This window comes from Nuphar pumila, chromosome 1, assembly GCF_984573655.1.
Source record: "Nuphar pumila chromosome 1, dmNupPumi1.hap1.1, whole genome shotgun sequence".
Taxonomy (NCBI): domain Eukaryota; kingdom Viridiplantae; phylum Streptophyta; class Magnoliopsida; order Nymphaeales; family Nymphaeaceae; genus Nuphar; species Nuphar pumila.
In genome coordinates, this window is record NC_143249.1 from 172,456,187 (window position 1) to 172,589,894 (window position 133,708).

The 133,708-nt window shown below is 37.9% G+C and overlaps 2 protein-coding genes across 2 annotated transcripts; both read left to right on the plus strand.

Moving 5' to 3' along the window:
- Positions 1-4,237: 4,237 nt before the first annotated feature.
- Positions 4,238-85,611, plus strand: LOC149851289 (protein phosphatase 2C 70-like). Its single transcript, XM_089999826.1, has 13 exons — positions 4,238-4,498; positions 23,654-23,846; positions 23,955-24,146; positions 24,281-24,456; positions 24,572-24,730; positions 36,450-36,593; positions 36,666-36,727; positions 44,947-45,082; positions 50,131-50,225; positions 83,294-83,409; positions 83,499-83,628; positions 85,276-85,330; positions 85,412-85,611. The coding sequence occupies exons 1-13, from the start codon at positions 4,379-4,381 to the stop codon at positions 85,565-85,567; spliced, it is 1,734 nt and encodes a 577-aa protein (XP_089855952.1). The 5' UTR covers positions 4,238-4,378; the 3' UTR covers positions 85,568-85,611.
- Positions 85,612-97,252: 11,641 nt separating this feature from the next.
- LOC149851290 (putative microtubule-binding protein TANGLED) lies at positions 97,253-98,880 on the plus strand. Its single transcript, XM_090014504.1, has 3 exons — positions 97,253-97,392; positions 97,496-97,554; positions 97,644-98,880. Exons 1-3 carry the CDS (start codon positions 97,262-97,264, stop codon positions 98,687-98,689), a joined length of 1,236 nt encoding a protein of 411 aa, XP_089870630.1. The 5' UTR covers positions 97,253-97,261; the 3' UTR covers positions 98,690-98,880.
- Positions 98,881-133,708: the final 34,828 nt, after the last annotated feature.

The window sequence follows — 133,708 nt, forward strand, 5'->3', positions numbered from 1 at the left end:
TCATATTATGATGAACAACTCTTAATAGGTTGTTTTTTAATACAAAATTGGGATTTAGCCAAGGTAGGTTGCCTAAGATAAATATTTTAATGTTTGAAAAAAAGTTTGACTTTGGAATATTTCATTTTCGGTTTGGAATATGAGTGCGCGAGGATAAGGGCAGTTTCATCCAAATGATGTGCAAAAAAAGGTGGTTGACGACAATCTTGATAATGACAATTTTTAATAATGACATATTTTTTATGCGAACAACACTTGTTTGGGTAATAACGACACTTGTTTGGGTGATGATGACAATGACGATAATTCTTGAGTAATAACGACAATTCAAGAGAATAACAATAATTCTTGGGACAATAATGATAATTTTCAAAAAACACTGACGACACTTGTTATAAGTCTGTCATGTTAATTTGTTTTGGCTTTAACTTCCCATCCAGATGTCTGCTTGAGGTAATTTTTGATGAGTTTGAAAGCTAACATCATTAACTTTAATTCATCATTTTAGTGAAAAACCAAAATTGATAATTTTGATAGTAAAAAATGTACTTAAAATGGTTTCTACCTGAAAAGAAGTTTTTTAACTAAATAAGTCACATTATTTTGCTTATAACTTTGGACTTTGATGTCGTATCAACCTTATTTTTGGCTTGATGGAAAACTAAAATTCTCTAGTTTAATTTATCTTTTGGATAAAAATCTTGATGATTCCATTTTTAGGCCAAAAATAAAGTTAAAGTTAAAGTAGCATAACCTTGAAATAAGATAAAACACTAGATTTTGGTATGAAAAATATCTTGGTCCAAAATTGGGTGTCTACACATATAGATAGTTGCAAACAAATGACTTGACTTTAAGCCAACTTTTAGTTACAAGAGGTACACATGATGTTTGCACGAATGTCCAAATTGTCGCAAATGTATGGAGCGAACCTGCCGAGCTCAAACTTTTAAATTCTAGAAGGTTCGCACCAGGGTTGTGAATGTCTGAAGATCTGTGCATTTCAGATGTAAATATCCTGTGTTGGGATTCAAGTTAGCTAGGTTCACAATTTTTTTATGCAGATTTCATCAGGTACGCAAAATGTTTATGCAAATCTCCTTGTTATTGAGATGTGAGCTTGGGACGACGTACATATTTATCACATAAATTTTGTTTGCATTTAGAATTTAGATTCAAAATTTAGAACATTTAAGGCCATTAATTTCCAAGATGACTTTTAAGAAACAATTTCTATTCTCAAACTTTCTAAAGATGCATCTTTGAAAACCCGTTTGCTGTTCTTGGTAGATGATAGGACGGTTTAATAGTATTGAGAGAGAGAGAGAGAGAGAGAGAGATTCATTAAAGATCAATTTAATGAGATTTTATTCACCCAAAGATAACGTTGTTACTGCATTTTAATTAAATTTAAAGCAGTATTTCTAAATAAATAAATAAATTTAAAGCAGTTAACTATCTCAGTTTTTTTGGATTGTGACTAAAATGTAAATATCGAGATAAATTTGATGAAAATCACACAAAAATTTGAAATTATCGCGATATTTTGAAGTTTAAAACAGTGAGATAATATATAGCATTTTATGGCAATATTTTCAAAATATCTCCGATATTTGTCACAATGGTTACAACTAACAGCCAAATCACATGCCATAATCAAATCTGAATTTGAAATACAAATACTTGATTTGAATTTGACTTGGGATACTAACTATATCAAAGGAGACCGGGTTGAATCCATATCCGAAATATGCATAGTAATACTGGTTCTGGTAAAAAAAATACTTGAATCAGATTTTAGTTCGAATTTGAACTATATCCAACATAAAATACTGATCCAAAATCAATTCCAGAACTGTTTGTAAAAATTCCAAAAAAATAAAAGTCTAAATCCGATCCAAGTGTTCATTCGGGTCTTATCTTGTGGATTTATATTCATAAATAGAAAGGATTTGAATAAAAAATCTGACTATATCCAATCATTTGCACAACGATTTAGGTTGGGAGCGCTGGAGCTGGCTGGAAAAATGTTTTCTGAGTCTTTGACAAGCTCCATTCTTAATACAGTTTGTTTGCGGCAGGTTATGGTATTTGTAATAAAATTTAGTATCATTTGCGAATATATTTTTGTACTAGAAGAATATACACACATTTTTTTTTTATCAAAACTCATGATTCAATTATTGTGGGATCAGGCAATGATAATTTTGTTGTTTGCAAAATCTGATCGACACTATTTGGACCAAACCTGCCTCTCTTGTGGGTCCTTAATTCATTGGAGAAATGCCTGTGAGCATATTTTTTTTAAAGGCAAGCTGGGGTTAGGCTAGGGGTTGCAAAATCTGACACGACCCGCCAACCCGACCTGCCAACCCACTTCTTAGCCGGGTTCGGGTTTGGCTCAAACGGGTTCGTATCGTAAACGGGTCGACCCGCCTAACCCGTTTATTAAACGGATCGGGTTCGTGTTAGGGGTATGCCAACCCGGCAACCCAGCTGACCCGTTTAATAAATGGGTTAGGCGGGTGGGTCAACCCGTTTACCCGAACCCGCCCCGCCAACCCGCCTGCCAACCCGTTTACCCGACCCCAACCCGCCCGCCAACCCGTTTACCCATTTACTTGAACCCGACCCGCCAACCCATTTACCCGAACCTGGCCCGCCAACCCACCCACTAACCCGCCAACCCGTTTACCCAACCCGACCTGTTTATTAAACGGGTTAATTGTGTCGTGTCGGGTTACCCGTTTAATAAATGGGTCGGGTTCGTGTTTGCCACAGCCGAGGTATGCTGACCCGCCAACCTGTCGACCCGACCTGATTGCCACCCCTAGGTTAGACAGACCCCTACCAGTTATACAACTATACCATTGAGTTTTGAACCTGCAACGTCCCAACACGAGGTGACATTCACTAGCTGCTCCTACCAGACAAGGGAAGCCCTGTGATTCATAGATTTTCTCATGATCCCATGATTGAAAATCACAATCACAACACTTTCTCAAGATTAAGGAAACACTGGAAAGAACAAGTTGTGATAGTGGTTGCCACTTGTGATTGTTCCTGCCTTTGAATCTTGTGAAAGTTGGTCACAATATTGACCTTTGTAACCAGCAATCACAACTTTGAATTTTCCCAGTAGTGACTAAATCTAGCTCCTCCCTTAGCCTCATGGGTAGGCTATGCAAACACGAGAAAAATTTGCCCGGGAAAATGAAACACTTTCTTGGTCACCCTTCTCACGTAATTCAGATTCCTGTATTGCAATCTGCAAACATTATCTGCTTACCAGTGACACGACGACACGCCTATGACATGTATGAATATTAATTTAATATTTTTAGATATCATTTCACTGTTTCAATTATATTAAGAAAAAATACATTTTAATATATTAAAACACCAAACAATAGTTTTTTATTGATTAAAATGTTAAAATATCTGGTACAAAGGTATCTCTCTGACATAGCTTGGCAGGTTTTTGTTTGTACGATGAATATATGATAAGTATATATATATATATATATTCAATTTATAACCTCAAGTAGGAATGTTAGTGGACCGGGGCGGGGGACAAGGTCTCCACCCCGGTCTCATCCGGACCACCATTCCCGCTTTCATCCCTGCACGGGTTTGGATTTTAACCTCGACCCTTGTTTCATGTCCTCCATCCTCGATCCAAACGGGGGCGAGGCAGGGCTGGGTCCTGTTTTCCTTTGGTCCATTGCCATCCCTTACAAGGATTGAGGACGGAACGAGGCAGCGCAAGGTGGGGATCGGGACAGCGATGGGGAAAGCGTAAGTCCATCCCCGCCTTCATCCCCGCACGGGTTTTGATTTTAACCTTAATCCCCGCCTCCATCCCCGTTTCATGTACGGGGCGAGGCAGGGCCGTTACCCCCCGGTCCACTGCCATCACTAACCCGAAGAAATCGTACTCGATACGAAGACCAAGACCAGGTTGTGCTGCCTCCGTTGCGGCGCAAAGCTCCGATATTAAGACTTTCACATCCGGAGCTATTATGGGCTTAGATAAAATGAAGATACCCATAAGAATGGAACCTTGACCACCCATCTAGCTGCCAAGGCTCCAGCCCGCTACTCCAACCACCCTTGGGGCTAATATATGGTAACTAATTACTCTCATAATTTTTAGAGGACCTCTTTGGTTCTTTATTGGGCCACAACCAAACCGAACTAGAGAAGCAAAACGGAGCTAACAACCCGATGCGACTCTTTCAAAGCTGCGTCGACGAAGACTCGTCGTCACTCCTCTCCCTGCGATCCTTCACCGTCCGACTTCCACAACGACACGGTCGTCCTGTTCCTCCGTTCGAGCCCTAACTGTAACCTACGACCGAAGGGGCTACTCGGGTTCATGGCTCTGCCTCTGGCGGAGAGCCTGATTGTGTTGATCCTTCTCGCGTTGTCCCTCCTCTTCATCGTCTTCCTCTTCTTCTGCAAGCCGTGGCGTTTCTTCTCCTGTTTCTCCGCCAAGGTACGACGTTCCTTACCGCATTCTCTCGTTAACTTCTCAGAATGGTTTCGTTTTCGTTGAGGAAGAAGGGTGTTGTTATTTTGTTCTTGTTTCGATTGAATTTTGCTGGATGGATGGACGGATGGGTGTGCCCGCTTAGGATTTCCATCTCTTTCTCGACGATATGAATTCCGTAGTGCGAAGAGCATATAGTGAATATCGTTTATGATTTTTGGGATCTTCGTCGACTGTTCCTGCGAAACTTTGAGACCGATCTGAGCGTTCTTCTCCCTAATTTGCAATTTTTTTTAATGAATAAGTTGCGTTTTGTTTGGAAGAAAAAGAAATGTAGCATTTTTAAAAGAAGAAAAATGGAAATGCCTTGGAAGCAAGTTTGGGATTCCAGAGATCCAGAAACATCCTTATTGATTCCAGAAAAAGCGAGGATTGCTTTATAGACTAGTATGCGAATTTTAACTACACAAAATTTGAAGACCATTGGTCTTTTTGGTTGAAGGTGTTTTTACTGCTAGATTGGTCAAATTGAGGAACATGTCAAACATTCTATGGCTGCTTGAGGTTGAAAGTTGAAACAATCTAAATTGATTATTGAGTGCTTCCACTTATTTCAGTTGGATGCTTATATTATCTTATGGTTCACATTAGGGAAGAAGGGCAACGAAGATATCTGCATGTGTTCAATATTGATGTCAATGGAGGGGAAGAAATATCTCAAAATGTCACTGATGCTTTTGCTAATTTTGGAAACTTGATTATGGCATTATCATGAGGATATTTAGTAAGGTTGTTGTAGGTGTATTCACTACCACCATCGCTTTATAGGGTAAGGATTTCTCAAGAAAATTGCATTTCAACACAGGATTTGAACTTTTGAAAAGTAGGCAAGACTTGATATTTGGATCTCAGAAAGAAGGTCCAAGTATAATGCATATAATCATCCACAAAGATTGGATATAAATTTTGTCATAGACATAAGTGGAGCTGATCCCTGAATATTAGGACATACTAACTCAAAAGGGTGAAGTTCTTTTATTAGATAAACTGAAAGTAAGGTCATGACTCTTGCAAGTTTCACAAAAGGAATGAGAAAAAAGACACTTTGGATGCTTTACTTCATAAAAATAAGTCCTTTATTATAAAGAATATCTGTCAATGCTACAATGATCCAATCTTCTATGCCATAACAACTTTATTCAGATCACCTAAGCTGAACAAATGAAGAGAAATTGCAGTAGGATATGGATGTGGCCCGCACACCAGGAAGAGCTTCATCAACAATGTTAAGGTTTTCACATTTCCTTCCTTCATGAACATCTTCTTCATGTGATCTTTCACAGAAACAAAGGAAGTAGAAAAGGAGATGTGAGAACTAGTTTGATCAACCAATTACAAAACTGAAATAAGATAACGCATGCACTAGGAACAGAAGAAAGAAATTGCAGAGGCTTTGAAGAAAATGAAATCAAGTAGGGCACTTGGCCCAGATGGTATACCTATCGAGGCTTGAAAATGCTTGGGTGAGAAAGGTTTAGAATGATTGACAAATCTTTTTAACAAGATTTGGCGGACAAATAAGATGCCTAATGAGTGGAGGAAGAGTACTTTGGTGCCTCTATATAAGAATAAGGGTGATATACAAGATTGCACAAACTATCGTGGTATAAAACTCATGAGTCATACTATGAAACTTTGGGAGAGGGTGATTGAGTATAGGTTGAGGAAGGTTGTCATGATATCGGAGAATCAATTTGGTTTTATGCCTGGAAGATCAACTATGGAAGCTATACATCTTCTTAGACAACTTATTGAGAGATATAGAGAGAGAAACAAAGATTTGCATATGGTTTTTATTGATTTGGAGAAGGCATACGATAGAGTACCTAGGGATGTTCTCTGGTGGAAAATGATGAAGAAAGGTGTTTCTCTCAAGTACATTAGTATAATTAAAGATATGTACGAAGGAGTAATAACCAATGTCCGCACTTGTGGAGGGGTGACAACCAATTTTCCTATAACGGTTGGGTTACATTAAGGATCTGCATTAAGCCCTTTTCTATTTGCTATAGTGATGGATGAGCTTACGAGATCAATTCAAGAAAATGTGCCATGGTGTATGTTGTTTACTGATGATATTGTTTCGATTGATGAGTCTAGAGCTGGGGTTAATGCTAAGTTAGAATTATGGAAACAGACATTGGAAGCAAGAGGTTTTAAGTTGAGTAAGAGTAAGACAGAATATATGGAATGTCAGTTTAGTAAGCAACGGAGTAGTGATGGGAGTGTAGTGAAGCTTGGTGAGCAAGAAATACCACTGAATGATTGTTTCAAATATTTGGGATCTATCATTCAAAAGTATGGAGAAATTGGTGAAGATATAAATCATAAGATAAATGTTGGGTGGATGAAATAGAAAAGTGCAACTAGAGTGTTGTGCGATCGTAGAATGCCATTGCGGTTGAAGGAAAAGTTTTATAAGACGACAATTAGGCCCGCTTTACTATATGATACGGAATGTTGGGCTGCCAAGAGACATCATATTCAAAAAATGAGTGTAGCTGAGATGCGTATGCTTAGATGGATGTGTGGAAATACAATAAAAGATAAGATTCGAAATGGGGAGATACGTAAGAAGGTAGGCGTTGCATCCATTGAAAATAAGATGAGAGAGAATCGTTTACGGTGGTTTGGACATATTTGGCGAAGGCCTAATGATGCTCCAGTTAGAAGGATGGAGAAATGGAAAAATATATTAGTTAAAAGAGGTCGGGGTAGGCCTAAGAAGACTTGGATGGAGATGATAGGAAAGGATATGAATGCTTTGAACCTCACCGAGGACATGACATTTGATATAAATGATTGGAGGAGAAGGATTGATGTGGAAGACCCAGAATGATTTTCTTTTTTGGTTCATATCGCCGACCCCAATTGTTTTGGGATGAAGGCGTAGTTGTTGTTCTTGTTTGTTGTTGTTGTATGCACTAGGAACAGAAGAAATATTAGAAAGATGATGCTAAAAGAGGCAGAAGTTGCAACACTCCTTATCTGAATAATGTGATAATGTTTTCCCTCATCAGTGACCACCTTTTCCAAACCATGATAAGGCACAAAATTAAGAAGTTTTCTGGGATCCTCAGTGACATGAAGTGTTGGTCCAAAACCTAAAAATGACTCATTTTGCTGAAAAGAAGAGGATTAAGAAGAACATTGTGCATGCTGTCAAGAATGTGAACTTATAGCTGCGAAGGATTGCCTGCAGGATTGTGTTGTACTCCAAGCTGGTTAAAAGAAATGATTAATGTTGAGATCCCATAAGAGAGCTTGCATAAGATGCCATGTATGGAAAGGTAGGAATGCTGGTTGGCAGTCTTTGAACACAAAGATATGGTGCTGGTCCCATTGTGGACAATGCTTTGAACATGTGGTAGGTGTCATAGAAGGTGGTTGGTAACTAGAGACATATCTCTAACAATAGTTCGAATAAGTATATCCTTCATTGTATATCTGACATGTAATTCCAGTAGCTCTAGGTGTACCAAAAAATATAAGATCAAAGAGTGCAAGAAGATGACCTTTCTCATAACCTTGTTGAGCCTGCCTGAAGTTATTGTCTGCCTCCACCTCTTCGACCAGCTGTCATATTATCATGAAAAGATGGAGTGAAGGTTGCTATAATCATAAGTTTATGGTCTGGAGCTGAATCTTCTATCTTCGACATTGATGCTAGATTAAACATAGACTCATATTCCAGCAACATGGTCTTCAACTCATCAACATTCATAGTGATGTCATCATCTCTGATAGGGCTTCCTATGGCAGCTAACTGATCCATGACAGACTTAGGTTTGTAGATATGTCCGTCTTTGTAGAGAACCCCATTTCTATCTTTCTTATGTTTTAGAGAGCTTTATCAAAGTTCCATCTGAATTAGGGTTTGGTGGAACCCACCTTTATATGGGTGTAGAAAGTCATGGAAGCATTACTTGCATAGGGTCTTATCCAGTCAACAATATCCTTCCCTAGACTCATGAGGAGGACTTCCCGTTAGTGGATTTTTTTGAGCAATTAAGGTCATCATATTAGCCAACTCCTTGATTAATTTTTGTAGACTATATCGACATGTCGTTGGAGGTTATTGATATAACTGCTCCCGTAGCTTCTTCTATAAGAGCATATTTAACACCTTCTCGCACATCTGGCACTCATTTATTTCTCTTAAGTCTAATAATTTCAGTAGTGGTTTTTATGATTCTTACATGAATACCCATACTATGAACCAGGCTCTCTGATGCCATTTGTTGAGAAGCAATGCTTTACCATCTATGTAAGAATCAATAGAGAATAAAATACCACAAGAAACAAGCTAACCACAAGATATGACTTTTTAAGTGAAAAATCCGTTTTAATCAAAAGGAAAAACCACGATGTAGTGCCAGTAAAATCCACTAAGAAAAATATTACTAATACAAGATACTGTCTCGAGTCAATGTGATTTAATTCAAGGATTTACAAGAGGAAAAGGTTGTCTAAAACTGATACATGCATCTCAACTCAAGGACTACAAAAAAAATAAATTTAGGTGGTACCTCTAAGATGAGACCAATCTTCTTTCTAGTTTTGAGCTTCATCGAAGATTCTGTCAATGGGTAGTATATCATTGACTCTTGAGAACACTCAAGACTCCATGATATCTCTCCTCTTCCTCATACTCTTCTATTGCTGTCACCATTGCCATTGAATGTATCTCTCTTGGGCATGTATCTTTCATGCCAATGATAAACCCACAATAAAGGTATACCTGTAACGCTCCAAAATCGTGGACTTGAAACCTTTTATGAAAAATGTTGAAAGCTTTGAAATCAATCGTTTATCAGAGTTTAAAACAGAAGTTCAACGGAAGATCAGGTTCAAAACAGCAAGTCCCTAGACCTTGGGCGCATTACAACCAAAAGCAGATTACCCCTTACAAACCGATTTGCAATTCAAATATATATATATATATATATATATATATATATATTTGATTAAAATGAAATGAAGAACCACGTTTTGGTAATACAGTTTTAGAAATCCAGAGTTCTAATCAAAAGAAATGCTTTCAAAGAAACCTTATACCACATCTATCAAAAGTATCCCAGGAGCGCAACGTCAGGAAAGGGCATTGCCTTGAATGCATCGCGTCATCGTGCCATCGCAAGCTGTATAACCTGTTTACCACTTGCCCATGAAATGGGTCAGTCTCACAACAGACTAGTAGGGGTGCAAAAGACAAGAAAGAACAAAGGCTACAATAAGTAAGATAATTCGCTAGATCAAGCAGGAAAAGCATGACTAGCAGATCTAACAAAAGGTGTTGTGAAGTAAGCAAAGCTCTAGTAAGGCAAAAAGCTACATATAAGAGCAATAAGGATTATAGTGCTAGACAAACAACTATAGCGATCCCCTAGATTCTAAGGTGAAGAGTGCCTAACTCTATTCATCAGGCAAGCAAAGCAATTGAATAAGACGAACATTCATAAGGATGCTCGCAAAACATACAAGTACCATTGGATGGCTCAGTCTATCGACAAGTAGCTACATTAATTGTAAGGCACAAGTTATTGCATCACAAGCAATTCATAAGCTACACAGGGTAAGCAATCAACTAGTATGAGAAGCTAGTTATTACTAAGCAAGGAACTGCGTAGGCAATTTAACCAACAAGGGTGACGCCTCGACAAGCGTACATAGCTCAACAAGTAGCATACCGAACTACCGAGCTAACAAGCAAGCAAGCAATGCACGTCACAACGTGCATATCTCATGATCATGTGTATAAGTTATATCTTGTCTCATTATTGAGCAGGCCGTTGTGGGTACGCACAAGGCAAAACATAGAAACAACCGAGATCGATTCGGGGGTCCATTATGCTATGTATTTTATTATACCCCGAATGACTGACTGAGTCCGCTTCCTAAGGGGACGACCAGTGACCAAGAGAGTAAATCCTCAAAGGCAAACAAAGGCCCAATGGATGCGCATCCGTACTTCTGCAGAAGTGGCCTAAAGGATTTCCCCTAACCTCCGATGACTGGAGAAGGTCGGATCTTTGCCCGAGATTGCCATTAATGACTGTCCATCGGAGTTTTGTACCATCCATCCTCTCTCTTGATGAACCGTCCCGAATGAGCACGACAGAGGGTTTCTTAACCGCCGTCCCATTTTACATGCTCTGGTCTTTCAACCCAATCAAGCATCTTGCCTGTAAAGGCGCATGATTATTATTTAGGTGAGTTATACGCGCCATTGCGCGTTCGAGGCAATCACACACTTCTCATCCTACTCACCGCAGTACGCATCATACCTATTCAAATGTATAATCATGATGAAAGGAGTCAATCCATAGTGAGGGCAGAAACATCACTCTTGTCATCTCAAACACATGCCATTGCATGTTCGAGGCAGACATAGACCTCTCATCCTACTCATCGTAGTACGCAACGTACCTGTTCAAAAGTACAACTACGATGAGAGGGGTATGGATCTCTCGCAGGAAATCCCAACACTTCTGCTTTACAGAATCCTACAGTGAACTCATTCCAGTTCCAACTGATCGTGCTCGGGTCCTTTAGACCATCGCAAGCAATCTGCCTATTAGGCGAAATCAACATAACAAGATTAGCTTAATGTGTCAATACACGCTTAGAGGTTACTATAGACCTCTCGTCTTGCTCTTCGTAGTCCAAACATATCGTACGTAACCAAAGGTACAACTACAAGAGGAGGAACATGAATCCCTCGTAAGAGATCCAACAATACCTTCACGAAGGAAGGCGCTACAATCATGGTTGAACCAGAATGCCTAGAAACTAGGTCTCGTATCAGAGGCGAGGTAACGCCGATCTAACGATGGCGCAAGTACCTCGCTAGGATCCCCGCCCTACTCGTGCACAGGCTTCTAAACAAGGCTATCTGAGTCGTATCGGATAGGTGGACTAAGGTTGTGACACACCTTTCCTAAATACATCAGTGTGAGAGATTCAACTGCTATCTCTGCTATATATCCTAAAAATAGGTTTGCACCTAAGACGATGTCTTTGGAGAATCGAAGTGCATAAGTGTGTGTCGTGGCTTGTAAGACAAGTGAAACGATATACACTATGCACTCGAAGCTGCACTCAGGGAGTGCAAGCTGATAAGGGACAAACCCGTGCACATACTAATACAATGGCAAATCGAGAGACAAGACTCGATGGGTGAAGCCGCACTGCGAGGGTAGAACGCTAGAGCTACACACGAGGTATGAGATCATACCTCGATCATCGTAACACACAAGTAGGCAACTGCGTAAGCAACTCGAGAAGTATAAGATCCTATACTGACTACGCAAGCGTAAAGGACGACTCGCGAGGTATAGGGTTGCACCTCGATAACGATAAGCGTAAGCAAGTAAAGAAACATACTACAGAGATCAGAATACATACACGAGCAAAGCATATGCGCGAAGTGCGACAACAAAGTAAAGACAAATACATACAAAGGTATGTGCAAGAGTAAGCACGACAACACAGGAAAGTAAAGTACGGAGAGTAAAGCAGAAGCAAAGCCATGGCGCATAAAGCGCGAGGCAACAAGTAAATGCAGGAAATAAAGTGCAAGAACGTAAAGGAGGACCAGGATGTCCTGGAGAACAAGGCAGACATAAGCAAGTAAATGCCAAGGCGCAAAGCGCGGGGCAGCAAGAAAGTAAAGTGCGGAAAGTAAAGAGGACAAGGATCGCGAAACCGCGTCCTTAAGTTAAAAGACATGGAATATAAAGACAAAAATGGAAAGCCTAAGCACATATAGCGCGACGGCGACAGAAAAGAAAGTGCAAGAAAGTAAAGAGGACAAGGATCGCGAAACCGTGTCCTTGAATGTAAAGACATACATATATATATTATACGTATACATATATCATCCTCTTTTAGTTATCTTCCTTATTTTAGCATTTATCAGTTCATTGTCCTTTCACGCAAAAATCCCCTACCTTAAGGGGTTGCGGGTCCTCGTACGCATGCAACGTAGGCAAACGAGAGCTCGAGCCACAGAGGGCGAGCTAGATCCACCGTTCAACCTGGAAAGCTTAGATCGTTAGTATAAGCCGTAAAATAAACAAGAAACAACAAAGCAGCAGGGCCTCCTGCCTGTAGGAGGCAGAGACAGGAGCTCTGTATCCTGCAGACAAGGGCGCCAGAGGCAGGGGCCTCAGCCCTGCTCGGCAACAGCAACAGAGGCAGGGAGCAGGAGCTCCCTGTCCACCAGCACAAAGAAAGGCAAGGGAGGGAGCAGAAGCTCCCTGCCACAACAAGGCAGGGGGGAACACCCCCTGTCAAAGCACGAGACTGGGGCACAGCCCCCTGCCGGTAGCAAGAACAAGGCAAGGGGGCAAAGTCCCTTGCTAGAGAATCACAGAGATGCAGGGGACAAGCCCCTGCTCGAAAACAGGAAAGCAGGGGGGGCTTCGCCCCCTGCTGGCACAACGCAGGAGGCAGGGGGACAGAACCCCCTGCCGAGGAGCAACAGGAGAGCAGGGGGGCTCCGCCTCCTGTCGGGATAACAACAGAAGGCAGGGGCCGCCCCCTGCCAAAAACAAAGCAAAAGCAAGGGGGCGAAGCCCCCTACCGAGAATGAAACAAAGGCAGGGGGCCTCTCCCCCTACCGAAAAATACAAGGCAGGGGGCGAAGCCCCATGCCGAAACACAGGATGGGGGGGTAGGGGGGGGGGGGGGGTAGGGGGCAGAGCCCCCTGACAAACGACCCCAGGAGGCAGGGGTGAAACCCCTGCCGAAAAAAAAAAATAGGGGGGGCCCCAGTTCCCCTGTCGACCCACTGCAAAGAGGCAGGGGGGGTAACCCCCCTGCCGACAAGAGGCGACAGGGGGCTCAGCCCCCCTGTCAACCAACAACAAAAAGGCAGGGGGGGTAACCCCCTGCCGACAAGAGGCGACAGGGGGCTCAGTCCCCCCCCCTGTCGACCTACTCTACACAAAGGAGAAAGAGAGGGGAGGTTTTATACCTCGGAAAACCACGACCACGGGGGAGTCGAAAGAGTTCTCGGGTCAACAGCGATGACGCAGGTGCCGCCGAGGAGACGAGGGCGTCAGGGGAAACGGGAGAGGAACAAGTGGCTGGCCTCCTGCAGCACACGGGACGAAGAGGAGGGGAGTCCTGATGCAACCGACTGCCAGTCGGGAGGTGGAGGGTGGCGAGCAGGGAAGCCGGAGCTAAGAGGCCGTCGGTGGCTGAGGATGCCGGCTGTCGAAGATCGTCGTCGACGGGGTAGCGAGGTCGTCAGCCGATCGCAGCAGAGAAAAGGGGGGAAAGAGAAGGGCGGCCGATGGCTACGATCACCGGCGGCTGCAGCACCTCGGACGGAAGCAGAGGCTGACGGCGAGTCGTCGGTGCTCGGGGTCCCTGGCGCAGCCTCTAATGAAGGGGGAAGGTTCGACGATCGCGATCGCTGGCGACGGGGAGGCAGAGGGGTGAAGATGGTCGCCGACAGGAGAGTCGGCGATGCTCGAAGGCCGCTATCGGCAGGTCGTCACCGCCCTCACAGCAAAAAAAGAGGGGGAAGAACGTGGCCGTCGGCGGGGGATCGCTGGAGCTTGCGTCGTCAGGAAGCCAGCCGGACAGAGAGGTGGCCGGACGGAGCTGCTCGCCGGCGGCAGCGCGAGAGAGACGACACAGATGAGAGAGAAGGGGCGAGGGTTTTGAACCCTCGCTCGAGACGCCTGCATCTTTTAAAAGACACAGGTTCTCGAGGATTCGAGAACCCGGGTCCGGGCCCGACAAAGCGGCCCAGACCCCGACATGTGTCCGACACGTGCAGGGCACGTGTCTGACACGAGTCAGACACGTTTTTTTTTTCTCGGGTGTTACAATACCAGTGGGTCAAGTAGACCCGACCCGAATTGAGGAACTGAACCAGTTGGAGGTAACACTGTTTGAGGGCCTCTGTATGAAACAAAAACTGGTTGTAGCAAATTGGTGGCAGTTCTATGCTATGTGACGTGGGTATTGCTGGAAGGCCTAATTGGATCCAGCTTAGACCTGATTGTTTCAGTTTTGTTTGCTTTTGCTCTTTTGTCTGCTGTTATTTTTTTTTTTGTGAGAGAGGGGGTGGGATGGTCCACTCCTGTCCTCCCTTTTAAAATCTGTATGTTACATATGTTTTTTGGCAAAGCTGACAGTATAGATGTGATCTCCATTCTTGAAAACGTATTATTAGACTCTTGGATCAAATTCTTTTTAATGTGTAGGAAGATTTTATAACATAGAAAATTTCAAAAATTTTAGAACCGTTGATTTTTGGATCCTTGTAAAATCATATCTGCACATAAAAAATGTTTGATCAAAGAGTCTTTTCATATGTTTTCAACCATAGAGATGTGGAGATCACATCCATATGGTTTGTTAAAAAAACATATCTAACATACAAATTTTGAAGGGAAGGACAGGGGGTGGACTCGTAAGGAAATGAGAGCTTCCAATAAAGTTCACCAAATCTCCAAGGTAGATACACAAAACAGCCACAACATGATCCACCAAAGTGAACACAAAGAACCACAAAAAGGATTCACTTACAAAACCCACAAAAGGGCAAACAAAAGAGGCTCACAATCTAAAAAGTAATATTTTATTGATAACAAATTCATGCAAGAAGCATTACAAATGAGAGGGGATTTCACCCCTATATATACACAAAGAGAGGGCTCCATAGAGATGTCTAAGCTGGTCCAACGGTTCTATTTAGAGCCGTTGGACTAGCCCCAATGACTCTATTTTAACTAGTCAACCTTGTTGACTAGTCCAATATGAACTAAAAAATAAAAGAAAGAAACTAAAATGGCTAACTTAGTTATATATATGTATATATAAATACATATATGTATATATATGTATTACTATGTATATGAATACATTTTAACACTCCCTCTAAAACTTAGGGTTGGATAACCGAAAGTTTGCCTAAGAAAAAGTGAAATCTAGGAGCAGCGAGAGGTTTGGCGAAATCCGCTAACTGATATTCTGAGATAACATAGGGAAGATCGATAGTGCCATGTAAATACTCCTCTCGTACTTAGTGACAGTCTATCTCAATATGTTTGGTACGTTCGTGAAAAGTTTGGTTGCTGACAATATAGATGAAACTTTTGTTGTCATAATACATTCGTAATGCTCATGTAATCTGAATTCCCATATCAACCGACAATCTTCTTAGCCAGACCACCTCCATAGTACTTATAGCCATGGCTCAATATTCTGCCTTAGTTGAAGGGAGAGTGACCTGCTCCTTCTTACATCGTTATTAGATCAACGATTCTCTTAAGAAAACACAAGAACTAGTAGTTGAGTGTTGATTATTGGGATTACTTCTCCAGTCAACATCAATATAAGCAGTTAAATCTAAAGATGAAGAAGCATATACGAAAAGACCTCGATAAATGAAAGTCTTAATATATCTAATAATACACAAGACTACTCCCATATGAATAGAAGTAGGAGCATGCTGAAACTGGCTAGCTGTGTGAACTGCATGCGCTATATCAGGTCTCGTAATCGAAAGATAAGAAAGTGCCTCAATAAGCTGTCTCTATGGCTTCAGATTTTCAAGTGGTTCTCCATTATCAATTCGCATCTTAGCATTGAGAACTTCAGGAGTATCAACCTTCTTGTCATTTGAGATTCCATACCTGACAACAATATCCCGAGCAAATTTAGATTGAGTCAATAAATAACCTCTAGAAGAATAAGCGATTTCAATGTCAAGAAAATATTTTAAAAAACCAAAGTCAGTCATTTCAAAATGTGTTTTGAGAAGTCTCTTAATATGCTCAACTCCCTGTTTGTCTCCTCTGGTGATAATTGTTAAAATAGAAGTGTTTGCTTTTCTTTTGTTTCTTAGTTAAAGGCTTATGTACAGTTTACTTCATTACCCTGATGTAATATTGTAGTGTGTTTACTTACTAAGGGCATTGTTATCATTCCTTACTAAGAGCCCTTCTAGAGATAAAATGGTCTCTCTCTCTTGTATCGTGTTATGTTGTTCATCAATGAAATAAATTGTTGTGCTTTCATGGTTACGAACCCTAGCTTCTCTTGAGGTTGTTCACATGGTATCAAAGCTTGTATGCGAGCTAAGGTCAAGAGCGCTGTTGTTGCTAATGGTGTCACTATCTCTCGGTTAAAGGTTAGAGATTTTGTTGTTCCCTCCACTGTATCAGGAGGTCTCACTATATCTGATGTTCATTTAGTCCCTTCTCTTTCCACGAATCTTATTTCAGTGAGGCAGATCACTAAGCATAATTGTGATGTTGTGTTTTCCCTTTTTGAATGTTATATGCAGGATCGGTAGTCAGGAAGAAGGATTGGACATGGCATTAGGCACAATCATCTATACTACCTTGATTGGTTGGACATGAGTCAAAGTGATCAGATTTCTGTAATGAAATAAGCGGAAGAAGCCAAGAATGCTAAAGCATTCACTATGTCCCACACAGACAAGTGCAACAAGCACAAGAGAGGAAATCCACTAAGGGATATATAAAGGGCCTTATAAAAAGGCTACACACATGAAAAATAATATCACTATTATTGAAGAGGAGCTCTCAAGAGCAATACAACATACATGGGGGGGTTCCCCCTATTTATAAGAAAAGGAGACCAAAGGGGCTCCCAATAGAGTCGTTGGGAGCCCCCAACGGTCACATATGTGACCATTGGGGGCCCCAACGGTCACATATGTGACCATTGGGGGCCCCAACGACTCCATTGTGGGGCCCCTTTTCGGTATCCAAAAAATACATATTAAAAAATAAAAAGAAAAAGAAAAAACAGTAAAATAAGAGAAACAAAATAAGTACCCCTATGGGGTACTTTGTGAAATGACCATAATACCCCTATCGGATATTATGGTATTATTACATATGTTTTAACACCCCCCCTCAAACTTTACGGGGGAATGACCGAAAGTTTGCCAAGAAGGAACAAGAAGCGAGGAGCAGGCAGAGCTTTGGTAAATAAATCTGCAAGTTGATATTCTGAAGTGACATATGGCAGTGTAACTGTCCCACGAAGATATTCATCACGTACATAATGACAGTCCATCTCAATATGTTTAGTCCTTTCATGAAAGGTGTGGTTGCTGGCAATATAGATGGCACTTTTGTTGTCGCAACAAAGCTTCGAAGCACCGGTAATTTCGACTCCCATATCTTGAAGAAGACTTCGAAGCCACACAAGCTCCATTGTAGTGGTTGCCATAGCCCTGTATTCTGCTTCAGTAGAGGACAACGAGACTTTCTGCTGTTTCTTGCACCTCCAAGCAATTAGCGAATCTCCTAGAAAAACACAAAAGCCAGTAGTTGAGATTCGATCATTTGGGTTTCCTCCCCAGTCAGCATCAGTATAAGCCAGCAAGTCTAAGGAAGAGATTGGGGATAGGAATAGCCCTTTAGTCAAAGTATTTTTGATGTATCGAATGATCCGGAGCACAACACTCATATGCACAGATATAGGAGCATGCTGAAATTGACTTGCAGAGTGCACAACATGAGCAATATCCGGCCTGGTGATAGTCAGATAGGTGAGGGAGCCTATGTGTTGCCTGTAAGGCGTAGGATCATCCAGCAGAACTCCATCCTCCAGTCGTAGTTTAGCATTGATAACCTCGGGAGTCTCCACCTTTTTGTCATCTGAAATCCCAGATTTGGAACATATGTCTGCAGCAAGCTTCATCTGTGACAGTATATACCCTCGAGGAGAGTATGCTACTTCTATACCAAGAAAGTACCTGAGAAAACCCAGATCAGACATATCAAAATTATGTTTTAACATTAAGAATACCACTTTCATCATTGCCAATGATGATCATATCATCAACATAAAGCAGAAGGATGATGATACTATTACCTGCACGTTTAACAAAGAGAGCAGTGTCAGTATAACATGAACGAAATCCCAATTTTAACATGATAGCACTAAATCTATCATACCAAGCCTTAGGAGCTTGTTTAAGGCCATATAAAGCTTTTAATAACCGAAGAGTTTGACCTTGGTTAACATTAATTCTCGGCGGAGGGTCCATATATACTTCTTCATTCAACTGACCATTAAGAAAGGCATTTTTAACATCTAATTGAAATATAGGCCATTTCTTAGATGATGCTACTGCTATTAGAGTTCTAACACTTGTCATGCGAGCCACGGGGGCAAAAGTCTCCTCATAATCGATGCCATATTCTTGTGAATATCCCTTAACAACTAATCTAGCTTTATAACGTTCTAGGGAACCATCACTTTTTGTTTTGACTTTGTAGACCCATCGACATCCTATAGCTTTTTTATTTGGAGGAAGATGAACTATTTCCCAAGTTTTAGCCTTATTTAAAGCATCTAGTTCAACTTTCATTGCTTCAACCCAATGAGGAATATTTTTTGTTTGATTATAGTGGGAAGGTTCATAGTAAGAATGCAAGGCAATTAGACAAGCTCTATATTTAGGTGAGAGAGTTTCATATGAGACAAACCTATTTGGTGGAATGGATTCTCTAGAAGAACGCCTAAGAGAGGTTTCTTCTAGGGGTTCATTAAGCCGCAAGAATTTTTCTAAAGCACTAATAGGTTGTGCTTCCTCACGCCGAGTGTATACTTGGAGATTGTCACCATTAGTTGGTGATACATCCTTATCATGAGTATTTTCTAAAGATTCCGAATGACTCAAAAGATCATCATTTGAGTCTTCTAAAAGATCATTGATAAACATATAATCAATTTCATTTGTTTTTTCCAAAATTTCAAATCCATTTTCATCTTCTAAAAACGTCACATCTTTGGAAACAAATAATTTATTGTTCTTATAGTCAAAGCATCTATAGCCCTTTTGATTTTCACCATATCCTAAAAATACGCATTCTATTGCTTTAGGTGACAATTTATCTCTTTTATGCAAAAGAACAAAGCATTTACACCCGAAAATACGAAGACGATTGTAGTCGGGTGTCATATTGAAAAGTTTTTCATAAGGAGAGATATTATTCAATTTTGAAGATGGCATCCTATTGATTAAATAGGTGGAGGTCAACACGGCTTCGGCCCAAAAATTTTTAGGAATATTTTTAGAAATGAGTAAGGATCTAGTGGTTTCTAAAATATGTCTATGTTTTCTCTCCGCTAGACCATTTTGTTGAGGAGTCCTTGGGCAAGATTTTTGATGACAAATGCCATGTTGTTTTAGATATGATTGAAAATCATTTGATAAGTACTCTCTACCCGAATCGGATCTAAGAATGGATATTTGACTTTGAAATTGATTTTGAACTTTTGCATGAAATTCTTTGAAAGAAGTTAAAAACTTCCGATTTAGCATTAAGAAAATAAATCCATACGTATCTAGTATAATCATCAATAAACGTAACATAATACGAATAACCACCTTTGGATAAAACCGAAGATGGCCCCCATACATCGGAATGCACCAATTCAAAAGGTCTTGTTGTCACAAAAGTTCTAATAGGAAAAGGAGTAGACTTCATTTTTCCAAAAATGCAATCTTTGCAATTGATATCTTTTTCTTTACAAAACTTGTTTCCAAAAGGAAAAAGATACATTTTAGAGTAACTTGGATGTCCAAGTCTTTTATGCCAAGTTTCAATATTTTTGTCTTGGACATAAGTACAAAATGAGGTATTTGAAAGTGTTAAGTTATCCATAAAATAAAGGTCTCCCTTCCTATGGCCTTGCCCAATCCGCTTTCCGGACCGGAGATCCTGCACAAAGCACCCTTGGGATGAGAAAGATATTTCACATCCATGGTCGGCTATTTGAGAAACGGAAAAGAGGTTAAGATTTAATTTAGGAACTATTCTAACTTTTGGAACAAGAAAATTTTGAATATTTTTAGAATCAAGAGTTCCAATACCATTTATTTTGAGAAAAGTTCCATCGGCCGTAGAGACACAAGATAATTTTGAATTGGCGTGCACATTGGTTAATGCATTTTCATGAGGAGTCATGTGAAAAGAGGCTCCGGAATCTAAAATCCAAGAGTACGTACCGGGAGGTGATGATGAGGCAATGGCGGCACCGGAGGTGGAAGAAGTGACCTTTAGAATTTGTTGAAGAGCCAAGGAGATTTGTCCAAGAGTATCTTTGAGATCCCCGTTCTTGCCGTCATCTTCTTTGGTGGTGGATTCTTCAACGGAAGCCACCTTTGGCTTGAATGCCCCATTTAGCTTTGGGCAAACGGGTTTAATATGTCCCGGCTCATAACAATGGTGACATATAATCATTTTTCTTCCACCACTCCCTTGCTTACCAAAATGAGGTGGTTTGTATGTTTTAACATGATTGCCGAGTTTAGATACGGCAAGAACTTCCTCTATGCTTTTACCCATGTTATGCCTAGTCTCTTCTTGAGTAATCTCGGCAATAGCCTCTTCTAAGGGAGGAAACGTGGATCTATGGAGAAGTGAGGATCTCACTTGTTCAAATTCGGGACGAAGCCCAAATAAAAATTGAAACAATCTATCTTGTTCCATTTGTTTTTGTCTTAGAACCACATCCTCCATAGATACCCATTTAGGCTCTAAAAGAGCCAATTCATCCCACAAAGGATTTAGAGCACTATAGTAATCTTGTATGCTCATGTCACCTTGTTTTGTGGTTCTTACTTTTTCTTGCAAGAAATAAGCTCTTGCAAGATCCTTTTGGGTAAACATACCCTTCATAAAAAACCAAGCTTCATTTGCCCGACGGAATTTTGCAATATTTGCACATACCTTGAGTTCGACATTATTCATAAACCATGCTAGGATTTTCGCATGGTTGCTCTCCCAATCTTCCATTTGATGATTATAATCTTCAATGGCCTTGAGACGAGCATCGCCTTCAAGTGCTTTCTCTTGATCTCCTTCCATCTTTGTGAGCTTAAGTTGGGGTTCCGGAACGGTTCCCATTACATAACCCCAAAGCTTCTTGCCTTTGAGATTATTCTCCATTGCGGATGCCCACATCATGTAATTTTTTCCATTGAGTTTGAATGATAGATCGATCTTGACTTCCATTGCTACACAATGAAGATGTGAGAAAAAAAGGAAGTAGAGAGAGACAAGATTTTACCTTTAGAAGATCGTATGGCTCTGATACCATGTAATGAAATAAGCGGAAGAAGCCAAGAATGCTAAAGCATTCACTATGTCCCACACGGACAAGTGCAACAAGCACAAGAGAGGAAATCCACTAAGGGATATACAAAGGGCCTTATAAAAAGGCTACACACATGAAAAATAATATCACTATTATTGAAGAGGAGCTCTCAAGAGCAATACAACATACATGGGGGGTTCCCCCTATTTATAAGAAAAGGAGACCAAAGGGGCTCACAATAGAGTCATTGGGAGCCCCCAACGGTCACATATGTGACCGTTGGGGGCCCCAACGACTCCATTGTGGGGCCCCTTTTCGGTATCCAAAAAATACATATTGAAAAATAAAAAGAAAAAAGAAAAAACAGTAAAATAAGAGAAACAAAATAAGTACCCCTATGGGGTACTTTGTGAAATGACCATAATACCCCTATCGGGTATTATGGTATTATTAGATATGTTTTAACAATTTCTCCTCAATGCATTGCTGCCATCTTGGATCCATCTGCTTTATGGCACCAGCGTCTAGGTCATCTTTACTGCCAGAGATTGCAACAAATGTTTTTGTCTGGAGAATTAAAGTTGTCGTATCTTACTATACTATGTGATACGATCCGATATGGACTGATGCGGTCCGATATGCTGCATTTTCCGATTCAGGGGGTTATATTGTATTGTATGGGCTAGTGATACTCCGATACATTGTATCGTACTGATAACCTTGGATGAGATGATTCACCGGGAGCATTTTTGACATTTAACATACTAGGGGCATTTTGGTTAATTGTAGAGTTTTGCCCCTCATGTGGTTGAACCATAGTTACCGGAAGCGTCTAGGTAGGTGGGCAAGCGCGCTTCCCCGAAGCGTGAAACGTCGCGCTTCCGAAATGCGCGGGGAAGCACCATTTTCAAATGGGAAGCGCGCTTCCCTTTTATGGGAAACACGCTTCCCTTTAATGGGAAGCACACTTCCCTTTAATGGGAAGCGCGTTTCCCATCACGCTTCTCCCTCGCTTCCCCCATTTTTTTCATTTTTTTTGTATTTTTATTTTTTATCTTTCCCCTCGCTTCCTAGGTCGCTTCCGGTTCGCTTCCGAGACGATTCCCGATTCGCTTCTAAGTGGCTCCACGCTTCCCGCTTCCTAAAATTTTGAAAGTGCCTCGCTTCCCGCTCATGCTTCCCGCTTCCCGTATCGCTTCCCGCTTCCTCAACTGGCAACCATGGGTTGAACTGTAATTTGTATTTGTTGTAACTTGTAGCCCAAGTTATGGTGTACTTCATGGATATTGGGTAAAGTACTAAAGTAGAAGTAGAGTTAATATTGTATAGGGAAATATATTTTTTGGGTAAAGTAGAGTTAATGTTGTATAGGGAAAAGTAGCATTGAAAAAGGTTGGGCTATTATGTATGTTGCTGCCCAAGTAGTCTCCATTTATAAATAAGACTATGGAGGACCCTATTGGGGATTCCCTCTTTGGGCTTTATTTGTGTAGCTACACATTTATTTTCTTCTCTGTTTGCTTTCCTTCATTAACAATCAAGGTTCGTAAATTCTTTCTCTCCTTTATACCAAGCTCCGAATGATCCTTAAGGTGGCTCTTCCCACATATTTGAGAGATACTAAATTTAACTTTACAGTTACAATGGTAAGGTCCAAAAGAAAAGTAGAAGGCAGAAAAGCAACTCTATGGGGGCCAAGCATCAGGAACCACACTAAATCTCTAAGAATGAAGTGGTGCACTTTAACAGTTCAATTGAACACAACCATTCACCCGAAACTTAAAGCATTGCATAGGTAAATTAGGTGCATTCATATACTAGTTTAAATGTAATAATGTCTGTGTAAACAGGGCATTGGGTTTCGAATGTGCCTTGGTGCACGGGTGCGTGTGCATTTTTTTTTCTTATTTTCTCAGGATATGTAAAACTATGGCTGATCCTTCGTTTTCTTTTCTTTTCTCTTTTCATTTGAAATCCTTCCACTTTTTGCAGGTTAATGACCTGGAAAAGCCTCTTGTTTCTGATGATCTGGATGCCCCTCAGGGCCACAGTACAAATTCTGTGAGAAATCATGCTTCAGAGGGACCAAGCACCCCTATCGAAGATAGCTTTATCTTCACAGACCTCAGAACATATGGACATGTTGGAAGGCAGATGCCTTCATCAGAAACAGGTGTAAACTCAGGTATATCATGTCTTTTTTTGGCTTGATGTTTAAGTATACTTTTGTTTTCTTGTCTTGTACATCAAACTGTATCCAGTTGACTTGTTGCTGCTTCATAATTTTCTTTAGGTGGAAGTTTGATGTTGGATGTGCTTCCTCATCCTTCAGATGACCTGCAATTTGGTCAAACAGTTAAACACACAAATTGGTCTGTTGAGAAGAGAAAACTTGTCCTAAAGGAAGAATCAAGTCTTGATTCTGATAACACCTGTGTTGATGAGAAAGACCGGTCTACATTTATGAAGGATGTTACAGTTCCAAGTACTCTTTGTTTCCTTAACTTTGTATGGTTTGACTGCATCATAGGTTAAACAAGATTGTGTTTTAACTTATTCTAATATGAATCTGGCTGATTTTATAGAACATGTCATCCAATCTTTTTGTTAGAAGTGCAGGAAGCAGCATCACCTTGGAGGTTATATCTGGTCCTTCACATGGACTTTGCTGCTCCCTGCAGTCATCAGATAATTCCAGATTGCCATTAATCATTGGCCGAGTCTCTCCAAGTAATCTATTATTGGATGATTCAGAAGTGTCTGGCAAACATGCCAGGATAAACTGGAATTCAAATGTGCGCCCCCTTGTAAACTTGTATATCTATAAATAACTGCTCAAATTCCTGGGAATTAGTTCATTATTAGATAGTTTCTCAGTTTCCTAAATTGCATCTGAATTCTGCCTGACAGAAATCAAAATGGGAACTATTAGATATGGGAAGTCTGAATGGAACAATCTTGAATTCACGTGCTATCAACCTCCCAGATTCTGAACTAAGGCATTGGAGTGAACCAGTTGATCTTGCAAATGGGGATGTAATAACTTTTGGCACTACATCAAAATTGCTTGTGAGTTGACCTTTTTGGCAATTCCACAATTTGCAAATTAGCATTTAATCCTTGACCTTTTTCATACCATTAGTTTACTGTATGGAAATGACATGCTACCAAACTCTTGTTCCAGGTTCTCCTACCATGTTTTGATGATCAAGATTATATATTTTTTTTCATGACTGTCTGAACACTTGGTTTTTATTCATGTTTAATATGATTTGATGTTCCGTTCTGGTCTTACTTTGGGCACATTCTACTTGATCCACATTTATTACCTGATTGCTTGTATGTTCCTTGTAGTTTCATGTACATATAAGGTGTTCTCTTTTTCTTGTCATCCTGGGGACAGTAATATTTATCATTAATAATGTATTATCATAAAATATTCAAAAGGCTATTACCTTAAAAGAAAAGTCCATCAGCTTTGTTCACTGTGTTAAAGAGTAGCTTGGAAGCTGTTCAAGTAACCCAGAAGCTCATGGCGATAAGAAATGGCACCCCCAGGTACATAATTGTCTTTTTAGAATATTCATCAACGGAAATTCTGTAAATTAACTGTTTGTGATTGTATCATAAGAGTAAACTAGTAGGTTATGATTTTCCTAATTGAAGAAATACTCTAATAGATGGTATCCCATCTCTAATCTAGAGTAAGATGTCTATTTCCTTCACCATATGCATGACGCTTATTCTTCTTCCATTCTCTTTATTTCTTTGATGGAGTCTGAGCCTTAGATCAGAGCAAGTCTTGTTAGATAGATCCCTTGTCTATTGTTAGTCATTTTTTCCTTTATCTAGACTGTTAAAACATCTTCTTAGTGTTTTTGTCGAAATCTCTTGATATTTCTTTCCTCTTCTTTCTTGTTCCTTTCTTGCCTCTGTTTGTTAAATTCAGCCTCAGCAATAACATATCTGGAACATCAGATCTGATTCTCTTCTTTCCTCTTGTCTCTCTTTTTATCTTTTCTTTTTCTCTTGATCCTTTGTTTCTTTGTTAAACTCAGACTCAGCAGTAACAGATCTGGGACATCAGATCTGATCATCTCCTTTCCTATTCCTTCTTATTGTCTTCTTTTTTTTTTCTTACTTTTTTATTAAACTCAGCCTCAGTGGTAACGGATCTGTGTCTAGAATCAAGGCTGTTGTCAGGCTTGTCAGCAATGTTGCTTTCTAAAATCTTCATGTTTGACTTCATTAGATCTTTGAGTTTCTGTGTGGTTTTGTCCTAGAGCTGACTCCCTATTACTGACATCGGCAAGCCTTGGCTGATGTGAGATTTATCTGATCTACATTTTGACAACAAACATGCCCCAATAGCGGTCAGTCCTGTCTCGAGATCAGACATTTTGATTGTCACAAAAAAAGAGGTGACCTCTCTCCCTTTGTTTGTCTCATTCAAACTTATGTTAGTATTTCTAGTTGCTGCCTATTTTCTATTTTCTTACTCTTTCTATACTTGATTGCTTTCGTCATTTATCCATGGTCAATTTCGCTATTCCAACCTATTAATTCCTTTCTTTCTCAGTTTTTCCTTGAAAATTAATATCATCTAATCATGAGATTGGAAAACGTTAATTTACTCCCTTCATTAAGAACTTAGATTTTATGAGTCACTTGGACATTTTCTATTGCATTTCCCTTGTGTTCACTGAAGAGAATAAGGTCAAGGAATGTTATGGAACATTGACTGCCTCATCTCTTGCTATTTTCCCCCCTAATATAAAGTATTGCATCCTATTTCATGCAAACACTTAGCATGGTGTTCCCTATCGACATGAGATGACACTGAATATGGCATCGACCACACCATGATACTTTATGGATACAGTCACACACACAACTCTGTGTCCCTAACTTCATCTATTTCCTTCTATAATCTCATCTGTTCATTTTATGTTTACTTGCATGGTTGTTCTTTTAAACTCTATCTTTTATTACATATCAATTTTCAACTTGGATTTACTGTTAATTTTTGAAGAGAAGATTAAATTTTATTAATAGAAAAAATCACAGTGAGAGGTGTCACTGTGAAAAAGAGAGGCAAGAAGCACTAAAAAACAAAATAAATACAAACAATAGAGGTTAATGAATTTAAGAATTGCCACCACATGTAAATCAATTCCCACTCTCTTTAGGCTTTTCCCATGGGCCTAGACTAGCATATCTGATGGATGTGACTTCCCGAGAACTCGTGTCTCAATCGAATCAAGTAGGGTTCAACAGATATATGAATGTTGAACAGACCACATCAAGTTTCGTGTTGATTCCTCGTTTGAACTTTATATACAAGAAGATGCCAATGAGAATCCTCTTTTTGAGGCATAATTGAGTCAGAATTTGTCTGATGATGTCATCCAAGCAAAGTTGAACTCCTGTGGGTTCAGATGAGGCTCACTTAATGATTTCTTTGGAAACGTTGCATTAATATCAGCAGGAAGAAGAGGAAAACATGGAATAGATTCAACCTCCCCCTCAATTAACTCTCCCTCACCAAGAAAATAAGGTCTTCTCTTGGAAACAGATCACATCTATAGTGATATATCTTTTCTTATTGACTGGGTCATAACACTTGTACCGTTTTTAGTTAGGAGCATACCTTAGGAAACTACATTTAATTGTTCTTGGGTCAAATTGGTCCCTGAATTGGGGAAAGATGTAAACATAAAATGTACAACCAAATAACTTAGGGACAACATGAAATTTTTTGACTTTAGGTCAAAGATGATGTGTAAAGCCCCAAAATCCCGAACTTGTAACTTTTTAGGAAAAATTTGAAAGCTTTGTAATCAATCATTTTTCAAAGTTTAAAATGGCACTTGAGCAGAAAATTGTGTTTGAACTAACAAGTCAACAAACCTTGGGTGCATTACAGGCGAACTTTCCTTTATACAATAGATTTGCTTCACCGTATAAGCATTGAAACCATGCAGATTCAAAAAAAGGGTTTTAATAATTAAAGTTTATATAAAAGAGGGATTTTCAAAAGAAAACCCTTTATGTAAAATTACAAAACGTGCTCAGGAACAAAACGTCAGAAAAAAGTAGGATCTTAATATCATCACGTCATCGCACCATCGCCTACCGTACTGACCTAATCATCACATGTACCCCATAAAATGGGTCAAACTTATAAAAATCTGGTAGGTGCATAGATATCAAAATTTAGAATAAGGCTAACATATGTGTTATTCTTCTCGTGATGTACAATTTAGAATAAGTAAAATGAGCATGATAATCTTGTTTCGATATTAGCTGTCCTGAGGGTACGCACAGTAGAAACGTAGAAACAACTGAGACTGCTCGAGGGTTTATTATTCTATGTATTTTGATACTCCAGACAACTAGCTTAGTCCGCTCCTAAGAGAACGGCCAATGACCGAAAACGATTTTTTCAAAGACATACATGGCAAGGGATGCATCCAAACTTCTGCAAAAGTCCATGAGATCTACCACCTAGGATAATTTTTGGTAGCCCCGTCCCCTAACTTCGATGACCAGGGACACTGAGTCAATTGTCACTCAAGGAGCGTAGTTGTTAACAACCCGTCCATCAGAGTTTTTGTATCATCCCATCCTCTCCCTTGACGGAACCAAATAGATAAATGAGTATGTCATGTTCTATTTTTAACTGACGACCCATTCTATACGCTCTGGTCTTTCAAACCAAATCGAGCATCTTGCCTGTGAAGGTGAATCATCACCATTTATATGATTTTCTTTTAATCATTGTGCATTTTTACGCTACGAGGTTACCATAAACCTCTCATTCAATCATCATAGTACTAACATACCGTGCATGTCTGATAGTACTACTACGATGAAAGGGATATCAGTTTCTCAAAAAGACACCCCAACATCATTTAGAAATTTCCAAAGTCCCGTGCTTTAGGTTAGGAATATCTGAGTCATTTTAGATATCAAAACAAAGGACCAAACGTACGTACCACTTAGGGTTACGTAGTCGAAGCCTTTCCGTTACGCAGGTTTGAGAGAAAGACTCGGTTGCGAATACGCAAACACCAAATACTTGTTTTGCTTTTCGAGACAACGAATAATAAGAGCTTTGAAATCTCGCATGTGAAATCCTTTTAAAAATAAAGACTGTGCACATTGCATAATCTGAAGTAGGTAGGAGTATGCGTACCTTATAAAGTCATATATATATGTATATATAATGCATATATAGTAAAGTGTAAGCCTGTGCACATTGCAGCGCGACAACAAAGTAAATGATACAAATCAAGGCCCAATATGCAAAACCACATATCGAGATAAATAAATTGCGTAAGCGATGCATGATGTAGGAAACTATACATCAGCTAAATAAATTACGTAAGAAATGCACGATGTACCAAACTGTACATCGGCTAAATAAATTGCGTAAGCAGTGCATGATGTATGAGCTAAATAAATTGCGTAAGCAGTAGCCTGTGCACATAACAACGCATCGGCAAAGTAAATGACAATTTTAAATGGACAAGAATACACAAAACTGCATCATTGAGTTAAAAGCATATATATATATATAATACATATAAGTTAGAGGTATTCCGTCATTTGTCCTCGTATGCAACTTTCCCCTACCTCGGAGATGGTCAGATTCGTTGACGATTCCGACCGTAGGTTTTTAAGGGCTTGTGCCTTGGTAAGCGCGACACATCCGTTGTGCCGGCGTTGAGTGCTAAAAAGATTTTGTTGCGCTGCATAAAGGATAGTATTAAAATTGTAATGAAGTATGCGGAAAAATAAAGAATGCAAAGAGCATTCACAATGTCCAACAATGGACAAAATACAAAAGAGATAATAGCCGAGTCCACTATGGGACAATACACACAAGCTTCAAGAAAAGCACAAACTAAAATATAAAATCTCTTTATTGAGAGAGAGAGCACTAAAGCTTAACAAATACAAAGGGGTTCACCCCTATTTATACAAAAAGAATGGCCTCAAAAGAGGAGCCAAAAGGAGGGCCAAAAAGGGGGCTCCCATAGTGTCGTTGGGAGCCCCCAACGACTCTATGGTGGGGCCCATTTTTGGCATGTGTTGAATAAAATAAAAAGAAAAAAAGATGAAAAAATAAAGAAAGAAAAAACCTAATCTAATAAAATAGTTGTTTATTAAAACAACTATGTGAAAAGACATAAATACCCCTATTGGGTATTATATAAATATATAAATAAATAAATAAATAAATAAATATATATATATATATATATGTATGTATGGATACATATTTTAACGCCCCCCTCAAACTTTATGGGGGAGATGACCGAAAGTTTGCCAAGAAGAAACATGAACCGAGGAGCGGGAAGGGCTTTAGTAAAGAAGTCCGCCAACTGATATTCTGAAGTGATATATGGTAGAGTAATCGTTCCTCGTAGGTATTCATCATGAACATAATGGCAGTCCATCTCTATATGTTTGGTGCGCTCATAAAAGGTGTGATTGCTGACAATATAGATAGCACTTTTGTTGGCACAACATAGCTTTGAAGCTCCAGTAATGTCAACCCCATATCTTTGAGAAGGTTTCAAAGCCAAACAAGTTCCATTGTAGTAGTCGCCATAGCTCGATATTCAGTTTCAGTAGAAGATAGCGAGACTTTCTGTTGCTTCTTGCATCTCCAAGCAATTAAGGAGTCTCCTAAAAAGACACAAAATCCAGTAGTTGAGATTCTATCATTAGGGTTACCTGTCCAATCTGCATCAGTATAAGCAAGTAAATTTAACGAAGAAGATGAGGATAGAAATAACCCTTTAGTTATGGTGTTTTTGATGTATCAGATGACCCAGAGCACGACACTAATATGCACAGTTATAGAGGCATGTTGAAATTGGCTAGCAGAGTGAACAACATAAGCGATATCTGGTCTGGTGATAGTCAGATATGTGAGAGATCCAATGAGTTGTCTGTAGGGTGTGGGATCTTCTAAAAGAACCCTATCCTCCAACCTTAATTTTGCATTAATTATCTCTGGAGTCTACCTTTTTATCGTTTGAAATGCCAGATTTAGTACATATATTTGTAGCAAGCTTCATCTGTGATAAAATATATCTTCGGGGAGAATATGTAACTTCAATGCCAAAAAAATATCTAAGGAAGCCTAAATCAGACATGTCAAAGTTATTTTTTAACATATTTTTAACATTAACAATACTATTTTGATCATTTCATGTGATAATCATGTCATCAACATAAAGTAATAAGATAACAATACTAGTACCTGCACTTTTAACAAAGAGAGCAGTGCCAGTATAACAAGAATGAAATATCAATTTAATCATGATATCACTAAATTGATCATACCAAGCCTTGGGGGCTTGTTTAAGACCATATAAAACTTTTAAAAGTTTAAGGGTTTGACCTTGTCCAATATTAAGTCTGGGTGGTGGATCCATATATACTTCTTCATTTAGATTCCCATTTAGAAATGCATTTTTCACATCGAGTTGATATATAAGCCATTTTTTAGTTGATGCACCAACTATTAAAGTTCTAACTACAAGGGCGAATGTTTCCTTATAGTCATTTCCATATTCTTGCGAATATCCCTTAGCCAATAATCTGGCTTTATATCTTTCCAAGGATCCATCGCTTTTGGTTTTAACCTTAAAGACCTATCGGCATCCAATAAGTTTTTTATGTGGAGGGAGTTTGACTATTTCCCAAAGTATTAGCCTTTTTTAATGCATCTAATTCTATCTTCATTGCTTCAACCCAATGCGGTAGAGTTTTGACTTGATTATAATGAGCGGGTTCATAATATGAATGTAAGGTTATTAAACATGCCCGATAATTGGGTGCTAGGGACTCATAGATCACAAACCTATTAGGTGATATTGATTCTCTAGAAGATCGCCTAATGGGAGTTTGTTCTAAAGATTCGATAATTTGAGAGAATTTCTCTAAAGCACTAATAGGCCTTTCTTGATCTCTTCGGGTGTAAACATTAATATTTTCATTACTAATATCACCATTTTGTGGTGGTATATCAATATTGGATACATCACAAGTATCCTCTATACTTTCAAGATGATTCATAGAATCATTACATACATCATCCATAAGATCATGCAAAAACATATAGTCAATTTCATTTGCTTTATCGAGTTTTTAAATCCATTCTCATCTTCTAAGAAAGTCATGTCTTTCGAAACATAAAGTTTGTTATTTTTGAAATCAAAACACCTATAGCCTTTTTTTATTTTCCCCATAACCTAGAAAAAAGCATTCAATTGCTTTTGGTGACAATTTATCTCTCTTACGTAAGAGAACAAAGCATTTTCAACAAAAAATGCGAAGGCGATTGAAGTTGGGTGAAAATTTGAAGAGTTTTTCATAAGGAGAGGCATTTTTTAATTTAGAAGAAGACATTCTATTGATTAAATACGTTGCAGTCAAGATGGCTTCAGCTCAAAATTTTTTTGGAATATATTTAGAGACAAACAATGTTCTAGCAGTTTCAATAATATGCCTATGTTTTCTTTTCGCTAGTCTATTTTGTTGTGGGGTTGTAGGACACAATTTTTGATGACAAATTTCATTTTGTTTTAAATAATTTCAAAATTTGGTAGACAAATAGTCTCTACCGGAATCAGATCTAAGAATGGATATATTACTTTGAAATCAATTTTGTATTTTCATATGAAACTCTTTAAAGAAGGAAAACAATTCCGATTTATGACTAAGAAAATAGATCCCAAACATATCTGTGGCTTTGAGAATTTGTTGTAGAGCCATAGATATTTGGCCAAGTGTTTCTTTAAGGTCTCCACTCTTGCCTTCATCTTCTTTGTTGGTGGTAGATTCTTCAAGAGAAGCCACCTTAGGCTTAAATGTTCTATTTAGCTTTGGGCAAGCGGGTTTAATGTGGCCCAGCTCATGACAATGATGACATACAATCATCTTTCTTCCTCCACTATAGTTTCCTTGTTTTTCAAAATGTGGTGGTTTATAGGTTTTGACATTGTTGCCGGGTTTGAAAACGGCAAGCACTTCATCAATGTTCTTACTCATGCTAAGCCTAGTTTTCTCTTGTGTGATTTCGGCTATGACATCTTCTATTGGAGGAAAAATAGATCTATGGAGAAGTGATGACCTCACTTGCTCAAATTCGGGACATAGTCCAAACAAAAATTGGAACAATCGATCTTGTTTCATTTGTTTTTGTCTTAATTCAACATCTTCCGTAGCTACCCATTTTGGCTCTAAAAGAGTCAACTCATCCCATAGTGGGTTTAAAGCACTATAGTAATCTTGTATACTTGAATCACCTTGTTTCTTGGTTCTAATTTTTTCTTGTAAAAAGTACGCTCTTGCAAGGTCTTTTTTGGTATACATACCTTTCATAAAGAACCAAACCTCATTGACTCGGCGAAATTTAGCTATGTTAGTACATACTTTGAGTTCAACATTGTTTATGAACCAAGCAAGGATTTTGGCGTGATTGCTTTCCCAATCTTCAACTTTCTTTTGGTGGTCTTCAATGGCTTTGAGGCGAGCATCTCCCTCAAGAGCCTTTTCTTGGCCTCCTTCAATCTTGATGAGCTCCAATTGAGGTTCCAGAATAGAACCCATAACATAACCCCAAAGTTTCTTACCTTTGAGGTTGTTCTCCATTGCCGATGCCCACATCATGCAGTTCTTTCCATTAAGCTTGAAAGATAGGTCAATTTTGGATTCCATGATGTCATCAAAAGTGTGTGAAAGATAGAGACAATATATGTGAAAATGAATATCACGCTTCTTCCTCTAAGAACCAAATGGCTCTGATACCATGTAATGAAGTATGCGGAAAAATAAAGGATGCAAAGAGCATTCACAATGTCCAACAATGGACAAAATACAAAAGAGATAATAGCCGAGTCCACTATGGGACAATACACACAAGCTTTAAGAAAAGCACAAACTAAAATATAAAATCTCTTTATTGAGAGAGAGAGCACTAAAGCTTAACAAATACAAAGGGGTTCACCCCTATTTATACAAAAAGAATGGCCTCAAAAGAGGAGCCAAAAGGAGGGCCAAAAAGGGGGCTCCCATAGTGTCGTTGGAAGCCCCCAACGACTCTATGGTGGGGCCCCTTTTTGGCATGTGTTGAATAAGATAAAAAAAAAGATGAAAAAATAAAGAAAGAAAAAAACCTAATCTAATAAAATAGTTGTTTATTAAAACAACTATGTGAAAAGACATAAATACCCCTATCGGGTATTAAATATATATATATATATATATATTTATAAAAATATATATATATATATAGTTATATATATATATATTTATAAATATATATATATATATATATATTTATAAATAAATTTATATATATATATATATATATATGTATGGATACATATTTTAACAAAAACCTTATGGTGATGATGATTGTATCACAAGGGTCAAACACGAACCCAGTTTGAGCCGGGCTCGGTACAAGAGGTGGGGGTAAAGCATGACTGAGCCAGGCTCAGTTTGCTAATTGAGCTAGCTCGGTCTTAAAGCAGAGACCGAGCTGAGCTCGGTTCTAGTCGAGCTTAGTTCACCTGGCTACGCCACCAACGGGAGGGGGTGGGCTCGGTGGTCAGGCTGAGCCCGACCTGGTCCCAATCTTGCGACAACAAGGGGGGTGAGGGCTGATAGGGGGATACAAGGGAGCGGCAGGGTCCGGACACGACAGTGCTCTCACCCTCTCTGGCACTCTCGATTAGGGTTGCATTCCCAAACAACCCGACTCGTTGACAGTGCCTCATGATGCGATAGTGGAGTCGACACCCCCTATCGATTGTCTTAGAATAGTCGCAGCCTACGACTGTTGCTGAAAAAGGAGAAGAAAGAGGGTGCTGCAGGGGTTGGCCCTGTCGGGGCTCAGCTCGGCTGAGAGGGGAGCACAAATGGGTGCGGCAGGGGCTGGCCTATCGGGGCTTAGCTCGACTGAAAGGGGAGCACAATGGGGTGCGGCAGGGGAGTCGACTGTCCTGGTAAGGTAGTAGCAACAGCCTACGACTGTTGTTGAGAAAAAAGGGGGAAAGGGTGCTCGACACCCTCCCTTTAGGTGAGCTAGAGCCACCCTCTCAAGTGGCTCTGGCCTGCCTGTCGTAAAAGTAGAAGAGAAGGAGAGGGAAGAGAGGGAGCAACAGTCGTTCGACTGCTGCTACCTTCGGGGAAACAAAGGAAGAAGAGCGCAGGCTTGCTTTGAGCACTCTAATTTCTTCAAAGTAACAACACCGGGGTTACGACTTGGCCACTTAAGGCCATGAACGCATACTCCAATTCTGAAACACAATAGGACCGAAATCCTGTGATGTTATCCCATGCTAATGTATGCAGAGCGTAGGCTTGCTTCTGTGCCGGCACCACCGAGAGAAAGAGGGGTAGGAGGGTGGCGCCCTTCTGCCGACAACAAAAATGGGGGAGAGAGGGGGCAGCGTACCTGGGGGGGGGGGGAGATCGGGGTTCGAGCAGGGGAGAGTCAGGACAGGGGAGGGGCTCGGGTGGCTTCTGCGTGAAATAGGCGAGAGTCCTCGCTGTTTTATAAAAAGGAAAACCCCCATGTGGGGGGTTTAAATAAAAACACGGGGGGGGGGGGCAGATCCGGGTTGGGTCCGGTCGGATCCAACCTGAATCCAAAACATCTTTTTTTTTAGGAAAACCACTAGTTTTACATGATGAGAGGAGATTTTCCCTAGAGAATATTGCTAGGCATCCTATTAGTGAGATACACTGCAGTAAAAAAAACCTCACTCTAATAACTCTTGGAAGCATTCTTTCCTATCAACAGGGTTCGAGCAACCTCAAGCAAATGCCTATGTTTCTTTTAGTTACCCAATTTGGTTGAGTATTGGGACAAGTAGATTGATGCTCAATCACATGTTGATTAAGATACTTTCTCAGGTGGTGTCATATGAATTCACTTCGATTATCTGAGCATAGTACCTTAATAAATGCATGGTAATGAATAGCCACCCATTTGTGCACGATAGGAAAGATAGATGCAGCCTCATTTTTGGAAAAACTAAAGCATTGTAAGGTATCCGGAAAAATTAGCTAACATGCACATTGATAAAACATTGTAAGGTTCAACCCTTTTGCCATGCCCAACATTTCCATCATATATGGTATCCAATACAGCTTTACAATGTAAGGATGTAAGTACACATTATAGCTCAAGGCGTCTATCAATGTTCATGTTAGCTAATTTTCAGAATTTCCTATATCTATCAGAATGATCCTTTTCTCTTTTTTGTTGGTTTTCTTTTTCTCAAATTTAATCACTTTTTTTTTAAATGTATCACATTTTCATTTTTTTTTGAAAACCAAAAGTTTCAATTGTCATGATAAATTGAAAAAAAAATGAAGATACAACAATAACATCATGACGTTGTCATGATACTTTTGAGAATCTCTTTTTTCATAAAAATTCCATTTTCAATTTATTTTTATTTAGAAAACCCTCAATAAAAGCTTCCCATTTTCCATGAACCTTAAAAAACTTGCGGCTTCTCGCTTCCACTTCCTGTCTTGGTGGTTCTTGCTTCTGCTTTCTTATTTTGCAACTACGGTCTAGATCTTTGGATATGCCTTTTCTGCTTGTATTATAACAATGTTATCATGACGAGTTATGATTCAGATGTACTTAGCTCTTTACTTGGTTCCTAAATATATGATTCTTTTTTTACACCAATTTTAATTTTTATGGTTGCTTCATAAGATTTTAATTCTCTTTTACTGTTGCTAGGTTCGTATTTCTGAAAACAGCATGCAACCTGTTCCCTTTGGAGTAGGTATGGCATCTGATCCCATGTCTTTGCGAAGAGGTGGAAAGAAGCTTCCCATGGAAGATGTAAGCTATTGTGAATGGCCTCTACCTGGGGTTGAGAAGGTATGCTTATGCCATATTAGATATTTTCTTCATGTTCTGCCTATATACTTACTATATTTTTAAGCAATGCAGTTTGGACTTTTTGGTATCTTTGATGGGCACGGGGGATCAGGAGCAAGCAAAGCTGCAAGCCAGTTAGATCTTTCTTTTCCAGCTCTGATTTGTGCTTTTTATTGTGCTATAAATACCATAATATGCAACTCTGGTTCTCTTCCATTGGCGAATCTTTTAAAGATTATAGACATTGGACTAGTGAGTTAGACTTGGATTGGTTGACTAACTAGAGTCCAGTTGATTTAATACCTAGTAGGGAACTCTTGCTTTATAATCCAGTTCTGACAACCTAAATATTGTATCAAGTGTGGACCTGACCATTGCACTAGATCTGGTATCTACCCCATTTCTCCTTAACTTACTAACACAGATTCTTGACTTTTCTTAATACTAAACTTGGCGTAACTTTTTTTTTACTTCCAATAATCTTAATACAAAGCCTGAGTTATCAAACTTTTACTGGTTTAATGGCTTCTTTGTCCTTTATTCATCCTTTTGTTCACAGCTTATCCCAAGTAAGTTGGCCGTTATTATTTCCTTCCATGGAAAAAACAAATTATTCATTTTACTCAAGGATACAACCTTATTTGTCATCTTGATGTGCTTGATCATCAGTTGTGCAGAATTACTGTTGCCTCTAAACAACTTGCTGTCGTTGAGCATGCTGTGCATCTGTGCTTGATTCGGATATAGTAGCTATAGTTCTTAATGACCTAGAGTTCCACAAAGTTGTAGTATACATCATGTTGAAGGAATCTTTGCCCATATTTGATGTTTCATATCCTATTCTTCTTCATTAGAAGCTATGTTTCTTAGACCATCAGATAAGACCAATTATAATGGAGAACCCTGTGAGGTGCTGAATGTGTCTAATTGGTAAGTACACTCATAGAAGATGTCATAATAATACAGGCAAACATTGTGGTAGAAGCTTCAGCCAAGTTAATGGTGGTTTTATCAAATTTTTTTGTGGGCATGGCTTTTGCCTACCCAAATGTCAGCATATATGATGTTCACATTTCCCACATTGCAGAATTTGTGGGCATGTTATAAAAAACTATTGACATTATCTGAATAAGAATGACAAACACTTTTATATTGATTGGAGGATTTGTGCCACATGCTAGAATAGATATTGTTGTAAGAAGATGAGATCCTTCAAGAATGTTTGCTAGATCACCAATAAGAGCTCGAACCAAAGTATCAAAATGAACACTCACAAGAACCAAGAAAGGTTCATACACAAATACCCAAAAAGGGGTATTCAACAACAAGAGAAAAAATAATAAATCTTATTGATGGTGATCCACAAAATAAATACATTGTATGAGAGGGGGCAATGCCCCGTATTTATATACAATAGAGGAGCAAGAGGAGAGAGTCGTTGGGAGCCCAATAACTCTTTGTATTTTGACATAGTCAAATGTTGACTAGTCAAAATACACTAAAAAGAAACTAAAAAATAAAGGGAAAAAGACATACACTAACTAAACTAAAAGGAAAGAGATAAAAGTTCGTAGTTAACCTAGGTTATGATACATTATTTGACACTCTCCCTCAAACTTACGGTTGGACAACCCAAAGTTTGTCCAGGAGAAAGTGAATTCTAGGAGCTGCGAGAGATTTGGTAAAGAAATCTTCCAGTTGATATTCTGAAGAAACATATGGAAGATCATTAGTGCAGTGTAGGAATTCCTCTCGTAAATAGTAACAATCCATCTCAATTTACTTGGTCTGTTCGTGGAATGTCCGATTGTTGGCAATATAATTAGAACTTTTGTTGTCACATCATAGTCGTGATGCTCCTGTACTCTGAACACTCATGTCATGAAGCAATCTCCTTAGCCATACTACTTCTATAGTAGTAGCCATGGCTCTGTACTCGACTTCAGTTGATGAGAGAGAGACTTTATGTTGCTTCTTGCACCTTCAAGAAATCAATGATTCACCTAAAAATACATAGAAACTAGTAGTTGAGTGTCAATTGTTTGGATTTCCTCCTCAATCCGCATAAGTATAAGCAATTAAATCTAGAGAGAAAGAAACAGACAAGAAAATTCCTCGAAAAATAAAAGTTTTAATATATCTAATAATACGTAAAATAGCTCCCATATGAACCGTGGTAGGAGCATGCTGAAATTGGCTTATTGTGTGAACGACATGCGCAATGTCAGGTCTTGTAATGAAGAGATAAGATAGTGCCCCAACAAGTTGTCTATAAGGTGTTGGATTTTCAAGTGATTCTTCATCATCAATCTTCATTTTGACATTTATAACTTCGGGAGTGTCAACCCTTTTGTCATATGAGATACCAGACCTGTCAACAATATCTAGATCTAACTTAGATTGAGTCAACAAATAGACTCTAGAAAAATAAGCAACTTCTATACCAAGAAATTTAAAAAAAAAACCAAATCACTCATTTTCAAAGTGTATTTTGAGAAATCTTTTAATGTTTTCAATTCTCTGTTTATCACTTCCGGTGATGATCATGTCGTCTACATAGAGGAGAAGGATAATAATACCTGCATCAGAAATCTTAACAAACAAAGCTGTGTCAGTAAGACAAGATTGAAAACCAAAATCAAGCATAACTTGACTAAATTTATCATACCAAGTTTTTTGGGCTTGTTTAAGGCCATACAGAGCCTTATTTAAACTAAGAGCCTTTTCTTTAGGAATATCAATGCCAGGTGACAGTTCTATATAAACTTCTTCGACTAAGCTACCATTGATAAATGCATTTTTGACATCCATTTGATATATAAGTCATTTCTTTACAGAGGCAAGGGCTACTATGGTCCTAACTGTAGTCATTCTAGCAACTGGTGCAAAAGTTTCTTCATAGTCTATTCCATACTCTTGGGAATAACCCTTGACAACTAATCTGGCCTTATACCTTTCAAGAGTTCCGTCCTTCTTGGTTTTAACTTTATACACCCATCGACAACCTATAAGCTTTTTGCCTGGTAGAATATCCTAAATAGTCCAGGTATTCGCCTTTTTTAAGGCATTTAATTCTGCTGTCATTGCTTTTACCCATTCAGAATATTCCTTTGTTGTACCATAGTTAGAAAGTTCTATGTAGGAATATATTAATGCAATGTAGGCTTGATACTTAGGTGAAAAAGACTTATAGAACACAAATTTTCCAGGGACTTTTAACACTCTAGATGACCATGTTTGTATTTTTTTGTGTTCTTCATTTATAGTATATTTTTCGAGAGCACATGGATGTTCTAAATTACCCCACCTAGAGTATTGAATACAATCTTGATTATTATGAAATGATTTTGCATGTATCATATCATTTTTATCTTCTTGGTTTTCATCAATCTCACACTCATCAATCTTTTAAACTAAATCCAATAAAAAAATACTCATTTATTTTCTTAGTATTCTCACTTTCAAAAAAACTTTTCTTTTTAAAAAATGATACATTTCTTGACACATATACCTTTTTATTTTTAAAGTCAAAACATCTGTAGCCTTTTTTATAATTTGTATATCTTAAAAAAATACAAGGAATAGTATGAGGAGAGAGTTTGTCATTTTTGTCAGGAAAAACAAAACACTTGCATCTAAAACCCTTAACCTAGAGTAATATGGAATTTGTTTGAAAAGTTTTTCAATAAGAGATATATTTTTTAAAGAAGATGATGGCATTCTGTTAACAAGATAAACTGCAGTTAGAGTGGCTTTAGCCCAAAAAACTTTAGGCACTTGATGTGTAATATGTAAAGTTTTTGTTGTCTCTATAATATGCCTATGCTTTCTTTGAGCTAAACCATTTTGTTGAGGGGTATAGGGACATGATCTTTGATGTGTGATACCGTGTAGATTTAAATAATCTTTAAATTCTTTTGATAAAAACTCTCCCCCTGAATCAGTGCAAAAGATGAAAATATCATTTTTAAATTGATTTTTAACTAGATTATAAAATATTTGAAAGTGTGAGAAAACTTTAGTCTTATGTTTAAGAAAATAAATCCATGTCTTGTAAATTCATCTATAAAAATTACATAATACACAAAGCCGCCTTTTGATATAACAGGTGCGAGTCCCCACACATTCGAATGTATTAACTTAAGTGGTCGAGACCAGAGTTACCGGAAGCGCCTAGGGTAACGGGGAAGCGCGCTTCCCCGATACACGCTTCCAAAATGCGTGGGGGAAGAGTCTCCCTTTTTTGGGAAGCGCGCTTCCCTTTTATGGGAAGCACGCTTTCCTTTTATGGGAAGCGCGCTTCCCCCCCGCTTCCCCATTTTTTCGCTTCCTCCTCGCTTCCGGTTCGCTTCCTAGGTCGCTTCCGAGACGGTTCATAATTTTCTTCTAAGTGGTCCCACGCTTCCCCGCTTCCTACATTTTTTAAAGTGCCTCACTTCTCGCTCCTGCTTCCCGTATCGCTTCCCGCTTCCTCAACTGGCAACTCTGGTCGAGACGAAACAAAGGTTCTTTCTTGAAAATGTAATCTTTTCATTTTACCAAGAATACAATTTTCACATGTAAAGTTTTAAAAATTATAAAAATTTTCTATCTTTGAAAAAAACTGGATCTTGGATACACTAGGATGGCCAATTCTCTTATGCCATAGATCCAAATCTACTTTTTGAACATTACAACACAATGTATTCTTGGGTATTTCCAAAAAATTCATGTAGTATACTTCTCCTTCTCTATGGCCTCCCCCAATAAGCTTTTTTGACTGACGATCCTGCACTCGACAACCATGAGAGGAGAAAAAAATATTACATCCATGGTCAGATAATTGAGAAACATATAAAATATTTAAGTTAAGTTTAAGAATATATCTAATTTGTGGAATACAAAATCTTTTTGAGTTTTGAGAGGTATTTTCAAAATTTTCTACTCCTTTAATCTCAAGAGATGTTCCATCAGTGGTGAAAACGTTTGACCCACTTGAATTATGGCATTCAGATAACATATCAATATTTGGTATCATATGAAAAGAGGCATCTGAGTCAAGAAGCCAAAGAGATTTACCAGGATCGTAGATTCCGAAGGAAGAGACTGCGACTCTAGTGGATGAAGATGCTCCTTTGAGTAGAGGTTCAAATGTCTCCACTAATTGAGTTAAGGACATGTTTCCAATGGATGGTTCACTTGATTCTTGTGGAGGTCCAACAGAGGCAACCTTTTTCTCATAGGGCTTTTTCAATTTTGGACAATATGTTTTTACATGTGTAGGTTCACGACAATAGTAACAAATGACTTTTTTTAACTCATTTCGTTGCTTTTCATCATTTGTCCTCCCATAGTGTGGAGGTTTGTAGGTACGAACATAGTTTTTCGATTTAGATACGGCTAGGACCGAGTCATTATCATATTTGGAGATTCTCTTTTTAATCCTATTTTCCTCCATACTTAATTCTTCTATCGTATCTTCTATCGAAAGAACTTTCCCTCGATGAAGAAGAACAAATTTGGTAGATTCAAACTCCGATCTCAATCCATTAATAAATTGGAAAAAATGTTCTACGTCTATTTGATTTTGACGGAGCTCTATGTCTTTCGAACAATGCCATTTTGGTTCAAGAAGAGCTAACTCTTCCCATAATTCGGACAAGCTATTCTAGTATTTATCTAATGCTTTTGTCCCCTTGAACCATATTTCATACTTTATCTTGTAAATTGCACATATGTGCAATATCTTTAAGAGAGTACATTATCTTAAGATAATCCCATGCATTGTTTGCATGTTCAAAATTTGCAAGACTTGAACACTTTTTGATATCGACACTACTAATGAGCCAAGGCATAATCTTGGCATGCCCCATTCTTCATTCCTTTCACTTTTTCTCGTAAGTGATAATTGCCTTATTTTTCTCCACCGCTGTAAGAGGTATTTTTTTCTCACCTTATACCTTTGTAAGGATTAGTTTGGGTTTCTAATCGGTCCCATCCACTAAACCCCACAACCCCTTTCCCCATATAAGGTGCTTCATAATTAAAAGCCATGTTACATAGTTAAAGTCATTGAGCTTAATGGGTTTAATGGTGACATTATCATTGTCATCCATTTTACAAGGTTTGAGAAAGAAAAGGAAAGAAAGAAGAATGGAGAAGGAGAAGAGAAGAAAGTGGAGATAACAAGTACTCTACCACCGATAAAGATCCCATACACTCCACCAAATAAGAACCACCAATCTTTTACACGATCACGATCTCATAAGTGCTTGAATAAGAATTGCAAAAGAGCTTCACCTCCTTTTCAATTTTAAATGACACATTTTCTGATGTACCGAAAACAAATTTTAGCTTGATCTCCTGGCTCTAATACCATGTAAGAAGATGAGCTCCTTCAAAAATGTTTGCCAGATCACCAATAAGAGCTCCAACCAAAGTATCAAAAATGAACACTCACAAGAACCAAAAAAAGTTCATACACAAATACCAAAAAAAGGGTATTCAACAAGAGGAAAAATAATAAATCTTATTGATGGTGATCCACACAAAAAATACATTATATGAGTGGGGGCAATGCCCCATATTTATATACAATAGAGGAGCAAGATGAGAGAATCTTTGGGCTCAATAGAGCTGTTGGGAGCAGAGTTACCAGTCGAGGAAGCGGGAGCGGTAAGCGAGGCACTTTCAAAAATTTAGGAAGCGAGAAACGTGGGATGACTTAAAAGAAAATTATGAACTGTCTCGAAAGCGACTAGGAAGCAAACCGGAAGCGAAAAAAATGAAAAAAATGAAAAAATGGGGGAAGCGTGCTTCCCAAAAAAAAGTGCGCTTCCTTGCACGTTTCGGAAGTGTGACGTTTCGCGCTTCGGGGAGGCGCGCTTCCGGTAACTCTGGTTGGTTGCCCAACGACTCTTTGTAATTTGACTTAGTCAAATGTTGACTAGTCAAAATACACTAAAAAGAAACTAAAAAATAAAGGAAAAAAGACCTACACTAACTAAACTAAAAGGAAAGAAATAAAAGTTCCTAGTTAACCTAGGTTACTAAGTCACACGGACTCAGCTAGGGAGGTGCCGCACCGGAGTCGACACGCCCCGACACGAGTGCGGCTTCGGACTCGGCCTGGACTTGGTCAACGCCGAGTCGGACTCGGTCAACGAGTCGAGGCTGAGTCCGAGTCCGTCCACATTTTGGACTTGTCAACTTTGACCGAGTCCAAAAATGTCCATTTGTCCCTAAAAAAATGAATTTTTTTATATTTTTATTTAAAAAAAAAATGCACAGTGCTGTGCAAAGTCACAATGTTGTGCACAGTCACAGTCACAGACTGTGTTGTGTCTGTGCACTTTTTAAAAAAAAAAAAATATATATATATATATATATATATATATATATATATATATATATATATATATATATATATATATATATATATATATATATATATATATATATATAGCCGAGTCCCCGTGTCCAAAAATTTTAAAATTGCGCCGCACCCGTGTCACACCCGCACCCATGTGACATAGCTAGGTTATGATACATTATTTAACAGTTGTACCTCACAATGGCACTAATAATAAAATGCCTTCGTGTTGCCTTAATGCATTTTTTTTCTAATCTTGTATGCATACAACATGCTATTGTTCATGCTATGTGGACTTGAAGATAACACATCGATGTTGGTAAAATTTTTAAACTTGACTCCCTGTCTAGGTAAAGGAAAATTTGTTACTGGTGACAAAAATACATGTATTCCCTTTCACAGCTCTCTTACATTCATACTTTCTCTGGTTTGTTAGATCTTCCTAATACCTTTTTAGTCCTTTTGTTTATCAGACGTAAAAGCCTAGTTTCTTTGTCTGCACCTTTTTATAATTCAAAGTTCTCATAGTATGCTAGGAGATGTTGAGTGGCATATTCACCCTTTAAAAATATCTGGACAAACTCACTCTCAATGTTAAAGGGGAAAATTTTGGAATTTATGAGCTTTTCTGGAGGAGGTGGTAAATATAATTTACTTGGATTTAGTTTAACCTAGGCCATTAATGGAGATGATGAAGAGAGGCTGCAAAACTTAGGTGTAAATAACATCTTAAATTGGCTTGGGGCTTATTAATGGAAGTGCACCAATGAAATGGTTGCAAAACTTTGGTGTTATACCTGAAAATTTTGTGTGTTCTTGAAACATCCGGAGCAATTAACTGCATCTTGGAGTTCTATTTCTCAATATTTTTTGCAACATTCTTCATTTTTCTTCTTGACTGATGTTACTTTCTTGCCTTTCTTTGTGTGGTTTATGCCTTTGTTTAACACACACATTGTTAGCCATTTTCTGTTTCAGTTATTATTCAAGTGTGCTTTCCAGGATGCTACCCAAGATGGTTGTCAGCATTTTGGCAATTCCTGAAAGAAGAGAACATGTCCTTTCCGACCATGATGCTTCAGAGGTTCTTAGAGATGCATTTTATCAAACAGAAGCTGCTATGGATCATCAATATGAGGTTTTTTCTCACTTCACCATTTCCCTAATGCCTTTTGAATAGTAAAGTAGGAAATATAAATTCGCTTAGGCATGTGAGTTCTGTGGGAATAACTGCTTTTTAGGTTTTGATGAACATGGGACTAGATATTCTTATGCCTTCGTAAATGTCTAGGGAAATTGAATAGGCTCATTGATGAGGCACTCCTCCTGTATCGGTTAAGTAGAAAAGCTAGTATGAGTATGATGAAAAGAAAACATGGGTAAGGCAAGGCCTTGGGGAGCAGTGGAGAAGAAGCATTTCTCAACCCTTATCTGTTATTTTTATTAGTTTATTCTTTCTTACAATATGGACAAGGGGACATAAAGTCATAACCTAAGCTGAGGTGGACTCACTTACCTCAGAGGTATGCAGAATGTCAAGGCTGAACTCCTTTACGCAAGAACTCATGGAGGTGGATGGTATTCTTAATCCATTTATATGACACCATAAGTACTGCATGCTTTCCCTCTGTTCCTACACAGGTTGCATAAGTTAATCCTGCAGCTAGCTTTGGGAACCATGTTAACAGCATACAAAGTTGATCTATTGGTCAACCATTCATCTATGGAATATCTTAAAACCAAGCTGCTTCATCTTAAAAGTAGGTGTCTGACCCCAAGTTAGATGCCTCACAAGAAATATATATGCACCAAAGTTATAAAAAAAGATAGCAGTGCATTAGAAAGCAAGTGTACAGAAAATGAGAAATCAGAGTTTTCTAGAAACAAACTGAAGCGAACCATGCAAATGGATGTTCATAAAGAGGTCTGTGATGAAGAAGGAAGGAACCTATGAGGAATCTATTGTGTATGGCAGTGCTTCATTGATTGATGGAAGAAAATTGTGACCATCTTTTAATTGTGGGTTAATGTAACCAATCTTGGTTAAATGATGTCTTTCGCATGTTATTGTTGACATGAGCATCTTGACTGGCACTTGTGGACATTCTGACATCTTTGGTCCTCATTGCTAACTTGAGTGAGGACTACACTATGAGTTTTGATTGAGTAGTTGTGTGAGGGATGTTCTCTGATGGTGGATACCTCTTCCTGGCCATAGTTGGTGAACGCTTTATGTTTTCTTGTCTTTATTCATATGTTCACTTTAGTATGAAGAACTCTTTTTTATTAAAGAAGAAAGACAGGTGAGAAAGATTGGACAAGAGGCTTAGAGAAAGTGATTAGGCTAAAGTTTGCACACGTTTTTTCATTACTGCATGGCCCACTGATGCGTGGCCATAATTCCTCTTTCAATGCTTTAGTCAGACCGTGTTGTTGGTTATTCAATATTTCCATATTCGTACTACCATCTCTTTTTAAGTAGTGCATCTGTGGTCCCACCTAAATTAAAGTAAGGTCTTTTAAGCATTTTTTTTCTTTTTGCTCTACAAAAGCCAATGCTTAGATGTCTTTAAAACCTTTCTTTAGTTATTGCTATAAAGCAATTAAGTTAATGGGGTTATTTTGGCTTATTTATCTTTACACTTATCAAGTGCATTTGTTGCAGAACCCAACCCCTATCTCCTCCCTAGCAATCTAATATTTGATAACCAGACACCACTTCATTTTGTTTATGTATGTTATGATTGACCTTTCTTCCCTGTGTCTTGTATGCTTAAGGTTTTATATACTTGATTCCTACTATTTTGGCCATGCTAAACACATCCATGGGGTTAGATTTGGTCAAAACAACTTCCTAATATGAGTTCCAACTAGAGGGTACCGTTTACTTTCCCTATATATATATATCTATCTATATATATATATATATAGAGAGAGAGAGAGAGAGAGAACCTAGCCATAATGCATACAATAAATGAAATGAAGGAAATAACAGAAAAAAATCTGTAAGAAACTTGAAAAGAAAGTTTGGGTTGGATTGGGACCCGACCCGGCCCACCTCGCACTTGGTGTGATGGTGGTACAAGTGTTAAGATTAATGTATCCTTTTTGTACATTTTTTGTATATATATAATATATTATATATAATATATTATTAAGTCAACTTATGTTGACTTAATACTAGTCGTTGGAATCTAGTCCAGTGGCTAGTCTTTCTAGCCATTGGACTAGGTTAAACGACTAGTCAATCTAGCCGTTGGACTAGGTCCAACAGCTAGTCAATCTAGTCGTTGGACCTTGCCCAACGGCTAGAGAGGACTCTCTCTCCTCCCTTTTTTCTATCTCTTCCTCTCTTTTCTCTCTATTTATATGGAGAGTGTGTGCATGTTGTTGTGGAGAGAGTGATGAGTAGTTCTAGGTATTTTGAGTGTACTTTGTAGTGAGGTTTTTATATATTTATTTTATTGTTCATTATGAATGAAACCATTTATTCACAAAACTTGTATTAGTTTGTATCTTGTTAGTATTCAAATGCATTTCGATTTGGCATTTGGATTACGATTTGGAATGTCTTGGGTTCCATGCCACTTCGTGACATGGTATCGGAGCAAAGCATCTTGGTCTTGGTATGTTCTTCGTGTTTGTGCTTCGAAAGAAATATTTGAATTGATGTACGGCTTGGACTCGAGACTCTTGTATTCCGGTATGTATTTTTTTGGATTCTCTACTTTAAATATTTATGGTATATATTTAAAAATGTGTTTGAAATATTGTGTACGAGTATAAGTGGCCTTTACATATTACTCTCTTATTGCCCTTGTAGGCATTTTCATTGTTCTTCTATTTAAATCAATACATGGTTCATTAGCATGCTTATGCATCATAATATGCCTTGGTTGCATAAGTTGATATATTTTGAATGTATTTATAGATATTGTTACTATCATTGAAATTTAATTTGTTATGATCAATTTGAGCCTTTGCATCTCTTTGAGACATTAAAGTATCACCTTTATATCTATGTTATTTGATATAGTTGTTGATTCATGTTTGCCATTGTTGCAAAGTATCATTTCTCTTGATTTGTTTTATGTGGGATTTTGAATTTCCTCATTGTTTTCGTTGTGCATTTATATGGAAATGGCTACCTTTTTTTTGAAAAACCCTTTTTCATGAATATTTTATCTTCTTTTTGTGTGGGTTTAACTCAAGGTTGCCAGACTAGGAAGCAAAAACAAGAAACGATATGGAAAGCGAAAGTGAGAAGCGATGCATTTAAAAATGTATATGAAGCGGGAAGCAAGGAATAAAAAAATAATATAAGAATTGAATGAGAATCGAAATGGAATACAAATAAAAACTAAAATAAAAGTGACTATTCTTAAATTTCTTGATTTTGTAGTGTTAATATTTAAATTTTAACAAAATCTAAGAATGATGACTGCCAATTTAGAGAAGGTACATGGAAGTGAGTGAGAAGGTAGAGAGGAAACACATAAAAAACATGAAAAGTAGAGTGAGAGAACATATAATAACAATTAGATGAAGCATGTGGAAAGCATAGGAGAAGCTTGGGAGAATCGAGATTCTTGTCAAGTTTCGGAAGCGAGGAGTATCACGCTTCCGAAGTGAGTTTCTAGGAAGTGGGCTTCCCACCTATCTAAGAAACTTCCAGTAACTCGTTTGACTCTTTGATGAGCTGTCTTGTTTAATTGTTCTCTTTTTTATCTTGTTTGTGATATTTAAAGGTTCATATTTATGTGTTAAATTTGACATGTTAAATATATATGTTTTTGATCTTTCAAAATTGTTTTTAAGCTTTTTTATTATGTTTAAAATTCTGTGCTTAAAATTATTATTAAAATAGTCTTAACACTCGTCTTTTTGGATATTTTCTATATATATTGTGCTTTTGGTGTGTTTGGCCTTCCTCTCTCCATAATATAAAACTAATATAGTTAATTTTTGAAATCTTCTATATATGTATAGTTGGGATGTTTTGTTAGCTCTATTTACAAATTTTCAAGTATTAATGATGTTGAAGATCTTAAAGGCCTTTTGTATAATAGAACATATGATTGAAGATCAAGAGCACCTTTTAAGGAAGCAGCCTATGAAAGAACTTGATGAAGTCAAATGAAAACTTTTTATGTAATGGGTTCTTTCTCTTGTAATTTGCAAACTTACTGTGAGTCACTAAGTTTGAGGGAGGGTGTTAAGATTAATGTACTTTTTTTGTACATTTTTTGTATATATATACATATATATATGTATATATATTTATATAAATGATATATAAATAATATTATATGTATATATATTATATATAATATATTATTAAGTCAACTTATGTTGACTTAATACTAGTCGTTTGAATCTAGTCCAATGGCTAGTCAATCTAACAACTAGAGATGGTTCTCTCTCTCTCTCCTTTCCTCTAGTTCTTCCTCTCTTTTCTCTCTATTTATATGGGGAGTGTGTGCCTATTGTTGTGGAGAGAGTGATGGATAGTTCCAGGTATTTTGAGTGTTCTTGAGTGTACTTTGTAGTGAGGTTTTTATGTATTTATTTTGTATTTTTATGTATTTTATTGTTTATTATGAATGAAATCATTTATTCACAAAACTTGTATTAGTTTGTATCTTGTTAGTATTCAAATGCATTTCGATTTGGCATTTGGATTACGATTTGGAATGTCTTGGGTTCTGCTCCACTTTGTGACAACCATCACCCGCAGCTGCCACACCTGACATGGGTGCATCAGTCCCCCATGATGCACTCATGTGACATAGGTTTCTAAAACCTTTTATCAGAGAAGTGAGTGCAGGAAATCACGTTTTTTTCTCCTCCATTGTGATGCAGGATTTTTGTGATCCAAACACTATTTCATATAAATTTTAGCTTAAAAATTTAAGTGAATTGCTTTCAAACATGAACTTGTCAAAATTGCCTTTTCATAAAAAGGTCATCGGGATGGGCCGTAGATTTTAGTACTGGAGACCCTTTCAATGACATGTGGAATTAAATAGATTAGTACCCATTATTTCTGTACCAAAAATCAAATCATGTTTAAGGTTTTCTCTTAAAAGCTCTTCAATTTATTTAATCTTATTGCCCTAATTATTTATATTTTGTTGTGCAGTATAATTTACACTCTTCTAATTGTTATGGGATTTCCTTTGGCAGGGTTGTTGTGCAACTGTCCTCTTAGTTTGGTCTGACTTACGTGAAGGCTTCTTTGCACAATGTGCAAATGTTGGTGATTCAGCTTGCATGTTCAAGTAAGCGAGTTCTGTTTTAATATTGTTAGTTAGTATAAGGGCTTATATAGCTGTTTCCCAATCGACATTTTGTAATGGTTTGGCCTTTTTTATCTGTTTGATGGGCTTTTCTGCAGCATGATCCTTGGTTGGTTTGCAATTTGCACTGAGGTGTTAGTGTTGGTCATCTTCATGGTTTGGGAAATTTGTTTTCCAATTTTTGTTTTGGAAATTTTTTCTTTTGGCAAGATCCACTAGTAGCGGATGCTAAAATCACATCTCCCTGATCTTTTGGGCAGAGTTATGGTCATGCTTCTATACTCTAATGCTCTTTCATAATGCTTGGATGAATGATGATCCTTGTGATAGGCCAATAAATTTTGGGATGTGCTGGAATATATATGGCTGTTATTTCTTAATGGTAATAGACATATTTAGCATTTTGTCATTGTGGTGACTTATGTGGGGTATAAAATAGTCCTAACCCTTTGGTTTATAACGAGATGTCACAAGGCCATGTTAATCAGATAATATACATAAAGTAGTTTCTATCATATATGTGAACCTTTTTAAATGAATATAATACAGTTGTACAATTTGCTATGTTATAAATATATCAGAGTCACCGATATCACTGTTATATTGAAAATATCATGATATTATGGGCTATTTAAAGGTAGCCGATAATATCAGGAATATATCATTATATTTTAAATATATCGGCAAATTATATATCTCGTGATAATATCGCGAAAGCCAAATTTATTAAAGATAAAAATTTGGAAAAAGAAGATATTATTGTGAAAGCCATAGAGCAGTTGATCTGGCTTCTGCATCATTAGATGATGACTCATCTTTTTTTGTTTTTTAGAAATTATGATGTTGAACAACTTTATTTTGGCATTGTATGGGCTATGACTTATGGAGTTATGGGTTATAAGTTATCTTTTTTTTTGGAGTTTACGTGTTATTAGTTGTTACTTGTTAGTCATTTCATGTTTATTTCTAAGTTCTAAATTGTTCTTTTTTTCCTATTGTTAGCAAAATGCTCTATACATGAAGTTGTAGACTGTGAATATGATCTAAAGGTCCAAAACATGTTAAAGATATATAATTAACTAATAATTAATAATAAAAAATATAGTTAACATTGGTCAATTTTGACCATGAGTGTTATCTACATGTTGGTTGGATCATAACATGGATAAATGGGTCGAGCCAAGTCCAAAACTCAGTTGATCCATCACTGAAGTATCCAAGTGCCAATGCAGATACAACATAGGTACAAGGAGCTAGTAGATTTACCCATGTTACATAAGTGGGAAACATACTTTCTATAAAAATCAATTTAAAAATAAGAAATGTCCCACTAAAAAATGAGTAGGGAGCAATGAAGAATCAGGATTCTTGCCATTGGTGATTGTGATTCCTAAGAATAGTGATTCTTGGATTTAACAAATCATTTTTTCGGAAAATGGATTAATCAATCTTGAACTTTGGAAATTGAAAAAATTAGCTCTTTTGAGAGCTTCTTATAAGCATATGTATCCTGTTTCGACAGGACATTGCAATCAGATACACCAACGCACTTCATGGCCACAATGAAACTAGTGTTGTATACAATCAACTTTGGGTCATTAACTTTATCTATTTCCTTTTGTAATATTGGTTACTTATTTTGCATTCAGTTGCATTCTTTTGTTTATATATATATATATATATATATATATATATATATATATATATATAATAAGTAATACCCACCAAGGGTATTTTCATATTTTTACTCATTGTAATAATTGTTGTCCAATAGGGACATCCTTGTCTTTTTCCTTTATTTCCTCATTGTATTTTTGTACTTGTGTAGGGGGGGCTTTATGGTCATTGAGACCATAAAGTTGTTGGATACTCCCAACGATCATAAACAGTTGGGAGCTCCCACTTCTTGGATGTAGCCTATAAATATGGGATAAGTTCCCATTTCTTAATGCTTCCTTAAGCATGTTATGTGCAAAAAAAGATATATTTTTTATGTTGATTGTGTTGATCTTCTTGACTCTTTGAAGTCTTGTGTGCACTTTGTGCTTGTGTAGTGCCTTAGTGCTTTGTGTATTATCCCATATTGGGTGTGTAATAGTGCATGTGCAATTTTGTTTTGTAATTTCTCATATTTCATTAAATGGTATCAGAGCCATAGTGCTCTTGGACTTGTGGAGAGTGGCCATGAAGTGTTCGTGTGCTCATGGTGGTTGAGGTGATTCAAGGAGAGGTATTCTTTCATATTTTATTTATTTATCTCCCTCTTCTCACACTCAAAATGGAGCATGATTCCAAGATAGATCTCTCCTTCAAACTAAATGGCATAAACTATATGATGTGGGATTCCGCCATAGAAAATAATCTTAAAGAAAAGAAGCTTTGGGGTTACGCGATGGGAGAACAAGTTAAAATTCTTGAAGGAGATGATCGTGCCAAAGTCATTAGTGATTATCAATCCAAAGTAGAGGATTGGAAAAGCAACCATGCAAAAATTTTTGTATGGTTTATGAACAATGTTGACATAAAAATATGTGCCAACATTGCTAAGTTTAGAAAGCCCAATGAAGCATGGTCATTTATGAAGGGTATGTATACCCAAAAAAATCTTGCAAGACTATTTTTTTCAAGTAAAGATAAAAACTACCAAGCAAGGAGACGTGAATGTCCATGACTTTTTAGTGCCCTATCTCATCTATGAGATGAGTTGACACTTTTGGAGCCAAAATGGGTTGCCATTAAAGATATGGAGCTTAGGCACCAACAAATGGAAAAAGAGCAATTCTTTTAATTCTTGTATGGTCTTCGCCCTGAATATAAGCAAATGAAATCTTCTCTTCTTCATAGATCTACTCCTCTTTAGAGGATGGTGTTGCTGAAATATGCCAAGAGAAAACTCGTCTTAGAATGTCTAAAATAGGAGAAAATGAAGTGTTGGCGGTATCTAAGCCCAACAACCATGTGAAGTCTTACAAACCTCAACCCTTTGAGAGGCAAAATAACTGAAGTAACAATAATAACTATAGTGGTGGTAACCTATGTGTAACGCTTTTTTCAACAAAAAAAAAGGTTTGGGATCCGACCGCATCCAACCCCCCACCCTCGTCTTCTTTTTAACCCCCCCCCCCCCCCCCCCGCAGGGGGTTTTCTTTTACAAAAAAAAGGAACGCAACCTCTAAGCTGCTCCCTCTCTCCCTGACGCTTTTCCCCTTTCTCATGCATCTCTCTCCCTCGACTCATCGGCGGGACCCGACCCCCTTCATCGCTACAACCCTCCCTACGCCAGCAACCCCCTACTCTCTCCTTATCTTCTTTTCTCTCACACTGGGCTCCCCTTCGCTGGAGCTGCCGCCGCTCCCGGGTAACCTCTCTCTCTCTTCTCTCTTCCCTCACCCTCTCTGTATGGCGCCGACCCTGCTGCCTCCCCCTTTCTCTCTGGTTCAGGCAGGAGCGTCAACGCTTCTGCCCTCCCCCTCGTCTCCCCTTTTTCTGTCGGCGGACCAGAGCCACCATTGTTGGTGGCTATGGATTTGCCAGGGGGGAGGGTGCCGAGCTAGGAGCGTGTCGTGACTAGCCTGGTTCGACTTCTTGGCACCAGGCCCATCTTGGTTAAACCCCATCTCGATCAAACCGAGCCTGGCTCGGTATAAGCCTTTTTTATTCTCTTTTCAGTCTGGCAGAGGCTCCTCCTGGAGCCATGGGTCTTTGACTCAGCTCGACGTCAACCTAGCCCAGCTCGCTTGAGCCTAGCCGAGCTAGTCACTCTCTCTCCTTGTTTTGGCTTACCCAAATCAAGCTCAATTCAGTTAGTATAACTGAACTAACTCAGTCATTTCCAAAACCAAGCCAAGCTAGGAGCGGGTCACGATTCCAAGCATGCACGACTCAACTGGTCGGCTCGAATCCGGTTCGGGTTCGACCCCCGCGATGCGAGCGTTGCTTATTATATTTATTTTAAGTGATTGCATCGTTGTCTTTCGCAATGCATTAAAATATCTTTTAGCGCACCCTATCGACACAACGGACTCAACACGCACACCGAGGCATGAGTCCCTGATAACCTATGCTTGGAATCGTCAGCAAATCCGACAATCTCTGAGGTAGGGAAAAGTTGCAGAAAGGACAATGGAAGGACAAATCTTAAAACTTGTGATATATATATATATATACTGTCCCAGGCCGATCTTTCGGAATTGGACATGTGCAATGCAAAGCTCTACTGATTGGAAAATGCATCGACTGTAGGAACGTGTGGTGTGCGTTGGCTTGATCGGTGACGTGCGGTGATAGCATGGCACGCGATAGGCAACAATATTGTCATTAGTGCATCGTTGTATGGTGGCACAGACGTGGAACATTGTTTGGTTAAGCAGTGCCAGCGGATCAGAGGATGTTGCCTTTGGAGATTTGGTTAAGGACCTCTCGGCTTGCAAGAGTTTCCCACGCGTAGCGGTTGGACGCACGGGGGTGCATGTGGGTTAGGGCTAATTCCCCCAGGGATCACAATAGGTGATTCCAACCGAGTATGGTGACTCAGGGCTAGGCTAGTGAATGCCTAGGCGCCGACGAATGAGTCTGGGTGGTGCTCTTCGCTATGGTGTTCAATCATCAACTGATCTTCAGACTGGGGGCCGCAAGGTCTTGTTCTTTCGGCGACGAGGTTTTGCTGTGTTGTGCGTATAGAGTCGCAATATGCTCCATGGCACGCAAGGCTAAGGCAAAGTTTGTGCCTCTTTAAAAAATGATAGCTGGTATGCGATGACTATGCACTAAGCAGCATGAACTACATAGAATACACATTTGAAAATGTGCTTGATCAGCTTCCGCTAGGCAGCTGCGCACGAGGTGGTGCGCAGGGCCAATGAAAATGATTTAGCACATGGAAAGGTGTTGGTACGCAACCTTTGTTCATTAGGTTGGTTAGCTTGGCGCGTCGCAGGTTTGCAAAGCATTCTATACCCGTGACATAGCAATTAAAAATGCTTGTGGCGGTAAGGAAGGACCGTCGCGCCACACCGACTTATTGAAAAAAGTAAGCCTGTGATAAATTGACATTAGAGTAGAAAGATTCACGAAGACCTTGTTGTTCATTGTGTGCGATACTGAAGAGGACAATGATAGTTTATCTTGGTTACGCAAATTTTTGCAGCTGAAGTGTGGTTGACTGAGCACAAAAACAAGATGTTGGCAGGATGGTATGAGACATCTTGACCATGATAAGCAGAAGTGTAAGGTTATTGTTCAGTTGACTAAGGGAACATAGATAAGCCAAAGATTTCTACCAATTGTGCATTAGGCTCATAGGTGGAGTGTGACATTTGCCTTGTGCATGCAGAGAATGCATGTTGGATTCAGCTGGATGGATTTGCACTTTTGGGTATGAGAGACTCAACTAAACTTCTAGATTCTCTCAAGATTGTGGGTTAGTGGAGTGCTCATGTTGAGCAGAATGCTCGTTGTTTTGGTCCCTTGAGTTGACAGATCCTCTATGGATTATGTGTGCGAAAAAAGTTGTTTGTGGCTCGTCAGTTCTTGCGAGAACATTTTGTTGACTCTAAGAGAGTTACAACATGCTGGCTTCGGGAGGGAAATTGCAGCGTTGGGCCAAAGGTGCCCACGTGAGGATGAGTGCCCAAGAAGACGCTTTGAAGGACCACTTTGGGGTGATACATAAGAAGGCATCCCTCACGTGAGGACTAGTTTGGACCATTGGAAAACCGCAAGTTGCTGCTTAAGGGAGTTGATGTCTCTGCGGCACGCATTGATGGTTGTCTTTCTCTGCAAGGACCACGAAGGGCTTGAAATTGCCCTTACTGAGGTTGAAAGGCACCCTAGCCATGAGCATAAAGATGACAAGTTTGTCGTGCGGGTGAGAATGACCTGCTTGTGTATAAGACTGCACTGGAGTCTCACGAGCAGAGAATGCTCGATGTTGATAAAGCAGAAGATCGTTGTCTAAGTGATCAGAGATGTATTAAAGGTATGAGACTTGGTGTGTTAAAGGTTGCGGCGATAGTGGATGTAAACCAGAACAAGTTGAGTAGGCTTAAGAAAAAGAGTAAACTAAAAATAAGTACAAAGGAAAATTGACATATTAGTGAAGATTATGTTCTTACCTACACCAGCATTGTCGAGGACGACAATGGTTTTGGGTGGGGGAGAATCTCCTAGGCCGATCTTTCGGAATAGGACATGGGCAGTGTGGAGCTCTACTGAGTGGAAAATGCATCGACTGTAGGAATGCACGGTTTGCGTTGGCTTGATCAGTGACGTGCGGTGGTAGCATGGTACGCGATAGGCAACGGTATCGTCGTTAGTGTATCGCTGTATGGCGCCACAGACGTGGTGCATTGTTTAGTTAAGCAGTGCCAACGGATCAGAGGATGTTGCCTTTGGAGATTTGGTTAAGGACCTCTCGACTTGCAAGAGTTTTCCATGCATATCGGTTGGACGCACGGGGCTGCATGTGGGTTAGGGCTAATTCCCCCAGGGATCACATTAGGTGATTCCAACTGAGTATGGTGACTCGGGGCTAGGCGAGTGAATGCCTAGGCGCCGACGAATGAGTCTGGATGGTGCTCTTCGCTATGGTGTTCAATCATCAACTGGTCTTCGGATTGGGGGCCACAAGGTCTTGTTCCTTCGGTGGCGAGGTTTTGTTATGTCGTGCGCATGGAGTCGCAATACGCTCCATGGCACGCAAGGCTAAGGCAAAGTTTGTGCCTCTTTCGAAAGTGCTAGCTGGTATGAGATGGCTATGCACTAAGCGGCATGGACTACATACTACCAACATTGTCGAGGACGACAATGGTTTTGGGTGAGAGACAATCTTCTGAGCCGATCTTTTGGAATTGGACATGTGCAGTGCAGAGCTCTACTGATTGGAAAATGCATCGACTGTAGGAACGTGTGGTGTGCGTTGGCTTGATCGGTGACGTGCGGTGATAGCATGGCACGCGATAGGCAACGATATTGTCATTAGTGCATCGTTGTATGGTGGCACAGACGTGGAACATTGTTTGGTTAAGCAGTGCCAGCGGATCAGAGGATGTTGCCTTTGGAGATTTGGTTAAGGACCTCTCGGCTTGCAAGAGTTTCCCACGCGTAGCGGTTGGACGCACGGGGGTGCATGTGGGTTAGGGCTAATTCCCCCAGGATCACATTAGGTGATTTCAACAGAGTATGGTGACTCGGGGCTAGGTGAGTGAATGCCTAGGCGCCGGCGAATGAGTCTGGGTGGTGCTCTTCGCTATGGTGTTCAATCATCAACCAGTCTTCAGACTGGGGCCGCAAGGTCTTGTTCCTTTGGTGACAAGGTTTTGCTGTGTTGTGCGCATAGAGTCGCAATACGCTCCATGGCATGCAAGGCTAAGGCAAAGTTTATGCCTCTTTCAAAAGTGTTAGCTGGTATACGATGGCTATGCACTAAGCGGCATGGACTACATAGAATATGTTGAAACATGCCTGATGATCCTGGTCGCTAGATCAAGATCTAGCGACCAGATGACACCCACACGCACGACAACAGGAAACTTGAGAAAAGAAAAGAGGGAAAAAAGAGAGGAGAGAGAAGAGAGAGGAGGAAAACTCGTCATTCTCTCATTAGACCCTAGTTCCTTCTTAAAAAGGAATTAGTAAATAATGGGTTACAAAAAGAGTCCCTCTACTTTTCACTAAAAGTATATTTCCTTTTTAATACTCCTGCTCAAGCTAGAGCATATATGTCTATCATGCTCAGCTTGTCACAACATCTGAGAAAGCCTACACTAGCAAGCAATTTAGAACACATCAGCAGCTTGATCCTCTGAAGTAACATGACAGGTGGAGATTTGTCCTGCCTGTACTAGATCTCTTATGTAGTGACAATCGACTTTAATGTGTTTCGTCGTCTCATGAAACACTGAATTATTTGCAATATAGGTGGTTGCTCTATTATCACACTTCATTACCATCGACATTGAGATCTGTACATGTAGATCTCTTAGAACAAATCTAACCCATATCATTTCGGCTACAGTTTGAGCCATGACTCTATATTCTGACTCAACACTCAATTGGGCCACTACTGTCTGCTTTTTTCTTCTCCAGCTTATTAAATTTCCACCTATAAACACACAAAACTCCGTAGTGGACTTTCTATCACTAATGTCTCCTGCATAGTCTACGTCAGAATATGCAACTTGTTAAAATGTATCATTCAACATTTGTAATATTATATATATTTTATATATATAAAGGATAATACATATTCATATATGGTATATATGCATATGTATTATCCTAATTATATATATAAAATATATATTTCACTATTTATAGGCATAGGGGTAGTTTAGACATTTCACAGTTTTACGCAGATTCCATTTGGAATATGTTTGTAATTTTATTTTTAATTTTCCTTTTTTCCTTTTTCTCTTTTTTGTGGTTTGTGCCACCTAGGGAGGCTCCCCAAAGAGTCGTTGGGGAGCCCCTAATGGTCACAAATGTGACCGTTGGGGGCTCCCAACGACTCCTTTGGGAGCCCCCTAGGTGGCTCCTCTCTTGTGTTATAAATAGGGGTCTCCCCCTTGTAATTCCTTCACTCCTACGAGGAGCTTATGCTCAATTGTATAGGGTTTTTACCCTCTTCTTCCTTTTTCTTCAATAATATTCAACTTATGACTTTATGTCATATTTACCCCTTTTATGGGTTTATGTATTAGCACATGATGTGCTTGTGTTGTTCCCTTGAGTGGGTATATTCGCACTTAATGTGCATGTGTATGGGTTCATTATCGAACCTTAAGTATTCAAAGTCACTTTCTAACATGGTATCAGAGCCAGGTCACGATGGGGTTGTCCTTTGATGCAACGGAAAGCGTGTTGATCAGGAAATGGTGAAGTATTCATTGTCCTTCTCTTTTTTCCTAAGTTTTCGGTATGTATCTCTTTTCTTAACATATTATGCATTATGAAACTATTTTTTGCATATGAAGTGTTTATAATAGTTGAATCACCTCTTTTCACATTTCGCATGTTCAAAATTTTTAAAATATCTCCTTTTAAATTTAGTAAACTTGTTTTGCTATTCAAATATATAATTCTTGTTTATATGTTTATCGATTACTCATCACATATAAATAGTAATTTATGTTCTTTCTTAAAATTGTCTTCAATTATGTGGGATTTATGATGATTACATAAGTATTTCATAAATTAACTTTTAAAGATTATATATGATCTCTTGATTAATGATCTTTGTTTAAAAAATCTTTTCTCTCATATAAAGTCTAATTGGTTTTGAGTTCCTCTCTTGTTTATGGATTTTAGTGCATTTTTTTGAAAAATCTTGATATAATTCTTGTATAAGAATCTCTCACATCTAAATCTTTGTTATGAATCCTAAGTAGTTCTTATTAATGATGTTTCAATGGTTTTGGTTTAGTTAAAGGATTTTGAAAAATTATTTGTGATAAATATGTTGTATGAACCATTGTGTTCATTAGGAAAGATCTTTTAAAATCTTCTCACACTATATAGAATGCATAGTGTATCTATTGCATCCTTTGGTATAAAAGATTTCATTAATTTTTGAGTTTTCTTCTAATGATACAACTTTATAAACATGTTTGTTTGTATTTTTCATATAAAGTTTCAAAACCTCTTGATTGTATCTCTAAGGATGCCTACATTGGCCATAATATGGTCTTCTTTGTCTTAAATTGCATTTATCAAGCATATAATTACATAATTAAAGCTTGAGAGTCTCAAGCATTTGCTTCCATTTTATGAAATACATGCATTATCGCATGTTTATTATTTATACGCTTTTTTGTATTTTGTTCAAGTGTTGTGTGAGTGCTTTCGTGCACTTCTTCTATAAAGTATTTATGCTTGTATGTGTATTGTCTCTTCGTAGACATTTTCACATGATACTCTCTTTTCAATAAAGAGATGTTTTTATTGCCTCCTTTAGGGCTTGTGTTTATTTTTTATGAACTTGTAAGATTGTTTCTTTTATCATTATGAATGCTTCCGCAATATCTTGGTACATGTTGTCCTAAATTTATACATTTAAGATTATTGCCATTTTACATCTTCGTATACATATAATTGCAAATTATAAAGGCTTGATTTGTTTCTTGGATTATATTGCAATTTCTTTCTCACACATGACATAGCTTAAATATTTCATGTTGTGTTTATTGAGTCTTTTGATAATGATCATGATTGAACATATTTTTCGTATTTATTATAAAGCATATTGTTGTGATTAATTATGGTGGACCTTTGAATCGGCCCTCTTTTTAAAATCACATATTTGGAAAATGATTTCCTTAAGTGTTCATTGCCTTTTTTATGACATTTATTTATATTCATCACATGTTATATGATGCATCAATCTTTTTTTGTATGGCCTTATTGTTATATTAGAGATATTTGTTAAGGTGAGTTAAGGGCACCTTGTGTTATGTCATTTTAGATTGTCCACTTGCCATATTATAGATGGTGATTGAGGTGAGTTATGGGCACCTTAGGACTCTAGAATGATTTGATATATGATCTCTAATTATGAGTGTGTCACTCATTGTTATGTCATTTTAGTTTGTCCACTTACCATATTATAGATGGTGGTTGAGGTGAGTTATGGGCACCTTGGGACTCTAGAATGATTTGGTATATGAGTGTGTCACTCGTTTGATGTTGGCCATTGATCTTTTGGATGCTCTTATTTAAATATAAATGTGATGGATATATTGTAATGAAATATGCGGAAGAATCCAAGAATGCTAAAGCATTCACTATGTCCCACACGGACAAATGCAACAAGCATAAGCGAGGAAATCCACTAAGGGATATACGAAGGGCCTTATAAAAAGGCTACGCACATGAAAAATAATATCACTATTATTGAAGAGGAGCTCTCAAGAGCAATACAACATACAAGGGGGGTTCCCCCTATTTATAAGAAAAGGAGACCAAAGGGGCTCCCAATAGAGTCGTTGGGAGCCCCCAACGGTCACAATTGTGACCGTTGGGGGCCCCAACGACTCCATTGTGGGGCCCCTTTTCGGTATCCAAAAATACATTTAAAAAATAAAAAACAGTGAAATAAAAGAAATAAAACAAGTACCCCTATTTGGGTACTTGTGAAAAGACCATAATACCCCTATTAGGTATTATGGTGAATATACATCTATATTTATATATGTATAGATGTATTATTACATATGTTTTAACACCCCCCTCAAACTTTACGGGGGAATGACCGAAAGTTTGCCAAGAAGGAACAAGAAGCGAGGAGCAGGTAGGGCTTTGGTAAAGAAATCTGCAAGTTGATATTCTGAAGTGACATATGGCAGTATAACTGTCCCACGAAGATATTCATCACGTACATAATGACAGTCCATCTCAATATGTTTAGTCCTTTCATGAAAGGTGTGGTTGCTGGCAATATAGATGGCACTTTTGTTGTCGCAACAAAGCTTCGAAGCACCGGTAATTTCGACTCCCATATCTTGAAGAAGACTTCGAAGCCACACAAGCTCCATTGTAGTGGTTGCCATAGCCTTGTATTCTGCTTCAGTAGAGGACAACGAGACTTTCTGCTGTTTCTTGCACCTCCAAGCAATTAGCGAATCTCCTAGAAAAACACAAAAGCCAGTAGTTGAGATTCGATCATTTGGGTTTCCTCCCCAGTCAGCATCAGTATAAGCCAGTAAGTCTAAGGAAGAGAGTGAGGATAAGAATAACCCTTTAGTCAAAGTATTTTTGATGTATCGAATGATCCGGAGCACAACACTCATATGCACAGATGTAGGAGCATGCTGAAATTGGCTTGCAGAGTGCACAACATGAGCAATATCCGGCCTGGTGATAGTCAGATAAGTGAGGGAGCCTATGAGTTGCCTGTAGGGCGTAGGATCATCCAGCAGAACTCCATCCTCCAGTCGTAGTTTAGCATTGATAACCTCGGGAGTCTCCACCTTTTTGTCATCTGAAATCCCAGATTTGGAACATATGTCTGCAACAAGCTTCATCTGTGACAATATATACCCTCGAGGAGAGTATGCTACTTCTATACCAAGAAAGTACCTGAGAAAACCTAGATCAGACATATCAAAATTATGTTTTAACATATTTTTAACATTAAGAATACCACTTTCATCATTGTCAGTGATGATCATATCATCAACATAAAGCAGAAGGATGATGATACTATTACCTGCACGTTTAACAAAAAGAGCAGTGTCAGTATAACATGAGCGAAATCCCAATTTTAACATGATAGCACTAAATCTATCATACCAAGCCTTAGGGGCTTGTTTAAGACCATATAAAGCTTTTAATAACCGAAGAGTTTGACCTTAGTTAACGCTAATTCCCTGCGAAGGGTCCATATATACTTATTCATTCAACTAACCATTAAGAAAGGCATTTTTAACATCTAATTGAAATATAGGCCATTTCTTAGATGATGCTACCGCTATTAAAGTTCTAACGCTTGTCATGCGAGCCACGGGAGCAAAAGTCTCCTCATAATCGATGCCATACTCTTGTGAGTATCCCTTAGCAACTAATCTAGCTTTATAACGTTCTAGGGAACCATCACTTTTTGTTTTGACTTTGTAGACCCATCGACATCCTATAGCTTTCTTATTTGGAGGAAGGTGAACTATTTCCCAAGTTTTAGCCTTATTTAAAGCATCTAGTTCAACTTTCATTGCTTCAACCCAATGAGGTATATTTTTTGCTTGATTATAATGGGAAGGTTCATAGTAAGAATGCAAGGCTATTAGACAAGCTCTATAGTTAGGTGAGAGAGTTTCATATGAGACAAACCTATTAGGTGGAATTGATAACGCCTAAAAGAGGTTTCTTCTAGGGGTTCATTAAGCCGCAAGAATTTTTCTAAAGCACTAATAGGTTGGGCTACCTCACGCCGAGTGTAAACTTGGAGATTGTCACCATTAGTTGGTGATATATCACTATCATGAGAATCATGAGTATTTTCTAAAACTTCCGGATGACTTAAAGAGTCATCATTTGAATCTTCTAAAATATCATTGATAAAATATAATCAATTTCATTTGGTTTTTCCAATATTTCAAATCCATTTTCATCTTCTAAAAAGGTCACATCTTTGAAGACAAATAATTTATTGTTTTTATGGTCAAAGCATCTATAGCCCTTTTGATTTTCACCATATCCTAAAAATACACATTCTATTGCTTTAGGTGACAATTTATCTCTTTTATGTAAAAGAACAAAGCATTTACACCCAAAAATACGAAGACGATTGTAATCGGGTGTCATATTGAAAAGTTTTTCATAAGGAGAGATATTGTTCAATTTTGAAGATGGCATCCTATTGATTAAATAGGTGGAGGTTAACACGGCTTCGGCCCAAAAACTTTTAGGAATATTTTTAGAAATGAGTAAGGATCTAGTGGTTTCCAAAATATGTCTATGTTTTCTTTCCGCTAGACCGTTTTGTTGAGGAGTTCTTGGACAAGATTTTTGATGACAAATGCCATGTTGTTTTAGATATGATTGAAAATCATTTGATAAGTACTCTCCACCCGAATCGGATCTAAGAATGGATATTTGACTTTGAAATTGATTTTGAACTTTTGCATGAAATTCTTTAAAGAAGTTAAAAACTTCCGATTTAAAGTTAAGAAAATAAATCCATACATATCTAGTATAATCATCAATAAAAGTAACATAATACGAATAACCACCTTTGGATAGAACCGGAGATGGTCCCCAAACATCGGAATGCACCAATTCAAAAGGTCTTGTTGTCACAAAGGTTCTAATAGGAAAAGGAGTAGACTTCATTTTTCCAAAAATGCAATCTTTGCAATTGATATCTTTTTCTTTACAAAACTTGTGTCCAAAAGGAAAAAGATACATTTTAGAGTAACTTGGATGTCCAAGCCTTTTATGCCAAGTTTCAATATTTTTGTCTTGGACATACGTACAAAATGAGGTATTTGGAAGCATTAAGTTATCCATAAAATAAAGGTCTCCCTTCCTATGGCCTTGCCCAATCCGCTTCCCGGACCGGAGATCCTGCACAAAGCACCCTTGGGATGAGAAGGATATTTCACATCCATGGTCGGCTATTTGAGAAACGGAAAAGAGGTTAAGATTTAATTTTGGAACTATTCTAACTTTTGGAACAAGGAAATTTTGAACATTTTTAGAATCAAGAGTTCCAACACCATTTATTTTGAGAAAAGTTCCATCGGCCGTAGAGACACAAGATATTTTTGGATTGGTGTGCACATTGGTTAATGCATTTTCATGAGGAGTCATGTGAAAAGAGGCTCCGGAATCTAAAATCCAAGAGTACGTACCGGGAGGTGATGATGAGGCAATGGCGGCACCGGAGGTGGAAGAAGTAGCCTTTAGAATTTGTTGGAGAGCCAAGTAAATTTGTCCAAGAGTATCTTTGAGATCCCCGTTCTTGCCGTCATCTTCTTTGGGGGATGATTCTTCAACGGAAGCCACCTTTGGCTTGAATGCTCCATTTAGCTTTGGGCAAACGGGTTTAATATGCCCCGGCTCATAACAATGATGACATATAATCATTTTTCTTCCACCACTCCCTTGCTTACCAAAATGAGGTGGTTTGTATGTTTTGACATGATTGCCGGGTTTAGATACGGCAAGAACTTCATCAATGCTTTTACCCATATTATGCCTAGTCTCTTCTTGAGTAATCTCGGCAATAGCCTCTTCTAAGAGAGGAAACGTAGATCTATGGAGAAGTGAGGATCTAACTTGTTCAAATTCGGGATGAAGCCCAAATAAAAATTGAAACAATCTATCTTGTTCTATTTGTTTTTGTCTTAGTACCACATCCTCCATAGACACCCATTTAGGCTCTAAAAGAGCCAATTCATCCCACAAAGGATTTAGAGCACTATAATAGTCTTGTATGCTCATGTCACCTTGTTTTGTGGTTCTCACTTTTTCTTGCAAAAAATAAGCTCTTGCAAGATCCTTTTGGGTAAACATACCCTTCATTAAAAACCAAGCTTCATTTGCCTGGCGGAATTTTGCAATATTTGCACATACCTTAAGTTCAACATTATTCATAAACCATGCTAGGATTTTTGCATGGTTGCTCTCCCAATCTTCCATTTGGTGATGATAATCTTCAATAGCCTTGAGACGAGCATCGCCTTCAAGTGCTTTCTCTTGATCTTCTTCTATCTTTGTGAGCTTAAGTTGGGGTTCCGGAACGGTTCCCATTACATAACCCCAAAGCTTCTCGCCTTTGAGATTATTCTCCATTGCGGATGCCCACATCATGTAATTTTTCCCATTGAGCTTGAATGATAGATCGATCTTGACTTCCATTGCTACAAAATGGAGGTGTGAGAAAAAAAGGAAGTAGAGAGATACACGATTTTACCTTAGAAGATCGTATGGCTCTGATACCATGTAATGAAATATGAGGAAGAATCCAAGAATGCTAAAGCATTCACTATGTCCCACACGGACAAATGCAACAAGCATAAGAGAGGAAATTCACTAAGGGATATACGAAGGGCCTTATAAAAAGGCTACACACATGAAAAATAATATCACTATTATTGAAGAGGAGCTCTCAAGAGCAATACAACATACAAGGGGGGTTCCCCCTATTTATAAGAAAAGGAGACCAAAGGGGCTCCCAATAGAGTCGTTGGGAGCCCCCAACGGTCACAATTGTGACCGTTGGGGGCCCCAACGACTCCATTGTGGGGCCCCTTTTCGGTATCCAAAAATACATTTAAAAAATAAAATACAAAAAATAAAAAACAGTGAAATAAAAGAAATAAAACAAGTACCCCTATTGGGTACTTGTGAAAAGACCATAATACCCCTATCGGGTATTATGGTGAATATACATCTATATTTATATATATATATAGATGTATTATTACATATTATTACATATGTTTTAACATATATGATGTTTGAAACCTTAAAATGTTTTAAGGTATATTAAAATCAAGGTTTTTGGGATTATTGTCCAACCTTTTATTGTTTATGAATCTTATGAGTGCATTTGCACATTTGTGTTTTGTGCTTTTGTGCACAAGTGTTCTTGGTGTGTGTATATTCACACATTTATTCCAATATATTGTTGTTATGGGTATTCTTTTTGAAGAATATTGTTCTATTGATTCAAGGTTTTATATATATGTTTGTCATTACAAGTTTTATTGCCTCAAAAGTCTTCTCCTTTTATGCCCCTTATCTAAGTGTCATCTTATGTAGACAAGAGATGTATTGTGTTTTAGCCCATGGTTGGCTTGTTACTCTTGTTCTAGTAGCTGAACATACTTTATTTTGAGTGTATTTTTACGTAGACAAGAGATGCTTTTGGTCCATGTTGGCGTGTATTCTCTTGTTTTTGTCGTAGATGCACTCATTTCAAGTATTATTATATGTAGACAAGAGGTATTCTTACACACCTTAGTGTGTGTCATTTGGCCTTTAATGACATTATATTTATATTCTTGATCTAGTAGCTTATACACTTAATTTACGGGTTTTGGAGGACTAATGAGGTAGTTGCTTGTAGTAGATAAACTATTCTTGAAAAATTACAAAATTTATTGTATTTTTTGATACAAGTGAATCATATCTATGATATGTTTTTAAAATTGATATTTTAGCATTTAATCTATATATTAAGTGCTTACAGTTCTTCGACGACTTTTGTATTTGATATGCAAAATAAGTCTTGTCTCAAATGATATTCATTTTTGAATCTTGGGTGGATGCTTTAATATATTTAGTCAAATCATGCTTCTTATATATGACATTTGTTTGACATAGATCTTCTCCCTAAAGATGTGAAAAACTCTATTGTTGATCTATGCGTGTTAAAATTATAAAGTCTCTTGAAGTTCATATTCATCATGCTTTTGAACATTTGCATCCGTGTGCATTTTGACTAAAGTATGTTTGGAGCATGTTCATTAATGATTTTATTTAAGTATTAATTAATTTCATGATAGTATATGCATATGCTTATTATGGCCTTTTAGGCCTTCATTCAATAAAGCATTTGCCTCTTCGTAGGCTTATTGTGGTGTCCCTTAGTAGCCCATTTTGTTATTTCCCATTGTGGGGTTGTGTTTGTCCAATATTGGACCTTATGAATGCATTATGCATTCTTGCAATTCGTTTCCGCTCACTCTTTAACACAATATTTGATTTTTAAAACTTTGGTTTTCTAAATTTTCTCTTCATGCTAAAGTAATTATCTTATTATGCATAAATTTTGCACCTTGTTAGGAATGTTCCTTTTTGAGTAAAGTGCAAAGATATTTTTTACTTGTTCTTTGTTGTTGTTCCTCAGGATCTTGAAGATAAGAGGAAAAGAAGTACCTTGGATAGATCATGGAAGGTGCTCATCGTTAAAGACGTTGGAGGAAGACATTTGCAATGACATTCATACTGAAGGCTATTGAAGCCTTGAGATTCTTCATCTTGCTTTCTTCAATCTTTTCGTTCCCCCACGCAAAGCTTGAGGGGGGGTGTTAAAATGTATCATTCAACATTTGTAATATTATATATATTTTATATATATAAAGGATAATACATATTCATATATGGTATATATGCATATGTATTATCCTAATTATATATATAAAATATATATTTCACTATTTATAGGCATAGGGGTAGTTTAGACATTTCACAGTTTTACGCATATTCCATTTGGAATATGTTTGTAATTTTATTTTTAATTTTCCTTTTTTTTTATTTTTCTCTTTTTTGTGGTTTGCGCCACCTAGGGAGGCTCCCCAAAGAGTCGTTGGGGAGCCCCCAATGGTCACAAATGTGACCGTTGGGGGCTCCCAACGACTCCTTTGGGGGCCCTCTGTAATGAAGTGCCAAATGAAAAGAGCAACGTCTCCAAGCGAAAGCACGGAAGCACGCACATACACAAGAGGCCACTAAAGGGCAAAATAAACCACAAAAGTGGTCAAGCACAAAAAGAAGATAAAAAATATGTTTCTCTTCATAGAATGCTTCATAAGAAGCTTAACAAATACATGGGGCTGAGCCCCTTATTTATACACAGCAAGGGACCCAAGGAGGGGCTCCCATAGAGTCGTTGGAGCCCCTCCAACGGTCATATTTATGACCGTTGGAGGGGTCCAACGACTCTATGTGGACCCCTCTCAAGTGAATAAAAACAAAAAACTAAAAAAGCAAAAAAGGAAAAAGAATAAAGGAAAAAGAAAGGGAGAAAGCATATCAATGATATGCGTGTACAGGGTGAAATGACAGAAATACCCCTATCGGGTTTTACAAAATAAATATATATATATTTATATATATAGATAGACACATAGACATATATATATCATATATATATGTATGTGTCGTAATCTATGTATATAGATATATATATATATAAATATACATCATTTTTTTTAACACCCCCCCTCAAACACATGGTGAGATCACCGAGAGTTTGCTAAGGAGGAAGTAGAAGCGAGGCGAAGGCAAAGCTTTGGTGAAGAAGTCCGCTAACTGATATTCGGTAGGAACATATGGAAGTTGAATGGTGCCTCGTAAAAACTCATCTCGAACATAATGACAGTCCATCTCAATATGCTTCGTTCGTTCGTGAAAAGTGTGATTGCTAGCAATATAAATGGAGCTCTTGTTGTCACAACACAGCTTTGAGGGAGTGGAGAATGAGACACCCATATCTTTAAGTAAGCTTCTTAACCATATAATCTCAGTTGTGGTAGTGGCCATCGCACGATATTCTGCTTCAGTAGATGAGAGAGAAACTTTACGCTGCTTCTTACACCTCCAGGAGATAAGTGACTCCCCAAGAAACACACAATAACCTGTGGTAGAAATACGATCATCGGGGTTACCCCCCAATCAGAGTCAGTATACGCAAGTAAAGTAAGAGGTGAAGAAGAGGAAAAGAATACTCCCTTAGTTATGGAATCTTTTAAGTATCTGATAATCCTCATTACTGCTGCCATGTGAGTGGTGGTAGGAGCAGTCTGAAATTGGCTTGCACTATGAACTGCATGAGAAATGTCAGGCCTGGTGATAGATAAATATGTTAAGGATCCAATCAATTGACGATAAGGCGTGGGATCTGCTAAAGGAGTGCCATCATTGGCTCTCATCTTGGCATTGATCACTTCTGGAGTCTCCACCCTTTTGTCATCTGTCAGCCCAGACCTAGCAATAATATCAGAGGCAAGCTTCATCTGAGATAGGACATACCCCTTGGGGGAGTATGCAACTTCAATTCCTAAGAAATACCTCAAAAAACATAGATCAGACATATCAAAATTTTTCTTAAGAATATTTTTAATAAGATCAATACCTTTCTTATCATTACCTGTGATAATCATATCATCAACATATAATAACAAAATTGTTATGTGTTCATTAGAGGATTTAACAAACAAAGCAGTATCAGTGTAACATGAGGAAAAACCATTATCAAGAACTACTTTGCTAAAAAGATCATACCAAGCTTTTGGCGCTTGTTTTAACCCATAAAGAGCTTTGTTTAATTTTAGAATATTACCTTTCCCAATTTCAAGACCCGGCGGAGGGTCCATAAGAACTTCTTCACATAAAGTTCCATTTAAGAAAGCATTTTTAACATCAAGTTGGTATATGGGTCATTGTTTGATGGATGCTAAAGCAATTAAGGTTCGTACAATAGTCATTCTGGCTACGGGAGCAAAAGTTTCTTCATAATCAGTCCCATATTCTTGGGCATAGCCTTTTGCAACCAAACGAGCTTTGTATCTTTCAAGAGACCCATCACATTTAGTTTTGACTTTATATACCCATCTACACCCAATTGCCTTCTTCCCTAAAGGTTGAGGAATAATGCTCCAGGTTTGGGCCTTGTTAAGAGCCTCTAATTCGATTTTCATGGCTTCAATCCAATATGGGTGATCTTTAGCTTCCTTGAAAGAGGTAGGTTCGTGATATGAATGTATTAACATAAGACAGGCCCTATAATTCGGAGAAAAAGATTCATAGGACACAAACTTTTGTGGTGGCCTACTAGTACGAGAAGATCTCCTAGGTAGATTGTCGTCAGTAGATTCTTCTAAAGAGAAGTCTTGAGAGTATCTGTTAATAGCAGGTTGATGTTCATTTCCTATCCGCCGGGTATAGACATTTATATCATTAAGGTTTTCATTTTGGGAGGTATTATCATGTTGTTGTATATTATAATGTGAAATTCCATCACAGCTAGTATCACAAGTAATAGCCTCAGGAGACTCAATTCTAGGAGCTAAGTCAAATAGAAAAGAATAATCGATGTCTTCCTTAGATGTGTGGATATCGAAACCATTTTGTTCTTCAATAAAGTTTACATTTCTCGACACATATAATTTATTGTTTCGAATATCATAGCATCTATAGTCTTTTTGATTCTCACCATAGCCAATGAACACACATTCAATAGCTTTAGGTGACAACTTATCTTGTCCTAGACTAAGTACAAAACATTTGCATCCAAAGATTCTTAGTCTATTAAAATCGAGAGTAATTTTAAATAATTTTTCAAAGGGCGAAACATTTTTCAAAGAGGAAGAGGGCATACGATTCACAAGATATGTTGCGGTAAGAAGAGCTTCGGCCCAAAAATTTTTAGGAACACATTTAGACACAAGAAGAGTTCTTGTGGTTTCAATTAAATGCCTATGTTTCCTTTCCGCATGACCATTTTGTTGCGGAGTTTTAGGACAAGATCGTTGGTGCAAAATTTCATTTGTTTTAAAATAATTTTGGAAGTCTTTAGACATGTATTCTCCTCCTGAGTCGGATCTAAAAATAGCTATATTGTGTTGGAATTGGTTTTGAACAAGAGCGTGAAACTCTTTAAAATTAGTGAAGACATCGGATTTATTCTTGATAATATAAACCCGTGTATCTAGTAAAATCATCAATAAAAGAAACATAGTAAGAGAAGCCTCCTTTGGACATAACGGGTGCCGGTCCCCATATATCGGAATGCACAAGTTCAAAAGGCCTTTTTGACACAAAATTGCTATGAGAATATGGAATAGAGTGAATTTTCCCAAGAATACAATCATTGCATGTAAATGTATTTGTATTACAAAATTTTTCCAAAAATGGAAAAAGGTACAATTTAGAAATACTAGGGTGTCCAAGTCTCTTATGCCAAGTCTCAATATCTTTGGATTGAACATGATTAAAAAATGATTTGGACGGCAAAGACAAAAAATCCATATAGTAAAGGTCCCCTCTTCTATGGCCTTGCCCAATCCGCTTCCCGGACCGGAGATCCTGCACATAGCAATGGGTAGGTGAAAAAGAGACATTACATTCAAAATCGGTAATTTGAGAGACAGAAAAAAGATTTAAATTAAGTTTTGGGATGATTCGGATTTTGGGAACAAAAAATTCTTTGTTTTGGTCATAAATTTTCTCAAGGTTTCCAATACCCTCAACATTTAAAGAAGTTCCATCGGCGGTGGATACATATGATTTAAATTTATTGAGACTTGGTTTTGACAAAAGTGATGCATTTGGAGTCATATGGAAAGAGGCACCCGAATCAAGAATCCAAGAGGACATACCTGGAAATGAAAGATGGCGGCACCGGAAGTGGAAGGTGAGGATGATGATGTAGAGACGTTCATCTTCATAAATTGTTGGAGAGTTTCGGTTAGATGAGCGATGGAATCCTTTATGTCACCATCCTTTTTTGTATCTTCATTGATGATTGGAGGAGTCTCTCCTACGGAAGCTACCTTCTTCTTGAATTTAGGGCAATCGGGACGAATATGGCCCGGTTCATTACAATTATGACAAATGATTTTTCTTCCTCCACCACCATTATTCTTCCAAAAATGTGGTGGTTTATATGATCTTACATTGTTGCCGGGTCTAGACACGGCATGTACTTCATCAACATCCCTTTTTAAGGCCAAACGGGTTTCTTCTTGACATAAATCGGCCAAAATATCGCTTAGAGGAGTAGAGGCTCTATGAAGTAGAGATCCTCTAAGTTGTTCAAATTCGGGATGAAGCCCATGAATAAATTGAAAGAACCTCTCTTTTTCCATTTGCTCTTGTCGCATAGCAATAGCACTTCCTTTCCATTGCGGTTCGAGAAGGACAAGTTCATCCCATAAAGAAGATAGGGCACTATAGTAGTCCCTAATGCTCATATCACCTTGCTTGGTAGCTCTTACCTTTTCTTGTATAAAAAAATGCCTAGCAAGGTCTCTTTGAGTGTACATACCTTTCATGAAAAACCATGCTTCATTAGCCTTCTTGAATTTTGCAAGATTTGCACAAATCTTTAATTCGACGTTATTCATGAACCATGCTAAGATTTTAGCATGTTCACTTTCCCAATCTTCCATTTTAGAAGAATAATCAAGAATAGCCTTTTCTTTTTCTTCTTCATTCAAAGCTTTTTCTTCACCTCCTTCAAGTTTAGTTAACTTTAGTTGTGGTTCCGGAATGGTTTCACACACATAACCCCAAAGCCTTTTACCTTTGAGATTATTCTCCATAGCGGCCGCCCACATGCGATAATTGGTCCCATCCAATTTGAATGAGAGATCGATTTTTGCATCTTTGTTGGCCATTAGAAGAAAAATTTATAAGACGAGAGAGGAGAGGTATTACTTGTCAAGGGAGGATCCAATGAAGCCTTCTTAACCAAGGCTCTGATACCATGTAATGAAGTGCCAAATGAAAAGAGCAACGTCTCCAAGCGAAAGCACGGAAGCACGCACATACACAAGAGGCCACTAAAGGGCAAAATAAACCACAAAAGTGGTCAAGCACAAAAAGAAGATAAAAAATATGTTTCTCTTCATAGAATGCTTCATAAGAAGCTTAACAAATACATGGGGCTGTGCCCCTTATTTATACACAGCAAGGGACCCAAGGAGGGGCTCCCATAGAGTCGTTGGAGCCCCTCCAATGGTCATATTTATGACCGTTGGAGGGGTCCAACGACTCTATGTGGACCCCTCTCAAGTGAATAAAAACAAAAAACTAAAAAAGCAAAAAAGGAAAAAGAATAAAGGAAAAAGAAAGGGAGAAAAGCATATCAATGATATGCGTGTACAGGGTGAAATGACAGAAATACCCCTATCGGGTTTTACAAAATAAATATATATATATTTATATATATAGATAGACACATAGACATATATATATATATATATATCATATATATGTGTATGTGTCGTAATCTATGTATATATATATATATATATATATATATATAAATATACATCATTTTTTTTTAACACCCTCTAGGTGGCTCCTCTCTTGTGTTATAAATAGGGGTCTCCCCCTTGTAATTCCTTCACTCCTAGGAGGAGCTTATGCTCCATTGTATAGGGTTTTTACCCTCTTCTTCCTTTTTCTTCAATAATATTCAACTTATGACTTTATGTCATATTTACCCCTTTTATGGGTTTATGTATTAGCACATGATGTGCTTGTGTTGTTCCCTTGAGTGAGTATATTCGCACTTAATGTGCATGTGTATGGGTTCATTATCGAACCTAAAGTATTCAAAGTCACTTTCTAACAATGTTAAGAGATGAGCTTGGTTTGTATAGTAGTCCTTTACCTGGAGAAGACTTCAAGTACCTGAGAATCATCATTGCTGCCTGCCAATGTACTTGGGTTGGTTTATCCATGAACTGGCTAATCTTGCTTACTGCTATGAAGATATCTGGTCTTGTCACTGTAACGTACAAGAGTTTGCCAACTAAAGATCTGAAACTTTTACTGTCAACAAGTTCTGCTTCTTCAAACATGTGCAGTTTAGGATCCATTGGAATGTTAGCAGGTTTGGCTCCTAACATTCATGTTTCCTGTAACAAATCAAGTACATACTTCCTTTGTGATAGAACTAACCCTTCACGGTTTTGAGCCACCTCTATACCCAGGAAATATCTAAGAGGACCAAGATCTTTGGTAACAAAGTGCTTCTACAGATAATCTTTGGTCTTTGAGATATCCTTTTGATTGCTTCCTGTGAGTATAATATCATCCACGTACACAACCATAACCACAACACCCGTGGGAGTGTTCTTAACAAACAATGAGTGGTCTAATGCTGACCTGTTAAAACCAAAAGCTGACATGCTCTCAAACAACTTCTGAAACCACGCACGTGGATTTTGCTTTAGACCATATATTGTTTTCTTTAACTTGCATACCTTGTAACACTCCCCTTGAACCTCGAACCCTAGAGGTTGCTGCATATACACTGTCTCAGACAAATCACCATACAAAAATGTGTTCTTCACATCCAACTGGCATAATCTCCATCCATTATAGACAGCCACTGATATTACCACCTGAATAGTACCAAGGCGTGCCACAGGAGAAAACGTTTCGAAGAAGTCTACTCCATACGTCTGTGTGTACCCTTTTTGCCACCAACCTGGCCTTGTACCGTTCAATTGAGCCATCCAACTTGTACTTAATGGTGTAGACCCACTTACACCCAACAATATCAGTGTCAACTGGAGGAGTGACCAACTCTCAGGTGTTCCGTGTAATTAAGGCCTCCATCTCATCTTGCATAACAACTTTCTATTTGGGGTCTACGACTGCCTGATGGTGATTAAGTGGTAGAGATTCAGCAGATAGAGCTATGATGAACTGCTTCATGTGACTCCCAAGTCTCGCATATGTAACAAACTTAGAAATGGGATGTAAGGTGTATTGCCTTTTACCTTTCCTGATAGCGATGGGCAAATTATCATCCACAATAGATGCTTTAGTCATGGTAGCTGGAGGACTTACTTCTGAGGAAGAAGGTAGTGTATGTTCTGATTCCGGAGGAGATCTACGAGAGTATACCAGAGGAGGATCATGATACCGTGACTGAGTGTGAGGGGTAGGAAAGCTTGTAGGAATTAACTCTAAAAAAATTTCTTGGTATAGAAGTTGCTTATTCTTTCAGAGGCTATTTGCTAACTCAATCTAAATTTGCCTTGAAAATTGTTGACAGGCCTGGTATCACGGACGAAAAGCAGGTTGACACTCCTGAAGTTGTAAACATCAAAATAAAGATCGATGATGGAGAATTACTTAAAAATCCATCACCGTACAGACAACTTGTTGGAACATTGTCTTACTATGTCACATGGGTGCGGGTGCGGGTGCGGGTGCGACACGGGTGCGGCGCAATTTCAAAAATTTTGGACACGGGGACTCGGCTATATATATATATTAAAAATATATATATATATATATATATATATATATATATATATATATATATATATATATATATATATATATATAAATAAGACTCGGTCAAAGTTGTGCCCATTAGGGGACAGGTGATGAGTTGTGAAGGCATTCTGTACACTTTCTTCATACAGGAATAATTCACTTTTGGGCACTTTCTTCATACACTGTAATAATTCACTTTCTTCATACAGGAAAAACCACAAAAACTTGAGTTGTGCTCATTCTGTACTTAAAACTTGAAAGTGTACAGGTTTTTTAGTTGTGATGGGTTTTTTTCCTTACAGCTGTAGCCCAGAAAATTAAAAAAAAAAATTCAAAAAAAAAAATTTTCCAAAAATGGACCAAAATGACCCTGGGTGCGTTGACCACACCCAGGGTCGGGTTGACCGAGTCCGAGCCGCACCCGTTGAAATGAAATGGGGATCTTCGAAACACGAGCTTTGATTAACAAGAGCAAGTGTCAAGAATGACACTAAAGCATAACCCTTAAAAAGGGTATAACTGGAAACAAAATAAAAATAAAAATGTATTCTTTATTGATATGAAAAACCAATTGCTTAAGAAGCATTGGAGTAAAATACAAGAGGGGTTGCACCCCTTTATATACACAGCTAAAAGAGGACTCAATAGAGCTGTTGGGCACAGTCCAACAGCTCTATTTAGAGCTGTTGGAATGTGTCAGTCCAACAGCTCTATTAAGAGCTGTTGGACTGTGTCAGTCCAACAGCTCTATTGCTAGTCAAGTCTGGACAGGACTTGACTAGCAACAGTCATTCTAGTTCAAACTGAACTAGATGACATAAAGACAAAAAATAAAAATAAAGGAAAAAAAATACAGAAAAGAAAGAAATTAAAAATGTATTTATATATATATATAATAATAATATAATATTATTATATATACATATATGTACAGTTTTACATTTTAACACTCCCCCTCAAACTTACGGTACAATGAGCGAAAGTTTGTCTAAGAGAAAGTGAAATCGGGGAGCAGCGAGAGGCTTTGTAAAGAGGTCTGCTAACTGATATTCTGAAGTGACATATGACAGATCAATTATCCCGTGTAGATATTCCTCTCTGACGTAGTGACAATCCATTTCGATGTGTTTGGTGCGTTCGTGGAATGTTCTGTTACTGGCAATGTAGATCGCACTTTTGTTGTCACAACACATTTGTGAAGCCTTTGTTGCTTCAACTCCCATGTCAGCAAGCAGTCGTCGGAGCCAAACTACTTTCATGGTCGTGGTTGCCATGGCTCTGTATTCAGCTTCGGTGGATGAGAGAGATACCTTCTGCTGCTTTTTACACCTCCACGAGATTAATGATTCCCCTAAAAAGTCACAAAAGCCAGTGGTTTAGTGTCTGTTATTGGGATCACCTCCCCAATCAGCATCAGTATATGCAATTAAATCAAGAGAAGATGAGGAAGATAAGAAAAGTCCTCGTGAAAGAGAGGACTTGATGTATCTGATAATACGCATGACTGCTCCCATATGAACAGAAGTAGGAGCATGTTGAAATTGACTTGCTGTATGAACAGCATGTGCTATATCTGGTCTGGTAATGGATAGATAGGAAAGTGCCCCGACAAGCTGTCTGTAAGGAGTAGGGTCTGCAAGAAGTTCTCCATCATCAATCTTCATTTTAACATTAACAACTTCTGGAGTGTCAACTTTCTTATCATCAGTAATACCAGACCTGAAAACAATATCAAAAGCAAATTTAGTCTGAGATAATAAATATCCTCTAGGAGAATAAGCAACTTCAATGCCTAAAAAATATCTCAACAAGCCCAAATCAGTCATTTCAAAATGAGATTTAAGAAGTGTTTTGATTGTTTCAACTCCCTGTTTATCGCTTTCGGTGATGATCATATCATCCACATAGAGAAGAAGCACAATGATCCCTGCATCAGAATTCTTAATAAACAAAGCAGTGTCAGTTAAACAGAATTGAAAACCAATATCAATCATAACACGACTAAACCTATCATACCAAGCTTTTGGTGCTTGTTTAAGTCCATAAAGAGCTTTTTCTAAGCGAAAGACTTTACCCTTAGGAATACTTAGACCAGGAGGGGGTTCCATATATACTTCTTCAACTAGCTTTCCATTTAAAAAAGCATTTTTGACATCCATTTGAAAAATAGACCATTTTTTGATAGAAGCTAAGGCAATTAAGGTTCGGACAGTAGTCATACGAGCCACCGGAGCAAAGGTTTCTTCATAATCAATCCCATATTCTTGGGCATAACCTTTGGCTACTAAACGGGCTTTATATCTTTCAAGAGTACCATCACTCTTGGTTTTAATTTTATAAACCCATCGACATCCTATAGTTTTCTTCCCTGGAGGAAGATCTTGAATATTCCATGTAGAAGCCTTTTCAAGTGCATCTAATTCAACTTTCATGGCTTCTATCCATTTGATATCATTTTTTGCTTGAAAATATGTGGATGGTTCTTCATATGAGTGAATTAATGCAATAACTGCCCTATATGTGGGTGAGAAAGACTCGTATGATACAAACTTTTCTGGAGGCCTCGAGATTCGGGATGATTGTCTAGTTGGAATGTTAGAATATTTCTCAAGTGCACATGGAGTATTAGACTCTTGTCGCCTGGAATATTGAATACTAGTATCTCTATGAACTTCTTCATTTTCAACATTAAGATCAATAATTCTTGGATCATTATCAAAGTTACAATCAAGGTCATATTCATCAGATGTTGATGTTAGATCTAGCAAAAAGGAGTACTCAGTGACGTCTTTTAATTTTCTAAAATCAAAGAAGCTCTCCTTTTCAAGAAAGGAAACATTTCTAAACACATATAGTTTATTATTTTTGAAGTCAAAACATCTATAACCTTTCTGGTTTTCAGCATATCCTAAAAAGGCACAGGGAATCGCACGAGGGGAAAGTTTATCATTTTTGTCAGTAAATATGAAACATTTGCACCCAAATATTCTTAATCTAGAGTAGTCTGGAGAAATGTTCATAAGTTTTTCAATGGGAGTGATATTTTGTAACGAAGAAGATGGCATCCTATTAATGAGATAGGTGGCAGTTAAGGCAGCTTCTGCCCAAAAGTCTTTAGGGACTTGATTTGCTATTAATAAAGTTCTAGTGGTTTCTATAATATGGCGATGTTTTCGTTCTGCCAGTCCATTTTGTTGAGGTGTATAAGGACTAGATCTTTGATGTGTGATGCCATGCAATTTAAGATAATTTTGAAAATCTGTGGATAAAAACTCTCCCCCTGAATCTGTGCGAAAAATAGTAATATCATTTTGAAATTTGTTTTTAACCATATTATGAAAAGTTTGAAAGTATGAAAATACTTCAGACTTATGTTTGAGAAAGTACATCCACGTATGTCGGGAGAAATCATCGACAAAAATAACATAGTAAACAAATCCTCCTTTAGAAATTACTGGTGCAGGACCCCAAACATCCGAGTGTATTAATTCAAGTGGTCTTGAAGAGAAAAAGGTTCTGTTCTGAAATGGTAATCTTTTCATTTTGCCGAGAATACAATCTTTACAATCAAATGATTCAGAGTTACAAAATTTCCCTAGATTTGGAAAATGTTGGATTTTGGCTATATGTGGGTGACCAAGTCTCTTATGCCACAGTTCCAACTCTATTTTTTGAATATTATAACAAAAAGCTTTCTTCGGCATTTCCAAAAAATCCATGTAATAGAGTCCTCCTTCTCTATGGCCTTCCCCAATCAGCTTGCCTGACTGGCGATCCTGTACCCAACAACCATGAGAAGAAAAAGAAATATTACACCCATAATCAGAAATTTGAGATACAGATAAAAGATTTAAATTTAATTTGGGAACATGTCTAATTTCTGGAATAAATTTTTTTTTTGTTTTATAAATTTTTTCAAAATCTCCTATTCCTTCTATTTCAAGAGAAGTCCCATCAGCAGTAAAGACCTTTGACACACTTGTTTTATTTTTAACACATTTGGATAGACTTTGATTATTTGGGGTCATATGAAAAGATGCACCAGAGTCAAGAAGCCAAGAAATTTTACCTAAATCAGAAAAAGATGAGGTTGCTGCGCCGGTTGAAGCTTCAGATGAGGAAGAGGCACCTTTGATGAGAGGCTGAAGGATCTCCATTAGTTGGGCCAGGGAAACTGGTGCATCCTGATCTTTAGGCTCCGATCCAGCAATTGCAGCTCTTTTTTCTCTCAGCTCCTTAAGTTTGGGACATTGTGGCCTGTAGTGTCCCGGTTCATGACAGTGATGACAAATAACTTTCTTCTTATCATAGTCACCATTTTGTCGGTTAAAGTGAGGAGGCCTATATGATCGAACATGATTCCCTGGTCTAGACACGGCTAAAACGGAATCATCTTCAATTTTTAAAGAACCTTTCCGGAGACGATTTTCTTCCATTGTTAACTCTTCAATAGTTTCAACAATAGAAGGAATTTTTCCCCGGTGAAGTAGGGCCGATTTAGTGGTTTCAAATTCCGGCCTTAATCCAGTGATAAACTGGTAAAAATGTTCAACATCGAGTTGTTTCTGACGAAGCTCGATGTCTTCGGCACAATGCCACTTTGGTTCTAAAAGGGAAAGTTCTTCCCAAAGTTCGGACAACCCATTGTAATATTCACGAATAGTTTTGTCTCCTTGTGTCATCATTCGAACTTTTTCTTGGAGGTTGCACACGTGTGCAATATCTTTAAGGGAATACATATTCTTAAGGTATTCCCATGCCTTATCGGCATGATCAAATTTGGCAAGACTTGAGCATTTTTTAATGTCAACGCTATTGATAAGCCATGACATTATCTTCGCATGAGATATTCTCCATTCTTTCCATTTCTTCTCGTATGAGGCAATAGCCTTGATTTTCTCTTCTTCCGATAGAGGGACGTCTTTATCTCCCTCCTTTTTAGTAAGAGATAGCTTAGGTTCCGAATCGGAACCATCCACAATCCCCCATAAGCCTTTTCCCCATATATGGTGCTTCATGATTGAAGCCCATGTTACATAGTTCGTATCGCTTAGTTTCATAGGCATGATGGTGACTTTATCATTGTCATCCATCGATTACAAGGAGAGAAAGAATAGGGATAGAAGAGAAACAAGAAGGAAAATGAGAAAGAAAGAAAAAAAAAACAATACAACAAGATGTGAAATCTTCTCCAATGAAGTGATAAAACACTTCTCTTCAAGTGGCGAACACTTTTGCAAATGGGCACGGAAACCGAGGCAGCTTTTCCTCAAGATTTAGTACTTCCGCGGCTCTGATACCATGAAATGAAATGGGGATCTTCGAAACACGAGCTTTGATTAACAAGAGCAAGTGTCAAGAATGACACTAAAGCATAACCCTTAAAAAGGGTATAACTGGAAACAAAATAAAAATAAAAATGTATTCTTTATTGATATGAAAAACCAATTGCTTAAGAAGCATTGGAGTAAAATACAAGAGGGGCTGCACCCCTTTATATACACAGCTGAAAGAGGACTCAATAGAGCTGTTGGGCACAGTCCAACAGCTCTATTTAGAGCTGTTGGAATGTGTCAGTCCAACAGCTCTATTAAGAGCTGTTGGAATGTGTCAGTCCAACAGCTCTATTAAGAGCTGTTGGACTGTGTCAGTCCAATAGCTCTATTGCTAGTCAAGTCTGGACAGGACTTGACTAGCAACAGTCATTCTAGTTCAAACTGAACTAGATGACATAAAGACAAAAAATAAAAATAAAGGAAAAAAAATACAGAAAAGAAAGAAATTAAAAATGTATTTATATATATATAATAATATAATATTATTATATATACATATATGTACAGTTTTACATTTTAACACCCGTGTCGGTGCGTGTCGACGCGGGTGCGGCGACCTTGGAGCCGAGTCCGTGTGACATAGTTGTCTTACCTCTCTATTACCAAGCTCGATATTGCACATGCCGTCCACACAACGAGTCAATTTCAGCATGCTCCTACCATTGTTCATATGAGAGCCGTTTTGCGCATTATTCGATATATCAAAACCTCAAATTTTCGAGGATTTTTTTTGTCTGCTTCTTCCTCTTTCGATGTGACTGCTTATATTGATGCAGATTGGGGAGGTGATCCCAATGATCAACACTCAACTACTGGGTTTTGTGTATTTTTAGGTGAATAATTGATTTCGTGGAGGTGTAAGAAGCAACAAAAAGTCTCTCTCTCGTCAACTGAAGCCGAATACAGGACAATGACTACAACTACTATGGAAGTAGCCTGACTAAGGCGTTTGCTTCATGACATGGGTGTTGAAAGTACAAGAGCTTCAAGACTATGCTGCGACAACAAAAGTTCTATTTATATTGCCAACAACCGAATATTCCATGAACGCACCAAGCATATTGAAATGGATTGTCACTACGTGCGAGAGGAATTCCTACATGGCACCATTGATCTACCATATGTTTCATCAGAATATCAATTGACAGATTTCTTCACCAAACCTCTCGCTGTTCCTAGATTTTACTTTCTCTTGGACAAACTTTCTGTTATCCAACCGTAAGTTTGAGGGGGAGTGTTAAAAAATGTAATATTTGTAATATATTTGTAGTTTAGTTATCATTTTTTAGTTTAGTTAGAAACTAGTTAAAATTAGGTTTAGGATTTTAGTTTGGACATTTTTAGACTTTTGGATGTTACTTTTTTACCATAGTAAAAAAGCAACATGTACTTTTAGAGTTGTTGGGCTTCCAACGACTCTAATTAGAGTTGTTGGGAGCCCAACAACTCCCTCCAACTCTATGCTTTATGCTCTATAAATATGGAGTTATTCCCCCTTGTAAGATATACTCTTGAGTGTGGGTTTTCCCACTTGAATGATCTCTTTTTATTTATTTCGGTTATTGTGTATGTTGAATAAACCATTGTGTTCATTGAGAGAGATCTTTTGTGATCTTTATTTGAAGCTTTAGTTGTGCGTTATAAAAAACACATAGCATAACAAACCCCCGGACAGTCTCAATTGTTTCTATGTTTCGCTCCTGCGCGTATTTTGAGGACAACTAATATCGAAACAAAGTTATCATGTTCATTTTACTTATTTTGAATTGCACACCACGAAAGGAACGACGTATATATTAGTTTGGGTTCTGAATTTTGTTAGCAAGCTCATTTTGCTCATTATGATCAATATGCTCATTTTGCTCACTCTTCGGAGACATCTGATATTATTGGAACGATACATAAACAAGATTAGCATGCTCACTTCACTGAAAATACCTTTTCTGGATCGGATGGAGTTAGAGGAGATAGAGAACTTAGAGGCAATTCTGATTCTATCTCAATTGATTCAGAGCACATGAGTTCCAAGTCAATTTCACCTCCTTTGTCTCCTTAGGTACGTAGAAGCTCGAGAGTATCTATTCCTCCTACCCATTTTGTATCCTATGATTCATTTTCTCCTCTATATCGTGCCTATTTAGCTCTAATTTTTTCCTATGTCAAGCTTAACTCTCTCTTTCTCTCCCCTTAGTTTGGTGCAGAACTCCAGCGCACCACTAGTTTTAGGAAGATATGATGGATTTTGTTGAAAAATTTTATACAAACAGTTAGATGTGTGAGTAGTATATTATCTTGTGGTACGTTTTCTCCTTTTAGACTCATTTTATGTACATGAGTTCAGATTTTTCTGAGTTTTTTTCGCTACCATTTATTGTTTTTGTGAACTTTTTATCCTTTGATTGTTGCAAGAACTGTATTTAGGGAAACCTTTGTGTGCCATATATCCAATTTTGATCTGTTTCAATGTGACAGCATTGATGGAAAGCAGGTTCTTATGACAGAGGATCACCGGGTAACAAGTGAGTCTGAAAGGACTCGTTTGACAAAAATGGGAGCCCCATTGAGAGACGGTGAAACACGGCTTTGTGGTGATGACTCTTACTCATCTTTATGTTATGATATCTAAGTTCATGGTTTTTCTAAGCTTTGCTTTTTCTTTTTCACAACTTGTTTGCAGGTCTAAATGTAGCACGGATGCTTGGAGACAAGTTTCTAAAAGAACAAGACTTGCGCTTTAGTTCATCACCATACATAAGTCAGATTGTGCACATAACAGGAGTGAGCACGGCCTTTGTCCTCTTAGCAAGGTGACTATTGCATGTGGTCAAATCCTTAAGTTTCATCTTAGATTTGTTGTGTAATTTGTTCTTTATCCCATTTTGTCCAATATTGTAAAAGCTGAGTTGGATCACCATGCTTTAGCTGATCCAATTATTTAAATTATCAGGTTTTATGAAAATAACTATGATCCAGTAAATTGTCCCACCTTGCCTGTTTTTACTAATTTTCTTGGATTAATAAAATAATAAAAAAATAAATATACAAAATGTTGGAAGGTTTAACAGTTATAGTTTTTTTTATCACCCTCAGAGTTTCCAGAAAAAAAATGAAAAGATATGGACACGGAAAAATGGAAAATCTGTGATGCTTCTGGAGAAAAAACCCTATATTTAAAATTTAAGAGGGGAAATTATCTCCTAGAGCCCTCCTTAAAAGGCTAATAAGAAAAAGAGAAAAGATAAATAATCCTTTCCACAGACCAATGTTATCAGTATCAGTGCGTATTGGCCGATACACATCATATCGGCAGAAAATTGATACACTTCACCCTGAATTGGCTATTTTTTAAATAAATCCAAAAAATACTATTTTTTATTAATTTAATATTATTTTAATGGTTTTAACATGTGTCATGTTATGATTGACACATTTTTTTTATTTTCTGGCCAATACAGAACGATTCACTTGAGTATTGGTATCAGCCGATACAGCTGATTCAGTGACCCAACGATTCAGGGCCGATACCGAAACTGACAACATTGCCATAGACAGACCTGTTTGTTCCTAGAAGATATTTCATTGTTTATTTTATGGACATTGACGTAGATGGCACTAACTTTTGGTACAATAGTGTAATTGGCCATGAACTAGAAAATAACACATCTGGCCAATTTGCTTTTTTCTTGATAGTTTTGCCCTTTTGTCACATGAAAAATCAAGCGCCTTGGTTAAAATCATGGCGCCTGATTTTTTCATGTGAGAATTTACATGGCGCATGATTTTTCAGGCGAAAACTTACAGTGTCTGGTTTTTCCGATCAAGGTGTCTGATTTTTGCATGCAAGAACTTAGAAAAGTGATTTTGATCAAGGCACCTAATTTTTCAGGTGACAAAAGGGCAAAACTGTCAAGAAAAAATCTATTGACCAGATTCATCATATTTTCTAATTCTTGGCCAATATTGGTATTGTGCCCAAAAGCTTGTGCCATCTACATCTTTATCGGTCTGTTTTATTACATATGGGGTTAAACATTCATGGTTTTCGTCTAATCCTCATTGTTATTTGCTGTGGTTTTCTACACTGCTAAACTTTTCTTTTCTAGGAAGTTAAATGTCATCCCCTGACATTGAATTTCTTGTTTGCAAGGTAAAACTGATCCCGTCTGATTTCCGCCGTTTTTTTTTCTGATTTGACACGAATTAGTTTGTGATTGACTCCTGTTGATTTCAGTTTTACAGCATTGGTTTTGTCCATCTAAAGGGCCTGATGCATCCAAGCCTGAGTTAGAAAATCAGGGACTTGTGTGACCCAATTAGAGCAAGTTGCACCATGTGTCTACTGTACAATTTTTCGATTTCAAGTTTGGTTGATGGCTGCAAGCATTGTTTTCCCATTCATCAATGTCATGGTCTCATTCTATTTTCCCATTTTCTGTATATGAAAAAAATTGCAGTGATGGCCTTTGGGATGTTCTTAGCATGAAGAAAGCAAATCAGCTTGTTCTTGAGGTAAGTTCTATGTTTTCTCCCTCTAATTTTTGAAGTGCCATTACTGTATCTAAATGGATTTTTTTGGCGTGGCATTTGCAGTGGAGAGAAAAGTATGGTGTAGCAGATCAAGGGAATATAGCAGAGATGATAGCTAAATTAGTGTTGAGAGAAGCAAGAACTTTGAGAACCAAAGACAACACATCTGTCATATATCTAGATTTCTATACAAACAGAACATCCTATTGTACAATCTAACACCCCAAATTTAAATGGAAAATGGCATATCGTGCTTCTCTCCAGGTGTAAATATTTACTCCTGCATATTTTTGCTTCTGTTTCATTTTCCTTTTCGTTTTGCTGCATTCAAACAAGAGAAGAAAGAAGAGAAAGACAAGGCTAGGGCAAGTGAACTAGGAATTTCCAGGTAAAAAAGAAAGGCTGTTACCTTAAAAACTTGGTCACAGAACAAAATGCTTATACAGTAATTTATGGGCCCTTGATCCATTGCTTGGGAAAATGATTGGTCTTTTGTATCAGATTGTAAGTAGACATGACCGCTAAATTCCTTGAGTCACATCAAGTTTAGGCAAAACTGCACTACAAGTCTAACCTTACTATCATTTATTACTTTTTACCATAATCATACGCGAGAGAGAGAATTTTGTGAGTGTGCACATGTGAGAGCTGAGAGAAAATATAGCGAAGCGGGGAGTGGTTTTGGTGGTTACTTTTTTCAATTTTTTTGGCTTTCGCATTTTGGAAAAGATGACAGGGGTTTATAACGGAGATATTGTGCAGTCAGATGCAGAGAAAATGTGTTGTTTTTAAGTTTCACAAGAAAAAAGGTGGCAATTTATATTGGCTCGTGCAGTTTAACCCTGAATTTACATTGCCTAGTTCATTGCGACTGTATGTTGTAACTTAGGGTTTATGCTGTTTGAAATAACCTGTTTTTATTTTCAAAAGAAAAAAGCCCTATATGTTGGGAGAAGAAAAAAAGGTGGCCTTGTTGTATTAGACAATATGATTATACGAGAATAATAGATCGTAAAAACTAAACATGCAAGTCTCGTGCTGGTTTTTGTGGAAGAGCAATGACATTTGAGCGATTATCAAACAGTGGAGAGAGTTTTTGGGGAAAAAAAGTTACTTTTGTCCTTCATATGATAGGGGATGGTTGAGGTTGGTTTCCAATCTAACAACTCTCTCTTTCTCTCTCTACATGTGCACACACATGTACAGATTCAATACACTAACCATTGCTTTGTAGTTTTTGGCCGATTTGGTGGGTGATTCAGATTCAGATTCAGATTGTGATTTGGGTGGACATTTTGACGTTTTAGGTTTAAGCTCCAAAATAGGGTAGGTTTGAGACGTTATGGGCTTTGGGCAAAGGTTTGGGTCAATTTGTGTGGAATTACGATCCAAATGAGGGTTTAAAGGAGTTAAAAGGAGAATGAAACCGCTGTTCAAAATCGGTTCTATAGTTGCAAAGGTAAAGAGGAGGGACATAGAAACGACCTGGTTCAAAACTAAACAGGTTCGATTCCCCACCCTCTACCCCACAATAGGTGAGGGGTAAAAGGGTGGTGTAGATAGGGTTTGAAAGCCCTCTCCCGCCCACCAATATTTGGGAAGCCACCTGCGGAGTCATCGGCCGGCAGCACGGCATTTTGCTGCCCTGTGGTGGCCGGTTTTCGGTTCCCTATCGATCGACACCTCACCAAAGCCAATCGGGTTGAAGAGGAACAGAGTCAGAGATGGTGGGAAGGAGCCGGGTAGGGCTGTTGCCGGTGGGAAAGGGTCTCAACAGCTGGACTTATCCGGCAAATGGTCGTCGAACATAGCCCAAGCGGCGGTGGCCCCTCTCAAGGCAAAACTGATGGAGGAAACAGAGAGGATGGAACAAGAGGCCAGGAGTGCCGTCGGCTTGGGATGGCCGACAGACACCCGATGGGCAACCTCAGACCTATCTAGCCATCTGCTGCAATAGGAGGTAGAGAAAGGGTGATGGCAGAGGTTGGAGGGCAGGGTGACAGATGGGAAGTCGAGTGGCAAGGATGAAGGGGTATCAGTGGAGGTTGGCCAACGACAATGACGCTGTGGTGGTGCAGGATCGGGTTGGTGGTTGCCTTAGATTGTTGAAACGATCGGGTGTGTGAGTGACCATGAAGTATATTGCTGGACAACCGGCTTGCCGACGACACTAGGTATTGTTGTCTTGGAAAATCTGTTGGAGAGACATAAATCATATTTTCTTAAACGATCTCATCCCCGAATTGAATGCTTGCAGGGTTGAATAGGATCGTGCCTCAATCTAATCGAAGTGAAAATCATTGCTCTGGTACCAATATCAACTTGGACTTTTGGATTTACGAGATATTCTAACCAACTCTAAAACTATCTAAGAGAAAGCAGGAAATTGAAGAAAAATATAAAATAAAATAACTTAATTGAATCCACATCCCAATCGACTATCCATTTAGAGAGATTGATTCCTCATCTATGTAAATAGATGAGATTTTACCTAATTTTAAATCAAATAAATTACCTTATCTGACAACCTTCTAAAAAAATAACACTTAAAAGACATGAATCAAGCATAGTGATCCAATATCTAAATATAAATATCTAAAATGTAAAATGAATCCAAATGAATCTTTACGAACCCAGATCTTCACTTTATTCCTACGTCACTCACCCAGCTTGATCATTGAAAAAAAAAAGTTTGCCTTTGACAAGCTCCTCTCTCTTTGGCCATCTATTGCTCATACTTAGTTTTTTACACTAAAAAAAAGGACTTTTCTTGTTCGTCTTACAAATCAATAGCCATGAATCTGGTGGTTGCGAGGAAAGGCATTTGTCATGTTGCTGGCAGCATTTTTTTGGTCTTTTGTTGGCAATCAGGTATGGAGTTGAAACTAGAGGAGACATTGATGACATATTTGGCTTTGCCAGACAGATCTTTCAACAAAACTATTGAACAAGGATTTCTTTGAAGGAATGGCTCGCCATCTTCATGGCGACCTACTTGAAGTTGATTTTCACTCACATTGTGGAACAACTATTCTTCGCTCATCTGTTTGTTGTTGTCTCCTGAATTGTGTGCCGGTTCCAAGTGTTGAATGTCGAGATTGAGTCTGGTTGCATTTTTCAGCAAGTGATGGGCATTTGATTCCGCAGGAGGCCGCCACATGGGGCCCACTCATGTCAGCGTGCCCATGCAAACACATAACGTGAGGACGGGCTGGACACTGCATCCTGCACGTCCTGCGTGGATGAGTTTTGCTGTCTCAGTCTGTTCCACCCCTCCCTCATGAAGAGGAGAGGACAAGACAGTGTGGGAACCTTTGAAAAAAAAGAGAAACAAAACAAAAAAAAGTCTTTGTCCAGGGCTGTCCGAGGACAGGACACTGTGATCTCATCCTCCCCTCTCCGCAAATCAAACGCCTTCCCCGTTCCAGCTCATTCGGGGGACGCCCAGCTCTTGGAGCCCATGCGCTTCCGCTAGCCCTCACAAATGCGGGACAGCGCGGACTGGCGGAAGCGCTGTCCTGTAAACACTTTTTAAGAGCCTCCAATTTGCCTCTCTCTCTCTCTCTCTCTCTCTCTCTAACAGGGCTGAGGTCGACCCTCTTCCGGCCATCCTTCCCTTTGTTCCTCTCTAGCCAGAAATTGCCCTCATCTGCCCCAATCCCCCTAACCTTAACCCCATCGGTTTGTTATCACAGGAGGAAGAAGAAAAGAAGGGCAAAGGAAACCCCTAGGGTTTCTTCTCTGTTCCTTTCTTGCTTATGCCGTGGCACTCTGCAGGGGCTCCAGATTTCCCTCTGCTCGAATGACTCGTCCCCTAGTTCTGTGGAATAGATCCATACAGGGACGATGATGAAGGGGCTTTTCAAATCAAAGTCGTGAAGTCCGATGAAGATCGTTCGTCTGATGCATGACCTCCTCGTATATCCCTATCTCCACTGATAATGTAACGCCCTAAAAATCTTGGACTCTTAACTTTTAGGAAAATTTTTAAAAGCCTTAAAATTATTAGTTTATCAGAGTTTTAACTAGCAGTTCAGCGAAAAATAATATTTGAAATAGCAAGTCAATGGATCTTGGGTGCATTGCAGCGTAAAAGAACCCATACATTTAAGAAACCAAATAGATTGTGAAAATACAAATTTTTTATAGTTTAAGACTTGTACAAATGAGAGATTTTCAAGAAAAACTTTTATATAAATTTACCAAAATATTCACAAGAACAAAACGTCAGGGAAAGAGTCTAATTTTAATACCATCACGTCATTATACCATCGCTCGTCTCATAAACCTAATCATCACCTGTACCCATAAAATAGGTTAGTTTCATAAAAAAATGATAGGTACACAAGTGAGACAATGTAGAACTAAAATAAGCAAGAATCAATGTGCAATACTCTGTAACAAGCATGATTTTACTTAAGCAAGTAAGTCACCTCTAGCATAAGCAATAAATTATACAAATGAACAAGTATCTCTAATATGAGCAATTGAGTTAAGCAATTGAGTCATTAATTATGAAATCAAGTGAGCAATTAACTATCACAAGGTCAAATTTCATTCATCACAAGATATACACAGTTTTACAAGTAGATACATTAATCATAAGATGTACAACAAGTAGTTTTATGAATTATCAAATGTAAGTTGTAAGCAATCACAAGACATCAGTTATATTAGTCATAAGATGTAAACAGTTCGCAGATTATGAGCTGTAAGCATTTGCACAATAAGCAAAAGTGATGTGAATAAGATATTTATTGTTTCGATATTAGCTGGCCTTGGGGGTACGCACAAGGAACAACACGTAGAAATAGCTAAGACTAGTTCGGGGGTATATTATGTCATGTATTTTTATTATCCCAAGTAGCTAGCTGAGTTCGCTCCTAAGGGGGAGGTCAGTGATCAAGAGAGTAATTCTCCAAAGGCATTCATAGACAATGAATGCATCCTACTTCTTTAGAAGTTTATGGGATCTACCACCTAGGATAATTTTTGGTAGTCCCGTCCCCTAACTCCGATGACTGGGGACGTTGAGTCATTTGCCCGAGAGGTGGTTGTTAACAACCTGTCCATCGGAGTTTTATATCATTTCATCATCTCTCTTGATGAAGTTGGCGGGTCGAATGGGTACGTCAGGTGTTACTTAACTGAAGACCCATTCTATATGTTGTGGTCTTTCAACCCACTCGAACATCTTGCCTGTGAAGATGAAACCATCACCATTAGGTGATTTAAATGCGTCAGTGCACGTTCGAGGCAACCACACACCTCTCATCCTACTCACTGCAGTACGCAACATGCATATTCAAAAGTACAATCATGATGAGAGGGGTCAACGTATTGTGAGGGTAAAAACATCATCATTATGTGGTCTCAAACACGTGCTATCACACGTTCAAGACAAACATAGACCTCTCATCCTACTCATCGTAGCAAGCAATGCACCTGTTCAAAAGTACAACTACGATGAGAGGGGTATGGATTTCTCAAAGGAAATCTCTACAACATTGTTTTGCCAAAAATACATGGTGTAATCATTCAAGTTCAAATTTGACATGCTCTAGTCCTTTAGACCGACACCAGCCTCTTGCCTGTTAGAATAACATCAACATTACATGATTACAATAATGTGCCAAAACATGTTTTGAGGTTACTACAGATCTCTCATCCTACTGCACGTAGTCCAAACATATCGTATATGTACGATGAGAGGCATGGATTTCTCAAAAGAAACCCAACAACATAATTATGCAACAGAGGTGATGCAATAAATATCTAATTTGGCAAGAAAACCTAACAACAAGGTCTAACAAAAGAAGTGACAAAAACACAGAACGAAGTCTCGCAATAGAAGTGATGGAGCAAAAATCTAGCGATGGTGTAGGTTCCTCAGTAGAACCCTCGCCCAACCCATGCCCATGCCTCTAAACAATATTATCCGAGTTGTATCAAAATCGCAAGCAAAAACCCTATTCCCAAATGCATCGATTTGGGGGACTTGGTTATTATTTTGCAATAAAAAAGACTCTAAAACTTAATCTTGCAACACTGTTTATTTGGAAAGCTGGACTCACAAAAAAAAAATCCTTTTCAAGGATTTTAGTGCTCACGCGCAAACCCATATCTTTTTTAAAAAGAACATACTTGGAATGTGCTAAACCAAACGCCTTATTTTGGGACATGATTTGTTTTTCAAACTGAGTACGACACTGGGCAACTCGTACAAGGCAAGATCACCATGAATCTCTTATTCGTCTATCACAGTATCCGTATGTCGTGCATAACTCGCGATACTGGTCTCGATAAACGGGATAAGGGTTTTCTAAAGGATCAAACCAAAACACAAGTTCGTGTCCCTTAATCGAGATCCTCCAAGTCATATCGGGTACACAAATTGGAGTTGTAAAACACGTCTCCCAAATACATTGACTTAGGAGACCTAACTGCTATTTTGCAAAAGACTTTCAAAATTTGCTTTGCAAAACTATGTATTTGAAAAAATGGGTTTGCGCCTAAAAATCATCTTTTTGGGAATCCAAAATGCATAAGTGTGAGTCATGACTTTTAAAACAAATGAGCGAAACGGTATATGCTCTAAGCTGCACTTAAGTAAGTACAAGCCAATAAAGAGTGAGCATGTGTACATAATAGTTCGACGGTGAAGGGTTAATCGATCTCCAAGGGTGGGGGACTGCGCATTGAGTGCACGAGTGCGTAAGCAGTGCACGAAGTACAAAATTGTACCTCTGCTAAACAAACATGCAACAAGTAAATACGTAAGGCAGTGGATGAGATACGAAATTGTACCTTAGCTAAACGAATGCATAGGCAAAGTCTATGTGTGAAGCATGATAATAAGGTAAAGTTTATTTGGAAAGCTGGACTCACAAAAAAAAATCCTTTTCAAGGATTTTAGTGCTCACGCGCAAACCCATATCTTTTTTAAAAGAACATACTTGGAATGTGCTAAACCAAACGCCTTATTTTGGGACATGATTTGTTTTTCAAACTGAGTACGACACTGGGCAACTCGTACGAGGCAAGATCACCATGAATCTCTTATTCGTCTATCGCAGTATCCGTATGTCGTGCATAACTCGCGATACTGGTCTCGATAAACGGGATAAGGGTTTTCCAAAGGATCAAACCAAAACACAAGTTCGTGTCCCTTAATCGAGATCCTCCAAGTCATATCGAGTACACAAATTGGAGTTGTAAAACACGTCTCCCAAATACATTGACTTAGGAGACCTAACTGCTATTTCGCAAAAGACTTTCAAAATTTGCTTTGCAAAACTATGTATTTGAAAAAATGGGTTTGCGCCTAAAAATCATCTTTTTGGGAATCCAAAATGCATAAGTGTGAGTCATGACTTTTAAAACAAATGAGCGAAACGGTATATGCTCTAAGCTGCACTTAAGTACAAGCCAATAAAGAGTGAGCATGTGTACATAATAGTTTGACGGTGAAGGGTTAATCGATCTCCAAGGGTGGGGGACTGCGCATTGAGTGCACGAATGCGTAAGCAATGCACGAAGTACAAAATTGTACCTCTGCTAAACAAACATGTAGCAAGTAAATACGTAAGGCAGTGGACGAGATACGAAACTGTACCTTAGCTAAACGAATGCATAGGCAAAGTCTATGTGTGAAGCATGATAATAAGGTAAAGACAAAACAATGCATGTAAAAACAAAGCATGTGCACGAAGTGCAGCGGCAAGTAAGAACAAAACAATGCATGCAAAAAAAAAAGTAAGTGTGAAAGCAAGCCTATGCATGAAAAGCGCGGCGGCAACAGAAAGTAGTAAAGCAAGAAGGTAAAAACAAGTAAAGACAAGAATGTAAATACAAGAATTTAATGTGCAAAGAGCCTGTGCACATAAAGCGCGGTGGCAAGGTAAAGACAAAAAGTAAATGCAAAAGTAAAAGCCTGGGCACATAAAGCGCAACGACAATAGAAAGCAGTAAAAGACAAGAAAGTAAATGCAGAAAGAAAAGCCTAGGCACATTAAGCACAACGACGACAAAAAGCAATAAAGACAGGAAAATAAAAGGACAAGGATCATGAAATCACGTCCTTGAGTTAAAAGCATATATATATATATATATATATATATTGTCCTTTCTTTTTCCATTTTTATTTTAATTACTTAATTTAATTTCGTCAATTGTCCTTTGCACAACTTTTCCCTACCTTGGGAAGTTGTCGGGTTGCGCACGTCTCGAGTGTATGAGCTGAAGATCTCGTGCCACGGGGCGCAAGTGAGCTCTGTTGTGCAAGCTGCGAAAAATAAACTATTAGCATGGTAAAAACATAATGAAAGAAATATAAGGGGCAGGGGATATGCCTCTGCACGTCTGAGAAAATGAAAAGGGGCAGGGGGCGAAGCCCTCGTGCTAGAAACCTAAAGGCAACAAGGGGTGCCGAATGCATAAACGTGGCAGAGGCTCGCCCATATCGAAAAAATCCGAGGAGGCAGGGCTCAACCCCTGCCTGCCAAAATCAGAGCAGGTAGAGGTCTTGCGTCTGCCAACCTGACCACGTCAAAGGAATAACTGGGGCAGGGGCGAGTCCCCTATTGAAAAACTCCAAGGAGGCAGCCCTCCCCCCCCCCCCCCAACACACACACACACACACACACACACACACACACACACACACACACACACACACGAAAAAAAATAGAGGGGTATGCCTCTGCCTGTCAGAATCTGGAAACGGCAGGGGCTTCGCCCCTTCCTGACAAGGATCGAGAGGCAGGTTGACTGTCCTGCCTGACAAAAGGTTCAAACGGCAGGGGCGAGGCCCTTGCCTAACACACCCGAAGAGGCGGGGGGAGGGGGGGGGGAGGGCAAAGACAGGGGATGAACCCCTGTCTGCCGTGGAAAAATGAGGGGCAGGGGTAATGCCCCTGCCGAAAGAACCCTAATGACGGCAAGGGCATCGCCTCTGCTAGTCGAAACGAAAGAGGGAGACAGAAAGGGGCAGGGGCATCGTCCCTGCTGGCAAAACCAAAGGTGGCAGGGGCCTTGCCCTTGCCTGTCGGGACAGACACAAAGGGTAGGGGCTTGGCCCCTGCTGTCCTGCAAGGAACCCAGGCGGCAGGGGCTTGGCCTCTGCCGGTCTGCCAAAAAGAGGCAGCAGGGCTATGACCGTGTTGGCGTGTTAGAGGAACCGAAGGTGGCAGGGGCTCGGCCCCTGCCGACCTACCGGAAGAAGGCCCAGGCATAGGGGCTCGGCCCTTGCCGTCCTGTCGGAGGATGAGCGGCAAGGGAAAAGCCCTTGCCTGACCAAGGGGAGGCAGGGCTTCGCCCTGCCTACCAAAAATCTCAGGCGGCAGGGGCGTCGCCTCTGCATGCCTACCGAAAAATAAGAAGAAAAAGAAGCAAACAACGAAGGGAGAGAGACAAAGAGGAAGAAGACAACGTAGGAAGAGAGAGAGGGTTACCTGAGAAGGGGCCAACGAGGTCGGCGTCGTCGACGAGGGCTCCAACGAGTTGCAAGTTGGAGCTCGAACAAAAGGGGAGAGCACCGACGTCAGGTGCAGGCAACGAGCGATGTGAGTGAGAGTTTGACTGTGAGAGTCGAGTAAGGGAGAGGGTTCTGGCGTCACTCGTAGAGGGGGGGGGGTGTTGTTGGAACACGAGCAAGAGAGAGGAAATGCTCGGGGAGGAAACAAAGAGCGGGGGAGAGGGGGGTGTCGGTTGAGGCCACTGGCGTGAGAGGGCGGAGAGGGGTGAGGCTACAATGAGAAGAGAAGGGGGAAAGGGTTTCTTGAATGTGAAACCCTAACCCGCGACATCTTTAAATAAACTCGAAGGGGGGGATCGGGTACCCGGTTCGGATCTGGGTCGGGTCCGACCCAAAAGTTTTTTTTATTTCAGAAAACCTTGAGTTTTATAGATAATCCAAAGAGGCCGAGAAAGTTTCTTTGTTTTAAATTTTAAAGGTTTTGTATTTTAATCTTTAATTTTTTTAAAGGCATGTTTTAATCCTTAATTTTGAAATTTATTGAGTGAACGATGCTAAATAAATTTTTTTTTTATATTATTTAGATTTTAGGAGTTTTATATTTTAATTTTGTAATTTATTGAGTGATAGATGTAAATCTGATTTTTTCTCTATGTTTTAGATTTTAGGGGGGTTTATTTTAATTTATATTTTTATAATTTTATTTTTTTTCAAGCTTTAAATTTTAGGGATTTTGTATTTTAATTTTTATTTTTGTGAATATATGCTAAATTTGATTTTTAGATATTTTATTTTTTAATCTATATTTTTGTAATTTATTAAGTGAATGATACTAAATTCAATTTTTTTCAGGTTATGCTTAGATTTTAAAGGCTTTTTTATTTTAGTTCTCATTTTTTATAATTTATTGAGTGAATGATGGTAAACTTATTTTTTTTTAAGTATGCCTAGATTTTAAGGGTTTTGTATTTTAATTTTAATTTTAATTTTTAGAATTTATTGAATGTATTTAAATTTTTATTTTTGCTTGAGTGAATGCATGTTAAATCCAAATTTTATTTTTTTTATGCTTAGATTGATTTTTTTTATCAAAATACTAAAATTTTGATCATGTGTTCAGATTGTCCCTGAAAATGACCCAAACGCTACACACGTGGATAGTAGTGTTTTAACATGGTTGATGCAAAAGCTGGACAAGAATACTTTGTAATGTCCAAGACTATGTCAGAACAAAACTGAACAAAACAGAGTGTTCTTGACCATGGCTGTCCCCGAATCAAGTGCCTCTCGACAACCAATAGTGGACGCCGCTAAGCCTGGAAATAGGTATGGTAGGGACGGGGGTTTAAAAACATTTACTAAGCGTAGATTTGATGAGAGAAAATCTCACACACACCTGTGCATCTGCGAGAGAGTCTCTCTCTCTCTCTCTCTCTCTCTCTTCTCTTTCTTTGTCTTCTTCTCCTCAAGAATTATATGTTAAAACTATTAAAATTAATATTAATTTTTTTTGGTATTTTTGTATATATTAAATTTTTTCCGAATTCAGCCCTGCATCTTATTGAAATTCTGCCCGATACTATGCGCCGATACTGATAACTGGTTCCTGAGGCATCGATGCCTTGCCTGTAGTTCTATTAGAAGGAGGCGGTGGAGGGTTTGTGCCAGAAACCATAGCAGGAAACAATAGAAAATGGCAAAAATGGCTTCTAACAATCAACGAAGGGTAGAATCGTCTATTGACTTGAGGGTTAATGCTATGAGGTTGATCCAAGCTGGTGTTTGTGATTTATTTGCTTAACTTAGGTGCCTACTTGTAATATCTGAAAGGTCAGGTCGTGTTTGTAAATAGTTAAAATCTAGGCGGGGTTTTGTAATTTTTTTATTTTTATTTTTAAGTAATGAGGATAAGGGCGTAAATCATAATGTGTTTTAGGAACACGTGTGGTTCGCTAAACCGCAGGTGGGGTCCATCGTAGATTCAGTCCACAAGGAAAAACCCAAAAAGAAAAAAAAAAAAGGTGAAGATTGAAGAAGGCTACCACTAGCCGTTACGCTACGTTTACCCATCAATTATCATATATGACCGTTGGGAAGATGCATTGAGCGACGCCACTTGGGTCATGGCTGCTTTGCTCTAAATTCTTGGTAAAACCCACAAACCCGTCAGAAGAAGAAGGGTGGGGGATACAGTTTCAAGATCTGAAGATGGTAGCTAGAACACCCACGAAGGACGGGAGAGAGAGGAAGCTGGCCGACTCTCTCAACCCGAATCTGGTCAGGGAGACAGTGAAGAAGGTAAAGGGAGGAGGAGGAGTGCTTCAGGAATCATTCTCAAACGGTTTCGTTTAAAAATTTTCATTTTCTCTTTTCCATCTTCCTCTTCTATTGTTTCTAAAAAGGGTTCTTTGGTGTGCATCCATAAGGTGGATCGAGCGATGGCCAGGTTGCAAGAACTGCAGTACGCTGTAACAGGAGGCAACAAGGTGATCTCGGGTGTCGCTCTTAGCCCCAGGAGCACCAGAGGGTACATCAAAACCAGCATGAGATGCAAGCAGGAATCTCTCAGGTTCTACCATGGTGGCCGGCTCCCCATTTTCTCTCGCATCTCTTCAGAACTGGATGTTTGTGTTCCCTATTCATTTATTTGATTATTTTTGTTTACTTTTTAGGATCCGGAATTCCGCTACTCGAAGGCCTTCGACTTCAAGAATAGGACCATGTTCAAGCGGTATGTTTGTAATTGAATCGATGAATTTTCTTCCTCCAATGACCACCCCTTTTGAACTCCATCCTTGTTTTGTTGTTGGGGGGCTGCAGGTGAATGGCGCCGGATGTCGCTGCCGGCAATGCTGATTGGCGAAACAGTTGGCGAGATTCTTCAGGCGAGTAGATTTGCGAAAGAAGCAGTGAATGCCGTTTCCACGACCCTCAATGGAAACGGTTGTTGCGATGATCCCAAAACACCCGTCGCGGCCGGACTCAGGGCCACCAACTTGGAGCTGCAAATGAAAAGGAAGCGCGAGAAGCAGAAGAAAGGCAGCAGCGGTTCCCCTGGTGGTGGTGGTCGGAGATCGCCTCCGATGTCGCGAAGAGCTCGCTCTCGAATCAGCTTCAGAGGTTCTGGAAACGATAGGAGCCCCTTGTTGGCAAGAAAAGAAGAAAGCCATCCCCATTCCGTTCAGCGAGTGTCTCCGAGACACACGCACTGGGCTGGCAGGACAGTCCTTTTTCCCAACCCCCTGTTTCTCTCCTCCTCCCCTTCCTCCCGCAACCCCAAACTTGTCTGCAAAACAACGAGGTTGATCGCCCCTAGAATCATGGCCCATGATCATCCTCCTCCTGCGGCACCTCACAAATTCGCCATCAAATCACCATCAGCATTGGCATCAACATTCGCTGTGAAGATCCGGTCGCCGCCTGTTTCCGTTGCGTCCATTTCTCCGTCTGCGAGAATCACGCACAGGAAATCGCCTCCACCCAAGAACAAGTCTGCCAACAAGCTGCGCCTATCGCTGTCGCCGGCCAATTTCGCAAAGAGGTTAGCCTCTCCGATGAAGATCATCTCCCTGCGGATGAAATCGCCGACGAGACTCGCGCTTTCGAAGAAGAAATCGCCTCTGCAGCTTCAGATGATGTCCAAGGCTGCTTCCAAACTGAGGATGTCCCTGTCTCCATCAAACCTGGCAAAGAGACTGACTTCCCCCTTGAAGAGCAGATCACATTGTTCTGGTTCGACTGCCAAGAATCCCAAGGTGGGAGTTCTTATTCCTGCAATCGGCGGCCGACCGAGTTGCTGCCTGAAGCAGAGGCCACCACCTTCAGCACCTACGTTGTTGAGCCAGTCGCTGGCTGATGACCATTGAGCTTTGTGTTGTGCGGACATTTACTTGATGTCTGTAGGTGATGGATTGGCTCTGCTACACTAAAAAAGGTTTCTGGTTGTGATCATCTGAGTATCTTGTGCAGACGTTTTCATGTGTTTCATCAAGTGTCATTTCTTGTACATTAAAAAGCATTCTTTCTTGCTACTAGAGAATAACAACAAATTGAGGAAGGTGTTGTATTTTCAACTGATTGTCTCCGAGATTTTTATCAAGCCCGCTGCACGAGAGAGAGAGAGAGAGAGAGAGAGAGAGAGAGAGAGAGAGAGAGAGAGAGAGAGAGAGAGAGAGAGTTTCTTCTGAGAACTGTTATGTTCAAAATGAACCTGCATTTTTATTTGGTCTCCTGATCTCGGTTTCTATTGGTCAGTCATGGCTTTTAAAATTTAACCTGACTATAATGAGACGGGAGTATCAGATGGAAAATGTTGTTGTATTTTCGACTGATTGTCTCCGAGATTTTTATCAAGCCCGCTGCACGAGAGAGAGAGAGAGAGAGAGAGAGAGAGAGAGAGAGAGAGAGAGAGTTTCTTCTGAGAACTGTTATGTTCAAAATGAACCTGCATTTTTATTTGGTCTCCTGATCTCGGTTTCTATTGGTCAGTCATGGCTTTTAAAATTTAACCTGACTATAATGAGACGGGAGTATCAGATGGAAAATGGTGCTGTCCCTGCTGAAGCAGTGTAGACCATCTCCAGCCAAGTGCATTTGGCATATGATGGGATCCATCCTACAATCGATCTTAACCTTCCAGCCAATGGCTACAGTTAGCCGCATTCATATGAGAATGTGAACTAATCCAAGTAACCGTCTAGATGCATCAGTTGGATGGCTAAGATCAACATAGATCTTCTGTATCACATGTCAAAGGACAGGATCCTTTTTGTCTCCAGCCAGTTCAGCTGGAGAGAGCTGATTAGTGTAAAAATTAGTAGTGCCAACAAGAAATGGTGCTGACTCTGACCACTGGTGGACCAACTCCAACCGGTGCAATTCAGCATTTAGATGTCATCCGTTCTTTGAGCCCAAGGCACTCTCTGTGAGGGAAATAAATCCTCGAACATGAAATGATTCGAGGGCCCTCCTGATATCTCATGAACAGATTGATCATAGAAAAATGAATGTTCATAGCAATTCTTATAAGCATATTTTCTCTTAATATCTCTTTCCGAGACTATGACGTGAGAGGAGAGGATGTTAAAAGGAGAACAAATAAGGACATTTTAATCTTTACTTGGAAAATCTCTGTGAAAGTGGTATTTGTTCTAAAACAGCTTTCCAAGAAATGTGGTTTTGTTGAAAACATCAAGTTCCAAATACCTCCTCTTGGAACCATGTCTCCTTTAGGTCGTTGCAATCATTACCTTTTCTTTTTGGTTGTATTCAGGGGGTGTTGTGCTCTGGAAATCTACAAAGTGGTCCGTTGCCTGCCATTGGCAGTGCACTTTGTGATGCAAGGGTATGTATATTGGATAAAATTTCTAATTGATGAATCCCAGTGTCTTGATGCTCTCTCTAACATGTAAGAGCGTCATAATTCTTTATCCATATTTATCTCTCCCATCTTGTTCACACATAATATCATTATCAAGTACGTGAGATGGCCTCAAAGGGGTTTGGCGTAGTGAGATGAGACCTAGGCTGCTAGGCAGATGGTCTAGGTCCAAATCCCATGAGCCTCGCCCCTTGTGCAAGCCGGTGACTCTTTGGGGGCAAGGGGTAGTAAACTCATGGAGTTTTACGTTACCAGGACAGCGACAGTAAGTATGGTAGACAAAGCGACGTGACTAGGTCTATGATCCTGGGGGGTGGTTTCTTCATGTAAATATAAAAAAAAGTACGTGAGACCAAAATTTCCTATCTTTCCATCTTGTGAACTTCCTACGTGAGCTATTGCAATTTCCTTGTATTATGCACTTGTAGTTGAGTGAGTGGTTTCTCTGCACTAGAAAATCAGATTAATCACAAATAATGCAAAGTTAACCAATTGCAATCTGATGAAGGCCAAGGAATTCCCCTGATCGACATCAACACAAGTATGTGAAATCTGCAAGCAAACTATCAAGAAAAGATTTCGTTCTCCTTCAAAAATGATTGACGATGTATTTTTTTCGACATAAACCAAATATAGGCAGATTTTACTTCTTTCCCAAGGTTTCAGAATCTATCGGGATCTACCAGTAATGAAATAGCAATCCATGGTTGAAACACTTATATATCGATTAACAGTAGTGCATTTTGAGAATCCGAAGATTGATTAAAGCATTCGACCTTTTCATCCCTTTGCTCGGTTCCCCACCAACAACCTATCCCCCAGTTCGTTTGAAGTCGAGTGCAGAAAGATAGCCCAGACTTCTTGATGACTTCACTTTTTTCTGTTGACGGTGATTCAAAAGAAAAGAAGACAGGAGAACTCCACCGTCAGGGAAAGATATTGAATAACCTTAGCCACCCGTAGGAGTCGTTCAGTGATAACCAACGAATAAGAATCGCCTAGCTCTGAAGTTTACCGTCAAAACCAAATGCTGAAAATGCCAAGGGGATCTTCCTATTAATTGATGATATAAATGCAGGGAAATGAAATCTCATCAAAATAGAAGCTAGAGAGAGAGAGAGAGAGAGAGAGAGATTTTCTTGAAATTTGAGAATTGACAAGTGAATGGAGAAAATCTGAAATTAGAAAAGCTTGATGCAAATGCCATGCTTTGCAAATTTATTCAATTTAAGCGTCCAATTTTAGTGTGACAGGGCATAAAGGGAGACAAGTTATTAATTAAATAGAGGCAGAAGAGCCCCTCTTCCCTCCACATGAACGATATGGATAAACTTTTGAGGGTTGTAAACGCACTATCTTAATAAAGCCACCTTATTCACTCATTATTGTTTGCAAGTTATTTATATTAATCTTTATGCAAGGAATACTATATTCGCCCATATCATTCATGTATTCATTATAAACTTTTATTATTATTATTGTTGTTGTTTTTATATTATATGTAATAATTTTTAAGATATTTTTTCTGAATTTTTCTTGAGAAAAACAAGAATTTTCAAAATCTACTGAGATATTTAATAGTCGAGAATGATATTTATGACTGATCTATAAAAGTATGGCATACCATACTTATATGTATATATTTGAATTCAACCTTTAATTCACATGTTTTAAGCATTTAGCATTAGGAATGAGATAAATATTTAAGTGCTTAACCAACTACTTCAATGATTTGTTACTTCCATTGTACAACTAAACTTAATATGACCCATATCATACAATTTGGTTTCTATCATGGATAATTGTTTAAATAGGTTTTAGCCTTATTCTTTTCAATGTCTTGTAAACGATTTCACAAGAAAGTCATTTTGTCGGATTTGCTAAGATATTCATTGATATTACTCCTTGTTTGAGTAAATCACATAATCATGCTTTAGACTTATATTCATAAATTTTTCACTATATATTACTCCTACATCATAAATAGTTGTTTGATTATCACAATGTATTAACACATGTTTATCTCTTAATGGCATCACTATCAAACGATTCTTATGTCACTTGGATTTTATATTAGTAGAAGTTAGTGCTATCAATTTTGCATTAATTATTGAATGTATTTTTATATTTTACTTCTTAGATCTCCAAGCAATTTCTCTAGTTATAAGGGTAAAAATTCATTCACTTATAGTCAAGGATTCATTGGAATTATAATTTCAATTTGCATCATTATATGCGACACATTATCTTTTATAAAATATCACATAATCTATAGTTTATGTCAAATGTTTCAAACTCAATATATAGCATTTCAATGTTTTTATCCCATATTACTAGTATATTGACTTAACTTATTCAAGATATTATGTCTAGTCAAGACTACCAATTCCATATCCACTAATTGGGATATACTTCTTCAAGTGTTAATTGACAATTTGACATTGTGATCATACAAAGTTACAAAGTGATTATATTTTCTCAATTTTTTTTAATGTAATGAGATTGAGACAATGTGTAACCATTTTTATGTTTAATTAATTTAATGCCAAATATAATATCACCCAAGTTCAAATCTTTCATATCAAACTTGTAAGAGAAAAATGCCATTTATACATTCTGCACTATTACTTATAATGACTATATCATCCACATAAAAGTAAATAATTGTAACATTGCTATGTTCTACTTTGGTATAAATGCATTTGTCAAAATTATGAATTCTGAATCAATATGTCAAAATCAATTTGTCAAATTTCTCATGTTATTGTTTAAGAGATTGTTTTAGACCTTATAAAGGCACGTGTAATTTGTAAACTTTTTCCTTCACATAGTACCACATAGCTTTTATGTTATTCATGCATATCTTCTCATCTAATTCACCATTAAAAAATGCAGTTTTTTCACTTAGCAAATTTTAAATTTAAAAGTCAAAGTTAATGCAATCATTGCTTTGATTGAAACAATCATATTTAAAGAAACCTATGTATCGAACTAATCAATTTTAGGATTTTGTTTACAACTTTTAGCAACCAATTTGGTTTTAAATTTCTTAATGGAATCAATAGGCTAAAGTTTTCTTTCGTAAATCCATTTTAATTCCAATGATTTAAAACTAAGGGTTAGGTCTACCAAAATTAATGTTTTTTTCAAAGATAAAAATTACTTTTTTTCAAATTTTTCTAAGAAGCATTGTAAGGAAGGTCATAGATTCTAAAAAAGAAACTCTCTATCCATCATGTAGAGATAAAAATGAGGACCAAAGTCTTTTGTTTTTTCTACCTTTTACTCTTTCAAACTTCAGAATTTTCATATTTGCAAACTCTTTCTTTTGAAACAGGTTTATGTTTAGTAGTGCTTGTTGATGCAAGGGATTTTAAAGTCCGGTTTTATCTAAATTCAAGTATATACTAAAATAACTTTGGTTTTAACATCCATAAATTTATATATTTTGCTTCTTTGGTAACCAATAAAAAGACAATGAATCAAGATTGATTAATTTTGGTTCACTAAGTTACATAAACTTTTAGATAATTTAGGTTATGTTTTCTAGCTTTTCAAAATTCATAAGATGTAGTTTTTGAGTTAGAATGTAGAACTTTATTGGAGAAATAACAAACACTAAGCAATGGATTACCCATATATCATATTACAATCTAGAACTAGTGAGTATTACATTGACCACATCTATTATAGTCTTGTTATTTTATTTAGTTGTACCATTATGTTGAGAAATATAAGGTGCAATATTTTGCCTATTTATCTAGTTTTCACAAAATTGATTAGAATCATTTGATAGGTACTTGCCTCTTCTATTAGATATAACAAATGCTATTTATACTATGAAAATTTTCAACCTCAATTTTGAAAATCTTAAACTTTTCAAAATTTCATCTTTACTTTGTGAGATAAACATAGACATATTTTGAAAGTAGATGTAAAAACATCCACAAACAAAATTTTTACTGGTTTTTGTAGAATTACACAAATGATTTTCTTTACAAAACTCATCTATGTTTCAAAAGTGGCAGGAACACCCACTAGTATGAGTTAGAGCCATTCCTCACGAAATAGAAAGGTGTAACCCCAACAAGGTTGGGATTCTTTCATTGGAAAAGCTTTTCACATAGCCATCTTGAGTCCTTTGGTCACTTTTGAAGTAAACCTTGAGTGGTGGAACGACCCAGGCTTAAACAAGCAAGAAAAAGAGTGTGAGTTGGTAAAAGATTGTATGCACAAACAATTCTCAAGAAAATAAATGAGAGAGAAGGTGAGGGATTACTCAGGCTTTTAGAATCCCTAGCCCTTTGCTCGCATCAATCTAGCAAAGTGATTGCATCATGAGCGCTTTGAGTAAGAAATCTAATAGAGTTTCACTACTTTGGTTAGATTTTTCTAAATGGTACTTTCCCACATTGGAAGAACTCTTCTTAGCTTGGAAAGGGAAATCTTAGCCTAAGAGAGGGAAAATAGCTTGCCTAGGAAATTTAACAAGAAAGCCTAGCCAAGGCACTAGCTAGAAATGAAAGGTTACCTATGGTCCTCTCTCTACAGTGAAGGAAGGTGGAAGGATGGCGCCAGACCAAAGAAGAAGACAATGAAGAACTTCAAAAACCCCAGGGATAAACTCTCAAGAGAGCATGAGAGAAAAATGAGCCAAAGATGGATTTGAATGGAAAGAAGGGGGTCATTTATACTCCCCCCGCCCCCCCCCCCCCCAAAAAAAAAAAATGTCTTAGGGTTTGACAACAAGTAGGGTACTTGTCGTTAAACCCCCTTAGACCTTACTCCATTGAGGGCATGTTTGTAGGAATGTCAATGGCTCAGGTTTGACCCGAACATTACGGTACCAAACCCTAAGGGTTAGGGTTTCATGGCAAATAAGAAGGATCAACTAGAATCTGGGTTCAAACCGAAGGGTCCAATTAATATATGGAGCTAGACATGGTCTGTGAAATTTCATACCAAACCTGGGCATGACTCAGAGTTTCAACTAAGATCCACAAATTTTCAATATAAAAATGATAAAAAATATTATTTTACCGGGTATATTCCACATCTGATTCATGTAATCCTTATAGGATCCGGGTATGGTTTCTCTTATGTGGATTCGATTAGACTCGAGTTCAAACCCGACACCATCATCTCAAATCAGGTTTGGGTCTAGTTTCACTTGGGTCTGAACCAAACCCAACCCGTTAACACCCGTACATGTTTAACAACAAGTAAGGTACTTGCTTTTGCAGGTTTGGTGGCAAGTATTATATATATATATATATATATATATATATATATATAAAATATTTTTGTTTTCTTATTTTTTTTTTTTTTTTTTATTTAGAGCTAATCTTAACTAGCAGTTAGGACTAGTCTAGCATCTAGATTTGTAGCTGTTAGACTAGTCTAATGGCTATTAGGCAGCCCTCTTTGGTATATATATTGGGGACTTTATCCCTTTGTATCTCATGCATTTGAGCATCAATAATTTATTAATTCTTTATGAGTGTTATGTGTGCTCTCTTGTGATCCACTCATGCCCTTAGTGTCTTCTTGTGCTTGTGCCCTTAAGTGGCTGATTTGTCTATTGAAGTCATGAGATTGGTGTTCTTGGACCTTCACTTGTGGGTTACCATTTCATTACATGGTATCAAAATCATTGTGCTATTCATCCTTGAAGTTGAAGACACAAAGCAAATTAAGTGGAGAGTCATCCACAGGGCCTGAGTGAGGTGGCTATAGGTGGAGGGCCAACCCTACTGGTCGACCATGATCTTTGATGGAGGGAAGCAACGTCACCTCCTTCCATATGTTCCCTTACCGAAAAACCCCCTTCTCGTCGAGAACATTTCTTATCTTTTTTTTTCTTTTCACTTGAGTTTCATCGGAGGGAACACCCACTGCACGTATTATCGTGGGTCATAGATCTCCAACTACACTCCATTGTACGACAGTGTCTAGCAGTTCCTGCTGCCGAAGAGACATTATAGCAGAGAGCTCTGTCGGAAGGGCCTACTCATCGAACCGCTGAGTCTCTTTGGTTGGCTGATTTTGATAGGACCTTCAATAATAGGCGGCGACAATAGGAAGAGGAGGAAGCTGTAGAGAGAAAAAAGAGGGAAAATATGAGAGGGATTAGGGTTTGAGAAGGGTCAAGCTCTTTATTTTTTTTTATTTTATACGATTGTTAATGTGTTTTTATGCTTCTACTTTTAGCTTTTCTGATTAATTCTGGTCTGAATCCTTATAGAGTAACTATATAATAACTTTTCATGTCATCGTTATAGAGTAACTATATAACGACAACATGCAAAGTCGCCATTATAGAGTAAACCTATTAACAACAACATTCTGGTGTTGCCGTTATATAACAACGACATTCAATGGCCGTTAAAGTGTTTTAACTATAATATTTAACGGCCATTAAATATTGTCACTATAGACTTAGCAATAATGGTGATATTTAAAGTCACCATTGAATACTTGCGTCTATAATGACAATATTTAAGGTTGTCATTATAATTTGAGTCTATAACGTTGACATTTGAAGTGTTGTTATTGTATTGTTTTTAACGACTTTTTTGTCGCCGTTAAAAACATAGTTCATTGTAGTGCTCCTTCACCAAGTGTTTGTGATTCAAGTGTTTGAGATATCTTCCTTATCCATTTTACATTCTTTATCTTTTTCTCTCTTCTAGTCTTCGGCTATGGAGGATAAAGAGTGTCATTATTGTGCCTAGCAATCTCAATAACACAAATTGTGTTAAGTGGTATGCTATTATGAAGCACCACATATAGAGCAAAGGCTTATGGGGATTGGTGGATGGATCCAATATGGAACCCAAGCTTGTTCTCACCAAAGTAGACAACGAAAAGGTTATTGAGCTTCAAGAAGAGGAGAAAACTAAGGCAGTGACTAAGTACAAAAAGAAGTGAAAGGAATGGAGAATAAGACACTAAAAAATAATGTCGTGGTTTATCAACACCATAGCTTGATGAAATTTGAATACACTAATGATGCTTGGAAATGTGTTAAAAATATGTACACTCTCAAGAACAATGCACATTTATGCAATTTGTAAGATAAGATTAAAACTATGAGACAAGGAGATATGGACATTAGAAAATATTATAATTCTCTATCAGAGTTTTGGGAAGAACTTGCATTGCTCGAACCAAAGTGGCATTGCCCTTTGGATATTGAGCTCTGACCAAAGCAAATAGATGCAAAGCTTTCTTATCAATTCATAAATGGGCTATGACCTAAATTTAAAGCCACCAAGTCAGATCTCTCTTCCATAGAGGGAAGATTTCCTCCATTATTGATGCTATTAAGGAAAGCATGAAATATGCTAAAGAATCATGCACCTAAAATAGATATAGAATCAAACTTGGATATATCTAGGCTAGGTATTTTATACCTCATTTTGTGAGACAAAACAATAAATATGAGAAGAAAATGAAGATTAATTGTCATCATTACAATGAACTGGGATACATCAAACTCTTGTGTCCTAAGTTGAAGAAGAGAGAGAAAAAAAAGGTAGCCTCAGTTAGTTCACTTCAAGAGACCAAAGATGTGAATAACCCTGAAGATACATTAATCATAAGCATGTCCCTATCTCAATTGGTGGAAGCACTTCAACCTTTACTTACATGGACATCTTCTTCAACTGAAGTCATGATATGTCTCTTTTACTCTAGTGCTTTATTTCATATGACCCCAAATCTAGATATTGTATCTGAATAACATACTAATTCAAGCATGTCTAGTGTATTTACCACTGACGACAAAACTTTTGAAATCAATGGAATAGAAAATTTTGAAAAGAATCTTGAAAGCTCTAAAAAAAATTCATTCTCAAAGTTAGATATATTAGAAAATTGAATTTGAACCTCTTATTGATTCTCAAATATTAGACTATGGGTATAAAGTCTCCTTCTCATCAAATGATTATTGGAGTGATATTTGTGGATGATTTTTACTAGACATACTTGAATTTTACTTCTTTATATATAAATCCAAAGTCCTTTTGCATTTTCAAAGTTTTCATAATAAAAAATAGATTTAACAATATTTCTATTTTTTGCTTGAATTCAAGGAGAGATTTTTTATTCAAAGAATCTAAAGATTATCTTAACTTACATGGTATTACACATCAAAGATCATGTTCATACACAACTCTACAAAATGGTTTAGTTGAAAGAAAACATAGATATATTGTTAAAACCATTAGAATCCTACTTATTTCAGGTCATATATCTATTTTTTTTAGTTGAATCTGCTTTGACTATAATGTGTCTTATAAATAAAATGTCATCTTCAACGCTAAAAAATATCTCATAAATTTTTTTTTAAACACACTCATGATTGTTCCATATTAAGAGTTTCTAGATGTAAGTGTTTCAGTTTGTCGAATAAAAATAAGAATTTTTTCTCCCAAACCATTCTATGCATTTTTTTTGTATGCAAAAAATCAAAAGGGATATAATTGTTATGACCCTAAGAATGAAAAATTATATGTTTCAAGAAATGTGTTATTTCTAAAAAGAAAATGATTCAGAAAAAACTGAGAAAGTAACTGAGTACTTTTTCTTGCTTTTCTCTCAAAGCATGATATTGATGACCATGTTTGTGAGAAATGTGATGATACTAATGATAATATTGAGGAAATTGATGATATGAGACATATCATACATAGTGAGGAGCAACCTGATAATGAAAAGGGTTATTTGCAGTATTCTAGACACATGGATCAACGACTTCCATGTGCATTTCAAAAATATTCAAAGAATGAAAGTGATAATAGTGTACTAACTAGATAATCTTCTAGGATATCCAAGCCTAAAAAAAGTGTCATATGAGTCATTCTCATCTAAGTATAGGGCTTGTCTTTCCCATATCCATTCCTACTTAGAACCCATATACTATTCTTAAGTTAAAGGGCATCTCAAATGAGTAGAAGCCATGAGAATAAAATAAGAAGTTATAGAAAAAGCTAAAACATAAAAAATTTAATATTTTTTTCAAGAAAAAAAACCTATAGGATGCAGACAGGTGCATATAATAAAAACTACAAGTAATGAGATCCATGAAAGATATAAAGCATTCACTCCAGTTGCTAGGGTGACTATAATTAGGACTCTTATGGTTATTACTTTCATTAAAAACTAGACCATATATATATCAGATGAATGTTAAAAATGTTTTTGTAAATGAGAAATTAATTGAAGAAGTGTACATAGATGCATTTCCCAATATGAGTATTCTGAAAGGTAAAACTCTTCGCTTGTGTAAGACTCTTTATAGTGTAAAGTGGGCTCTGAAAGTCTAATATGACAGGTCTAGTACATTTATGCTTGATATTAATTTTCGATCATGTTTGCCTGATACAATTTTATTTGTTTAAAGATTTTGATGATTGATGAGCCTTTTGAGGATCCTACACTTTATTGATAATTGATCGGAGCCCTTTTCTACCTATCTATCACTAAGCTTGATATAACTCATGTTGTGCATATAGCTAGTCAAGCCCTCTCCTACCTATTCATCACTAAGCTTGATATAACTCATGTCATGCATATAGCTAGTCAATTTCAGCATGCTCCTACCATGGTTCATATGAGCGCTATTATAAGAATGATTAGATATATTAAACATTTTATTTCTAGAAGACTTTTATTATCTTTGTCTTCTTTGTTAGACTTAATTGCTTATATTGATGTTGATTGGGGAGGTGATCCCAACAATAGGCACTTAACCATAGGATTTTGTATTTTTTTAAGTAAAACATTGATCTCATAGAGATGCAATAAACAATGAAAGGTCTCATTGTTATCAATTGAAGCTAAGTATCGGGTCATGACTACCACCATAATGGAGGTTGTTTGACTAAGAAGATTGATTATAGAAATAGGAGTTTGTATGACATGATCTTCAACAATGTAATGTAAGAACAAAAAGACTACTTATATTGCTCATCAACCATACCTTTCATGAGAGGGTGAAGTACATTGAGATGCATTATCACTACGAGAGAGAAGAATTCCTTTAAAGGAACATTGATATTTCACATACATCACAATATTAGTTGGTAGATTTTTTCACCAAGCCCTTCCTAACTCCTATATTTCACTTTCTTCTTGACAAACTTTCAATTATCATACTTTAATTAAGTTTGAGGGGGGTGTATATATATATATATATATATATATATATATATATATATATATATATTGGTTTTGTCATTTTTTATTTTTATATTTAAAATTAGTCCTAACTAGTTGTTAGAACTAGTCTATCGGCTAGTTGTAGGCCCTCTTTGGTGCATATATTGGGGAATCTATCTTGTTATATCTCATGCATTCTTTGTGCATTTTAGCATTAATATAATATTAATTTTGTATGAGTATTGTGTGTGCTCTCTAGTGATCCACTCTGGTGTCCTTAGTGGCTTCTAGTGTTTGTTCCCTTAGTGGCTAATTTAAAGTACTTTTATGTCCATTGAAGTCGCGAGATTGGTGTTCTTAAACCTTCACTTATGGGTTACCAATTTATTACAAGTATGCTACTTGCCACCAAACCTAGGGCTAGGTTTGGCAGCAAGTATCCTACTTGTTGCTAAACCCAAGCTTGGCTTGGCTAGGTTTGGTGGCAAATAGGGTACTTGCCATCAAAACCTCCCCAAATTTTTTGGGTTTGGCGGCAAGTAGGGTACTTGCCCTTAAACCCTATAATGGAGACAAGGTTGATTTTTTTTTAGCATATCTACTTATTTGGGTACCTAATTGTAGACACCTAAATTTTGACCTAGTTGTTTTAAGTCAAAGGTCATATTTTGAAAATGTCAGTTGCTCTGAGTCTTTTCATCATACTCATAACTTTCACTATATATTTGGCCTATAAAAAAACATCATCAAGATTTTTATCAAAAATAAAGTTTAAACTAGAGAGTATTAGCTTTCAAATGAGACAAAAATCAAGTCATTTCAATATCAGAGTACAAAGTTATAATAAAAATATGTCGATTTGTCTAGCTGAAAGCTCTGCTTTCAAGTAAAATCCATTTTGCGTTTGATTTTGACCCTCAAATTGATCAAATTTGGGTTTCCACCAAAAAGATGATTTAAAGTAAAGGATGTTAGTTTTCCAATGTGCTAACCCGCATCTCAAAAGATGTACAATTAGGAATTTATGGCCAAAATAAGTTAGCTTGTTGGGGCAGTTTTGCACGTTCTGTGACAACAAGTCAGAAAGTCAAACTTGTCATTAGACCTTGTCATACTTGTCGTTACACAAGATGAATTGTTGTCAGAAAAGGGTCAAAAAAATTATCTTGTCATTAAACTAAGCTACTTGTCGTATGATATTTTTGACCTATCGTTAGATAGAGTGAGACGATAAGTTCAAAATTTTGACTTGTTAGACAAAAAGTTACCTATTTTGGCATAAGACACACGTGGAAATAAGGATAAGGCATATCCCACCTTCCAAAACCACAAAATTTCACAATTAAGTCTTTACTAAACAAAAAAACAAGCTCACATAGCCTACCTTCATTCTATTCTACCCAATCACCAAAATACCCTTTAAGATAAGCCTTGTAGCTCAGGTAAATTAGAGTTTGACACCTCAAATAGCCAACCAATTAGATCATATCTGTTGTGTAACAACTAAATTTTGATAACTAGACCTAAAATCCATTGAAAATAGATCTTGGAGATGAGATCCAATGTCTAGGATCTACTTCAAACTCTATAAATAGGGGCTTACCCCTTACTTTGGGAGAGAGAGAGAGAGAGACTTGATGTAATAACCTCAATTTTTGTAATTTATTTATTTAAATTTATTTGAAAATAACGAGTACTTTTCTAAATTTGGGCCTCGGATCCGTTACTGGATCCAGAAATGAATGCATAAATAACCCACCAAGGGGTATTAAAACTATACTTATAATAGTTAAATAAATAATTAATAGTATAAAAAAAAAACGAGTATTTAAGGTTGGATCCGTGTTTGGATCCAAATGGATCCAACATATGGATCTAAGATCCATAAAATGGTCTTTATATCCATATTCATAATAAAACTAATAATATAATAAGAAGAATATATAAATAAAATTTAAATTTTTATTTATTTAATTATCCGAGGATCCACAGTTGGATCCATTCGGATCCAACTGATGGATCCATATAGTTGGGGGTCGGGTTACGGGCCTCGGGTCCGGACCCGAGCCGCGCCCCCTGTGTAACCCCTTTTAAAGAAAGGGGCAACCCGATAAGGGTTGCCCGTTAGGTCTTCAACAAATCAAGAAAGGGGCAAGAGGTGGGGGTTACGCAGGCGTAACCGAAACCCCACCATCTCGGCAAGAAGGGGGGGGGGGGGTCGGCGATAAATGGGACGTGAAAGAGGGGGTCTCACCCTCTTCCCTCGTCTCCCTCATTTTTCTCTCTCTCTCTCTTTCTCTCGTGTGGGCGAGCATTGGGGAGGTGGAGGTCGCCGGAAAGCCGTAGCTACCAGCAGCCACCGCAGGCTACGGCAGCCCCAGTCTCCTGTTCTTTCCCTTGGGTGCGGCAACCACCGACGCCAGCCCTAGCTGCGGTTCACAGCCAGCAGGGCCAGCTACGACCCCCCTTTCTCTCACGGCAAGCAGTTTCAGCAGCCACCTAACACCGATTCAAAGGTACAAGTTTTTCTTTTGGCTCGAATAGGAAAAAGAACCTAAATACGATTTAGGTATTGTTTTTAAGGAATCCATAAAAATCTGAATTCTTTTATGCTTGACTTATGAGGAATCAGTAGCTTCTTGGTGGTTTATGGGTATAGTACATTGAATCTGTTGATTTAGGGGGAAAACGTGTGTGAGATGGGATTTATGCATTCATTAGTCTTAAGTTTAAAAGATAAACATGTTGATCTTATATGCATGACCATGTAAATAGGTTCCTGAACTTACCCATTCGGACGTGTGGGAGTATATGCAAATTCATGTACATATTCTGCGTATGTATATCATGCTGCCTTTTCGTTTTTCTGCACTAGAAAGCATGGGTATCGTGTGCATAACTCTTTACATATTCCTATAATAGAAAATACAGATACTGTACACTTATATTATATTTTCCTCTGCATTAGAAAAACACAGATCTTTTTGCCCAATACCTGCTAAATTCCTGCACTATGAGTATAACTTTCTTTTATACATTCAAGACATCATCTATGCATTATTGCCTTAGGTTGTAAATCTCGAATATGTCAGTTTATATCCACCTAAAGGCACATGGTCTGCACTTATAATTGGCCACTTCTATGTCTTTTGAAAACTTCAGATACAGCAGAAAGTGCACATCTTAAGATTTTGGTTTATATTTAGCACTACTTACGATAGTTAAACTATGGGTCTTGGCATCACGATCTATTACGCTTCAGTTCTAGCTATTCTTGGTTTTACACGCAACACAAGTAGTCACCAGAAATTTTCATATCACCTGTCAGTTGTATTGACTTTGTGAGTTCCCTCTCACATAGTTGGTAAATTGGTGCTCTGACAATCCCAGCTGGCTGATAATGGCTGCTGGAGTTTGGGCTAGACATTTCAAGGGGAAACAGGCTGAATGCTATTTTCCTTGACTGTCCCGGCTTGTGGACAAATGTCCGGTTGATTGAATCTTGGTTCATGAATAGTATGGCTCATATGGAAGTTCAGCCTAGTACGTTAATGTTAGGAGAGTGGCCAATCGTGTTAGACTTGGCTCCTCGCATACAGGTGAATGGGAATGCTAACATGCTTAAGTTTAAATTGTTATGCTTGATTTAGGTACCATTGCTTGCTTACTTTCATAGGGCTGGGTGCTGGAGCAGTCTCCCTTATAAAACATATATATATATATATATATATATATATATATATATATATATATATATATATATATATAATATATGCAGTTTGATATTGGACAGGCCCAAATTCTCTGTTATGAAAAATAAATTGGTTAGGCTATACATGCAAATATTTCAGATTATGTTAAGTGTATCGGGCTTAATCATATGCATACAAAAGGGGTGTTTTTCCTTATGTGAATGAACTTGTTGTGTGATACTTATTCAGAATTTTTGTTGCAAGCAGGCTTACTTGTGCATGTACATATACGAAATTTAGGTGCTTTTGCAAGATCAAAATGGCATGAGTGTTCGTACGTTTTAACTGGAATAATTCATTAATGAAATCATGCATTTGGCAGGAATTGTGCAATGAATGAAAGTATGCATTGCATTGTTGGTGTGGAAACTCGTGTCTATGTATTAAAATATTATTGATTTTGGTCGCAGATGAATGTGCATTGAAAAGTGTGTGATAAGAATGCATGAGTGGCATACTCTTTATGATTTTTGCTTATAAATGCAGTGATGATCAAATTGGATCATCAGGGGCTGGGTGAGCCTCGAGAACCATTCGTTCTCTGATTTAGTTATTTTGATGCATTACAACAAATCAAATGTGATATTAATGTTTTACTGCACTGTTCTATGTTGTCACGGGCTGTAATCCCGTGAAAAGCTTAGCATGCTGATGTGCACGCTTATGTTATTAATTCTGCATGTAAATTCGCAAATGTAAAAGAAATAAATTAATAACCAGATAAAAGAAAGTAAAGAACAGTGTAATTCACTTTCTCCTTGATGTCCCTGCTTTAGCGTGGGAATCTTGGATATTGCGGTTTAGGGGAAACCGTGAGGATACAAAAACTCCATGTGCGTTTTGTTGCCCCTGAACTCGATATTGAAGTTCTTCTCCTGGCCACGGTTTTAGGGAGAATCCGTCACTTTACCCGGGAGTGGTGTGTTAGTCACAGCTGTGAGTTTTTTTTGGTATACCAAGAAAGTGGCGCCAGTGGATGTTGTTTTCCCTGGTGTCCCCGACTTTGGATGTTGTTTTCCAAGGTTTCGATAGATGGTGTTGTTTCCTGATATCGGTCGAGGGCTAAGTGTGAAACCCGATAATAAAATACAAATTGTGTGTTAAGCTACCCCGGGAACCCTACTTGACCTCGGGGACTGTACCCGTTTGGTGTATCCGCGGGCAATGATAAATTAAAAAGAGGAACTTAAAGATTGTGTGCATTTAATAGGACATGCATATGGAAAGAGAAAAACTTAAATGGAAGATAATAAATGGTTCATGCATTGCACATAAATCATGCATATTCTTGTTATGCATTAGTTCATGCATGTCTACCTGTTCACTTGGTTGTTTATGTTGATCATTGTATGATGTTGAGCTCTTTTGCATTTAATTGTCTTATTGATTAAGTTGTGATCGATGTTACATCTTTCGTGTTCCCTCCTGTTAAATGTTTAATTATGCATGAATGGTTAATTGACTTAGGAATTGAGTATAATCGTATTCCTCAAAATATTACATGGATCTTATTTATGCTCTTTTTCTTATTTGATTCATTAGGGAAACCTGTACGCAGAATTCTTCGGATTTCTGACCCTCTTATTTTATTGGTTTTTCTCAGGCACAGGTGATCAGTGAAGTCGACTCGCTTCTGAGGGATACGAGGGTCACATTTGTTTCAGACGGCTTCACTTACAGACAGAGTGGCTCTACCAGTGTTTTCTTTTAGTTCTTCTGATTTTCGCTTTTTTCAAAGGTAGGAGTTGGGGTCGTTACACTTGAGGAGAGCCTAGACCAGAGTAAAGACATCTTTCTACACTAAGCCTTGCCTAGCCCAGCCCAAACATCCCTACTTTTTCTTGAGCCCATTTGACTTAGTTCTAGGTCCTTAATTATTCTTATCCTATTGGGTCCATTCGGTCGAACCCAAGTCCATAGAGCTCTAACCCTGCAAAAACTCTGTTGGAATTGTGTCACGCTCACTAAGCCATCTAGAGGGATACCTAAGCTTGTGTTGAGCACTCTCTCTAATTCCTCTTTATTTTTCTTGTTTTTATTTCATTTATCAATTTAGTTCAATTTTATCTTATGTCTCATATTTCATTGTTTTTTTTGTGTTTTTCTCGAGCTTTGGTGGTGTCTAATGTAAAACCCATGAATTTTAAGAAATTTTCAATGAAATAAAAATGTGTGTTTATGTGAAATAATATGGTTTATGAAATATTCAATATGATTTTGAGGCTTGCGGGCCAGTAGAGCGAACCCGGTAACGAATACTAGAAAGGGTACTTGGATCTGAACTTTAGCGAGATCCGATGATCCGACCCGGTTCACGAAGCCAAGTGGAGAAATTCGATGGTTTCAAGATAATATCGTGAGATCCGAAGCACATTTATGGTGAGAGAGTACAAGTTTAGAACCAATGGGTGAAAATCCACTTGAAAATAGAAGAAATCCATCAACAAGGGAAAACTTTCAAATATGATATAAAAAGAATTTTCTTGCAAAAGTAAACACCAAGTGGTGTTGTGAGGTAGTAGTAGGACACATGGTTGTGTGGAGCCATAACCCAAGTTCAAAACTCATGGTGTGCCCACGTAGAAGCGAAAAACATTATTTTTTTTATAAAATCCGGAACAAAACTGAAAGGGTTATATACAATTTAATTCACTCCCTTTGCAATGAAAAGCAACATAGTACAAGTGGTGGGGCTCATTACCCCTTAAGTTGAAGACTCCGGTTCAAAACCCCCTGGGCATTGATTTTTCCTTTTTGCACAAGAAGAGGATGATGGGGATTTAAAAAAATAATAATAATAATAATAAATAAATAATATATATAGGAATGGTAAAAACGTGGGAATGGGTTAAGCCTACATTTTTGGCTATTTTTTTTCCTTTTCCAAAAAAATAAGGGGAATCCCATGTGACATGGAAGAGGGTACCATCAAAAGAAAAAAAATTGGAAAGTTGAGATAATTTTTGCTAAAGAGAAGATGAGGGCGATTTTGGAAAATTCTAAACACCCACTAAAAACGTGGGCTGGAGATTAGGGTTTTGAAAATCAAAACCTTCCCTAAGTAGGGAAGGAAATTAAATGGGGTGAAAGGAGAAAAACGGCTGGACTGTTCTCTCTCTCTCTCTCTCTCTCTCTCTCTCTCTCTCTCTCTCTCTCTCTCCCACCGTGAGTGTGGACCTCACTTGCTGGACGAGTAGACTTCCGTTTCCATGGTGGTGGGTCGGTCCAACGTGAAGAAACAAGAACCACCATTATCACCGGCAAAAACTTCAAAAAAAAAAAGGTAAGGAGTGTTATCGTTTACATGAGGTGCTCAATGATCTGTATCCAAATACAGTGCAGTAACAATGATGTAAATCTGGGATGGACACCAGCAGGTGTCGGTCCTATAGTATACTAAGGTCAGCTTGGAAAATTTGCTTCGTTCTGGACCACAACGAATGAAGGTTCATCCACAACATCCGTGTGCATCACACAGAGAGCGCGTTTGCTGCTGCTATTGCGCATGCAATTTGGATGTTCCTTTCAAGTATATGCGTGATTTGAGTATTCTGATAAGGAACCTGGAAAAAAAATGGTTAGGCAATTACTTGTATAACACGTGTAGTTGAAATAATGGGCTGAAAGATTATATTGGACATGCTGTTATATTGTACATGTGAGTTTGTTTATAACACTTGGATAACATCGTGAGATGTATATATATGATTCTCTTGTCTTTGATGCATATTTTTTTAAATGAATCTAAATATGTTCCTTTTCTCTACTGTACATACTATTATGTTTAAACATGTTATAACATGTAACTTGATCGTATAGTTAAATTAAAGGCTGTACAGGAGGCATGCTATTTCATTTTTTTTTTGTTGTAAGAGATCACAGTCATGTATATTGAAGACGTCTATATGAATCAAGCATGATATATATATATATATATATATATATATATATATATATATATATATATATATATATATATATATATTTATGAAGTTATACACCATGTTTACTCGTTTGGGGTGCTGGTAAAATATTCTTGAATAGGTTTGAATGTATTTGACGTCATACATACTGATTTGCATATGGTAAATGACATTTTGTACTACTTGCAAACATACAACCGGGTGATGTTAGGAAAAATATAAATTTTGGGTATGAAAGCAAGTGTACGAGAAGTACTGTTATAAGACAATGTTTGCAAAAATCGTTCCTGCTTATTCCTTGTTTCAGCATATGTTGCTGCCATCCTGTTGTTGGGGCTATGGTTCTTTTAATGCCTTAAAACAATTTGCTAGGGTGTTAGATGCACTTAATCATGTTTACCTGTTTTTCTCTATTAATTTTGCTTTAGAAATGGATGCTAAATTTTTTGGTTAGGTAGCATATTTTTTTCCCCGAATCAAATTGAATCTATGAAAATGTTCTACACTGTGGCCATTATGGCATGAAGATTTCTCTATGATGCCTCTTTGTTGCAATTTTGGAGCTAAAATAAAGGATTATGCAGTCCTAAGTGAGACTGACAGTGATGATATTATAATTTGAATGGTTGCCTGAATCCAAAATATCAACTCTCAGTATACACCAGTACTTAGAGGGGAAGTGGCAACTTGGTTAAAATAATGGCATGAGAGTTGTTGTTTCTTAATTGCTGAATCTGCAAACTGATTCCATACATGGCAGGGATGCATTAACCTAGTTGTGGCTTTCTTAAGGAAATTTAATAGGAAATGTTTGACCATGTGTTTTGTTCTGAAAAAAAAACAAATGTGTGTGTTGGCAGGGGATCGATTGATCCCAGCCTCACTTGACTACACCAGGAATAATTGGTCAATGGAGGCCCCTTCCGGTCAGCCCTCCTTGTCCTGTGTCGATAGGGCCGATACAGGTTAGCCAAGCCGACTGGTGCGTGAATGTGAAATATATATATATATATAATAATAACCTACACTTATTTGGAGGCTCGATTTGATTCCAGTCGAGACGGGGCCGTTGCAAACTGACAGAACCGGAACTGGGTGAGCTCGTTATGTGTCACCATGGCTGGTCAGGACTATACACCGTTTGGGTGGGTCCTTTGTTGGTAGGTGTCAGTGAAGTAGGCCAGGGCAATGACCAGTTTGTGACTAGTGCATCAGCCACTTAACACACTCCCAACTGGAAACTGGTATTGAGGGGATAAATCGGTTCGGGTCATTTCATGGCCACAAAACCTGCTGGTCAGTTGGTCAGTGTATGCCAGGACGATGGCTAAGAGAGTCATACTGATACATGAATAGCAATTTAGTAAGCAAATTGTCTTAAAAAGAAAGAAATAGTCTTTATGCCACGTAGAACGTCTAGTTTCGTGGACGCGTATGCATACTCCATAGCCAAAAATAAACGTTGGTTGTGGGCTTCGAGTTGAGCCATGTTCTGAGAAATGCTACCTTGATGGTGTTTACGGCACCCTGACTCAAAAAAAAGAATACTATGTGCGTGAACCCCAAGTCGGTTTCGGGATTTTGAGAATCCTCTATGGTGCAATGAATCGCACAGAAAGAAAAAGAAAATGAGAAATCAAAATATGAGATTCATGAGGCTCTGGGTACACCTGAAAGACGGTGTATGTTACCGGACCCCTCGTTGTGCGATGACTCGCACCTGGTTTTAAAGAAATGTTAAATGTATATAAAAAAAAAACCTTTGAGATTCTGGGTACACCTGGAAGAAGGTGTATGTTACTGGATTCTTCGGGCTCTGGGTACACCTGAGAGAACGGTGTATGTTACCGGACCCATGATCTACCTTGGAGAGGGTCGGATACGATGTCGAATGCCTATACGTACCCATAGGGTAATGGAAAGATAAACATAAAAAGTTTACATTGTTCTCGTAGATGTTTGTGAATAAATGTTGTAATTCTTGCAGTGAATCTTGTAAATGATAAAACACCTACTGCGTCTAAGAATGAACACACACTTGATATTTTCTTGTTTCATAGCAAAGTAGAAAGCATGCCTATTTCAGTAGAATTTTCCTTCTTAGCAAGTTATATTGCCTAAAACTTTACAATTATGATATCTGCAAATGTTGCACATATTTGTACACAGGACACTAAGCACAACATATAAATATAATACTTCTTATGCAGACAGGGGAGTCTGACCCTTCTGCATTAAAATTTTTCAGGTGAACGCATAATTGGAGCATCGTGGCGTCGTATTTGGAAGTAGTCAAGAGATCTCAGTTTTTCAGTGTTTCCTGTTTAAACTCTGAATATTTAGATTTGTATTTCCATTTATGAGATGTACTTAATGCTTTAGAAAATGAATGAAATGATTTTAGTACCTCTCTGGCTTACCTGTAACCCGCCCGACGCTTGGACTTGTCACTTCCGCTATTTAAGAAAAAAAAAAATTTACTCCAAAATTTTTACTATAAAAAGTTGGGGCGTAACATGTAACCATCGAGATTTCATTTGATATTTTCAGGAGCTTGTTTGAAGGTACACATAATTTGAATATGTAAAGATCCAATCTGAGGAGCTACAATCATGTTAGAGTTGATTCCTCAATGCTTGGGGAGGAAAGGCATTTGAGTTGCATGCCAAGCACCCACACTTTCACAAAATCTAATTTTAAAACCTTATTTTTTAAACCATTTTTGGTGAAAAATTAGTGCATCCGCACTAATCAATGCTCAGTTTGATGAGTTGAAAAGCTAACATCCTCTTCTATAATTTTATTTTGAGTGAAAAACCAAATTTGAAAGTTTTTGGGGATGAAAAATGTACCCATGGTAGGCCTTACTTTCTGAAGAAAAAATTTCAAAAAAAACAAAGTTGTTTTGGTTATAACTTTTCGCTCAAATGTTGGATCAAAGAGATTTTTAGCTTGTAGAAAACTAAAAGTCTTTAGTTTTTTATGAAATGTTTAAAGGATGTTATTTTATGGGTGAAAATATGCAAAATCTGAGTTTTTATTCAAAATACCTAGAGCACCCACATTTTTCAAAAAATCTCATGAGATTCCGGATATTTCATGTTTATCTTTGAAAACATTGGGGTTGTGAACTCCTTTTTTCTTGAGATTGGAATTGCACCAAAATGATGATCCTTCCAAAAATTCATGTTTGAATTGTCAACAAGTCATGTTATGACATTGTGTCGAGGCCGACAATCAGTTGGTTGGAAACCCAAAAAGTTTTGGGTGCCTATAGTCATCAACCAATCTTATAAATTAATCTTACCCCAATAAGTTGGAGCAGTTTTTAAATCACATACATTATTATGAATTAGACTAATCAATCTTAAATTCCTTTTAACACAAGAAAATGTCCTTTTGCAAACTTACGATGGAACCTTCCCATAGTCATCACATTATCTTTGTGCTAATATGGATTAAATATATTTAGTGTCAATATGGATTAAATTGATTTGCTATCAATATGGATTGATCTAAAATCAACAAGAATATGCTCTAGAATATCCTTTACTCTATTTTCTATATGTTGATTCCAATCCAATGCTAGTAAGTTCATGATCCGAGATAGGTTTTGTTTTGGTACGATGTGCATAAATAGGTCTTGGATCTAAGATAGATTTAGGTATAGGTGGGGTTTGTAAGGACACGTGTCCATAAGAGGATAGGTGGAAGTCCATCCCAATGGTCACTCTCTTTCAATGGTTGCAATTGTTCATACATGTAACAATTAAGGATAAAACTAGTTAAACTAAATTAATCAGATAATTGGTTTACACTAAGATACAATTACATGTATATCAAGCGATGTGTCTCTCGGGCAGAAGGGATTTCTCCCATGGATGTGTCTCAAGATCAACCCCTTATAGGATTATAAGAATGGCTAAGAAAAGCCAGAAAAAGAGTATGTGAAAATTTCATACATAAAGAAAACAACAAGAGAGAAACTCAATTTTTTGGGTTTACAAAAAATCATAGTGTTGTGTAAGAGGGTTGAGAAGCCTGACATCCTTGGTGATTCTGAGCGTAACTGCGGATGCTTCAGCCCATCGAATATGAATAGTTAAGTCCCTATATTGGTATCAGAGCACAGTGAATCCATTCCTGCTCGTGATCGTGTACATGTAGCAAGAGACTCGACCACCATTGAAAAACAAAAATTAAAACAAAACATAAAAAAGGGAAATTAGTGAAGAAGGTCAGTGTTTTTATTTTTATTTTTTTCTATTTTGGGCAAACAGTGAACCAGAGATCCCTAATTGTGAAAACCCTATTTATTTGGGTACGAAGAAAAATAATTTTTTTTATGTACCTGCATTTATTCCAGTGATTGCAGTCCTCTCAGGTCCAACATCAAAAAGTTATAGTCATGACCGACAAGTTCGCTGCGTCTGAATTCCTATGAAAAAAAAGAAAAGAGAAAATAAAAGAGGGTTGAGCTTAAAGGAAACACTCCTTGGATCGCCAAAAACCAATGATAGATGAGTCATTCCTCAAAGATATCAAAGATCAACCCTAGAATAAGGTTTAGATGGCCATAACAACAAGAGGGGGTGTGGACACCATTGATTTTCCATATGTAAATCCCATAAACTCAGAGGACAACAGAGAGGAAACAAATAGAGGGACAATGTCAAGCTACTGTTGGTGAGGGCATTGTCACCTCTAGCAGGTTAAGTGTGATCAAATACCGAAGATCTCTATAACCCAATGAAACCCCCATAGCAGAAAGAAAAGGGAAGTGAAACCCCTTTTCTTCATAGGGTTTAACTGAGCGGAGAAGATTTCGATAGCCATAGTCGATGAAAAATCCACCTTCATCGGTTGGATATCTCTCCCCATGTCGAAAAACTCAAACCAAGTCAATTTGTGTCATAGGTAGCTCAATTTTTTACCCAAAAATGTCTGATCGATACTAAGGTTTGATGTGCCATCATTGGCCAAGTGGGCTTCTCCACTTCGGTGGGTCATCGTCAAAAAAAAATTGTAGCGGTAGAGGTCAAGACTCAATTTTTTTTAGGGTTTCAGGTTTTGGAAGAAGGGTTGAGAACCCTTCCACTTTTGGTTTTTCCTTTAAAAAACATATTTTTTATATAAAACATGTTAAAGCAATTTTTTTTGTTTAATCCATAAGCTTACAAATTATTTCATTTAGAACCCTCTGTAATTTTTTAACCAGAGGTTCTATTTCTAGAAATTCCAAAAATAGACTTGTTTGCTCAAAAATTATGAGACAAGGTCTCTAACTATTGTAATTCCAGAAATACACGTACTGATTTTTTGAAAACTACACAAAGATGTTTGAATTTTTCTATTTAACTCAAAAAGTTTTAGAATTTATGTTTAAGAGTTCTAATTTATTTTTTGCTTTGAACAAGCTTCTGACTTTTTTGATATTATAGAAAAGTGGTTTTGTCGTGTAGAAAGCCTCATATTCATGTACTGTGATTATATAGAAATTGTGTATTCTAAAGCTATTCTTGCATGTTTTATGATAGAATTGCACACTAAACTAGTTTAGAAAGATTGAAACTAGTTACACTCACAAATATTAGTTGAAAAAGGTTTTATTAATTCTAATATTTATTTATGATTAGGCTAATGGCAAACCGAATAGTAATGGTTGAGTTGTCCAAAGTTGAAAAACTCAATGAAATGAATTTTGAAATATGGAGGAGGAAGATTAAGTATTCATTAACCCATGATAAGACCTTGCATGTGTTAACAAAAGTAAAACCTTCACTAACTAATAAATTTAGTGAAGAAGAAAAGAAAACATGTAATAAGTTTGTAGAGGATGATCAACTTGCTCGAGCTACTCTCCTCACATTCATGAAGATGACCTCATGTAGGTATTCAATGACTATGACACCGTAGAAAAGATGATGAAGGTAGTTAAGGAGAAGTACGATATAACTTTAAAAACTCATTCAACTTTTCCTTGAATAGTATAATTCTTGCAAGATAAAGGAGTCAGACAATGTAGTTGACCATGTGAATCTTATGTTGGTAATGACTAAAGACTTAGCTATAGCTGAAAATAATATTTCTGAGCAAATGTAAATCTCTACCATACTAAATAGCCTTTCTTAATCTTAGAAAATGGTGTCAGTTGCCATATGACTAAACTATAAAAGTCTCATACTAATTGAGTTCCCTCCACAACTGGCTCTTGAGCAAGAGCACATGAACAAGGACAAAAGGAGAGAAATCAAGAACACCCAAGAGTCCTTCCTAGTAACCTCTCATAGGCTCAAGCCTAAGGACCCATTCTTAAAGAAATTTTAGAAGAATAAGTATCACAAAGGGCATGCAGTGCAAACTAAGAACCCTAAGACTACAACCAATGGTATATGCTTTTCTTGTGAAAAAAGTTGAGCATTTCAAGAAAGATTGCCCAATAGATCTAAGAAAAAGAATCCAAAAAAATAAGTAACTAGAGAGTGTGAAGTAGTTTGCATAATATCTGAGTCACTAATCATAGATGGCAACCTCTTAGGATGGTGGGTTGACTCAGGGGTAACATGACATGTGGCCAAGACTATAGAAGAACTTATGAAAATAAAGAAGTTGAAGCCAAGAGACTACAAGGTGTATATGAAAAATAACACCTACAGTGATGTGGCCGAAATAGGAACATATATGCTCTAAATAGAAGGGATCAGTCTACTACTGACAAATATACTTTATGTATATTCTATAAGAAGGAATCTTTTAGCAGTAGTAGACTTTGCTAAAAGGCTTAAAAATTCATTTTTAGGCTAACAAGGTCACTATTAAGAAAGATGGAAAAGTAAAGCTTTGGGGTCGCTATGATGCTGACCATGGTCTCTTTCATTTGAATATAACTCCTTTTATAAGTAATGCAATGATTGTTTCTAGTTATATTGATTGTGCACTTAGTGTGGATGCATATTTATGACACTTAAGGTTAGGGTATGTGAATGTTAACAAAATGACTACACAACAATTTTTTAAGGGTAGCCAAACATGTAACTTATTAGTTTTAGTGCATACAAATATGTGGACCCTTAATAGTAGAAACACATGAAAAAAAATTATGTTTGATCATATTCATAGATTACTACTCCATATATGAATATGTCTATCTAATTTCAAAGAAATATGAAGCTCTAGAAAAGTTTAAGGTATATAAACATGAAGTTAAAAGATTATTAAGAAAAAAAATTAAGTTATTAGATCTAATAGAGAAGGTGAATATAACTCTGATGAGTTTAAGACCTTCTACAGTGATAATAGCATAACTCCTTATACAACTATGACTTATACACCTCAACAGAATGGTGTAATAGAGAGAAAGAATAAAACCCTAATGGATATTACAAGATTCATGTTGGTATATGCAAATCTTTTCAAGAAATTCTAGGAAAAAACAATAAGCATTGCCATGTATATTCTAAATAAGGTTCCTTCTAAAGTTGTAGAGCTTACACTTCATGAGTTCTGGATTGACATGAAGCCAGACTTGAGTCATCTGCGAAAGCGGGGGTCACTTGCTCATGTGTTGATTCTTTGTCAAATGAGGGATACATTAGATAATAAGACTATTAAATATATTTTCATGGGGTACCTAAAGGGATGAAAGAGATATAGGCGATTTATAGAAAGCAAGTAGAATTCTTAAAAACCAAAGAAAGTGGTTTTGATCCTAAAGATGATGATGTTTTTCTCGATATCATAAGTGATTCTGAGGTACATACTCAAGAGTTAGAGCATAATGATATAATTGTAAATGATGAGCAAACTTTATAATCAACTGGACAGAAGAACAAGAACTCCTCTCTCTTATTTAAATGATTATTATATGTTCTTGAGCAAGAAATTATGATATTTCATTGTCTTAGATGAAACTCTTAATAACTTGAGTTTTGATGATACAATTGCTTCTAATGGATTTGAACATTAGATGAAAGTAATGAAAGATGAGTTAGACTCTATAAAAAAGAATAAAGTTTAAAAACTAACTAATTTGCCTAAAGAATGCAGGGCAATTGGTAGCAAGTGGATTCTCAAGAAAAAACTCAAGGCAAATTGAACTATTGATAAATTTAAGGTAAGATTAGTTGTAAAAGGTTATTCTTAATGGGAATGATAAATTATGAAGAAACTTACTCTCTTGTGGCCAAATTAGCCCATATTCGCATTATTTTGGTATTGGTATGTACCATGTTTTGATCTTGACCTATATCAAATGAATGTGAAAATGACCTTTTTGAATGGTGAATTAAATAATATTATTTTTATGCAGCAACCAAAAGGTTTTAAAATTGAAGATCAAGAAGATAAAGTATACAAGTTGAATAAATCCTTCTATGGATATAAGCATTCACCAAGACAATAGTACTTGACATTTGATAATGTTATAAATAAGTTGGGTTATGAGGCAAATAATTTAGAACATTGTGTATATGTCAAGAATAGTGAAAGTAAGTTTACTATGTTATTCCTCTATGTTGATGACATATTAATTGTAAGAAATGATATAGACATGATAAATGATACCAAGTCATGGTTAAGTTCTTGATTTGAAATGAAGGATAGAAATTAAGCATCATATATCATTGAAATTAAAATACAAAGAAATAGAAAATTGAGATTGCTATGTCTAAGTCACGAAAAATATCTTGACCATATTCTAAAAAAAAGTTAAAATGAAAAGTACCAAGGCAAAGGGTGCTCATGTACTAAAAGACCTAAAACTAAGTAAGAATGATTGTCCAAAAGATGAATGAGAAAAGTTGAATATTTCTTATGCTCAGGCAATTGAAAGTCTGATGTATGCAATGCTTTGCAGTAACCCTGATTTAAGCTTTGTTGTAAGTCTAGTGAGTAGATATCAAAGTAATCCTAGGCTCCCTCATTGAAAAGAGTGAAAATATTTTTTTGATATCTAAGAAAAATAAAAAAACTCAAGCTATGTTATTAGCTAGATAAACTAAAGCTTGTAGGTTATTCGTATGTTGACTTTGCTAAAAATAGAGATGAAGCAAAGTTCACATCTGGTTATATATTTATATTAGAGGGTGGGGCAATTGCATGATCATGCAAGAAGTAAGGATGTATGGCACAACATACCTAATAAGCTAAGTATATTGCATATAACATGACTACTTTTAGTGTGTGGATAAATCACTTTCTAAATTATTTGAAATTGGATATTTTAAGATATTCAGTTTAACTTTATTGTAATAATAAAACTGCTATAAGATTGATTCAAACAGCAATAGATAGCTTTAAGATCAGGCATATAAAAGTTAAATATAAATATATTAATCATATGCTTATGAAAAATAAAATGACAGTTAATTATGTTCCTTCAACTGACATGGTAGCAGATCCATTAACCAAGGTAGTCATTCCAGATGTTTTTACTAAGCATGTGAGTCTGATGATACTTAGGTATATCTAAGTAGAAAGCTAGTGAATAAGTTCACATACATTGTGTGAACTCAAAAGTATATATGCAAGGTTCTTGTTGAGAACAAACATGGAAACACATAATATCCCTTACCACCAAGTGGGAGATGTAAGGTCCTGTGGCATTAAGAGGATTGTTGGGAGTCCATCCCAAAGGTCACTCTCTTCCAATGATTGTAATTGTTCATACATGTAACAATTAAGGATAAAACTAGTTAAACTAAATTAACTAGATAATTAATATACACTAAGATACCATTACATATCAAGAGATGTGTTTGTTGAGCTGAAGGAATTTCTCACCGGGATGTGTCCTAAAATCAACCCCTTACAAGATTATAAGAATGGCTAAGAAAAGCGAGCAAAATAGTAATTGAAAATTTCGCACATAAAGAAAACAGCAAGAGAGAAACTCGATTTTCTTGGTTTACAGAAAATCATAGTGTTGTATAAGAGAGTTGAGAAGCCTGACCATTCTTGGGGATTCCGAGCATAACTACACACGCTTCAGCCCACTCTATCCGCATAGTTAAGTCCCTATAGGGTTTGAGAAAGTTCCCTTTCAATTTTGGGTTAACTAGGTTTGGGCTTAAATCTATCAAAAGAGCTTTGATCCAAATTGTCTTTAATTATATCTAGGGTTTTAGGTAGTTGTGGGACAGGTTCCATGGCAAGCTCATTTAGTTTGGTTATCTACTTGAGTTTCGATCATTGTTGGAGCAAACGTAAAAGTTTCTTTTACAACGATTGTTTGCATCAACTTCTTTATCTCAACCCAGGTTCAAGTTTTTTCTAATCCTTCGCACTTATGAACTGCTTGTAAACCAAGCCACCACAGTCTAGCTCTATCTTGAAACACAATAGATGCTAAGAGGACTTGCTTATGCTCTAGGATATGGTGTTGCTTGAATAAACACTCCATTGCATGAATTCATTCAAAGAATATATTTGGAACTACTAAACCTATGTTCACTCATAAACATCCAACTTATCGCCCTGCTAGGTACAGAAAAAATATTCTAACAATTGCTCTGTATAAATTGTTGAATAGTTTGCAAAAATAAGATAAAATCTACATATCAGTCACACGGGGCATGATATAAGTATAATTGTTTGAAACATATACATAATTACATATTAGAATTTAAAGAAAAAAATCTAGTCTCTATTGCACTGATTATGGGTTATTGGTGTCTTAAGTCTTAACCCATCGTATTTTTCCAACACTAATTATGACAGTTGACATTATTATCAATTACAATCACAACTACTACCATTGTGATGACAACTACTATTGTTACAATAAAATAAAAGGGGATAAGATGATGCTGTGCATAAGTACTGATCAACTTATTCATTGTTTTGGTAATACGGTAACAGTGGCAGCAGGAGTGCCCACTCTATACCATTCTTGGCCTTAATTATCGTTGAGTCACAGTAGGAATGGCAATGGATCGAGGAAAAAGGGAGCCCCGCCCTGCCTTGCCCTGTTTGGACCGAGGATGAAGGACATGAAATGAAGATGGAGGCGGGGATGGAGGTTGAAATCAAAACCCGTGCGGGGATGAAAGTGGGGATGAACTTATGTTTTCCCCCACCCCATCCCCGATTTCCGCCAGTAAAATAACTAAAATACTTTTAGAGATTTCATTCAATCTGTGAGAAATGGGGCCCATCTTTTCTCCCTCGTTTGGACCAGGGATGAAGGACATAAAACGAGGATAAAGGTGGGAATGGAGGTTAAAAACAAAACCTATATGGAGATCAAGGCGGGGATGGAGGTTAAAATCAAAACCCGTGCAGGGATGAAAGTGGGGTAGGACTTATGTTTTCTCCCACCCGGCCCCACCCCATCCTCGATTTTCGCTAATAAAATAACTAAAATACTTTTAGAGATTTCATTCAATCGGAGAGAAATGGGGCCCATCCTGCCTCCCTCGTTTGGACCAGGGATGAAGGACATAAAACGAGGATAAAGGTGGGAATGGAGGTTAAAAACAAAACCTATATGGAGATCAAGGCGGGGATGGAGGTTAAAATCAAAACCGGTGCAGGGATGAAAGTGGGGTAGGACTTATGTTTTCTCCCACCCCGCCCCACCCCATCCTTGATTTCCGCTAATAAAATAACTAAAATACTTTTAGATATTTCATTCAATCGAAGAGAAATGGGGCCCATCCTGCCTCCCCTCGTTTGGACCAGAGATGAAGGACATAAAACAAGGATAAAGGTGGGAATGGAGGTTAAAAACAAAACCTATATGGAGATCAAGGCGGGGATGGAGGTTAAAATCAAAACCCGTGCGGGGATGAAAGTAGGGTAGGACTTATGTTTTCTCCCACCCGGCCCCACCCCATCCCCGATTTCCGCTAATAAAATAACTAAAATACTTTTAGAGATTTCATTCAATAGGAGAGAAATGGGGCCCATCCTGCCTCCCCTCATTTGGACCATGGTCGGGGGTGAAGACCTTGTCCCCCGCCCTGATCCACTTCCATCCCAATCACAGTCTTATCTTTGATGATTTTGCAAAGGGTTATTTTCTTTTTTTTTTAATGATGAACGGACCCTCACCGACAACTAGGTCCACTTAATGAGATTTGGGGATGAAGGTCCACCACCCAAAAGTTTGTGGCTTGAGGGTTGAGGCTGACATGGCGGATTTGGTTGCCACGGAGGCGCAGCAAAACCCACCACACCTGCGGCTTTTGTCCCGGCTGATTGCCACTCTCCCTGACTGGGATGACACGTGTACAAAAACTATAGGGCCATTGTATTGTATGAAGACACGTGGACACACGAAAAAGAAGATGCCTGACACGGGTTCGACTCGAAAGTTCGATTTTTTTTAAAAAAAAATAGGACACGAAGACACGATTTTTTAAAACGTTTAATCAATAAAAAACTATTTTTTTATATTTTAATCCTAAAAGTGCATTTTTATTAAAATATAATATAATAACATTAAAATATTATCAGTACGTACGTGTCAGTGTTCGTGTCAACTAGTCCACGCCTGACAGCTTGTGTCAATAGGGATAGGCCACCAAAATGGCGTGTCCCCGTGACATAGGTCTCGATTACCCGCAAAGTTTAATTTTTTTTTTTTTTTAAAAAGTGGGATGCAAGGACACAAAATTCTTTAATTCTTAATAAATAAAAAACCATTTTTTAATAATTTAATAATACAATAGACTTTTTTTTATTAAAAATAAAATTAAAAAGCATTAAAAAATAACATTAAAATATTATCCGTACGTGTCAACTTGTTCTTGATGGGGACGAGAGAAGAGCCAGGCCCACCACCATGCGACGGGGATCAAAGTCAGTACTGTCACCTCAGATTCGTTCGGATTCCGCGTCCGCACCGTAACAAGAACATGGAGGAATCACCAATGCGGTTGGAGGCCATTCACCACATACATTTTCTTAGGTAAAGCTGGAAAGGTAGGATTCTCACGTGCAGCGCGATCCATTCCGGTACCACTCCTATGGAATCATTTAGTTCCAAATTGTATAGACAGAAGCACCGTAGGATCGGTAAATTTTTTTTACATTATGCGAATATATAGATAACGTTGATGAGCGCATTACACCATTAGGTTCAAGTAGCTCGATCGAAAGATGCGAATGATAGGATTAAACAACCAACAACATCATATCAGAGGCGATGATGATTACGATAAAGAAAGAGATTCAGGAGGTAGTCAAGACGGAGAAGAGGAACGTCGGGGCTAGGTGAGTCTCCTCGGTGCATCTACCGGCGAGGATTAGGTTCATCACCACCTGTCCCGAGTTCATGAACGCAGGAGGAAGCTGGGCTGCACCACCCGCTGTCTCTGCCTCATCAACTTTGCCCTCAATAATCTGTGTACTAGCAGAAAGAAGTATGTGTCTCTGTCTGGCGGAGAGAAGGAAAGACGATGATGAACCTTTAGGCTTCCACCAACGAGGGATGATGAAATGGTGGTGGCTGACGAAATAAGTGGCCGCCTGAAGATGGCATCTGATCATCATCATGTAGCTGGATGGTTGGCAGTGCAAAGGGACGAGCTCATGGCCGTGGCCTTCAACAACCTGCTCATGTCTTCGCCTATGTTCGCATCCTTCATCTTCCTCTGGTTCTCCTCCTTCGCTGCCGCCATCGTGGAGGGATGACGGGGAACAGAGCAGGCGGAGTCGGAGGCAGCCGTCGATTCGTTCGGCTTCGAGGTAGTTGCGAGTTGGGAGAGTGACGGCTCGGACTACCAAGCGACCGTTCTCCCTGTGGGAACTGAAGTGAAGCCGGTGGGAGGCGGAGGTCAGGGGCGGTGGGAAGGTGGGCGACCGGCAGCTTCTCCTCCTCGCTTTGCGTCCAAAGGAGCGAGAGGTGTTAAGGCGGAGAGGGGAGGAGTCAGGGGGTTGGTGGTGGGGGAGGAGGAAGAGGTTGTTGGTGGCATCTTCCTTGTGGGTTCCTGCCTCTGAGCCTAGCCACTCTGTGCACAATTCCAAGTTTATGCTAGTGGAAAAAGAGCATCGTTGTTGTTGTTGGTGGTGTTCACCGGTAGGAACAAGGTAGTTGGTGCGGCCGTTGCCTTGTTTCTCTTTCAGATCTTGTCTTTGGTGGTGTTGGAGAGAGGTCCACGGATCCAAACTATGACTCGTCATGTCTGTTTGCATTTGTTGATAATGTTGCTTGTTTTCAGAATGATATGCACGGACGGAAATCATTGTCTCTCTCTCTCGCGCGCATAATGTTACGTGAGGAGGAGAAAACAGGTCCATTTATAGGTGACAGAGAGAGCAAGAGAGAGAGGATACAGAGAGAGAGAGAGAGGATAGGTCCTGAAAGGCTCCAAGCTGGATTTCAGGTCAGACCAGATGACGTGCAAACACAAATTTATGTGTTTTAATATCACAACCATTCATAGCCTTTAATACCATGAAATGATGATATCATCCCTTTTAGTGGGCTCCACTGCTTGAACAATGAATGGTGATGAAGGCCACAGGAAGGTGGTGATTTTCAAATTTTAAAAAAATTGTATTTTGGCATATCACCTCATCCGATTTTACTGGATGTGGTTTCCTGAATGTTGTTCATCATGAAAATGAATCGCACCCAAAACCACTCTAAAATGACAGTCTTTTTTTTTCCACTAAATGAAAAAAAAGGTGTGTGTTGGGAGGGGGAGTTACCAAACTAGGATAAGATACAATCACATTGTCACACATTCTTCTCCCATCACTCAATTCTCCCAAAAATGATGAGAAAACAACCTATTCTTTTGTCCTTCCCCTCCAAAAAAAAACCAACAAATATTTGTTGAAAGGGATTCGTTCGATTATTATTTTTTATTTCATTTTGTGATTTTTCATTTACTGTTTCAATTGTAAGGAAAAAAAGAAAGTTAACACCCCAGAAATTCAAATTTTACTTTATTGCACACAGCTCCCTGGTGGTGTAATTTAAAGTTTCTAACAAAATCTCAACTAAGTCGTGCCCATTTAGTGTGATTGCATCTGATCTCAATTAGCAAAACGCGTTAGTCTTTTTTATTTGAGAAAAATTTATTTCCTGGCCAACCTTTTATGGGCTACACATTTCTAAAATTCCAAAAACCGGGCCAAACCCCCCCTCTCTCTCTCTCTCTCTCTCTCTCTCTCTCTCTCTCTCTCTCTCTCTCTCAAAGTTCCTTCTCTAGTGACCCAATCTGCATGAAGATGAAAGCCCCAGTGAAAACTTATCGTGTATACCACACTCCACTGTACACACCAAACACCTTGAGTTTGATCCACCCTTCTTCTGGAGGCTGACATTTTCCCATGGTACTCCACTGTCTAGCTATATCATGATGCATTGAGGCTAGGATGTGCATCACTTGTTCGCAGACTGCATGGAGACATGCTTGCATGTTTAGGATGACGATGTTGATCCTGAAAGATGATATCATTTCGAAGGGACCATATCTTCCATCCCATCATTGTGAAGGTTAGCATCCAACTATCATTCAACCGCGAGTCCTTAAACTTGGCTTTTCTCCATTGAATAAACTCCATACGGGCATCCATATGTGGGATACTCCTTTTACCAAATAAATTCACTACCTTTTTCGCCAAATCTGTTGTGAAATAGGGCAATGGAACAACAGGTTCTCCAGAGATTCCTCCGCTCTATGACAAAAAACACATTGGTTGGGAAAAGAAAAT

Excerpts from the sequence above, each read along its gene's own strand:
- LOC149851289 (XM_089999826.1), top strand. The coding sequence starts at position 4,379 with ATGGCTCTGCCTCTGGCGGAGAGCCTGATTGTGTTGATCCTTCTCGCG. Across the intron at positions 23,847-23,954 it reads AGAAACAGGTGTAAACTCAG|GTGGAAGTTTGATGTTGGAT; the intron begins GTATATCATGTC and ends AATTTTCTTTAG. Across the intron at positions 50,226-83,293 it reads GATTCAGCTTGCATGTTCAA|CATTGATGGAAAGCAGGTTC; the intron begins GTAAGCGAGTTC and ends TCAATGTGACAG.
- LOC149851290 (XM_090014504.1), top strand. The coding sequence starts at position 97,262 with ATGGCCAGGTTGCAAGAACTGCAGTACGCTGTAACAGGAGGCAACAAG. Across the intron at positions 97,393-97,495 it reads TGCAAGCAGGAATCTCTCAG|GATCCGGAATTCCGCTACTC; the intron begins GTTCTACCATGG and ends TTTACTTTTTAG. Across the intron at positions 97,555-97,643 it reads AATAGGACCATGTTCAAGCG|GTGAATGGCGCCGGATGTCG; the intron begins GTATGTTTGTAA and ends GGGGGGCTGCAG.